Source organism: Ixodes scapularis, unplaced genomic scaffold, assembly GCF_016920785.2.
Source record: "Ixodes scapularis isolate PalLabHiFi unplaced genomic scaffold, ASM1692078v2 PGA_scaffold5__190_contigs__length_132052651, whole genome shotgun sequence".
Lineage (NCBI taxonomy): Eukaryota > Metazoa > Arthropoda > Arachnida > Ixodida > Ixodidae > Ixodes > Ixodes scapularis.
Genome location: NW_024609880.1, coordinates 91,012,214 through 91,156,392, shown reverse-complemented (window position 1 = coordinate 91,156,392; position 144,179 = coordinate 91,012,214). Strand labels below are relative to the sequence as shown.

General features: G+C 43.6%; 2 protein-coding genes across 2 annotated transcripts; both read left to right on the top strand.

The window, feature by feature from the left end:
- The first annotated feature begins 50,697 nt into the window (after positions 1-50,697).
- Positions 50,698-91,355, top strand: LOC115325591. The gene is made up of 5 exons (XM_029986315.2): positions 50,698-50,818; positions 56,221-56,377; positions 71,194-71,279; positions 83,185-83,265; positions 91,207-91,355. Exons 1-5 carry the CDS (start codon positions 50,698-50,700, stop codon positions 91,353-91,355), a joined length of 594 nt encoding a protein of 197 aa, XP_029842175.2.
- Positions 91,356-128,364: 37,009 nt separating this feature from the next.
- LOC8023579 lies at positions 128,365-143,320 on the top strand. The gene is made up of 5 exons (XM_040214996.1): positions 128,365-128,526; positions 139,145-139,302; positions 139,380-139,468; positions 142,206-142,289; positions 143,163-143,320. The coding sequence occupies exons 1-5, from the start codon at positions 128,365-128,367 to the stop codon at positions 143,318-143,320; spliced, it is 651 nt and encodes a 216-aa protein (XP_040070930.1).
- The last annotated feature ends 859 nt before the right edge of the window (positions 143,321-144,179 follow it).

Sequence of the window (144,179 nt, the reverse complement as noted above, 5' to 3'; positions counted from 1 at the left end):
TGCAAAATGGTGTCAGCAGTTGTCCGTTCTTTTTTTTTAAGTCTGGGGTTTATGATTATGAAGATAGTTCACCAGACCGCACGTGCTTTCTCCTTTATCGTAAAATATTGGTAGATTATTTTGTAAACGTAAACGCGAAAAGATAGTACGCCTTTAACGTTTTACAAGTAAGGTATCAAGAACACATATTTTTGCCTTTTTTATTATTATAATGACGGTGTAGTCGCTGTTCCTAACTGTGGGATGCTCCGTGAATCTGAAATGCGCGCTGAGGTCTAGGGATATTGGAGAGTTTTAGTAGACCGTGTTTTCCTCTCCGCTAAGGCCCTCCGCTAAACGGAACTCTACAGCCAAGGCCATCGGCACGCAGGCGCAGTGGCGGTTTCTTTGTAGCGGAGGGTTAGCGGAGGGGGAAACACGGTCTACTAAAACTCCCTATTGCCTTCAGCGATCGCTGCGCTACGTTGCACCTCTGCTCATCCGCTAACGAACATAGGTCGGGGGAACCGCAGAACAACTCACCAATGCCCGCTGACCCAGAAAGCACGTCAGAGAAACGCCAAACATCGAACATTACGCTTGGCAATCCTAGGCACCTAACTTGGGCCTAATACGATTTTGTTCCAATGTTTTAGTGCTGGATAGTTTTTTTTTCTTTCGTTGCCTTTTCTCTGACTCGTCACAAAACTTCCAAAGTGCCAGACGGGAGTAAAAAATGTTACGTATGAACCAAAGAACCAGCAGTGAGGCCTAAACGTGGCACTTGTTTGGCAAGTTATGCTCAAAGATGCCAGATGACAGCAAACTACCAACTGTGAAGCCTATAGCTTTCACACTTGTTTGCCGAACTATGCCCAAGAAAACCAGACTGTGTTCAAAGAAGGTCAGCTTTGGCTCTACCTCGGCTTCTTAGGACTTTCAAAATCCCCCCTTCCTCCTCCTCCTAAAAAAATGGTTTGAACATTTGTGCTGTAATAAAATAGAAAGACTTTTTTTTCTTCTTTTGTGAGAGTCACACTTTTTGGTTAATTACTTTACATATGCTTTTAGAAAAAAGGAATGCAGAGCTGGAAAATTTGTAGTCACGGGCCAGAAGTTACCGCTCTACAAGCGCAAATTTTATTGAGAAACTTCCACGCCGCCGAGAATGTTATCATGAAATCGTCAATCCGCTCTGTGGTGGCTCAGATTCACGTGTCGCTTTGTATTAATCGAGTTCAAATGAAAAAAAAAACATGTCAAGGATGCCAATTAAATTAAATTAAATTCGTTTTATTATTGGCAAGTCACATACCTGTTAGTTAATAGCAGATGAACCCACAGCATGTTGCCTAGTTTAGGTTCATTAGAATAAGGCATGTGGGTCATAGAGTATGTGTATTGGTGACTGTACGTGTCCTAGTTTATAGCGGCGTTATTATTATTTCGTTGCTATTTATTATTTTTGTTGCTTTTTGCTTCTATTTGCATAACCGAATCTGTGACATACCTCCCTCTCTCTCTTCCTCTTTCTTTCTTTCTGTGGCTCTTAATCAAAAGGCCAGGTGCAGCAGGGACATTTATTTGAAGTAATAGAATCTAATATTATCTTAAGTCGCGGCAGTGATATCTGCAGGTTTCATTTAAAGTGAAAGGAAATGAGAGGTTTCTTTTGAATTCGACGACACTTCCCGGCGGCTGTTACATATTTTCTATACAGCTATGTGACTGCTTAATTCAGGGGTCTCCAACATGCGGCCCTCGACTTTCTGGGGCGCGGTCCGCACCCAGGCCTCCGGCGCTACGTGCGCCCCAAGTAAGTTCCATATCGTCGATTTACTTCCGCTCCTAATGAAGCTCCGCTAATAGTACGTCTCCCCCATTCTGCACTGTTTTTCTTTATTATTGGGTATTGCTTTGTCTAAATATTTTTTTTCGGCTCTTTTTTATGCAAACCACCTATACGACTACCACTTCTATAATAGACGACACGCGCTTGCGCTTATAGCCTAATACAAGTCCGCCCCGTGGCTTCCCAGACTCTTGCTCAGCAAGAGCAACTGCCAACAATAAAAGTATCAGCTCGGGCGGTCAGCGCAACCTTTTAAATATAGGTCAGGAAAGCAAACACTGTCGTATGAAGAGATACTTTGCTCTCATGCCTGTTGAGGCAAGTGAATTGTGCGGCTGGGTAACGAGAGTGTTTTTTTCATTGTTCGAATGAAAAATGCCAGCGCGTTGGTGTTCTTAATCTTATCGCACCAAACGTTGGCCCTAAGTAGTCCACTGGCAAAACGGCGAGTTTGCGGAAAACGGAGAGCACAATGTCTTTTCTCTAGAAAGACCCTTGTGCGTCGCTTAGATAGTCGGCTGCTATGCAGCGTGAAACAGCATTGCTTCTCTTTTCTTGACCTATAATACAAAAATGTAGTGCCCACCCCCTCCCCTTGGTTTACGTTGGCCCTCGGCCTGTAAGGTGTGGGCTACCTGGCCCCACGCTCGAATGAGTTTCAAACCCCTAGCCTAATTGATCCCCGCAATTAAATAAACTTCCTGTCAAAAAAGTTTAAACCTTGCAGTTGATAAAAAAAATATGCACAGATTTTTCACGTTCGCAAGTGAATTGTTTTTCTATATGCGGGAAATTTTTCCGGAAGATATATCCCGTTTTCTTATCCTTTCAAAATCAACCGTACTTTCGGGACTAAAGTCAGCGAACCATATGTACATCATATATTTTAAATAGTAATTACGTCATTTTATTTATTTATTTAATAATTTATCTATTTAATCGGACGATCAGTCATTCAATACTAAAGTAATTAATCAATCAATTGAAACATTTATTTATTTATTTATTTATTTATTGATTCATTTATTTATTTCAGTTCCCTAAGGTCCCGAAGGCATTGCGTAGGGGAGTGGGACAAACAAAAATAGAATCAAATCAGGAATGCAGAAACGCTATAATCCAGGTACTAAATCATAAAGGAATTAAAGAGTAAGATGTAAACAGGTTATAAGTTACCATATTTCGACGGTAAAGAAGCGGCTCAGCGAAAAAGGTGACGGCTTTGACGTTTGCCTGAAACCATCTCATTTTCTCTTTAAAAACATATAATTTTATATTCAGCGAATAATGTTGACATAAGTAAGCAGTCAGTGCATTTTTCAATAAATCAAAGAATGGTATGTTTACTAAATGTGCTAGAAGGTGATTCCACTCGGAGGATGTCCTGGGAATGAAGGAGCAGTAATAAGCTGAAGTAACCCAAGGTGGATTTCTGACCAAGTTGATGAAATTAAAGCTGGATTGAAGATTAGTTTGTTTTTCAGTAAAGTATTGGAATAATAAATGCATCTGAGAGAAACAGATGATATATCTTTCGGCATAATAAATAAGAAGCAACTGAAGACTAAATTTTCATAGTTGAGACACTAGCTGTGCGATGATAGTGCATATAAACGGGCGCCGCGATTCGTAGGACCTCAAGGGCAGCCACAAGAGTTGTGGGACCTGGATCACAGATTGCTGCGACATAGTCTAGCTTGGGAGGACAAGAGTTTTATACATTAGTAGTTGTAAAGACAGTGGGGCTAATCTAAAACTTCTCTTTAATCAACCAAGCATAAAATTAGCGTTAGCGATAATGTAATCAGAGTGCGTTTCTTACGGTATGTTGGAGGTGATGTGAACACCAAGGTACTTGTAGCAGGTTTCATATTCAAAAGGAATGCCAAACCTGGAGTAACTGGAAGATGTAAAGGTTCGACGAGAAAGTTTCATAATTTTACATTTGTTAGAATTAAAAGCCTTTTGCACAGAAGTCACACCATTCATCTACCGCTTTTAAATCACTTTGAAGGAGTGTGATATCATTAGTATTAGTAACTTCACTCTAAATAACACAATCATCAGCGGAGATTCCAAAAGAAAACGATGCACACAATGATACTTCCTCAAACAAACCATTGAGGACCCGCAGACGTAACAGGTTTGAGAGAAACAATTACATTGTAAGCATTAATGAATTGAGAACGATTAGATGAAGAAAAATAGAAACATGCATTCCAGGACAACACGTTAGTTTCAAGGTTAAGTTGACTGAGTTTGATAGGTAAATGTGTAGGAGGAACGTCGTAAAAAAATTTTCAGAAATCTAAAAAAAAATGTTGTTAATCAGGAATTCACGGTCAACTATGTAAAGCAGACCATTAGTGAAGGTCGGTAGTTGAGTCTCACAGGAAAGATAATTACGAAAGCCATGTTTTGAGGTGGAAAATAAAAATCAGGGTCATATGTAGTTAAAGGAAAGTTGAGACTCTTCTTTAAGAAATGACATAGAACTTGTTTCTAGCGTAGTTTTATCTCGTGAATCTGAATATCACATTCGCTTTCCCCGAAGATGAAACTAAACGCGAGAAAGCACGAAAATGACGGAAATATTTCCCTGCTAAATTTAGCGTGAAAACTTTTTCATCACACGTCACGTCACGTTACGACACGCGTGACGTCACCTATGACCTCACGTGATGTGTTTCCCCGCTAAATTTAGCGGTGAAACTTTTCCGCTAAATTTAGCGGGGAAATGAAGTCACGTGACCTTGACACCGATCCAGTTTCCCCGCTAAATTTAGCGGGTAAATACTCGCTAACTTTCTAGCTAAATTTAGCGAGAAAATGTTGGTAAATTTCCCTCTCAATTTAATGGGAATATTTCCCCGCTAAATTTGGAGGGAAATTTAGCGCAAATTTTTCGCTAAATGGGAGGGGAGCAGGAGGGAAGAAGGGGAGGGCACGGAGGGGGAGGGGGGCATACTCTCCCTTGTGTACCCTCCCCTCCTCCTCCTCAAGTGCTGCGCTCTAATTCGGCATTACAGAGAATTGCAAACGTCTTTCCTTTTTTCTGCCTTTCTTAAAAAAAAGCAAGAGAGCGCGTGCATAGCTTTGATAGGCACTGGGGATGCCCGAGAGCAGAGATTCCCAAAACTCCTTTTATGATGTCACGCTCTGGGACGGAGGGCCTTCTGCGGTACCTCGAAATTAATTTCCTGCAGCCTGCTTGCACGACTCCATGCACCACATAATAAAAATAACAATTTCGATATTCGAGATTCTCGAGGACAAATGAGGACGATTTAAGTGTGTTTCTTAAATACAATATCGCTTTGCGCCCCTTACAGGAATCGTGAACCGAAATTTGGATTTCAGAAAAACGATGCAGTCGATGTAGGCGGGACGCTACAATCCCTACAACACTACTCGTAAGGCGATATCTCGAATGGACGGACGTATTTTTGGAAAAAGAGGTCGAGATTGAGCCATGGCCGACGGGGCGCGTGACCTTCAAGATACCTAGTTTACTCTTCTCTTCGCTTCTCTCCCTCAAGGCCGCGAGGCGGAGAAGACGCGAGGCCGTTCCCTCTCCTTCTCGGAGAAACTTGACGTGAACATTACTGTCAAATGCGCCTCCTTTTCTTGAAAAATACAGTTATCCGTTCGAGATATCGCTGTATGAGTGATGTTTTGGTGTTTGTAGCATCCCGTTGGACGCTTTTTGCGCGTGTTTTGGGGAATCCAGATTTCGGTTCAGCATCCCTTTAAACAAATGAATTTATATTACGTGCTCTAAAATTTTGCAGGGTGTGCTCATTAAAGAAATGGGACGGTTGTTAGAGGGCTATTTTATTTACCAGATTTATGGAGTGGAAACACGTCCCTATATACAACTCTTCAGGTTGTTACGAAAATCACGGAATGATAAATTGAGATAAAATTTTGGTGTTTTAAAGATGTCTGGAAGATATATATTGTCAGTACTCACTAAAAATATCTTTAATTTATCAATCAACTTTACAGCATAGTCGTAGTCCATAACAAGTTGGTCCATTCGAAGAAGTCATACTTAGGGTCAGTAGGACGACCGCAGCCTTCGTCATGACAAAACGATTTTACCAATTTATCATTTAAACTAGAGGCGCAATGATCGCTTGGAATAACAACACCATCATTTTAGGTGAGCGAAATAACGGTACTTTGGATTTCATTAATAACTCTCGAAAACATATTTGAACTATTAAGCAACATAAAAAATCTGGTGACATTAAAAAATGTTTGCTTGGAGTCTTTGATGGCTTATTTATAAATTATAAACCTCACCAGCTGCGTCATAGGTTTTGCAACATGCGTCACTACAAGATAGCTTTGCAGCACGGAGAAAACGTTACTTTCTAATGATAGGGTGTTTAACTCTTGCATTAAACCAAGACGGCAAGAAATTAGATTTCATATACATATATATAATGAACAAGTTAATTATCGAGGCTAATTTATCTTTAACACGGCCCAATTTGTTTTAACCGAACGCTGCAAAAAATAAAAAAATAAATTAATCAGGTAAACCAGTTAATTCGTGGTTTATTGCCTCAAAATGAGCCTTACTATAGTCAAAGAAATATTTAGTTGATTTAGTCGAAATGAAATTGAAGTACGTAAGCTAAAATATAGAATAGAATGATTGTTCATACCCAGTAGATAGGCTACGGAGGAGGCAAGGTGAAAGTCAGAAGAAAGAATGACATCAGTAGAGTGGACGAACTGTGACTCGAATTAGTTGAGCAAAAAGTTTCAAAAATGAAAAATCCCAAAAAAAGATTATGGAAGTAGGAATAGATTGAATAATTGCAAGTACCAATCGGAGATTCACCAGAGTAGTAGATAAGGTACGGGTTAAAATCGCCGAGTACAAACTAGGGTGCAAGAATAAACCTAGTTGCATGTGTGCATAATGCAACATCGAAGCCCGAACAAGAAGAAATGGACGCATTAGGCGGATGACAACAGGCGGAAAATACAACATTTTGGTGTTTATAGTTTAAACGCACGCAAACACTATAAATGGGGTACCAATATCTACATGGTAATATTCAAGGTTTTCATTTACTGAGTTTAGGGCCCCATGCGCACCTCCCGGCCTATGACTCGGTTACACAGATGAAACTTATAACTCTCGATACAGTCAAAAATTTCATTATTGCGAACCACAGATATTGTGTGGAATATATGAAGTGCGGCAAAATAAGAACGTGTTTGTGTTTGTTGATTGGTTGTTTTCAAAATCACGCGTTGTCGATAGATGTTATTCATGAGCAAAGTGATTGTCGAGATCGCGTTTTTTCATGCTGGTCAGCAAGAAAATCTGAGACTGACAGTGTGTTGCTTTCGCCCTCGATCTCCCAGCTTTTAGCAAACAAAGTTGCTGCGCTCAAGCGGAAAATGTAGATCAAGCTTCTTTTTTATGAATCAAATGCTCACTGATTGTGGTTGTAGAATCATTACCACAAGCAAATAAGCAACTATGAAGCTTTTAAAGAACCACGGTCGCCAGGCTTTCGAAATAACGGCTTTAAGAAACAAAAACAAACCTTCAAGGTCGTTTTCGTTTTTTTTTTTTTCAAGCGATATTTACAATAAAAATAATACAAATTACAAAATGGCGAAATCACAGTTGTGTTGTTCTATTAGCACAGAGTGCTGTATTGGGGAAAATTAACGAATAATAAACTTTAACAAGAGTAAAGCCTGGATGAGTTAAACGCCTTGTGCAAACAAAGCGCCGGGCGTTGACTCTTCAAAAAATACTTTTTTAGACATTGTTTTTACTGCAAAGTCAAACAAAGGGCAAAAAGAATACCGATATTAATAATAATAATAATAATAATAATAAATATTCAGAATAATAATAAATCGTATGTTTAGGCGCACGAAAATTTACAGTTTGTTATATGGTGCACACAAAGCAAACTAAACACAGCAATATCCCAAACACTAACATATATGTACCAATAAATATATGAACAATAGAAAAGAGAAACTGAAGAAATTATACAAAACCCACCTAACATTAGGTAGCTCGCAGACATCCACCTACTCACATTTAACATAAACTGGTACAAGCAAATAAGAATGTCAAGGTGGTCCTTTCTAAATACTAATTGAATGAACTTAAAGAAAGACAAATATATACTGGATGTTTGGTTTTATCTCGATACTTTTTTTAAAGTAGGTGAGAGCTAGACGATTGCTCTCTTCAGCATGTATTTATCAGGATTGGTGGACATTAAATAAGGGGATAATTTTAATGTAAGTTGACTAATTAAATTACATCTGTTGTTAGCGCTTAATGATTGATCTTAAGGGTTATGTTGCTATTCAATGATTGACGGTGATTCATAATAAAAGCCAAATAAATTCAACAAAATTTACATAAAGGTAATAAATAGCCTTGAGCTAAGAAAAAATTAATTTCGTGTTTCTTTTTACTCGTTTTATACATAGCAGGCTAAAAGGAGCTCCGCAAGCCTGACACACAATGATGATTGGAAGAGTGACGTAGTCGTTTAAATTTTGTTGCCGCTTTCTCGGCGGTGTGTCCTGATGCCCGAGTTCCACTTGAGCGACAAAAAAAAAAAGAACCGACATGGACAGGGCTTCAACACATGCAACTTGCTCGCGATGGTGCTTTGGGCAGGCGTTTCGTCGTTCGGTGTTCGTGACGTAGGCACGAGTGATTGCAAGCCTGCCAAATATACCCTCTCGTGCATGTTACTCGTGTTTTAGTATAGCCTCTTATATTCTACAACCCCTGTCAAGTCGTGAAAGACTCTGGTTTGAGGCTTGTCGCTGCTGTTCGTTTCTGTTTGTCACTCTAGTGGGACTCGGGCATTAGTGGCTGCGCCGATGACACGAGTGACGACGCGACAGAAGTGACTACGTCACTCTTTTACGCGACATTGTGGGCAGGGCTTGCGGCGCTGTCTTGCAGAATTTCAAAAGTGGGGAAAAACGCGAACATTAATTGGTGAATATCTAAGAAGCAGTTACCTTTTTGCAAATTCTTTAAACTGGTATGGCCTCTAATAGTAATTGCTGTCTATGCGGCAGTGACATCACGGCCGCTATAACCAATAATAAAAAAAGTTAATACACAGATTTAAGTTAATTAGTCCACTTATCCTGACGATTATCCCCTCATTTATTTCCGACGAGCATGATAGCTATATGAAATATATATATACACTGAAAACAGCACTTGAAAACAGCACACCATTTTGTTAAAGAGTTCGAATGAATATATAGCACCCTGTACAGCTAAATGAAGTTAAGCGGCGAATTAATTTTATGTTGCGGTTCGACAGGCACCTACACACAAGGACGAAGCTTAAATGTCAAATAACAATCCCTTCTAGAAAATTCACCAAACAATGAAGATAGGAAGATAAAAAAAGTAGGCGTTCTTGTCAATCAAGCTATCATGATTGTTTGTTCTTTTTAGTTCGTAAACACGTCAATCAAAAGCTGTCTTCAACTTTTGATTGACATGTTTACAAACTTGCTTGTCGCATGTGTCTCTTTACTGACTTCGCGTTAGTCCGAGAATAGGTTATAGTGCACCCTGTGCACACAATGACCTTTCAGTTGCAAAAATATATTACTTTCACAGTACCAAACTAGAGCAGCAATAAGAGTTTCACTGAGAGATTCTCCCAAACTAAGTGGACATCAAAATGGTCTCTGAAGAATAAACAAACAATAGTCTAAAATACACAAGACCTGTTTTTTGCCAAGTAAATTTTGTGCCCAAAAGGCGAGATCTACTTTAATCTTGTTTTGCATCATAAGAAATTGTCATAATATGTATCTCGAGCAATGAAGAGAATTGGCCTCGAGCCGTGCATTTCGTGCAATAATAGTTTTGCGGATTTTTTTTTTTATTTCATAAATTTAGCAAAAACAAGGTAAAAAAAAAAAGAGAACAAGCAATGAGTTTCTGTTGTTGACTTGGAATTATAACTAATAAGTGTACCAAAAGCACACACTGAATCCTCCACTCCGACGCCTCATTACAAATCCACGTATTCTGTAGCAATAAACATACCTGAATCTAAGGAATCTAGCCCGTAAGAAATAGTATGTAATTTAACCAACTATAATAGTAATAATAATACTATTGTTCTGTGTATGTTTCGTGTATGTGTATGACAATCGCAATTCAACCTATATTGGCGTCTGGTGTCTCAGCTGTGTTGGAGCAATTTAGCCAGTACTGTACACTCACTAGTGTGGTGTCCTCAGGGACATGGCAGAGAAAAAGATTAGGACCAGCCCAGTCAACGTTTCAAATCAGACTGTCTTTAATCGACGAAAAAGAAAATGAAGTAAGGATCGTATGGTGGTGATGCTGATTTGCACATATGTTGCTAACACAACGCAGCTATACAAATCAGAACACAACATTACCTTCCCCTAAAAAAAAAAACGTTCCTTCAGTTACACCAAGCGAAACAAAGTATCAGTGTCTGATGCGTGCCCTTCACTGCTTCACATGTTATGTGACATAATCCCGTAGCCAGCATGGTGGTTTACGTGACCGTGTTAAGGGCTGCCGCACGTTAGTGGCCGGTTGCGGTATTTGCTGGGAAGCAGGGAGAGGCGCGGAGGTAGACTCCTCCCGTCCAGGCGGTGTCCTCTGGTCGGCCGCGGCAAGTTCAGGCAGCTGCTCGTCTTGCAACGATCGCTGGTGCGATGGAACTGAGTGTGGTTCCATCGGTGCCCTGAATTCAACGAAACCATCCTGACCAACCTGTTTTTTTTTCCCGCTTGAGGGACGAAAACTAATTTCAAAACGTTCCACGTCTGTCCGTCTTCCAGCAGAAACGTGCCTGGTCCTTTTCTTTTTAGGATCTTCAACGGTGTCGTACACCGAAGGTCTCCTTTCGTGCCACCAGGCGGCTTGCGTACTTTGACGAAGTCGCCTTGCTTAAACTTGGCAGCTTTTGCACCACGTTTTTCGTCAGTGTAGGCCTTGCTGTTTCTCTGCCGGTCCTCGACTCTCTTCCGAAAATATTTAATTTCGGCTTCTGGTCGTTGAATGTCCTTGGATGGTAGTCCTATTATATCTAACCTTGTTCTTGGCTGCCGACTGTGCAGCGGAACGGCAGGGGAGATTCCGGTCGTTCCGTGTGGGGTACATCTGTAAACGCCCAGATAGTCGGTAACCGCAGACTGCAGAGGGCGATTCTCGAGGATAGCAAGCTGTATGAAGTCCTTTAAGACACGATTGAACCTCTCAATCAATCCATTTGCTTGCGGATAGAATACTAAAGACAGACAGTGCGGGATTCCCCTTTCTTGAAGAAAATCCTCGAACTCTTTGGATTTAAATTGCGTCCCATTATCTGTTACCACCTCCTTGGGGTACTCTTCCCTACTGAACACCGAGCGGAGAAACTCGATGACCGTTTGCGAGGTCACATGGCTTGTAAAGCAGAGCTCAGGCCATTTCGAGTGATAGTCTATTAGTGTTATTACAAACTTTTTCTCTGGTGGTGCTCGAGCCAGTGGTCCGACAACATCCATGGCCAACTTCTCGCATGGCCGATCCAGTAAAGCAAGCGGCTGCAGTGGAGCGGGCACAGGCTTTGCAGACTTATCTGCTTCCTGGCAAATGTGGCAGCTTCTGACTTCTAATTCCACTTGACGGTCCATGCGAGGCCACCAAAACCAGTCCCTGAGCCTTTCCTTTGTCCGCACAATACCAGGGTGAGCTTCATTATCATAACGTACCATCAACGGCATCAGAGCTTCAGGTGTGACCACTTTCTCCTTCCGCAGCACAAACTAGTCAACCACCGACAGTTCTTCCTTAACGTGGTAAAATGGAACCAGTTTAGTGTCCATCGACGTTTTTGAGAGCCATCCCTCGTGTACGAAACGCACAACGTCCCACAAAGTAGCATCTGCTGCGGTTGTTTCTTGCAGCTGTTCCTTGGTTACACGTGATGTAACATGGAAACTATCTCCCGTTGAATTTGTTCAATATGCCTGCCAATATCGAGCGCTCTCTGGAGTGTGAGTTTGGAACCTTCGTAGAGCGGGCGTTCTCGGATTTCACGAGAAGTAGTGCCTTCGAGGAGATGGTCTCAAATGACGTCGTCGACGCCGTCACCGTAGTCACAGGAAGAAGCAAGTTCCTGCAGACTGGCTGCGTAGACCTCGAACGCTTCATTAGGCGCCTGACGCCCTGGTCGGAACCGGTGGCGGTCTACGAGCACATTCGCAGTCACCAAAAATGTGGTGTCCTCAGAAACACGGCAGAGAAAAACAACAGGATCAGCCCAGTCAATGTTCCAAATTAGACTGTCTTTTTTCGCCAAAGAAGAAAATGAAGTACAGAGCATATGGTGGCGATGATGATTTGCGCATATGTTCCTAACACAACGCAGCTATACAAATCAGAACACAACAACTAGCCTGGGGTCCTTAACGTGGATCACCCAGTGATGACACACCGCCACACGCTGGTACGATGCTTATCCAGATCGGAGCAGGCAAGGGTCGAGATTGAACCCATGGAACCTGGGCTCTGCAGCGCGAGCGTTTGCTCCACACGCTCCGAGCTGCGGTCCGTTAAAGACCTCGGCCACCGACCCCCTTATGAAATCAAATTAGGACTCGGGCTCCAATCTACATTGTGAAGATTTTTGGACAGTGAACCTGGAAGCTGTGGTATCACCTGCAACGATTGCCCGCTGCACTATAAGCCTTTTTCATGGCAAACACCACCAGGTGGTACTCCAGTCTTCGGCGTCCCAGAGAACTTCCGGTTCATATAAAGAAGGAACAAAGCCCACCCTAACACCGATGCTTGAAATGCAGATAAAACGTTTAACCACCTATTCTCCAGGTGAACGCAAAAAGAACGATGAAGCGCCAGATCTGTTAAAAAAGTTTCGAATATTCTTGAAAACCGACTTGCATCCTCCAAAATGTAATTGTCCAACCGAGGGCCCTCGTTTAGTCTCCAACTTTGATGTATGTGTAGCATTTATGCTTTCTAGCACTGATGGCATAAGCAAGCTCGACAGGCTGCCGAAAACGGAGCGACCGGAAGTCACTTAGGACTCAGGAGGCAGTTCATGTTTGTAAACAGCAAAACGCTCTATACCAAATGATTCACGAAAGAAAAGTGAATGCACTGTACCAAAACGTTTTATACGTTCAAGGCTAGGGACGTCAATCCCCACGTCGCACACTGCCGTCGCCGCGGCAGCTTGTACAACATAAATATTTACAGAGAAATGTAAGCGGTGAGCGCTACGTGCCTCGCATTGTTATCTGCGGCGCCTTATCATCATTTATGTTTTCGGATGCTTGATTTGTGCTTGTTCTTATTTGAAACAAATGCTGTGCTGCATGTTGTATGCGTGATATGCTCTTTTCGCTTCAATCGATCAAGTTTTTTTGTTTTTTTTCGTGAGGACGATCGCACGAAGAAATTCCGAGTCGAATTGCAAGTCATATAGAGCTTCGCTGTAAAAAGGTCCCATTAAAATATTTTATAGTAACCATTTTGTTTTCTAAGCGCTTGACGAGTTTTTTTTTTTTCTTTTTAGTTGAGCAACTATTATTTGATGCACTTTTAGCTTCATGTGTACTACTGACGCTTCCTCAGTTACTTTATACCAGTGTTTAACTGTAAAATATCTTGAGAAGAGTACGTAAAACTTACAAACGTAATACAATTACTTTTGAAGATACTTCCGCATTGCGTAATTTGTATCGACATTAGTGACAAACACACTTATAGAGTTGCGCAAATCTGGTTTGCCAGAATAGTTTATTTGCACTCAACAGTATAAAACGACGAAAAAAAACAGAGAAAAACATCGTAGATTTATTTTATGAAGACCAATTATAAGGAGCAGGATATCACTGATACGTGTTACAGACCGTTTCTGGGATAACAAGAAAAAAAAGAGTTCGCTGCAGATATAGGGACATTGTTGAATATCACGTCCTAAAAAAATCTGTGCAAGCCTGGCCCACAATGAGGATTGGAAGAGTGACGTAGTTGTTTAAATTGTGTTGTCACTACCTCGGCAGCGTGTCCTTATGTCCGAGCTCCAATAGAGCGACAAACGAAAACAACCGAGACGGACAAGCCTCCAACACATGCAACATGCTCGCAAAGGTATTTTTGGCAGGCGTTTTGTCTTTCGGTGTTCGTGAACTATAAGCACGAGTCATTGCAAGCCTGCAATAGTTACCTTCGCGTGCATGATGCTTGAGTTTGAGCATAGAATCTTCTATTCTACAAATCCTGTCAAATCATGAAAGACTCTGGTTTGAGGCTTGTCTCTTACGCTCATTTCTCTTTGTCACTCTAGTGGTACTCGAGCATTAGTGAGTGCACCGATGACACAAGTGACGACGTGACTGTAGCGACTACGTCACTCTTCTATGCGTCATTGTGGGCATGGCTTGCGGTGCTGTCTTAGAGAATTTTGAAAGCGGCAAAAAAAACACGAGCATTAGTTGATGATTATCTAAAAAAAAGAATACTTTTTTCGCAAATTTAGAAAAAATGGTGGGGCGTCTAGCAGTAATTGCTGTCTCTAAGACAGTTGCAACATGATCCCTATAACCTAGAGTAACAAAGTTAAGACCCAAATTCATGTTAATTAGTCCACTTATACTAATGATTATCCCATCATTTAATTTACGACGAGCATGATAGCTATATGATAGATATATAGTGAAAACAGCACTTGACTAGCTTTCATCCTTTTTTTTTAATCAGTTCGAATGAAAAAATTACACCCTGTATAGCTAAATGAAGTTAACCGGCGCCTTAATTTTATGTTGCGGTTCGGCAAGCGCCAACGCACAAGGACGAAGCTTCGATGTCGAATAACAGTTAATTCCTGAAAATTCACCGAAAAATAAAGATAGGAACACACAAAATAAGTTGGAGTTGACCTATTCAAAGCTGTCTTCAGCTTTGATTGACATGTTTACAAACTTGCTCTTCGCATGAGTGTCTTTACTGACTTCGAGTTTTTCCGAGAATAGGTTATAGTGCACCCTGTGCACACAATGACCTTTCAGTTGCAAAAATATATTACTTTCACAGTACCAAACTACAGCAGCAATAAGAGTTTCACTGGGAGATTCTCCCAAACTAAACGGACATCAAATTGGTCTCTGAAGAATAAACAAACACTAATCTAATAGAGACATGGCCTATTTCCGCCAAGTAAATTTAGTGCCTAAAATGCCAGGCCTACTTTTTTTTTTGCATAACATAAAATTGTCGTATTATGTGACGTGAGCAATGCATAGAATTGGCCTCGAGCCGTACATTTCCTGTATTACTAGTTTTGCAAGGTGTTTTTTTTTTTTCGAAAATTTTAAGCGACGACGTTTTGCGGGTAAACTCAACAAAAAGCAACGTAAAAAAAAAAAAAAAACAAGGGATGAGTTTTGGTTGTTGATTTGGAATTATAACAAATAAGTGGTCCAAGAACACACTATGAATCCTCCACTCAGACGCCTAAATCAGCACCAAATGAACAAAGAAGTATGATATTACATAACCACGTATTCGGCCGCAATAAACATACCTGAATCTAACGAATCTAGCACGTAAGAAATAATACGTAACTTATCCAACTATAATAATAGGTATGCCGCGAACCACCCTAGATTCGATTTCGAAAGGTTTCGATACTCTCGAAGCGAACCTAGGTTCGAATTCGAAAATTTACGATCTTTTCGTACCCACCTAAGTTTGAAATCGAAAAATTCGCAACTTTCGATCACAGTGGAGTTTCGAAACCGAAAATTTCGAAGCTTTACGGTTTCTCAAATTTCGGGTTCAAATAGTTCGAATATATTTTTACTTCACGTTCGATAAATTTGATGAGTTCGAACGTTTCTTACTTGAATTTCGAGATATTTGAAAAATTTGAATTTCTTTGAACCTGGAGTTCGAAAAATTGGAAAACTTCAAAATTCTTTGGATATAAAACTTGAACAATTCAAACGCTTCGAATTTTTATAGACATGAAGTTCGAACAATTCGAATATTTCGAATTCATTTCTGCATAAAGTTTGAAAAGTTGGAAAATTTCGATTTTCTTTAACGTTAAATTGGAAAAAAAATTTGAAGATTTTGATTTCCTTTCAAGCCCAAGTTTTCGAAGTTCGAAGTCTGGTTTTCATATTCCTCCACAGTTTCAGTTTCAAATAACGTTTTCACGACTCACTGGTTTTCATTTCACGAAATTGGGTTTAGATGAGACGACGAGTGTCCCGGATGTGGTGGTCACACGCCACTCTGCCAGTGCAGAGTGACGTGTGACCATATATCAGTAATTGTGACCGCCAGCCCGGGAATGCCTTTAACGTGCATTACGCAATAGTGATCACACAAACACAGTTTTACGACACTCATCCAGTTCGAAACGGCCAGGGTCGGGCAGGTGGTTGACGCTCAGAAAAACCTTGAATCGACCTGGCAAACTACCTCTCCGCCCCTTGCAGGCTGGTAGAAATCCGATCGACCGCCGCCCGAGCGACGCTGGCATATAGTAAGTTAAGTTTGTAATTGTCCTGGAGGTTTATTTTCCGGGACGGAGGAATCGCCTCGCAAAAAGCACAGAAGCCGACACAACTCGAGGTCGAGGAGCGTTCTACAATACAATTTGCGCCGGAAGAGGGAAAACGCAGGCGAAGGGGGAGGGGGGGGGGGGGGCTCCAGCCAGTCTTTTCCCCCTTCCAGATATTTTGGACCGTTAAAGAAAGCAGTACGGGGAAAGAGGGTGTGATCGAGCGTATTTTAATCCGAAATTATTTATACGTATGTATACCTACTGTCGCTCTTCACTGCATAAAAGATCGCGTAGATGGTCAGTGTCGGAAGCTCGTTGTCAAAAGGCACCAGTCACATGCTTAGTGGTTCGGAATTTCAAAGCTATGTCTTTTGGACCTGAATAACTGTGCCATTAATAAACAAAATAAGCTTAACAATAAATGCGGAAATAAAAAGATAGAAAAAAAAAACACTATCAAGAATTCACCAGAAGTGTTGTATTCTTGCATATTCAGAGGCTCAGAACTTCGAAACAGGTTTCTCCTACCAAAACGTGCATAGGCTGAAAGAAACACGTCCCAGGAACGTGTTTCTTTTAATGATAGGTCGAAATTGAACAATATTAGAAATCTTTTTCCATTAGTTAGTTTATTCCTTAACGGAAAAAAACAATAAATACATTATTTTACATTCTGCCGATGGTAATGATATGTACTGCCTATGGTGTTAATTTAAATGCGATACCTCAAACAACTTAGACGAAAATAAATACCAAGTTTAGGGCATAATTGCCCATAGATACATGTTTGAACATATCTTCGAAGGTCAACTTGAATAACAATAATCACATGTGAAAACGACACTTACCTAGGCTATGCATAGATCATTCTTAAAAAGTTTAACATCTCTACCCTAAATAGCTTCGGCTATAGCGCGCTTCTAATATGGCACAAAAGACAATCGTCGAAAATCCGTCGTCCTTCCTCGCCCATTCGGGAATTTATTTCTTTAAAACTAAGCATGCCAGAACATTCAAATAAACGGCATTGTCTTTCGTAAGGAACGTAGCACCGCATGTAAAAATTCGAGAAACAAAAATACGAATGTACCCCACTACTTGAATTCAAACGAAACCGCCCACCGGTCTTTCGAAGTTCGACGAACGTCGAACGTTTACCCTAGAAGGTCGAAGTTCGTCGAACTTTTTACTTTTCAGTAATCGAAAGTTCTAAACTTTTCGAATTCTCTTTACAAGTAAGTTCGAAACTTCGAAAATTATCGAATTCCTTAGCGTAGAATGTTCGAAAAGCTTCGAACCTTTTAGTGCAAGAAGTTGAAAATTTCGAAAATCATAGGATTTTTTTATCAAGGTAGAAAGTTCGACAAGCATCGAATTTTGCAGCGTGAAAAGTTCGAAAGTTCGAAAAGGATCAATATTTTTAGCGTAATAAGGTCGACGGTTCGAAAAGCGTCGAACTTCTTGGTTTAATAAGTTCGAAAATTCGACTCTCGTCAAATTTTACGATATTGAAAGTTCGAAATCTCTCGAACCTTTCGAACCCCTTGATTCGATCATCGAAACTTCGGTTTGAAAAAAGTTTGCGGCATCCCTATATAATAATATTGATTTTCTTTTGTGTATGTTTCGTGTATCTGTATGTTTATGACAGCCGCAATTCAACTTCAATGGGCGTCTGGTGTCTCAACTGTGTAAGAGAAACTTAGCCAGCACAGTACAACCGCTAGCGTCGTGTCTCTAACGTGCATTACGGAGTAATCATACACGACCGCACGCTGGTATGATGCTTACCCAGATCGGAACAGGCAAGGGTCGAGATTAAACCCATGAACCCTGGGTTCGCTCCACGCGCTCCGAGCTGCGGTGTGTTCAAACACTCGGCCACCGACCCCCTAATGAAATCAAAATAAAAGTCGGGGCTCCAATCCACGCTGTGAAGATGGTTGGACAGCGAAGCTGTGGTATCACCTTCATCGATTGCCCACTGCACTATAGACACTTTTCATTGCAAACGCCACCAGGTGGTGCTCCAGTCTTTGACGTCCCAGAGAACTTCCGGTTTATAAAAAGAATGAACAAAGGCCACCTTAACACCGCTGCTTGAAATATCGATGAAACGTTTAACCACCGATTCTCCAGGCGAACGTAAAAAGAACGAAGAAGCGCAAGATCTGTTAAAAAGTTTCGAATATTCTTGTACACCAACTGGCCTCCTCCAAAATGTAATATTGTCCAGCCGAGGGCCCTCGTTAAACCTCCAACATTGATGTCCGTGTAGCATTCATGTTTTCTAGCACTGATGACATAGGCAAGCTCGACAGGCTTGCAAAAACGGATCGACCGGAAGTCGTTTGGGACTCAGTAGGCAGTTCATGTTTGTAAACAGCAAAATGCTCTATACCAAATGATTGACGAAAGAAAAGTGAATGCACTGTACCAAAACTATTTAACATGTTCAAGGGTAGTGACGTCATTCCCCACGTCGCACACTGCCGTGTGCGACGTGGGGACGTGCCGTTACCGCGGCAGCGTGTACAACAGTAATCTTTACCGCGAATTGTATGCGGTGAGCGCTGCGTGGTTCGCACTGTTATCAGGAGAGCCTTATCATCAATTTTGGGGTTCGGATGCTTGTTTTGTGCTTGTTCCTCATTGAAACAACTGCTGTGCTCAATGGTATATCCGGGATATCCACTTTTTGCTTCAATCGCTGAAGGATTTTTTTTTTCTGCGTGAGAACGACGACACGATGAAATCCCAAGAAGTCCGTTTTGTGAGTCATATACAGCTTCGCTGTAAAAGGGTCCCAATGAAAAATGTTCATGGTAGAAATTTTGTTTTCGAAGCCCTAGACGACTTTTTTTTTAGTTGCACAACTCTTATTTGTTGTACTTTTAGTTTTATGTGTATTACTGACGCTTCTTCGGTTACTTTATACCAGTGTTGGACAAAACACTCGATAAAAGTGTTTAAGTTTAGTTACTAAATACCTGCTTCATAAAGTATTTAAAATACTACTTAAGTTACTTTAACTGTAAAGTATCTTGAGAAAAATACGTCATACTTACAAATGCAATTCAATTACTTTTGAAAACACTTCCGCATTGCTTAATTTGTATTGACATCAGTGACAAACGCAATTATTCAGTTGCGCAAATCTGGTTTGCCAGAATAATTTATTTGCACTCAACAGCACAGAACGACAAGAAACAGAAAAAAAGCATTGGAGATTTTTTTTTATGAATACAAATTAAAAGGACCAGGATACGACTGATATTTGTTAAAGAACGTTTCTGGGACAACAAGAAAAAAAGAGGTCGCTTCAGTTATAGTGACATCGTTGAATATCACGTCCTGCGGTGCAGCCTATACACATCGTTTAACTACATGTCATATTTCCTATTTGAAAAGTTAAGTATAAACGAACTTGGAATAGAGGAAGGGAGAGAGTCAATAACAAAGAGAGCCCACATAATGGCCATGGCATTGGGCGTACCCCCTTCGGGCAGGTTGCCTTCAGAAAGGCACACAATGTTGGGGAACGTTTTCTTGGCATTTCGACAGGTCATCCTGCTCGTAGTTCGTTTCCTGTCAAGTTCTCTGGCCATCAATGTTCGCTTGCAGAGAGTGTTCGAGAGATCAAAAAGTGCCGCACTCACGACAAAAAAAAATACTACATCAGGTTTTGACGTGGCTTTGTTAAATATACAACATGTAAAAAAAGAGTGTCTTCTTTTTGTGTCCACCTTTCATTTTCCTTTTTCTTTTATCACTGAAGTCTGCAATTTTGTCATAGGTCGTTTCCCGTTCTGCGTTCCGCCTGAGTGTGGCAACCTTTTGCTTCCGAAAAAACAACATTTTTTTGTGGTTTTTTGGGGGAAAGTCTAGGAAACAAAAGGCGCCCTGGGAAGACGAGCGGAAAATCTTTATTGCACGAACTTTGGGTGAAATATGAGTTAAATTCGGCACAAAAGGGATGTTTTCACAAGCTCAGTCTAAGTCACAGTAGCATGAGCTAGCAACACAATTTGGTTGCTCGAAAGAATGTTCACCTTTGCTCGTGCAACGCCCACGCCACTTCTTACCGAAGAACTCGGAAAATGGCGGAATGTCAAAAAAATATTACACATATTGAATACAAGATACTCAGAAATGTAATTAAAATACAGTATCAAATACTCCCGATCAAAAGTATTTGCAAAATACCAAAATACTTGAAATTGTATTTGAAATACAGTACCTTAAGTTGTGTATTTGAGATAGGAACAAGTCTGCTTTATACTGCAACACTTCCATAGGGGCAGCAAGGATTTTCTTTTTTTTTGCCACGACGATTGTAAGTAAATAGCTTCGAGTTTATAAATTATATTTTCATTTATATAGAAAACAATAATGACGGGTGTTGACAACAAAGCACGGGGTGTTGACTCTTCAAAAACTACTTTCTTAGGCATTTTTTTATGTAGAGTCAAACAGTCAAACAATGGGCAAATAAAATACTTATAATAATCTGTGATAATAATAATAATAAATATTATATGTAGGTTCATACACATTTACAGTTTATAAAATGGTGCACACAAAGCATACTAAAACAGAACACAATACCAAACCTTAAAATTTATGTCACAATAAAAATATAAACTCTAGATAAGAGAAACTGAATAAATTATACAAAACCCGCCTTACAATAGGTAGTTCGGAGACATCCACCTGCGCACATAAAATATAAACCTGCAGAAAAAAAAGAAAAATATCGAGGTGGGCCTTATATATTAAATGCTATTTTAATGAACTTAAAAAAGACAAATATATACAGGGTGTTTGGTTTCGCCTCGAACATATTTTTTAAAGTAGATGAGAGCTAAACATTTGCTGTCCTCAACATGTTTTTATCAGTCTGGGTGGACATTAGATGAAGGTATTCTTTTAAGGTCAGCTGACTAATTAACTTAAATTTTTTAATTAGCATTTAAATATTGATCTTAAGGGTAATGTTGTTATTCAAGTATTGACGGCTATATATATTAAGGCGCAGATCAATTTAACAGAAATTACTTAAAGTTAATCACGTTGAGCTAATAAACAATCGATTTTCGTGTTTTTTTACTCGTTTCACGCATAGCGCGCTAAAAAAAACTCTGCAAGCCTCGCCCACAATGATGATTGGAAGAGTGACGTAGTCGTTTAAATTGTGTTGCCGCTATCTCGGCAGCGTGTCCTCATGCTCGAGCTCCACTAGAGCGACAAACGAAAACAACCGACACGGACAAGCCTCCAACACAGGCAAGATGCTCAGAAAGCTACCTCAGCAGGCGTTTTGTCGTTCGGTGTTCATGAAGTAAGCGCGAGTGATTACAAGCCTGCCAAATTTACCCTTGCGTGCATGATGCTCATTTTTGAGCCTATATGTATAGCCTATTTTATTCTACAAAGCCTGTCAAATCATGAAATACTCTGGTTTGAAGTTTGTCTCTCACGCTTGTTTCTGTTTGTCACTGTAATGGGACTCGGGCATTAGTGAGTGCGCCGACGACACAAATGACGACGTGACTGAGCGACAACGTTACTCTTGTAGGCGTCATAGTGGGCATGTTTGCGGTGCTGTCTTGGAGAATTTTGAAAGCGTGAAAAAAGCACGAACAGTATTTGATGATTATCTAAGAAAAGATTAGCTGTTCTGCATATTTTAAAACTTGTACGGCTTCTTAGAGTAATTTCTGTCTCTACGGCACTGGGAACAAGACCCCTATAACCTAATGTAAACAAGTTAATACACAGATTTAAGTCGATTAGTCTACTTATACTGAAGATAATGCCCTCATTCAATTTCCGACGACTGAAAAAAAACAGCACTTAACTAGCTTTCATATTTATTTTAAACCAGTTCGAATGAAGATATAGCACCCTGTGTAGCTAAATAAAGTATAACCGGCGCCTTAATATTATTTTCCGGTTCCGCAAGCACCTACGCACAAGGACGAAACTTTAATGTCAAAATAACAACTCCTTCCAGAAAATTCACAGAAAGATAGGAAGACACAAAATAAGTTAGAGTTGACCTATTCAAAGTTGTCTTCAGCTTTGATTGACATGTTTACAAACTTGCTCTTCGCATGTGTCTGTTTACTGGCTTCGAGTTTTTCCGAGAATAGGTTATAGTGCACCCTGTGCACAGAATGACTTTTCAGCTGTAAAAACATGATGCTTTCAAAGCACCAAACTACACGAGCAATAAGAGTTTTACTGGGATCTACTCCCAAACTAAACGGACAACAAAATGGTCTCTGAAGAATAAACAAACAATAATCTAAAAGGCACATGTACTATTTGCGCCAAGTAAATTTATTGCCTAAAATCCCATATCTACTTTAATTTCTACATTGCATATTATGAAAGTGTCGTAATATGTATCACGAGCAATCCATGGAATATGCGTCGAGCCGTACAATTGCTGCATTACTAGTTTTGCAAGATTTTCTTTTTTTTTTTGAAAATTTTAGGCGACGACGCTTTGCGGGCAAACTCCACAAAAAACAAAGTGAAAAAAAAATGTACAAGCGACGAGTTTTGGTTGTAGATTTAGAATTATAACTAATAAGTTGTAAAAAAACACAGTCTTAATCCTCCACTCAGATGCCTAGATCATTACAAAGCGAACAAAGAAGTGTTACATTACATATCCACGTATTCGGCCGTAATAAACATACCTGAATCTAACGAATCAAGTACGTAAGAAATAATACGTAACTTAACCAACTATAAAAATAATAATATTGTTTTGCGTATGTTTTGTGTATGTCGATATGTCAAAATATCAATGAACGTCTGCTGTCTCAGCTGTGTAGGAGCAATTTAGCCAGTGCATTGCAACCGCTGGCCTGGGGTCTTTAACGTGCATCACGCAGTAATGATACACGACCTCACGCCGGTACGATGCTTATCCAGATCGGAACAGGAGGGGGTCGAGATTGTACCCATGGACCCTGGGTTCTGCAGCGTGAGCGTTCGCGCTACTCGCTCCGAGCTGCGGTGTGTTAAAACACTCGGCCACCGACCCTCCTAATGAAATAAAAATAAAAGTCGGTGCTCCAATCCACGCTCTCAAGATGGTTGGACAGCAAAGCTGTGGTATCGCCTGCAACAGCTGCCCACTGCACTACAGACACTTTTCATGGCAAACGCCATCAGGTAGTTTGTACTCCACTCTTTGAAGTCCCAGAGAACTTCCGTTTTATAAGAAGAATGAACAAAGGCCACCTTAACACCGCTGCTTGAAATGTCGATGAAACGTTTAACCACCTATTCTCCAGGTGAACGCAAAAAGAGCGAAGAAGCGCAAGATCTGTTAAAAAGTTTCGAATATTCTTGTTCACCAATTTGCCTCCTCCAAAATGTAATATTGTCCAGCCGAGGCCTCCGTTAAATCTCCAACTTTCATGTACGTGTAGCATTTATGCTTTCTAGCATACGTGACGTAAGCAAGCTCGACAGGCTTGCAAAAACGGAGTGACCGGAAGTCGCCTGGGACGCAGAAGGAAGTTCAAGTTTTTAAAGAGCAAATGGGTTTATGCCAAAAGATTGACGAAAGAAAAGTAAATGCACTCTACCAAAACTTTTTATGTCAAAGGCTAGCGACGTCATTCCCCACGTCGCACACTGCCGTGACCGCGGCAGCTTGTACAACAGTAATCTTTTCCGCGAAACGTATGCGGTGAGCGCTACGTGGTTGGCATTGGTATCAGGAGCGCCTATCATCAATTTTGGTGTTCCGATGCTTGTGTTGTGCTTGTTCTTTATTTAAACAACTGCTGTGCTGAATTTTATATCCGGCTTATCCACTTTTCGCTTCACGAGCTGAAGGTTTTTGCTTTGCGTGAGGACGACGACACGAAGAAATTTCTGAAGTCCACCCTACGAGTTATCTAGAACTTCGCTGTAAAAAGGTCCCAATAATTGTTTTTTTTTTATATCAGCATTTTTGGTTTCTATGCACTTGACGACTTTTCTTTTTAGTTGCGCCACTTTTATTTGTTCTACTTTTAGTTTCATGTGTACTACTGACGCCGCCTTGGTTACTTTATACTGTAGCCCTTCCATCAGGGCAGCAAGAATTTTCCTGTTATTTTCTGGCCCCAGGCAATTGTAAGGATATAGCTTCTAGCTTAAAAGGTATATTTAATTCAAATAGAAAACAATAATGACGGGCATCACTCCATCTAGGCGTCTCTCGGCGAATGTTTCCCAACCTTTATGCCTTGTTCAGACATTTTCCTTTTCGGGTACGACCATATGCGACCAGGGTGTAGAACCGGTCATAATTCCTGTTAGGTCCTGGGGTCGGTTTCGACAGCTTTTCATTTGCCTCCCGTTCGATTCCGGTCCGGTTCTGGTGTCTGGTTCGACAGCTTTTCATTTTCCTTCGGTTCGATTCCGGTTCGGTTCCGGTTCAGACATGAACGCGAAATATCAATTCAGTTACCGGTCTAGCGAAGCCCGAAACGGTTCAAACTGATTCATTACTTTATCTTAGACCGTGAACTCCCATTCATGTGTTGAATACTCGCTACTTGCAGGAGACGCAAAAAAAAGGGTTGAGTATAATGCATTCATAACACGAAATCGACATCACAGAATGAGAAAGGCACGTATACTGGCACGCTCACTGGAATACGCACTCTTACTGCGCGTGCTAGTTTTGGTCACATTTCTATGGTGGGGATCGAGGGCTTCGGTTTCTTTAATAAAAAAACTCCGCCGATTTTTTTTTTTCAGTTTTCTATTTGGCTGGAAATTTACATATTACCACGAGCGCACGTGACCAAGCGAGCAGCGCGCTCGTGGCCTAACGATTATCGCGCTTGCTTGCCTTCCACGCAAAAAGCCAGGGTTCGATACCTGGCCGCAGGTACGCGTTTTTGCTGATTCTGTAATGTGAAGTTCTGGTAAATTCGAAAACCGTGTTGCTTGTTCTAGGTCAGAATGTTTTACGCGCCGAATATTCTAGGCCGATTATTCCAGAAAAAGGGGCTGTGCGTGGCAAGCCGCAGTCAGTTTCGCCCCAGCGCTCAATCCTGCTGTCACGCCGCTATCGACGCCTGCGACGCTAGCCTTTCTCTATTTTTGTTTTGGGCACAAGTTCGCCCTAGGAAACGTCAGTTTACTCAACTATTCGCCGCCTCATCACTTGTCATTCGTGACAGTATCGCATCATTTCTAAACTTAAAAAGTCTTTTATAAAATTAGAAATATTTCGAGGAGTTATTAAATTCTGAAATAAACCCTGCCGCGTAAGTTTCAGGGGCCGACTTTATGGCAACATTGAAAAATCCCTACTTTTCTCTATCCGTGTACTTCAGCGGTAGGAAACCTGACGCCCAACCCAGGAAGACCCGAAGCGGCTTCCCCCGTCATTTGTTAAATATTTCTGCCAGAGGTTGAGCGGAGTAAGCAACCTGCTCAAATCGAAGTTCTTTTGAAGCATTAGTACGTTGTTTATAACGAAATTTATTTAGAGCTTGCCATTGTTTCTGATGGTCGTTATATGACTTGCTGAACTTATATTTAGCAATAGTCAGCTTTCCCTTTTTTAAGGACCGTTCTTAGCCTGTTTCTAGCCTTTCTAAACTCTGGTAGTATAGAAATGTTTCATGACTTATTTAATTTATATAGTTAATTACAGGCCTTAATTCGCGTGTATAAATAATGAGATCCAAGGTTTCTTCGACTTTTTAGACATCTTAAAATAATGCCATAGAAATGACAGGTTATCGCTTTTACAAAAAGGCACAAAACACTGTATGATTTATTTAAGTTATTTAAATTCAGCACCGCATCGAAATGTATGCTCAAAATCAGGGAATGAAAATTTGCAACAGAACTGTCGTCAATGTTCCTACGCATAGTAACTGTAATAACCTAACTTCGTGTATCCTGGAGATTCGATGATGCAAAATATTGGTAGATTGGCACTTAAATCACAAGGCAAGACACCGGCAGCATCGCTATGACAATTGGTAATGCAGAGATCAATTAGCGTTTCTGTTTCCGTCGTTATTCAATTCGGTAAGTGATTCATAACGTTGCATTCATGTGACTCAAGCATATCAAGTTCAAGGTTGCCTCTAACTGGTGATTTCATGTCAATATTAAAATAGCCTCATAAAACAATAGAAACATTAAGCGAAGTAACATGCTCCAGATCATACTCAACAAACCTAAGCAAGTTTGTCAGTGTCCGAGCTGTGGGTCACTGACTAAGTTATGAACTTATGTAGTAAGAAGCAACCACCACCAGGAAACAACATTTGACAAGAGAATCATAATCACACTTAGTGTTCAATTATTCGTACAAAACTTCGTAATTTAGGTTATCACGAAAATAAGAAGATACGGCCCAATTCCTTTCAATCGAACGTTCCGAGAAATAAAAAAAAAATAATATTGTAGGAAACCAGCTAATTTGTGGTTTATTGCATCAAACTTTGCCTTACTCTGGTCAAAGAAATGTGGCGTTGATTTGATTGTAAAATACATAGAAGTAAGTAAGCTGAAATGTGGAATATAAGTATCGCTAATACCCGGTAGCTATAGGATATGGAAGAAGCAAGGCAGACTTGGACGTAGTTCAACTACTCTACTCAAACTACTGTAGTTTAACTACTTTTCCGAGTAACTTGGCAACTTTCAATTACAAATTTATTTGGGTAATTAGTAGTTTATTTTAACTAAATTTTTCAGGTAACTTCTACTCAAACTACTAACTACTTCCGAAATCTACCGCTAATTTTGCGCATCACAAAAGTTTGAGCGCAGAAATAAATAAGACGCCAGCAGATGAAGTGGCATTCCGGAACAACGGGCCCCCTTCCATTCCAGAAACTGCATCAAAGGCGTCCTTGGGCCAAGGTGGTGACGAGCAGCCAAAACATAACACCGGTGCGCACGAACGCAGGCAAAGATGCTTAACAAGCCTTGGTCGGGTATTGACCTAATCCGGTAATGCACGCAGGCGCCCGCCTCCAGCTGCAATCGTGAGAGACGGGGACACTGGCAGGGTTATTGTTGGTTTCATGTTGTCTTTCTTTAGTGACCTCTGCCTCAAGCAGTTTGGGGGTTCCACGGAGAGCGCCACTGGAATGACCTCGCAGCTGGGCTTCTGTTATCATGGTCGCCTTGTCGTCAGCGCGTGCTCCTTTGCGAAGACCGATTCCCCGCGCACAAACGCAAACACGGATAATCCGTTCATGGAAGCACGTTCCCGCTTCCAGCTGCAACTGTACGAGCGACGATGCTTGTTCACGTAGTTCGACTACGCGTCCTTTCGACTTTCCACGCTAAGGAGACCTCCTCTTTGTTGAAAACAATTTACTTGGCAGGCGTGTCAGGCGCGTCAAGATATCGTAGTCGCCGGCGAGGATTGCGAGTCACCCTTGGGAGATCCTTTTGCTGGACCCGACATCAGCAGCGTAATATACTTCGTTTCATCTTCTGTCAAACCAAAGTAATTTTTTTTTCAGTAGCGTAGCACTGCACAGTCGTCCGAATGATCTCATTGTCGTGGCGCGAGACTTGAACCCTTGACGGTCAGATGCACTCGCTCAGCGTACTCTCCGAACGTCGTGTGATAAACAAGGACCATTCATAACAATCTCAGCTTGCCGAAGAAAGAAGAAAACGCACGAGATTTTCTTAAAAAAGACCCTCTAGCCTAGGCAAACCTCACATGTTTCGTCCCGGACACCTAAGATCGACACTCGCTTACCCAACCCTGCACAGCGTCTTTCTCAAATTCAACGCTGCCGTTCCAACCAGCGCGTCGATGGAACGCATTTTACCTTGGCTGGGGACGTCTTTAGGAAAAAAAGGGGAAAACTCCCGTATCAAGAACTTTGAAAGTCAATTGCTTCTGCGGGCGAATAATCTATTTTGGTAAAAACGCAAGCCATTAAGTGACTGCATTTATTTTAGGCTCGCTGGGTTTTTCACGGATCAAAATTGATGCTCATTTCGCTAGCACAGAAATATAAAAAGTAACTTCGAAAGTAACTTCAAAGTAACTCGCTACTTTTTTACAGTAGTTAGTACTTTACTCAATTACTATTACAAATGCGTAATTTTTACTCTATTCCAATTACTTTTGGCGTCGATACTCAGTAACTTAACTTAACTAGCTTTTTTGAGTAATTTGTACATGTCTGAAGCAAGGTTAAAGTCAGAAGAGAGAATGAATTCAGTAGAGTGGCCGTAGAATTTCTGACTAGAGCAGATTTAGCAAAATACTAAAAAATAAAAAAAAATCCGATTAAAATTGCAGAATTCGGAGTAGACTAAATAATTGCAAGCAGCAATCGGAAATTCACCAGAGCAATCGATAAGGCAGAGGTTAAAATTGCCGAGTACAAACGTGGGTGCAAGAGGAAACCCAGTTGGAGTTGTGCATAACGCATCATGCCAGTCCGAGCAAAAAGAAATGGACGTATTAGACGGACGATAGCATGCGGAAAAAACAATATTGATCTGCATAGAGTTGATACTCATGCCAACCTGTTCAAGTGGGGTACCATTATCTACATGATAAAGCTAATGGTTTTCCTTTACTGCGTTTAGAACTCCACGCCACTCGGTCACACAGATAAAACTTCTAACTCTTAACACAGTAAAAATAACTGCATTGTTGCGAGCAACACACATTGTACTTCATATTGTGAATATTGTGGAATATTTAAAGTGTGACTGAATAAAAACTTTTTCGTGTTTGTTGGTTGGTGGTTTTTAAAATCTCGCGTTGTCGATAGCTAGTATTTTTCATCGAAGTGATTGTTGAGATCGCGTTGTTTCATGCTGGTGAGCAAGAAGATCGGAGAGTGGTGGTGTGTTGCTTTCGCACTCGATCTCCCAGCTGGTCACGACCAAAGTAGCCGCGCCCATGCGGAGAATGTAGACCCAGCTTCTTCTTGATGAATCAGACACTCACTAATTGCGGTTCTAGAATAATTACGACTGGCAAATAAGCAACTGTGAAGTCTTTCGGGAACCACAGTCGCGAAGGTTTAGAAATGACGAGGAGCCTTGAAGCTCGTTTTCATTTTTCCAATGGATATTTACAATAAAAACAATAAAAATTACAAAATGGAGAATTTACAGCTGTGTGTTTTTTTTTTAGCACGGAGTCCTAAATTGGACAAAAACTAACGAATAATAAAATTTAACAAGAGTAAAACATGCGCGAGTTAAACACGTTCTGCAATCAAAGCACCGGGCGTTGGCTCTTAAAAAAAGTACTTTATTAGGCAAGTCGTTTATGTAGATTTGGAGGAAGGGCAATAATAATAATATATATACTAATATATGAACAATAACTCTCTATGTTTAAGTCCACAAACTTACAGTTCATGATGTGGTGCACAAAAAGCAAGCAAAAACATACCACTATACCAAACATTAAAATACATGTCCCAATAGAAATATAAACAATAGATAAGAGAAACTGAAAAACCATAACAAAACCGCCTTACAATCGGGGAGATCCACCTTCGCACATTAAACATGAACTGGCAAGAACAAATTAAAATGCTAACTGAATGAACTTAAAAAAGACAAATATATACAGGGCGTTTGGTTTTACACCGAACATATTTTCTTAAAGTGGATGAGAGGTTGACGACTGCTATCTTCAGCATGCATTTATCAGGCTCGGCGGACAATAGATGACGGGATAATTTCAAGGTAAGTTGAATAATTCACCTAAATATGTTAATTAACTTTTTAAAGATTTATCTTACGGGTAATGTTGTTATTCAAGTATTGACGGCGATTTTTTTATCTGTTTAATACATAGCGCACAGAAGAAAGCTCTGCTATCCTGGCCCGCAATGACGATTGGAAGAGTGACGTTTTCGTTTAGATTGTGCTGTCGCTATCTCGGCAGCTTGTCCTCATGACCGAGTATCCCTAAAGCGGGCAAATAGAAACAAACGACATATGATGGACTGAAGGCCAAAGCCACGGGCCGCCATGTCCAATCACGTTCCACGCTAAACTATGACACGATTAACCTTGATTAGGTTTGGACGAATAATGCTACGAATCCAAAAACGCTGCTTCGTTTTTATAGCTTCGACACTGCAAAGGGCCAGTACATCGGGGCTTTCTTTTCAATGTAAAATTGTTGAGTGACTCATTGCTCAATCCACACCAATGTCCGCCCATTCCCATCAGTGATCTGAGACGCGGGCACCAATACGTGTATTGAAGCGAAACCCCACGCAATGTCTAAGTGACTCGTGATTGGATCTGCGTAGCTTCTGCCTTTTGTTCATCGTAGGGTGAGACGAAGTATAGTCGTTCGGTTCTCGAGAGTTGAGCACGAGTAAATGCAAGCCTGCCAAAGATATATACCCTCGCGTGCATGATGCACGTGTTTGCTCATAGCCTTTTTTATTCCACAAAGCCTGTCAAATCGCGAAGGACTCTGGTTTGAGGCTTTTGGCTGTCGTTCGTTTCTGTTTGTCGCTGTAGTGGGACTCGGGCATTAGTTAGTGCGCCGACGACACAAGTAATGACATGACTAAAGCGACTACGTCACTTTTCGAAGAGTCATTGTGGGCAGAGCTTGCGACGCTGTCTTAGAGAATTTTTAAAGCGTACGAAAAAAACCGCGAACAATATTAAATGATCCATTAACATATCTAAGAAACCATTACCAGTCTCGCAAATTCTTTAAACTTGTATGAGCTCTAACACTAATTGCCGTCAATGCTGCAGTTGCAACATTACCCCAGTAACTAATAATACAAAAGCTAATTAACAGATTTAAGTGAATTAGTGAACTTATCCTGACAAATATTTCCTCATTTAAATTCTCCGGAGCATGATAGATGTGGTGTGTTTACAAGAAAAACGGGTTACAGAAATCAGCCCGGTTAGAACACGGCGGCATGCTGTGGCTCGGGTAGGCAGTCAGTCAGTTCACGCGATAGTCTCGCGCGTACGCTGCACGTCAAGGCGCGAGCACTGCCACACATATAACATTTCCCCCGGCGTAATTGAAGAAACTAAAGAAAAAAATGAAAGCCGTTTACAACTCCCTACAACGCCGAATTAGAGCGCAGCTCTTGAGGAGGAGGAGGGAAGGGTACTGGGGGGTGGGTCAAGTGACCTCGGGGGGCGGGGGGGTCACGTGACCTTGGGGGAGTCACGTGACCTTCGGGCGTCACGTGACGTCGGGGGGTCACGTGACCTGGGGCCACGTGACGATACCGATGACGTCATCAGTAGCGTCACTGATGACGCCATCAGTGATGATGATGACGATGCGGATGCCGGTGACGTCATCAGTGACGTCACTAATGACGTCATCAGTGATGATGACGATGACGATGCGGATGCCGGTGACGTCATCAGTGACGTCAATGACGACGTCATCAGTGCCTATGACGTCAACGGGGGGTCACGTGACCTCGGGGGGTATCCCCAGGTCACGTGACCCCAGGGGGGGTCACGACCTGGGTAACCATCGTGACCCTCGTGAGGGTAACCCTAGTAACCCTTGTGAGGGCAACTCTCGTGACCCTCGTGAGGGTAACTCTCGTGACCCTCGTAAGGGTAACTCTCATAACCCTCGTGACCCTCGTGAGGGTAACTAACCCTCGTAACCCTCGTGAGGGTTACGAGGGTGAGTAACCCTCGTGAGGGTAGCTCTCATAACCCTCGTGACCCTCGTGAGGGTAACCCTCGTGAAGGTTACCCTCACGAGGGTTACTAACCCTCGTAACCCTCAAAAGGGTTACCTTCAGGAGGGTTACCCTCACGAGGGTTACTTACCCTTGTAACCACGAGGGTTACCCTCACGAGGGTTACTAACCCTCGTAACCCTCGTGAGGGTTACAAGGGTAAGTAACCCTCGTGAGGGTAACCCTCGTGAAGGTAACCCTTTTGAGGGTAACTAACCCTCGTAACCCTCGTGAGGGTTACGAGGGTAAGTAACCCTCGTGGCCCTCGTGATCCTCGTGAGGGTAACCCTCATGAGATTAACCCTCGTAACCCTCGTAACCCTCACGAGGGTTACGAGGGTTGCGGTTACGCCGACGCCGACGGCGACGCCGCTCAAGCCGGGAACGGGCCCCTAAGAGCTGCGCTCTAAAACACACACTGCACACAATGCCGAAAACGTTATGCGTCGTATCTGTCTGGAGGACGACGATGTCTTGTGGGGTAGCGCTGTTGCACAGCGGGATTGTCGGTTGCCCTCTGTGGGGTGGTTGCAAACTCACTGACCACAGGCTCGTCGACGCAGTTTTCTGGATCCCTCAGGTCGGGCAGGAATCCGTCTGATGTGGCTTGCATCGAGTTTTCACGATGATGAAGCATCTGGTCTTGGTGACGGCGCCAGGTATATAAGCCCCGAGCAGTCGTGACTCGAACCTGGAACGACACTGGGCCAGATTGCTTGAGAATTGTGCCGGGAACCCACTTCTGGGAGCCTCTATAGTTCCTCACGAGAACATTGTCGTTCACACTAAAATCCTTGTTCGTGCCTTTCGCTGCGAGGTCTGGACGAACTGTTGATGTACTACTCTTCCCCCAACGGAAGGCTTAATGGCATCGAGTCTTGTGCGAAGTCTTCTGCCTAAGAACAAACTGGCAGGTGTTTCTTTTGTCGTCGTGTGAGGGGTATTGCGGTACGTCAGAAGAAACGTTTGTACCGTCCACTCCAGGGAGTCTTGCGGTCGTCCTTTTCGGAGAGCAGACTTCAATGTCTGGACAAACCTCTCCGCGAGGCCATTAGTACTCGGGTGATAGGCCGCGCTTAAGATGTGACGACCTCCTAGATTCTTAATAAAAGCCTTGAATTCTGTTGAGACGAACTGAGGACCGTTGTCCGTAACAATGGCCTCAGATACACCAAAACGACAAAACAACTCCTGAAGACGCTGGATCGTGTGCTGTGATGTCGTCTTCTCGATCACATAGACCTCGGGCCACTTTGAGTGTGCATCTACGGCGACCAAAAACATCTTCCCCTTGACTGGACCCGCGAAATCCAAATGCACCCTTTGCCAGGGCGATGTCGGCCATGCCCAAGGGTGGAGGGGCGCGGAGACTGGTTCGTTCCGCTGTTGATAGCATTCTTGACATGCTTTCACTTGCTCTTCCAGGTCATTGTCAATTGAAGACCACCAGATGTAGCTCCTGGCTAATTCCTTGCTTCTGACAATACCTGGATGACCCAGATGTATCTCTTCAAGCAGGAGATTGCGCAGTTTTGGTGGTACGACTACCCGCATGCCATACATCAGACACCCTTGATGCACAGTGAGCTCCAGACGTCTGTCAAAGAAAGGCTTCATTTCCTTGTCAGTGATGGACGATGGCCAGCCCACGTGCGTCAAGTCGAGTACTTTGCTTAACAAAGGGTCGTGGCGTGTGGCACGAGCAATGTCACGGCTGGTGACAGGTTGCATATCTAGACGTAGAGAATAGAAAGTTTCGTTTCCTTCGGTAGATTCATCTGCCACAATGTAAAGTGGCAATCTTGACAAGCAGTCTGCTTCAGCGTTGTCACTTGATTTCTTAAACTGGAGCGAGTAGCTGTACGTAGACAGCGTCACTGCCCAGCGCTGCATCCGTGCAGCAGCCATTGCTGGAACGCCTGTTTTAGGGCCGAATATGGTTTGCAAAGGCTTATGGTCTGTAATCAAGATGAAGAAACGGCCGTAAATATACAAGTGGAATTTTTTAACTCCGAAGATCAGGGCCAGTGCTTCTTTCTCAATCTGGCTGTAGCTCTTTTCAGCCTCCGATAAGGTACGAGACGCGTAAGCCACAGGTTGAACTTTTCCGTCCGGAGAAACTTGAGAAAGAACGGCGCCTATGCCGTATTGCGATGCGTCACAGGCGAGCTGCAGGGGTCTTTTGGGATCATAATGAACTAAGATCGGTGAAGAAGTCATCGCAGCTTTGATTTTCTGAAAAGCGGACTGGCAAACTTTGTCCCACGTCCATTCTTCTCCTTGTCCCAGCATCTTGTACAAGGGGTGTGCCAGCGTAGAAAGTTGCGGAACGAACTTTCCGTAGTAGTTCACCATCCCAAGGAACGAGTGCAGTTGCTGCTTGTTTTTCGGAGCAGGAGCATTGAGTAGTGTAGACACTTTCTCAGGGGATGCGCAAACACCTTCGGCGTTGATGACGTGGCCTAGGTAACGTAGTTCGTGCTGAGAAAACGAGCACTTGTCACGCCGCACTCGCACACCACGTTCTTGTAATCTCGACAAGACGGCTTCGAGATTGCTGAGGTGTTCTTGCTTCGACTTTCCGGTGATCAGGATGCCATTGAGATAGCAGCTGACACCCTTCAGGCCCTTCAGCATATTATCCATTATCCTCTGGAAGACGCCTGGTGCTGATGAGATGCCAAAAGCAAGTCGGTTCATGGCGTACAGCCCTTTGTGCGTGTTCAGCGTTAGCGACTTTTTTGAGTTGTCAGCCATAACCACCTGTTGGTAAGCCCTGCTGAGGTCGATCTTTGAGAATTCTTGTCCGCCAGCTAAGGCCGCCAACAGCTCATCAATACGTGGTATGGGGTACCTGTCCACCTCCAGGCAGGTATTGAGCGTAGCCTTGAAATCTCCGCAGAGGCGTATACTGCCGTCCCTTTTTACTACAGGCACAAGGGGTGTCGCACACTCGCTGGTAGCCACGGGCGTGATGACTCCCAACTTTTCCATTCTTGGCAATTCTGTCTCGACTGCTGCTTGCAGTGCGAATGGAATGCTTCTAGCCTTCAGAAACTTCGGCTGTGAACCTTCACGAAGAAAAAGTTCGGCTTGTTCTCCAGAAATGGTGCCAAGCTCATCTTTGAACAGGTCGCTGTGGTTTTCCAACAAGGCATCCAACTTTTGTTTGAGACTCTCCGACGTGTCGAGCCTGTTGACAGGGACCAGGTTCTTCCAGACTAGCCGAATTTCTCGCAGCCATTCTCTGCCAAGCAATGCCGGTCCCTTGGTTTCCACGACGTACAGTGGAAGCTCCTTACTTTGGTCATTGTGCTGCACAAAGACCAAGGCCAGACCCTTCGGCTTCACAAAGTCTCCTGTATACGTGCAAGTGTCAGCGTTGTAGGTTGTAGCTGCTTTCTTGGGAACAGCTTCCGAAATTCAGTCAAGGAGACAACAGACACAGCTGCGCCTGTGTCAAGTTCCATTGTAAGCTTCACACCGTCAACGTTTATGGGTACGGTGATCGGTTCCAAGCCCGCAGCCTTGACCGCTTGCAGAGATACCGCGTCGTGAACGGACGTCAGCGTTTTCACCCGCCTTTGTCGTTTTGATTTTGTCGGCTTCTTGTTACCCGAACGGCAGGCGCGCTGAATGTGCCCTTTCCGGTTGCGCTTGAAACATGTGTCACCGACGTGGGGGCACGCATCACTGCGATGGTTGGTCGAGCCACAACGGAAACAACTTGACTGCCCTGGTACTTGCTTTTCGATCCGCGCTCTGTGGTCGACCCGAACCTTGTGGACGTCAGGGACCGATGCACCGCTGGTGTGCGTTAACGCTGCACTTTTAGTTGCTATTTTCATCGCAAGAGCCCTCTCTACGGCTTTCTGGAAAGTCAGCTTTTTGTCTTCTGTGAAGAGGACGCGCTGTACATCTTCTCGGCGAAGGCCGCAAACAAAACGGTCACGTAGCGCCTCATCAAGAAAGCCTCCAAAATCGGAGCTCTGTGCTAGATCTCAAAGTACCGCTACAAATTCGGCGATGGACTCACTTTCTTCTTGCGAACGCTTGTAGAACTTCGCCCTTTCCGCTATGACGGATGGCTGCGGCGCAAGATGATCGCCCAGAAGCTTGACTAACGCGGTAAACGACTTTTCGGACGGTGACTGCGGGGCCGTAAGCGACTTCAACAAAGTGTACGTCTTCGGACCGATGAGACTCAAGAAGGCATGGACCTTCTTACCTTCGGAAACCTCGTTTACCAGGAGGTATGACGCCAGTCTTTCTTGGTAGAAGCGCCAGTCGCTCGTCGTATCGTCGAAAGACTCGATGTGCCCGATGCGACTCATGGTCTTCGCTGAGGGGTTGCCGCTTGATGGCCGCTCGAGGGTTCCGAGGCTGGACATTCCTTGGCTCCAGTCAAGCCCCCAGCAGTCAGACGATGATGCAACCCGTGGACCCGAACATCCTCGTCGCCAATAAATGCGGTGTATTTACAACAAAAACGGGTTACAGAAATCAGCCCGGTTAGAACACGGCTGCATGCTGTCGCTCGGGTAGGCAGTCAGTCAGTTCACGCGATAGTCTCGCGCGTACGCTGCACGTCAAGGCACGAGCACTGCCACACATATAACAATAGATGTATTGTAAATACATACTGAAAACAGCACTGGACTAGCAGTCATCCCTATCTATAAAAATAAATAATTTCGGCTTAAAATTTCACACCCTGTATGGCTAAATAAAGTTATCCGCCGCCTGAATTTTAGGTTGCGGTTCGGCGGGAACCTGCGCATAAGGACGAAGTTTCAATGTCAAATAGACAATTCCTTTGACAAAACGCACCGAACAATAAAAATAGGAAGACAACCGTAAGTTGGTGGTGACTCATTCAGAGCTGTCTTGAGCCTGTGATTGACATGTTTACAAAGAAGCCCTTCGCATGTGTTTCTTTTTTTACCTTGAGTTATTTCGAGCATGGATTATAGAGCATCCAGTGCACAGCATAACTGTTCAGTTCCAGAAACAGTTTGCGTTCGCAGCACCAAACAAGACCAGCAATACGAGTTTCAGCGGGAGCTTCTCCCAGACTAAACTGACGGGTAAGCGTCTCTAATTCTTAAACAAACAATAATCTAGTAGATACAATGCCTATTTACCCCAAGTAAATTTAGTGCCCAAAATGCCGGATCTAATTTAATTTTTATTTTGAATTATCTGAAATTTGGGTAATATCTACTGCAACCAGTGTACATAATTTGTCTCGAGCCGTTTATTTCAGACATTATTACGTTTACTTTTTCTTTTTCGAAAATTTGAAGCAGCGACGCTTTGCAGGTATACTCAACAAAACAAAGTAAAAACAAAGAACAAGCGGTGTACTGGTTGTTGATTTGGAGTTATAACAAATGGGTGGTCTATACACATTCTCTGAATCCTCCACTCGGTGACCTAGATCACCACTAAGGGAACAAATAAGTGTTATATTACATGTTGACATATTTGGCCGCAATAAACATTGATGAATCTAACGAATCTAGCATGCAAGGAATAGTGTGTAACGTAACCAACTAGAATAATAATAATCGTGCTTTGCGTATGTTTTGTGTACGTGTATGACAGCCGCAATTCATTGTCAATGGGCGCCTTTTGCCTCATCTGTTGATGAGAAGTTTAGCCAGTGCAGTACCACCGTTAGCCTGAGGTTTTTAAGCGTGCATCACGCAGTAGTGATGCACGACCACACGCCGGCACGATGCTCATCCCGATCGGAACAGACTGGGGTCAAGATTGAACCCAATATCCGCGGTTCTGCAGCGCGAGGTTTTGCTCCGCGAGTTCCAAGCTGCGGTCCGTTAAAACCAACGAAGTAGAGGGACTTAGAGCGATAAACTGGCAGTGGAAAGTGACCCCTACTGGGCCGCCGCCATGTTGCATATTATGACCACTAGACATGTGACCTCATAGTTTTGCGTTTAAAAGTTAGCACAATACTGCGCACAGATAATTGCTTATTCATCTTTAATAACAGTTCCGGCAAGATAAATTATGTTTCGTTTGCTTTAAGTTCAAAATGTGTTTTTATAAGAAAAACATGGGCAGCTTCGGTCATGGCTCTGCTAGATGCCGTCAGCCGCAGTGGTGCATTTTGGGCTTTTATTAGAGCCAGACACTGATCTCTGGGACTAACAGTAGTAAAAAATAGTTTGCCATGTTCTTTATTGCGATCGCGATACAAATATCGGCTCAGTTTTGCGTAAAAGCCTTAGGATTTGATACGGGGTCGCGTCTCTGGTGGTCAAAATTGCAAAGCATGGCGGGAGCCCGGGGGGGGGGGGGGGGGGGATTCACTTTTGTCTGGTGAACGGGATACTGTTTATCACGTTCGACAAAATAATCGGCTGCCCGACTGACCCCCCTAATCAAATCAAAATAAAACGGTTCCAATAACAAATATTTATGGCGGCAATATCGTTTTCTAAGCGCCATTCGATATTTTTTTTTTGGTTGCACAACTTTCATATGTAGTACTTTTAGTCTCATGTGTATTGTAAACATAGAAATCGATTTTTTTTTTGGTTGCACAACTTTCATATGTAGTACTTTTAGTTTCATGTGTATTGTAAGCATAGAAAAAAGGATGTCCTACATGCTGGATTCTTCTTTTATTTTTCATTTCTTGTTTTCTTATGTTGATTTGTTTTTAAAAAGACGAGAAAGAAAGTAAGTCATGACTCAGCGTTGTGTCTGTGTCCCTTCTTCTACTTGTCCTTGTGTTCGTTTGCGCTGCTCTATTTCTATGTTTACAATGCATCACCGACTAGCCCACCTCCAAACATTACTCATGTGTATCACTCACGCTTCTCCGGTTACTTTATACTATAACCCTCCTATCAGTACACCAAGAGGTTTCCTTTCTTTTCTTGCCACGACGATTTTCACGGTGTAGCTTCGCGCTTATAAATTATGTGCGTTTGAAAATGTGTGACCCGGCCTTGTTTTTTATACTTGCTTTTCAGTAACGTGGAAAAGCAGCTGGACAATCGAAGCCTGTTATCGACAACACGATGATGTCAGCGCCACAAGCAGTTTGGTGATATTGGTGCCGACCGTCAGCATGATCACACGCGGCCACGTACATCAGAATCTTCCAGATTTGAAGACTTGATTTAGGTGCCAAAGGAGGCCTCTTGACGCTGCTGCTTCTGTGAGCGTTTCCTTGCAATGAGATTACCAATCAGATTGTAGTTTCATTGCTGTTCGGGTTCAATAGAGTTTTATAGAAGTGGACTAAAACACGGTTAATAGACCAAACAATCTGTACCTCGGATCGGGAGCTCGGATCGATCGCTTTTTATAAAATGTATATTAGAGAACCGCGTTTGCCAACGATCAGTGCAGTTCGCGCCCCCTGGCAACGGGAATGCCCAATGGTTTCGTAAATTGAGGGAAGAGGTCGCATGTTTTTCGGAGGGAGGTGTGTTTGGTAATTTTACAAAAGTGAAAGAAGGACATTCCTATTTTCAGAAATAGTGTGAAGCCACAGTTGTGGAACTAACCATATTTTGTCTCGTTTTGCTAGAATGGGAGCGTTAAATGTGGCGGCGGCGTCAACACCGTGACTGATCAGTTTGTCTGATAAAGGAGCAGACAATCTTCGCGGCATTGAACATGGCACTAAAGCATTTTGACAATGAGTTCAAATTTGGCTTTTTTTGACAGGAAAAACGTTGAAACGGTTATTTTATTTGACTTTGATTGCCCAAAAAGGAGGAGACTGTTGACGGCGCGACTAGGAGCGTTCGACCGGCAGATGAAATGGATGTGCTGCGCAACTACGATTTCACTAAGCCGGCGTTCCTCATTTCGCTCCTCACTGCGAATCCCGGCATACCCTAACCATTAATGGCTGGGTCATCGGACAGGGTTTGAAGACGTTTCGTCGGCGCCTTCATCAAAATTGCAGAGCGACGCTTCAAGCAACTGAGCTATGCCACATCCCCACAAGCTGACCCCAAAAAATATCATTTTAAGAAAGCTTTGGTGTCTTGTTGACGGGTTCGTTTTTTGTTTTGTTTTATTTGTTGTAAATTCGACTTGATATTCTCACCGCCACCATGACATTTCTTCCGGGCACAACCAGGAACGTTTTCATTCACGTTTGACACTTCGGCAAGCCTCTTCCCACAGCAAAGCAGACGTTCTATATACGAGTCGAGACCCTTTTGATGTCAGCCGCTTTGACCACACGATCACAGCTTACGGTTCGGACACTGGACTAAGGTAAGGCAGCAGGGACCTCACGCATGCGCAGTTTATACCTGAAAGCTGATCGTATTGTATCGCTTGTGCAAAAACGGTTCCCTAAAACTCCCTAGTATTAAATGTACGATTCCGGATTCGCTTTTGTCCCGGTTCAATAAAAAAGAACGGTTTTGATCTGTTCGAGTTCGGTTCGACACCCTGCTTACGATTGGTTACAACTAAATGTTTATAGACCATTTTTGTCTCAGTGGTTTCTTGACCGGCGGATAAAGGGCGCTGATGCGCTCGCCGCCATTAGGTTGCTTTAATTTGCTTGGTTTTGGTTTCAACGTGCACGCGGCTGTGGTGCTGTATTATGCAGTGTTTGCTTAATTTTGCGACAAGAGTTTTTTTTTTTTTTTTTTTTTTTTTTTTGTAGCACAATACCATTGAGACAGTGAGTGATACTGAGCCACTCCAGCGGCTACAGTGCGGTTTTAAGCCTACATTGCAGGTTATTTTACGATCACCTGTGATGCATCTGATTATGGTCGGCGGTGAAACGACTGAACTTATTTATAGGCAAGATTACCATCGTCTACGGCCCTGCAGAATGGCACTAGTTTTAAGACAAATAAACCAATGAAGAGACTAATTTATGAATGTGCAGAAGCAGGTCTGCCAGCTGGATTAGAAATGGGCTGAATTGGGGAAAACAAGTGAACTCGCGAGTTTAGTACTGACCGTTTCGTTTTCGTGGAAACCCAACTTTTAATGAATTTCGCAGGCTAACAATTTCTCGACAATCACGCAAAAAAATTATAAAAACAAGTGCTATTGTCTCGGCCTATTCTATTTAAAAAATATTATTCGAGAAATATTGCAATTGCGCGACCTAGGCCCCGAGGGAAATTTCTTTAATTATCAGCCTTGCTAAAGCAATTACAAGCTTCATTTCACAGAATTGGCCTAGCAAATCAGCTTTTCTTTTACGTGGACATTTGCTTATGAGTCCCCAAGATACGATATAAGTGACAGGCCCGCCACATTAAGCATGACATTTGCGAAGAAATGGGCAAAGTTCAGGCGAGCTGGTGCGTATTAATCATGATGTTTAAACCCTGAGACTGGGAAGGAAACTTGAAATCCCAGGATTTGCCGTCCGTAAAATCGGCGAGATAAACTTAAAGAGCGCAGGAGAAGTACTTTGAAAAGTTTGGCCAAGTCTAACGCTAGGTGCAAAAGCAGGGACCTGTAATAGGGTCTATGTTGTGCTTTCCTTTTTTTTTTTTCATCTTCCGCGACTCAGGGTTTACAACTTGCAGACTTGTACACGTTACTGAAAAATATTAAGGAATTACATTTACAATTACTCGAGGCTAAATTGTAATTTATTACAATTACAATTACCCTCCCATGCAAGTAACTGACCGTTACCCCAAAAAGTAACCCGTTACTTTCGTGGCGTTACTTTTAACATTATTGCCCTCAAGGAAGAAGCAAAGGGAAGAGGGTTATTCAAGTTCTTATTGTTGCAACTTGTTTCGTTTAATGACATTGAGTATTTTGAGCAACAGCTGACTCTCGAAAGTCTTGTCTGACATTTTGCGTTATTTCTTACTCAATATGTCGACTGCTACGCTGAACACCCTTTGAACTGAAGCACTGCATGGGAGTGCCATATTGTGCCTCACGAATGCTTTATGCTCTGCACTGAGATTTTTCAGCGAAGCAATGGAAGTACTATTTACCTCGAAGATGGAGCAAAGCTTCCTCGTTGCAGCCGTTGCCTGATATTCGAAAGTTTTAGTAGTTCATTCCGATACCTCCGATACCTCTCTGATAACGATATGATGAATGCGCAAAGGCGGCGGTGGAGTATCCGGTATCGTTATCGGACTCATCGGGACGATCTACTAAAATTCTCCATTGTCTGAATCGCGAAGCTGTAGAAGTCATCATACACCTAGGATCTAGCCAAAACTAAAATAAGAATTATGTCCATCTTACTATACCGGCATATATTGCCAGACAATAGCAAAACATAGTTGTAGCAGTAAGCTAATAATTCAATAATAAATTAGGTTTGGCTTGATATTCTTCTTCCTTTGGTTTTGAACAGGTCGAGCCTCGGTTGAGACGTTGGTGAATAAAAAAAGGTTTCCAGTAAATAAATATAAGTAATAAAAAAAAGGACGTTCATAACAAAAATTAATTAGGACGGCGGTTAAAACAAGGAAATGTAAACGTTCGTTTGCCCTGCGTACCTTTGTTGGTGCTGTTCAAAAACGCACTGAACACAAACCGACTGCAGTTTACTCCGGTTTTCTACAGATAGACGTCCGCTGATGCCACGGGCAGCGAAGGGCAGAGTACTAAGTAAGCCGCGCAATGACCCCACACACGAGTTTCACTCTCCCGTCGAGCCCAGAATATCAAGTCTACGTCAGCCACCATTATGTTTTATTTGTAAAATATCTGCTTGAGATAAGATGCGTCCTGCTGGGGTCAGTACAGGAAGAAGACGAAAGGAAGACTATTGCCATTTTCAAAGTGCTCGCAAAAAGCTGACTTACAAAAAGGGTGACTGAGATGCAGATAACCTGGCAGGAATTCACAAATAAAGTGGGCCAACCCTAGAAGTTGGACTACAAAAAAGTAAGTAGCTTCTAAAACAGGGTCAAATAAGGTGAAAGAAACAGGGAAAAAAATCATCCTGTTTTCTAAGAGATGATAAGTGTGCAAAAACGAACGAGCATGCATGCTTGTGGCAATAATACCTTCACATATTATGACATCTCTTTTAGTGGATTTTAGAGTAGAAGGAGCGTTGGTCCCGTGTTGTGGCGTTATAAAAATGGTCGTATATAACCGAGAAGGACATTGTTAATTCTTGTCTGTGCACTTACCGCTTCGAGCTTCTCGAAGAGGCATACAATCACTTGATGTCCTCCCCCGCCTTCGATCGCAAAGAAAAAGAAGAGGGACTAAAAAAAGCTGATATAACTTGACCCCTCCACCCCTTTTTTTTTTTCTTTTAGTAGAAATGTTCATTTGGATTTTTTTACATTGTTGTTAGGGTCTAAAAAATAGATTCAAGGGCTTGGTGTTGAAAAAAAAAAAGGCTTTGCGGAACTAAAGAGTGCCAAGCCTCCCTCCGCGCTGGTTAATTCGCGTGACAGTGTCACTGCGCCCGACATTAACTCCCCCTCCCCCCCCCCCCCCCCCCGAAAAAAAAAGGGGAGGCGGAAGGTTGGTTCTGAAAAAAAAAATGTAACGGATTACAGGGAATCCGTTACGTCAAAAATGTAAGGGAATTACTTTATAATTACTCTAGAAAAGATGTAATTAATTCGTCACTAAATTACTGATAAATGTAAGGGATTACAAGTAATTTCGTTACCTGTAACGAATTACGTACAAGTCTGTTTACAAGTATGTTTTTTCATGTCTTCTGTATACTACAAACTAGAGTTTTCTTCCTTTCACTTTAAAATTTAAAGAAGCGCAATAATAAACAAATCGCACAACATAGGGAGCTATTATTTAGTTAGTTTATGATTGTGTGAACTCCAAAATGTCGAAGCAATTAAGGTCCTTTTCTTGTTGGCCCGCGGTGTCGTGCGGGTCAATGGTCGATGAGGTCTTCCTTTGCGCCTGGTCGGAGGAGTGCAACGGAGGCCTCGTAGTTTTGCAATGCGAACCGATAATTTACACTATATTAACACGAATATTTATGTTACGAACAATGTTCACATCGGGACTTTATGTACAAAGTAGGGGACTTCTGGTTGACCTGTAACGGGGCCAAGATCCCAGCCAAAAATCGCCTTCTCTCCCGGGCACGGGATTTTAAAAGTACGGACCTCCTTGCCCTCGGGCAGTAGTTGCCTCACTTGTTTTAAAAATTTCCAAAGGCGCGTGGATTTTTAAGACCAAGAGTTTTCACTGACATTCGACAAGCCCGCGACGGACACTGGCTGATATCAGCGATAAAAGCTCGATCATTCTTTCAGTCGAGTTTACGCAGTATAGAACTTTGCACTTTCGAAAATGTGTGTCAACCCAAAAGAAAGCACAAAACTTTTCTCTTGCCGTAAACAATATTTCAATATGGTAATTGATGCGTTGAACTGCAATACATGTCTTCTTGTAAAAGCGGACGGACAATAAGAAATGAAAAACCTTTTAAATGTACCGCCTCGTTTGGCCTTTTTCTGTGGCCAACTTTGTTGGTGCATAGGAACTCTTCATTTGGGGCTTGGCGTGCACAAAAGTGACGTGATACTGGTTATTAAAAGCACGTCATTTTGACTGCCGTCATATCGGTATCGGCCAGGATGGGATCCGTACTCGCAACCTTATGAAATATAGAAAAATAGAACTCTGGAAGGTTGAACGGTAATCTGAGGAAGAGAAAGAGAGGGTTGCCTGCATTAAGCAGAAAAAAATCCGATATAAATGCGAGCATATTAGGAGATAAAACATAACTTTAAGCCCGGCATAATCGGCGTTGCCTTGTCTATCTCCACGAGCCCAACTTACAAGAAGTAGCTAAGGAAAGACAAAAACGAACATGTCGAGACACTTCCCACTCACCCAGGACATTCACGGCGATGGTGACTGCGTATATTTTGGCCCGACCCTTTACCTGGAACTTTCAGACTTCAAACCACTAGGTGGGGACGTCATACACGTGACTGCTGTCAATACCTTTTATGTGAGAACATGTGCTCGTTTAATTAATTCTTCCGGTAAATGTTTCCAATACAATTGATGAACCACCTCGTGCTCCTCGTTTCTTGCATCAAATCTTGTACCCCACGGAGGCATGCCCTGACACATATATCCACGTACAGCGTAAGAAGTTGTTCGTGATTCGTTTTTTGGCGTTCTTATGTCGGGTAATACTGCAACCTCATACCCTGCAGAGCAATAATAAGATGCTCGAACCCTCCTAGCCTTTAACCCTTAAGCTCTCTGGGACTTTGTTCTCATGGATGCGACCATAGCGCTTCGACTCGAGATTTGTCCAATAGAGAAGGATTTGGTAACGGTGACGGGTTCCCCCCCCCCCCCCCCCCCCCCCCATTCTATGCCCTTCGGTCGCGTCCATGAAAACCTTGGCACGTCACGAAAAAAAATTGGACTGGTCTCTAGGGTCGTAGCCGGATAAGGGGCAATAGAAGTAATCTACAAAGCCGAACTTGAAGCGAAGGATTGCGTCTAAAAAGTCGCCGAGGGTCCCATTCTCAAATGCCAAGCAAACGCCTGTCCCACCAGATGATAGGACGACACGCAAGCATCCCAAGTTTGTGGGCGAGAAAAATACATTTGACTTTCTGGCTGAGCCGAAAACTGTTCATTTGGAAATCCGTCACTGCTCTTTCTGCAAGAAATTGAGAATTCTTGAAGAACTCAACGAACGTCTTCAGTGGCTCTTCTTTGCTGACAATAAGCTCTACGATGTGTTGCACCCAATGCGAGCCAGATCTCGGAGAGGTAACCTGCGTGTGCGAATGGATAGATTGTTTAGAGTGGAGTCACTAGTATAAAGGTTTTAATCAGAGTATAATTTCACAGGTTTGCGATAACGCAAAGTTTAAGCGCGAAGCTACCTCGTGAACAACATAAGCTGAGACACCTGAGCCGGACGTTTTATGCTTCTGCGGTATTCAAAATCTCTATTATCTCTCAATCTGTCTAATAGTCCGAAGTATGGCAGTATCTCCTCTTCGCATTTTATTTTTAGTTCAGAACATTATTGCAAAAAAAAAACTGGCAGGTGTGTAGAAAAAGCATGAAGGACTTTTGCAACTCATAGTATTAGCAACAGTACACCTTCAGTGAGTTTCAATGCCTATGGAGTAGTCATATTCATATTGCACTGCAATACAGACCTCCAGAACATGGGCCATTTCCTTCAGGCAGCAATCATGCCCAACTTTCTTGGACACGAACGCATTGGCGCATGCACTAAAATTAGAATGTCATCTGAATGACAACAAACATTGCAATTTTCCTCTGGAATATTTTAGAAGGAAAGTACAATGTCAGTCAGCATAAATTGAACGTTTGGACGCGAGCAATTTTTATTCCATGACGCTGCGAATTTCTTTTTTTCTTCTGCGTTAAATTTAGCGGGCTACATTCACAAACTTACCAATTGTCTCCTTTTTCACTAATGATCGTAATGTCCCGCAGGACTGTAATGGTTTGGTATCATGAAACGCAAATCAATTGGAATGTTTATTTTTCTTGGAAACTTTTTATAACACGGAATGTGCCAGAAAGTGGATCCTGTCTGAGACATAATGCGTATTTTCACGCTTAGCGTCACTATCACACGACCTCTGCGGGCATATTAAGGTTACTGTGAACACGCAGTTAGAACTGCGGTATATCTAGCCATAACTTTGTGGCATTTGTCGTTTGACGACGGCTGAAGGTTTGACTTTATAAAGTGAATACGCTGTAAACAAGCGACGAACCTTAGCCGGCTCTATTTTCGCTTTTGGTGGTTCCTAGAGCTATTGTTCTGACAGAATGTTAAGTTGGGCTAGTTGGTTGTTCATGACTGGAAGGAAGTGCCAAAATACAGGGCTTCGGCGCTTCCTTCCAGTCAGCTATTGTTCTGACATCGCTTTCAGAGCGATCGCCGCACAGCGAATTTCGTCTTTTGATTGCAACATATTCTCCTCGTAGGGTTCGGTCTTAAGGCATTGTTGTATGAAAAGGTTAACATTTGTAGTGCATGCTCACGTCTCGGATTCACCAAGACAGCAAAAGACGGCTGTCTCTACTGTCTTGACAGGTTTTCAAAAGAAATGGAGGCGGAAGCCACCCCTCCAAATTAAAATAAAACCACGTAGTTTCGCAAGTCCAGGCACTCTAACTACGCAAAATCTGTTGCGCCAAGCCCATTGAATTTACGCAAAGAAAAATGCATTCCGTAGTAAAGTATTTGCAGAGATGGTGCTTGTGAGCAGACTATTCTAGAATGTGGGGTTTACTGTCAGCAAGGACACTCTCCTTCATGCAACAAACTTCCTGCATGTGGCGAATTAAAAGCGTAAAAATTAATGGAACCCCAAAACTTCCTCAGAGGAATCGGTGGCCGACTGTGTTAGCGCACACCAGCCCAGAGAACGTGGAAAGAAAGCTCGCGCTGCAGATTAAAAAAAATCCTGGGTTCAATCCCAACCCCTGCCCATTCTGATCTGCCGTGCCGTCGTGTACAAGCGTGAGGTTGTACCAGCGCGCGGTCGTGCATCGCTACTGCGTGATGCACGTCAAAGACCCCAGGCTAGGTGTTGTACTGCACTGGCTAAATTTCTCAGCAGCCGCTGTGATACCAGACGTCCACTGAGGCTGACCAACGTCCGGCTCTACAAGTAGACATCAGGGCTGACCAACGTCCGGCTGTACGAGTGTACACACAACAAAAATATTATTATTTTAATTTTGTGAAAAAGCGGCTGGGTCTAGGAAACCCTCATTAGAGTGCCTACTGGCAATTTCTATTCTATTAGAAGGGACTAAACCACTCGGAAGTTCACTTAGAAATTAATGCTGCTGTCGTCTCAAACTAAGTTCTTGTGGCCATTTTCAAGGTTAAAAAAAATGCTTTCACGAAGGTTTCTTTTGTTTTTTATGGGCTTTTTTGGCGAGTGGTTAGAACAACCACCTCAAAGTGCGCCGGTTTCTGTAGCGTATGCGAGAAAATTAATCCGGACGCTGTGATAGATTTGTCCTTCTTTTCAACAGAATGCAATAAACCAACAAAGGGCAACAAAAAATATTGCTTTAATACACGACCACTGCACGATCGCACAGCTACGCCACCCGGCTACACTAGCAAAAAAAAATGCTACAGTGATCACCAACATGTTGGATCGACGGTGTCGCTCCCTAACCAAATCAAACGACTACTTTCCGGGAAATCCACTAGTAGATAAGCCAACGTAGCTGCAAAATGCACCCATGCTTTTGGGGACAATTAAGGTGGCACAAACAGTCGAATATAAAATATTTTATGGCAATATAAAACTTTAGATCGAAAATTTTAATAAAAAAACAATGATTATACACCTGTATATTCAACGGCACTACGCGCGGTGGTGAAACATTTCGTGGCATGGGCGCTTTTTTTTAAATTGCGCTGCTGCTTCTTCGAGTCAAGATAAATATTATAGTAAATACTATCATTGTGACCCCATCAGGGTTCACATGTTAAGGCGAAATTGTAACTGGAGTTTTTCAAACTATGAATTCTTACTGTTGGTGCTTCTAGTTCAGCTAACGCGCATTTCAATTATCTTCTATTCAAATATTTTTTTGAGAATCTAAGATAATGTTTGGTTGTAAAATTGTTTTACAAGCATTGTTATCAAAAAAGAAACTTGAGGAGCTCAACAACAATGTTTTCTTAGGAAATGTAGCTGGCGAGGGCTAAAAGCAGGTAACATAAACGGCCAGTATGCTGTTGTCTTTTTTGTTTCTAAAGGTAAATATTTAAACATGTTTTGAAGAAATTACAAATTAATTTCGGTAAGAGAAGAACAACATATTGTGTTAATTGCCATCACTCTTCCCTACAACATCCTGATGCTTCATGGATAACATGGGCACGTGGTAAATCTAGAAGGAGGCGTAGTGAATAAATCTCAACCGGTGCTGGTAGAAATTCATCACGCTGTTAGAATGACACCTAGTGAAGAAGTTACTTGTGAGCTTTAAGTAGTTTTTTGAGTAAATATTCGGTAAAATGTTGAAGTTAATTATCGCACAAATAACTCGCGCATTTAACAACTTTTTTTTAATTTTAACTGGATTCATGGAAGCATTCTAAAAGAGACCCCACATTTGTTTTAAAAAATCTTCAGAATCATTTTTTTTTGCTGTGCGACTTTAGAGTCTTTTTTTCTTTCCTGCGTTTCGATTTTTCAGCGAATGTTGGACGGCGATTGGCGGCTTTGAGGTAGGTTTCTGACAGACATCTTCTTGGATGGTGAGTACCATGGGTTAACTTTAGTTAAAATATTGCGTTGTCAAGTTATCTCAAATGGTTTATCTGTTTTCAGAAATCTTGTAGTATATCGTGAACGTAGCAGAGATGCGTGAGGCGTTTCGGGGAGTTTTCTGAAGTCAGTGTTCGATATTACCCATTGGGCTGTTTCGCTTGCCGTTTTGCGCCTAAGCAGGTGCACGTGATGTTTGCATTATAAAAAGAAATATCAAATGGCACGTGTTAATTTACCAATACGTGTTCTTTTTTCACAACATGATTCCTCGGCTATTGGACACTCTTAGCATACAGGTGCTGACCCTACATATTGTTGTTTAGTGCACCGAATCCCATATTCATCAGAATGCCGTAGCGGTTCAGTAAACAGAGCCTCCATGCATTATCTCTGCTACACTTTTCTTCTGAAATCTTCAATATAATTTCACTCTACATCTGAGCGCTTCTCTTCTCAGATAGTTCCCGCATAAATGTTTGAAGGTGGAGAGTTCTTTCATCATTATGATCTTATCGCGTCAGCATACTACGCACGTCGCCCATCTCAGAGAAATCGGAGTGTCTAGGATGCCACTTTAATCAATAAGGTTTGCTTTTAGTGACGAAATGTCTTTCTTCGAGCAACAAAAGTAATAACATGAATGTACGCAGACGGACAATACCTGGAACTTTAATTCGACGGACAAAAATGTACAGTGCCATGTGAAAAACTGCCATCTTTAAGTACACTCATAAAACGCTAGGTTTTATGTGGAAAATGATGTGAAGAGCATGCTAGTGATGGTCAGGTTATTTGAAAAGAGAATATAAGAGCACGTGTTGACGACTTCCATGTTTATTTCTTCTACATACCTTGTTTTTTATAAGATGCGCGTATCATTACGTTTAGACGGTATGCTGGTCTTATAAATTTTGGAATAGTTAAAGGCGGACAAGGTACGTATTCTGTTGAGCTTCATCCATCTTTTTGGAAGCGGCGAACCACACGCAGCTTTCAAAAACCAGATGTCTAACATATCGCACACCTTGACTACAGGAGACGGCAGCAGCTGCACTGATTTCAAAATGAGTGGACCTCCCTTTTTCTTCTCAGCTAGCCAATTGCAATAAGTCTCGCCTTAAAAAAACATTTATTGAACTTACGTTTTTTTATTTTACGAATTTTCTTACATGTGATTGGTTTGAGCATCTCAGCAACGGTTTTCATTAAAGTATAAATAGTAGAACCCTCTGCCGTCACAACACATTCTAAAATATTCTTTCAGGCTGAATCTCAGAATGTACTTACAGTCGCTCCTTGCCACTTTCTGTCTTTTAATGGGTAGCTACTCTCAAGAGACAGATCCACTACCAGAAGAAGATCCGAAAAACTTTCCGAATCAAGATGCAAGAAAGGTTTGTTATTCGCTACTACATCCTGACATAAAAAAAAAATTCCAGGTAGTTTTAACACCAATTGTATTAATATTTTATGTTTACAAGCAGCGCTCCTTTCTACGCCAATTAGAATTCAATCACTACCGCTCGAATAAACTATTTGCTAAACCCGTACACAAAGTGTCTTTAGCAAGATGGGATGCTGAAAACTTAATAATGTCTTATATTCAAGTAGATATTGAAAGAACATTCAAATCTAAAATTAAGAATATTTATTAAACAATATGCGCCGTAAAACATGGATGAAAAGAGAGGACCACAACACGAAAAGCTATTTTGAACTGAATGTAATAAACAAAAATTAGACTAATCAAATATTCTTGGAGGTTTGTCGCAGAGAAATTCAAATTCTTTATTTGATATGTGAACAGACGATGCTCTTATAGACTTTTTTTTAATTGCCGTAAGAAGTCGTTTTTGCAATTTACGTCCCCGCGAACTTCCTCTCCAATGAGAGGGCAAACAATCCCCACCATAGCACTGTTTCTTGAAACATTCATGAAATATTTTATGACCAGAGGAGGTCAGCTAAAAGGCCGGCTAGTGAGAGATTGGTCTGATATTATTTATTACTCCTGTAAGAAGACCAATCCCCTCTTCTGTGTTGACTTCGGTTAAAGCGAAAGCTCTAACCCAAGTTAGAGCTTTGCCCCCGCATGAGGAAGGCCTGCAAATGTACAGAACACTTCTTCAAAAAGGTTAATTTTTGGTGAAGGTAGCCCGCTCCAGGCCCCGCCCAGGGACCTAACTAGCTCGCTCTATTTTTCGGCTCTCGTTGGTTAGAGAGATCATTGACGTGTGGAATGTTCGTTGTAAAATTGTTCTCAAAGCCTTGGTAGTCTTTTATTTGACCTTTTATGTTTGATCAACAAATTATATAGATAGATCCATTATTGTTTTCAAAAATATCACAAAATCGTCTGTTCCGTTTTGTTTTTAAACAATAACAAACTTGGCTGCCAATCGTTTGCGGTGAGTGTTTGGCACAATGCGTAGCTCGTTAAGCTCGCCGCCTGCTTTCAGGAGTGCAAGTTGTTTCGCGTTCACCTAGGGGTTTAGCGGAAGATAACCTGGACCGACGTAGTTTGCAGCAAACAACTTTTGCAAGCACACGCCTTCGGAAGCGATGTGTGGGTGTCTGTTTTCGTAGCGCGACAGGCGTAAGCCTAGCGCCCCACGTCAACTATTTTCTGGATCTGGCTTAATTTGTTCGCTTGAGGGGTTTTGGTGCTCAATAAAAGCGTCATTTACCCTAAAACCCACCCCGCTACTCTGAGAATCGTGCATCTGTCGTGAGTGCGACCATGGTTTCGGTACTCAGAGGTAACCTACACAGGAAAGCATTTGCGAGCTATTTGGCAATCAGGTGTTCTTCTTGCGTCAGGTTTGTCAAGGTATGCTTCCGTCCCTTCGCTTCGGAGGGTACTTATCTCTAAAATGTTTAACAGTTCACCTGAGTTGCTAAAGCGAACATTTTTAAGTCGCAATTCAATTGTTCGTCATGATGCTCACCCTCCTTGCTCGCGGACGCTATGCAGAAGAACAAGAACAGGAAAGCTAAAAGGACTGCATATTTTGTTGATTTTTTAGTTCATGGTCGCTTTTTACCGCACATCGACAGACACTGACAGACGCTTGTATTAGATGTGGTTCGTGCATGCTGGAACAGTTCAAGGCCGTTTCATGGTCGCGTACGGCGCAGGAGTCTGGCGATCTTTGCTGACGGATTTAGACGTGAATGAACTCGCAGACGGACGCAATCAACGGCGGATTCGGTCGCGCCTCTTTCATGGTCGCGTCTTACTATGGTTCCTGGAGCGCACCTTTGACTGGTGTGCTAAGCGTCCTATGCTGCCTATACATCAATAGTTGTCCCGAAGTGACATTAAATAACGTAACGGAAGCTGTAGTGTCATGCTAGAGAGCCTGTATTACTGAGAGTTTCTAACCACTCGATCGCGGTAACTTGGTTCATGGGCCGCGTTTGCAAGACGAGCTGCGAGGTGTTGAAAGCAGTGAGCGTCTGCAAACGACTCTGCCTTTCCGCCTAGCAGACGGTGCGCACGGCAGACTAGAACGCACCGGAAGTCGCGACATGGAGACATCCGGCTTGCGAGCATGGTTAGTTGAACAGCGAAGCCAATCCAGTTGTAGTGTGTGGGGCACCGAGGTAGGAATAAGGGCCGACATACCGGCTCAAGCCAGCCGTACCAGAAAATCCCAAGTCAAGCCGGAATTAGAGGTCGCTGCCGGTGGGAACGCCCGCAAGGTCGCCCGGTTGTGTTTATGGTGGTGTGATTTCGCCTCCAAAGGCTTCTTACATCCATGGTGTGGGACCACCAATCTATGGGCAGGGCCTAGAGCGGGTGGTGAACTCCACCTAACTTGCGCCTAACATCGTAACTATTGCGCAACGAATTTTTTTTCACGGGAAATGAAGGCCAAATAATACCTGCCTTATTTAAGCCCTTTAATTTCTTGGTATTTCATTGTTTTCTTTTATTACACACGTAAATATATACAGTTCAGTAGAGCTGTGCAATGAATAATAAGTTTACATTATTATGCACAAACATCAAACCATGCACCATCCGTCTATTACACAGAGGTTGCAAGCCCAATCAGTTTACGTCTTCTTTTCTAGTCATAAAACAAATTGAATTGCACGTAACGATCACAGAAGAGAGATATAATGTTTTGAACGCGCTCAATACTGCATTAGTTAGTCTCTCCATAGCTGTTCCATACAACTGAAGGCAACTCAATGCAGCTTCGCATAAGGGAACTTAATAACATTAAAACACAGTGGACTTTCAAAATTACCCAAAATACGCGTATGACACAAAAACCCTTAGAGATGAGTTGACGGTATTTTTAACCTGATCACTCAAATCAATTGTATTGTTTCAATAATATATATACACCCAAAATTCATCATCACCGGAACACAGCTAATACTAGTATGTGTCTAGAACATAGAAGAATCGCAAAACATCACATATTCTGCTGTTTAAAGAATCGTGTATCAACTAGCCAATTTCTCCATTTTAAAAATATGTGATATATTAACGTTAATGAACGCATTGTGTAAAAGCCTCTCTACACGACGAACAGTGCCTCCTTGGAGCATTTTCTGTACATTCGGAGCGAACTAATTCTGCGTTTTAATGCGTATACCTGTCTTATTTGCTCTGTAATAAAATTTTAGAAAAACAAAGTTCATTCAGGAACGAAACGTGCCTTCCTTCGATAAGTCTCAAACGCTTTAATATGTTCGAGAGGAATCGCGGTTTTTCTTTCGTTTCGAGTTTAAGTCTTCTGGTTGTTAACCATATATAGAACACAACTAATAAATAGATAATTTCGGACCCAGCTCGAGTGCTTAAACTATTCATATTCCTTTTATTAAAATTTGAATAAAATGGCGATTGTCAAGTCATCGCACTTATCTTCTATTCTACTCGTTCTTTGTTAATCTTGAGTGCAAAAAAAAATAATAAAAGACAAAATTTGTTTAGAGCGCAGTTCTTAGGCGCCTGTTTCTGGCTTGAGTGGCGCCGGCGTCGCCGTCGGCGTTGCCGTAGCCGTAACGCGTCGTCGTCACCGTCGCCGTCGGCGTAACCGCGCGGTGCACTAAAAAAACGTCCCATAATGCACCGCGGTGATGCGCGAGTTGCATTATGGGGCGTTTTCCATAATTCACCACTCGGAAGGGGGGAGGGGGGGGAGCAAGGAGAAAGAGGAGGATGGAGGAGGAGCAGGAGGAGGGAGGACGAGGAGAAAGAGGGATGAGCAAGAGGGAGGAAGAAGAGGGGGGATGAGGAGGAGGGAGGAGGAGGAGAGGGGAGGAGGTGAGGAGCACGGGAGGAGTTGATCAGGAGGGAGGAGGAGTGGGTACGGATGAGGGGGAGGGGCATATCGTCCCCTCCGTACCCTCCCCTCCTCCTCCTCAAGAGCTGCGTTCTAATTCGGCATTACAGGAAGTTGTAAATCTTTCATGTTTTGGAGTTATGAATACGTTAACTTAGCGTTACGCCAAATCATTACTGGATCTCAAGAGCTTAATACCGAGTTGATTTAGCTGTTGCGTTGCCTTTAACCGCCATCAGAGTGCGGGACTATCGGTTTCAAACGTGGATAATAGCCTACTGAGGGTAGGAATTACTTTTTTTTTTTTTAAGTGGCGCTTCTAGCTGCTCAGTTACTCGAACGGAAGTTTTTCGTTTTAACATTCATAATCTTGCAAAAATTAATTTTTAAAATACTACAAGATATATCACACACACACAAAAAAAAGATCAGTTTTGGAACACAGATTTAGTGGCCTGATGTTTTGTTTCCGCATAGAAGCTCAAAGGGAAGCTTTTTAGTTCTAGGTCTGTGCTTCGCAAGATTATATCTACTGTCATTCCCGTGGCGCTGGATTCGTTATGACTAAAAGTCTCAATAAACACAAAAGGTATGTATGGGAAAGGGTGACAGTTATGAGGCTCAGACGTCATTCCCTGAAGCCTAATAGACAAACGAAATCACCTAAAAATAAGAAAAGTAAGAACATATTGTTTGAAATGTGATTTCTAAATCAGAAGGTTTTTCTTTTTTTAAGCTGTCACCTGCTGCGCTTACGGTAGCAAATGCAATGACCAAAGCAGAGCATTAAATTGCGTTTGTATCTTCGTCGTTTAAGATTTAAAAGTAACGTTTGACTGATCTGAACCTAGATTCGTGTTATTATGCCCTAAAACCCTCGATCAATGTTAGTAAGAGTAATAGTAATATTTATATTGGTTCAGGAGAGCCGCGGCGCCGCAGAAAGGCAAGTAGCCCATACGATGAAGGTCTGCGGCACTGCATCTGATGATGATGATGATGTGGTAAGATATAGTGCAGAGAAGCAAGATAGCTGCTGACGATGTTTAAATGAAGCTTCTGAGCGAGGGTGAGGGGATGATGGTAGATATTCAGCTACCTAGCTATCACAAAGCTATAGCGCTGTTTTATTTTTAGTATTTTTATAGAGAAAAGTTAAAGCCTAAATGAGAAGCCAAATTCAGAATGTACCGGGAGTAATGTGCTTTGTGGAGCGTATCTTACGCGAAGACCAAACCGGTATTCCCGTAAGGTATGTCGTGGCAATTGCCTCATTTGTGTTGCTGCTTTTTGCTAAATTATACTTAGTTGTTAATATAACATCGTATGTAACTGGGGATGCGAATAATAGTTCAGATCTCAATAACTGACGTGTCTACAGGAAATAACCTTCGTCGTAATAAGGTTCTTGCTTTCAGAGCCGTGTCATACCCGTGCTCACATACGTGAAGCATTTAGTGTCGTTTGTTGTTGATATATTTTAGTTGGCTGAAGACTATGTGTCTGGAAAGCAATGGGTCAAGTGGAGAACGTACACTGCGACGACGCCACCAGGAGGGTATAAATGTGAATACGCTCAAATTGTTGGTGGTGCTGACGGTGAGGGAGAGAAAAACTACACCTTGGAAGTAGGAGGCAGAATTGGAGAAACGTAAGCCTTGCACTCAATTTATACTTAATTTATTTATGTAGGAACAGGCCTGTACGCTAATAATATAAAGCTATCAAATTCCTTCCAATCGGTTACTTTTCAAAGTAAATAAGTAATCATTGAATCACTCTTATTAGGTAGAAATCACCAGAGTAATGATATTATTTTGAAAGCAAGGATAATATACTTGTAACCATCACAATTTCTTCCCCAGCCCCCTAGGTTTTCTGGTTTACGACTACTCAAACGACACATTCACAAGTACAAGTGCTAAAATGTGTCCACTTCGTCATCTTTCAAACCTTCCGAACTACAAAAAAATAGTACGATTGCTATCGAGCTCTACGAAGTAATGTCGCACTCTTTCTCTGAAAAACATGTAGGAGTTTGCAGGATTTTCAGTGGGAACTGTAAGCTTCTTTTATAATTAAAAAAGGCCTCTCAGTGCGATGTTCGACGGTTAATCTAGTATCCGCGTCTTTATCAGCCGTTCAAATAATTAGTATCTCTCTTTAAAAAAGTATAGATCTGGATCAAAACGCCTTACCTTTTCAACTCGCAAGATAACCAGTAACAGGCAATGTGAATGCTGAAGTGTGACCAAAAAAGTGATATATTTGTCTCATCCACATAAGTGGTTGGCGCACCAGAGAAATCAAAAGGATGACTAGTACGCTGATTCTAATATATAAATGCACGGGACAATGCAGCCCGATTTTGAACTCGTCAAAGAATTGTAAATACGTTTTGTGTGACATCTTAGAACAACCCTTGTACAAACATTTATTCATATTTTTAATTTTCTCCTAAGACTTTTTTATGACGAGGCTAAGTTAATTATATATTGACAATATCAGTATGAAAATAAGTATATGTTTAATGTGCAAAAACATTAGTATTACCTAGTAGAGCTTAGAAGTTGAACGCCACTTTGTTCATCAGGAAAGGATCGAGATTTTCCCGGTTGAATTGTCAGGAACATCTCCCAGAAATCTCGCAGCTATGGAAAACGGTGTTCCGATTCAGAGGATGTTGATGATGATGACAATGATGATGATGATATTAATAATACTATTAATAATAATAATATATTGTTCTGGTAGTGTTTTATATTTTATATAAAATAATATATGAAATATATTACGTAAAATATAAATATATATTATTTATATATTTTGGTTTTTATTTTAGTGTTCCAATAAGTAAACTTATTGGAACACTAAATAATGAACCAAGGCATCGACCCAATACATCAAAACATTGAACTGTTTCGCCCTCACACCGTATGGGCACTATGAAAACAAGAAAACTCAGCACATTTTATCAAATCGCTTCCGCCGCATAATCGCAAAGCAAAAGTCGAGCTTTTTCCCCCATTCGCAGCCGCGAGTGGCAGCGAAGGAACTACAGCGGAAAGCTTACATGACCTGACTCGGCTCTAAGCTGCAGCATAACGCCCATTACTGTCAGCAGAGAAAGGGAGAGGAAGCGTCCTCCGAGAGAGCACACGGAACCTACACGGCACTCCGAATTACGTCACTAAGAGTAGGACTAGATGTGAACCTGAAGACTGGGAGTGAGTTGAGGGGTGCCAGAAATGCCAATATTTATCTTTTTCTTACACAACAACTAGGACACGCAGGCGAAATCGGTGTTCTGTTCTTTACTTTAGAAGTGTAAGAGGACAACTTCCACAAATGTTTGACCGAAGTTCGGAAATCGTTGCACCCCCCTCCCCCTTTCAAGGTGAAGCTCAAGCGTCCTCCAACTTTCAGCAGTGACACTTTTAGATGTGATTTGTTTATGTGACTACTTTCAGCTCTGAGCCGATGTGATTACAAGAGGTAGATGATACCGCCCGTCTACGTGCTGCCATTTTAATAGAACAAGAAAACTAGTACGCTATCGTTCTCTTTGCTCAACTCACTCAGGAATTAACCTGGCTCAATAGGTCTCTAAAGAAACAACCAGTCAATTTGACAGTTATCGCTTTCCTGTCGATTTTCATTACACCACTCTAAGCAAATACTTGTATCGTAATGGTGATAATTCTTTTAAGGCGAAAATCCCGAGCTCGCAGTTTTATCTTTGGCAGTTGTTCATGCTCATCCAGAGTGCGCACAGCCGAGATGTATCCTCGAACGAACAGCTCTCACTTGCAGCCTAGGAGCGGAATTGTTGTACATTACAAAAAATAAAGCGAAACACACAATTAATCTATGTGAATACGTTAAAAGGGCGGGGCTATTGTAGGTGTAAACTATATGAATATGTTAAAAGATCAGTGTTACTTTTTGTGTGATAGTGAATAGACAAGATGAGGTCAATATGGCGCATGCCATTTCTAGCGATTGTGACTTGGGAACCGGGACTCGTAGCAGGTTGGGCCTGCGGGCAGCGTATTTGAGACCCCTGTTTAGAGGTTATACACATGTTGTTAGAGATTTTTATTACATGTAAAATAAGGTTCGAATGAAAAGCAAACAGTGACGGAACGTCAAGCGCACCACCGGCACAGCTTGGAAGATTGGGTTGTGCAGAGCGAGGTTCGAAGACATCAGAGTAGTACGCACACCCTCTCAGCGCCCTACTCTCCACCCTACAGTTTCGCCAGTTTCAAGAGGCCTTGAGGAAGCGAAGAGTTGGCCGACGGACGCGCGCTTCAGTTTTCGCATTTAATTTCAAACCGATAGTACGGCATTTCAATGCGCCACACGCTGTGGTTCCGGTGAGCCTCATGTTCAGGATGCTTCGAACTAAGGGAGGGCCTAGGTTGGCACGTCAACAATAAGTGAGGAAACGCGCCTTAAATATAATTTTAGAGGATACGATGTGGAATGTGGGGCTGATCATTGCTTTGCCGAGCTTAGTTGTGTAGTCTTGAAAAAATAAATAAGAAGGTTGCCCTCTGGCTTAAGTCTTGGTTGGGGGAAAAGGGCGTCGGTGTCTGGAGATGCCGCAGACACGACTCCTCACACTGCGGAGAAGCCCTAGTAGATATCCGCGTTGTATGAAAGATATAGTCGATGTCATCGCAGAAAATCCTGTTGAGGCAGAGAAATTGTTAGAGAGGATTGAAGTAAATTTGGGATATGTGTTCTTTCGAGGAGTTGGAAAGGAAGTTGTGGCTCTCGGTAGGTTTATGGCAGACTTGTGCCCGTTACTTTAAAAATGTAATGGAGTACAATAACAAATGATTTCCGCTGAAAGGTAACGAATTATTTTATTTGTTACGCTACAGATTACTTTCACGTTACTTTTCCCGTACACTTACTCAAGAAACAATAAAAACTTTCAGCCTTTTCACTCTGGTGAAGAAGAAAGAGCAGCAGAGCTGTAGTATGTGCCGCCATTTATTAGCGATGGCGGACAACCACATAACCGGCAAACCAGTTGTCTGGTTGCTGCCGTCGCTCATAGATGGTGGTAGCTGTCCAGAGGGTTGTGTCCAAATTTATTTGTCCATGGACATAAAACTGGGGAAACTAGCCCTTAACAACTCCGCTGTAAAGCAATGTGTATGTTTTCAAAAAAGTTCTGCAACACTACTTTTCATTTTTCAAATGCCGGTATTATTGTAGTCCTTATAAAAATTAAATATTGAGTTTAATAGAAAAAAAAATGTAGGTGTACTCCGCTCGCCTGTAAGCTGATGAAGCACCGAAAGCTGCAACCACACCCGCCATCCCGCTAACTTACGGCGACGGGAAATGATCCCTGGAATTCTGCAGACAAAGCTAGCGGTGCCCATGCTCAGTAGCAGCTTCAACCTACGCTAGGAAATTCGGTGATTGGGAACGGATTTACCAAAGTCCGCTTTTAGAACGGTCCTTTCAAAATATATATATATATATATAAAAAACTAAACACGAAGGTTTTTTTGTTTTTTTCTCTCGGCCAAGGAGAAGAAAAGCGCGGTGGAAGCTGATGAAAAGAGACAGAGCCTACTCGGCGCTGTCCATTCTGAATCTTTTTTCTCTCGCATATTTGTATATGCATTGCACGTAGTTCTGTGACCCTAATGACCGGTCATCCAAAAAAATATTGCTTTCTTTAAGGTTATTCTCCTCTTCACAATGTTGTCTATTTTTATGAACTTGCTACCAATATGCTGCTGAATTGTCTGCTCACATTGCTTCCTTTTCTGTATCATATTCTTATTTTAAAAAGTGACAAGTAAGTACTGTAATCCATTACCAATATTTGTGCGAAATTAAATTACAAATTATTGCCGCAAAAATTACATGGCAATTGAAACATTACTTAGAAAACTAAGGGATTCCTTCCCAAGTCTGGTTTGTAGTGTACGGAAGTGCCAAACTTCTGGCCGTCAGTATTGATATTTAGGTGTAGAAATTTCTCTTATGACTTCAAGATACGTGAGGTAAACTGAAAGGAGGTGTGAGTGTAACAAAGCAGATTGGTCATGCGGTCAGCTATGAAAAATGGGCCAAATAAAAACAAATATATATATTTTCACTTTAGGAATTATAGAATTATGGGCGAGGGTGAGGAAAGATGTTAATCAAACGGAATTTCGATGATCTGAATGTAAGGGGGCAAAAGAGGTGGTCATTATTAAGCATGACAAAAACCCTCGAGATTGCTGGTAAAAACTACACACGCACTAAAATGTCATTAAAATAAACCTTTCAGTGTATGCGCCGTTTTTATCCGCAGTTTCTGGGGGTTTTGCAATGCTTAATACTCTCACATAGGTCACGAAAAGATTGGCAAAGGAGGATCCAGTCATAGTGCCATACCTTTTTAGTGAAAAAAATGAGTTGTCAAATTGGAAAGCGTTCAGTGCAAGAGCAAGTCCTGCGAGGCGAGGTACAACGTGAGACGCACTGGGCGCTCTCATTGGGATACTGGCCAAGGAATTGGTAAAGAGCTGGTAACACTTTGCTATGAGTGTTTGCCATGTGGAGAGACGTAATGGCCACTGTGAAGAGGATTGTGTTTCTTGTGTCGTTAACCTACCTGGGTGGGTATTGTACTTTAGGCTCAAGGATCAAATACACAAGGGCAAGTACGAAAGAAATTTGGCAGGATATGGCAAACATAATGAAACGGCCAGGGGACCGTGCGCTATAAACTTTTGGAAGGAGGTAGACTAAAACAATGCAAGGTTGTATGTAAATAGGTTATGCAAGTCCCACCAGCGGGGACAAAGTTAATTTTTAATTGAGTTTTTTTTTTTTTTGGTAGGGGTTAGAGAAAAGGGGTTCAAAACGTCAGGGACAGATAGCTATAGCAGAACTCATCTGTTTTAATATTCTAACACCAGAACAGTAAGGCTCTGTCCTAGTCGGATTCTCTGATTACAAGGTTGGTGCGGTTTTTAATGAATTTTAGAGCAACCAACATTTGGGGGGCTGTGTTGAAGTATTTAAACATTAGATTCTACACGCCTCGCCCCTACGTAACACGATGACGCCGAACACCTCTAACCCTCATCCTGGATTGAGTCCACGGCCATCCAGAGCAAGGGCCATGGTAAGCTGCGCCTAGCCCGGCTGTAGCATTTGCTACGTATCTCGATGGTTGTTTCGTCGGCATGCCCCGCACAGAGTAACCATCAAGTTAGAGAAAGTACGAGTGGCATAGAGGGGATGCGGCTGGGCATTACTGTGTTTGCAAACAATTTTCGTAGCGGCGAACGACGGCACTTTTCTACCGTTGTTTACTTTCGCTCAGGCCTTTGCTTCGGCTTTGCCCGTTCGTCATGTAGAAGCCCTTTGCGTTTCGTTTCATCATTCCGTTTCCACGTCTCGAGAAAACCTTCGGGGCTCCCTGCCAAGTACGGGTGACAGTGTTACGCCGGGAGCCCGGCCGGCGTTTCACGACGGTGAAGCCGCCGCCCACTCATCGGTTTGTACCGTCCGCAACACGGTAACCTTCGCAAGAAGCGAAAGTATGCAAGAGAGCTGGGAAGGAAGTTCACAACCTAAACCTTCATACAGGGAAAGTCATCTCGTTCATTATTTTATTTCTCATTGTCTCGTGGTTTAGATTATGACAGTAACCTTTCGTCATTTACCTCTACTTCACAAAATCGTAACACTTTTATCTAGAGCCGCTTGTTAAATTTTTAAACGCGCAATGAACCATTTTTTTTTTTTTTTGGGGGGGGGGGGGGGGGTAACGCGCTAGTTTATTGAGTCATAACTTCGTTGGCGGCATACCGAAACTTTCTGCCCAAAGCGCAATCACACCAACGCCGAAAATTGCGCACGTACTGCCTGACCGTCATCATCGCAAGCTCGGCACGTTTTTACAATTTTACATATAAAAAACGAGGTACCTTTGCTGAAAATATGGTGCGGTGCATGTCAGCGCATGTCCTGGCATTTAGTGGAATTCTGCGTCTTGATAAGAACATCCGCGCGGTGTAAAGTCAACCACCATCACGGTGCGGGGTTCGTCCTTCCATAGCTTGACGTCACGTGCAAGGCATGATTTCACCGAGTTAATTGGCAAGAATGTTGCTGCAAACTTTGATGGAATTATCAGTTTCTCAGTGTTTGATGTAAAGCGGGGTCCAAGAACTCGTCTTTGGGTTGACGGTGTCAAACGTTGTGCAGAAAGAAAGGGACGGCTGCAGAGTGGGGGGTAGGCATCTCGGAGCTAGTGGCCAAAGAATTGTTCGCTCTCTGCATGTAGGAAGAATCGTTCTGGTTGGAAGTGAATAGACGAAGGACATGACTTTCGATAGGATGAATTGTTTGTTCAGGGCAGTGAGCGGTAAATCGTCTGGTACGGTGAAAACAGGAAGGGGCTAAACGATTATTTGATCTACCTAAAAAAATATTTCAAACAATCGATTTTTTAGGCGAGATTGTTGGCATAAAAGTATAAATTGGTTTTATTAATTTTATCGATAATTATGTGTGAGCATGAAAAGTGATTGAGCGAAAAGTATAGTTGAGCGCAGTGGTCATTGCAGCACCCAAAATGTAAAAAAAAAAAATCGTAAGGGTGCCTTCATTACTTGAAGCGTGGCATTTCCCAGCATCTCACTGTGACCCTTGGGAAGGGCTTAAGCAATGAAATGATTCGCAGAGTGAAAACGGAAGTTACCCTGGGATTTCACGGTTACGTTGGCACCGTTTGATAAAAGAAAAGGCTGACTGGTTGCCGTGATGAGCTTGAGAGTGGTCGTAAAGGCTTCAAGAGCTAGGGATCGGGAAAGTTATATTCAAAACAAAAGGTGGTGGGTTATTCAAGAGTGTAGCGTTACTGAACACGAAAGACACAGGACGAAGGAAATTGACACTTGAGTGTATGTGAAGGAAATGTAGTGAGTTCACAAAATGGCTTTATCCGAAGAGACGAGAGGACCAATAAACAAATCGCTTCTATACGAGAAGGAACGCGACAACGTATCGAGCTCAAGCTCTGTGCATACGGAAAGTAATTTTAATTCTTCGTATTGTAAATATTATTTTCTATGCGAATGGATCCTCATGACAGTTCTTGAGTATAACCACTAAAATGAACTCATCAAATCGGTCAAATTGGTAGGTGGACATTTTGAACATAATAGTGAGGTGGATAGAAATGTCTTCTATAAAAAACGCCGAATAACAGTGTTGCCAACTTGCTTATCGATTTTCTCTAAATGTGGCCTAATTTATATATATATGTATATATATATATATATATATATATATATATGTATTTATTTAAGTACGTTTGGGTAATTTGATTTTTGAAAGGTCCATTACAATTACAGCCTCAAAAAGTAATCGAAAAATTACTCTAAAGTAATCGATTACTTCCTACGTTACTTTTCATTCAACTTTTTCTTATTACGGTAGCATAATCCTTGGATTCTCGCCCTTAGTTGTTCCGAAAAAAAGAAAAAGAAAGCCTGGAGTGTTTTTGCTTAGCGCTGAGTGAGTGACGCAAACACACCAAATCTCACTTGTGAAAAAAAAAAAAAGACAGCCCTGTTTGAATACATTACTCGCAAGAGTCCGAAAAAGGTCTTTTCTATACCTGGATGTAGTCTCCGGAGTACAAAAAAAAAATTGTACTTAGGAAACGAAGCATAGTGAAGTGGCCTACAAATCCTCGAGATCCCGTAATTAGTGGCTTTGAAAAAAAAAAATGGACCATTACCCAGGGCAGAGTGACCCTCACATCCACCCCCCCCCCCCCCCCAAAAAAAAAAAATAAAATAAAATAAAAAAATTTTTTTTAAATTTGTAATAGGTAATTTTGTAATCAATTACAGCAAAAAGGTAATTCAATTACAAGGATCGTTACTCTTTAATGGGAGTAATTGCAGCGTTACAAAATTACAGTAAAATGTAATCAATTACAAGTAATCCATTACTTGTTAGGCGTTACTTACAGGTCTGAACAGTATTAATCACCGATCCTCACAGACGTCAGCGCGACGTGCGCCCCTGTAGCAGACTCCGCGAATTGCAGAGGAACGGTGGCTGGGAGTAATGAGGTTGCGGGAGGAGTTTCTGGCGCATTCATAGTTTGCATCGGAGAGGCTCTGCCACCAACAGACGCTCGTTCCTTTCGTCAGGCTTTGGTCGGGCGCGAGCTAAATGCTAACGGTTTCGTCGAGAATCAGCGTAGCCACAGCAGCGGTTTTGGAATAATTTTTGCTACAATTTTTAATAAAATATTACAGTTCGTTAAGCCTCTTGTACCGTCGATATTTATGCGACAAAGGCAAAAAAATTCCTGGTCTAGTTAAGAGGTGTTGGGACGCAGCAAAAGGTGATTTAAAATGCTTTGTCAGAATACCTCTACGACACCATAAAAGGCTGAAAGAAATAAGCAACGATCACTGTAAACAGTACATACTGATTTTTCTCAGCTAAACGAAGAACTAAAGCGAAATCCCAAGTGTATTGAAACTATGAAATCGAGCATACAAAAAAAATGATGTGCCTATCCACGATTTTATTGTAAATGATAACATGTACAAAAAAACTTTTAAACCATATATCGAATCTGTATTTTCGAATGAATTATTAGCGCTGTATTACATATTAGATAAATGAGTAGCGTAATGCACAATATTGATATTGTTGTTGATGGTATCATTTGACCTTTACGTGTAATGAACATATATACTCCATTCACTCGTAAGCTGGCAGTACGCTGGAGGCTTCGTTCTCGTTAGTCCAGTAACACTCCCATCTTTTACCACGTGACCACGCTCCCGCCCATATCCAGTCAGGGAGAGCGTAGTCAGCTGATGAAACGGAGGTGGCTGATTGGACCGGTGAGCGCGTGGCTCCCATCGCACTGTGCTATAGCTTATGAACGGATTATAGAAGGCTCGGATGGAATATCATCAAGTGCCCTATGCACGTGCCGAGGCATTGTGGTACGTTTCCTACATGTTTAGGGTGTCTGCAATGACGGGGCTAAATCCAAAATGAGCCGTAAAAATTGGCGCCTGAACGTATCAATCTCACCTTTTCGTCAAAGGTATATTTCACAGGTGGGTTTTATCTTGTAAAATTCTGTAAAAAATAGAAAAAAAAAACACTTGCCAAGGTCAACGGCAGATGGCGACGCAGATGACCGAGTTGAGGGGGTGGGGCGCGTTTCGCACATGTATCGGTAGTTGGCGCTGCCTGCTTGTTCAGGCTTGCTTTACAAAATATATCAAAGCTGGCCACGTCGACTGTGTTTTATTCAATGAACATGATATTGGTTGTAATACACCTTTAACTTACTTAAAAATAAAAGCGACAATGATAGTCAAACTTTAAGTAACAAAAATAAAAGAAAACGCGGTTGCATAACGACGGGGGCTCTTGTCGTCTGCTTTCCTTCGCTGGTCGGCAACACCTACCGGAGATGCTCCCGACGCCATCTAACATTACGTGCTCCAAACGCTCCCCCCCCCCCCCCCCCACCCCCTCCCGCTCTCGAAACAAGCCATTCCGATTTGAACCTTTCTCGTTTGAATTCATCCGCGAAACGCCCTTCGCGTTTAACCTTTCGCATTTCAACCCTATCTGATTTATACCCGTCTCATTTGAACCCATTCTGATCTGAACCCTTGTCGTTTTTGAAGCCGTTCGCAAAATACTCTTCGCGTTTTAACCTTTCGCGTTTCGACCCTTTTTCATTTAAACTCGTTCTTATTTGAGCACCGTATTTGAACAACATTCTCAAAACGAAGGGCAGTGAGGTACAGAAGGAAGAAGGAAGAGTTGAGGATGAAGGTTAAAGATGAAGCAAAGGTGGTCCATAGATGCGGCAAGGTGGCACCATATCGTGCATAGCATATGAAACAATTTTTCTTATGCCTGCGTGCCCCCCCCCCCCCCCCTTCCCCCGTCTGCTGACGTAGCTACCTGGTCACATGATGACGTGGTGACGCGGTTTTAAAAGGGCTAGCGCTGATTCGGTAGTTAATTTCTCCTCTGGAGCTGTTAATGTCGTTAATTTGTCGCCTTGTGGAGCGGATAGATCACTGTGCTCGTCATGTTTTATTGCTTGTAAGTACCACAGAAAGATTCCGAGATCATGATGTTGGATTAATTCGGGTTCGGAGGTCACGTCGAGGATGCGAGTATTATACGAATACTCTTTGTCATGAGCACGTCTACACTGGGGGCTGTTCATTGTCCCAATGCGGTCGAGGGGGGGTGCATGACATACCGCGCGTTGGGAACTGCGGCGTTCTTTGTTACTTTTTTCGTAATGTGCAGGTGCAGATGTAGCGCGGATCGAAAACTTTCTTACCAGGTACAGCCTTTTTTTCTTCATTTCAATCTTGAATCATCGGATGCAAATTATGCTCATCTGGCATGCCCTGTGAGGATATCGAATTATTTACAACCGGTGTCGAAGTGGTCTTACAGATCTGCGATCATTGTATATTTGCCTCTGTCGTCCGTCATGCCGTGGATCGGCATGACCTCTAGATTTCATTCTCGTAGATGCATTTCAGGTAGGGCTGCGAAACTGAACGATTAACCTATCGATTGACCGACTACTGATTTAATCTCGATTGATTTGTTTAACCGGTTAATCGGTAAAATTTTGACGAACATAAAGGTAAAAACGGCGCTATCACCACGCAGACGTGAACGAGTACACCTGTATGAAGGGCAAACTTTAGGCTAAATTTTAGCCTAAAGTAAGCTGTAAGGGCGAGATTTGTAACTCCGGACAATTGCAGTAGGTTTCACGTGTCCCGTTCATTTTAACGCCGTTCGAGTGTCTGTTTAGCGCAGCAGAGGCTATTGTGAGCAATCAAGGAAAGTCGTTCTTGCCAAAGTATATCAACGAACCTCTTTTCCTCTGGCGGTGTGAGTGCCTTTGAACGGTTCTTAACTAAACATGGAGGCTGATTCGAAATCGAACTGGTATATTCCGCCGGTTGTCACAAATTCAACAAAAACAATTTTTTTAAATACCTTGTGTAAAAATGCACGAGGCCGGTAAATCGATTAATTAATCGATTAAAAGGTGGCGATTAATCGGGTTAAAAGTTTTAATCGACGCTCGTCCCTAATTTGAAGGCGCAATAAAGCTTCAGGTGCCTGGACTTCAAATGTCATAGGTTCCTTTATAGCGGTTTCCCGTGAATGTATGCTGAAATTATTGTTTTCCACTAGCCTGATCACGTACACAGATAAAATGATAAAAGTCGTTTGGGAATGGTGAAAACCAGGAAGTATGTTTTTAGTAAGTTTAAACTTACAAAGGCTAGTAGGGTACGCTAGTTGGCTCATCTCAGTAAAACATATAAAATAGCGCAAAAAAAGACAAAGACAAGAAGTATACAGGACCGGCGCTAGCGCCTGTCCTGTATATTTCTTGTCCTTGTCTTTTTTGCGCTATTTTATATATTTTACTGAGAAAGGTTAAAATGGAGAAAAAGTATCTTTGAGAGTGGTCAAAACCAGAAAGTTGGTTTTGAGAAGATTTGAAAGGAGACAGGTTAAAATGAGAAAAAAGTATCTTTGAGAGTGGTCAAAGCCAGAAAGCTGGTTTTGAGAAAGTTTGAAAGGAGAAAGGTTAAAATGAGAAAAGTAGTTTTGAGAATGGTCAAAATCTGAAAGTATGCTTTGAGAACGGTTTGAGTGAGAAAGGGACAAACGCGAAAGTTGTTTTGCTCTGGGTTAAAATGAGAAGGTGAAAACGAGAAGGTTCAAATGCGAACGGGTTCAAATGAGAACCACCCGCCTCCTTGGTTGTCTGCGTCGCCGTACGCCGCTGTCCCTGCTAAGCTTTCTGGCCCAATTTTTGTAATTTTAATTACAAAAATGTTTTGTAATTTTACAATGTAAAATCCACCTGTGAATTACATCTTTGACGGAACGCTTAGATTTCTACGTGCAGGCGCCGATTTTTACGACCTATCTTAGATGCAGCCTCGGAATTTCAGACACCCTGTTTATTCTATTCAGTATTTCGCTTAAAACAGGGTTTGTTCGACAAATTTTGAAGATCACAAATGTGATTCCAGTTCTTAATTGCGGGAAAAAAAAGCTCTAGGGAAAACATACGCCTACATTTTTACGTCACTTTGTTGTAACATATTTGGGCAGAGTGTATGATATTCAACTATCTTGAACAGATAATAATTGAACCTTCTCTCTATGGCATTTTCAAGTAGATATGTGTGCAACATACAATTAGCGCAATTCAAACATTATATATCAAAAGCTCTAGACCACATTAACTAGGTACCACACAATCTTTATATTTGAAAGCATTATACTTTGTGCGCCGTAACCTGCGAAATGTTAAAATAGCATTAATCTGGATCAATGTAAACATTGATCCTAAAACTTAATAGAAATAACCTAAATGTCAGCGAGAAGTGAGAAATTTTAAATAGTATAATATTCTCACCCTTAACCATGAGGTGCACTTGTTCCCCTGCGGGATGTTCTTGGTATTTTCGCAGTTTTTAATTCTCTCTCAAAAATGACATTGTAGCAAATATTCGGCCTCTGATAAAGCTATTTGCAGACTCCTGTCTTATTTAGAGGGAAATAAATTTACGGCGGGAGTAGGAAGTATTGTAATGTAATTAAGAGCAAATAGCACATTGGTGTGTTTAAAAGAACACGAGTCTAAAGATTGGAAAGGATAACCACCTTACTTTTTTTAAGGAATGTGTCTAAATTCCCGGAAAAATAAACCCACTATTCGATAGGTATATTGAGTACATACACGTATCCCACCATTCTTTTTTTTTATATATATATAAATGTCAAGGATGCGTTATGAATGTAAGGAAACTATTTTATTTTTCTACAGTTAGGCTTATACTTGAGTTCCTGTATATAGCTACCTACGGTAGCAGAGTTGCGCATTCAGCCTCGGCAGGGGGCCGTAGCGCCGGCTTTCCTGCACGACCTGGATGCTTTGCTCGTCCCGTGACTAAATTTGGCGAATAGCGGCGCCGAGGGTGCCGCCGCGCACGGAAAACAGGAAAGGACGAGAAGGAGGCGAAAGCAGGGGAACATACGCCGGGGCGCGTGCTACATCGGCGGACCGACCGTAGTGGTGGCTTTCTTGCACGGCGCTGGATGCTCTTCTCCTCACGTGATCGATCTCGGCGAATAGCGGCGTGGCGGCGCGGGAAAAACAAATACGCAAGTTTGCTCCCCCTTCGGGAGAGCATATCGAGGAACTCTAGTCTATACTTGAGTACGCGAGAGCAATATGGGACACCTAATAGGATGATCTAACTGAAAAAAAAAAGATTAGAAAAGCCTTAAAATTAACAAGACCATGTTTCAGTAATAAATATAACTCTTACCTTGTATATTAGAGATGACTGTAATGACTGTCGTGGGAATTATTGAGATTACAAAGGAGTGTAACAATTGATATTTTTAACCAAATAAACTGTAAGAAGACATTACTGATAAACACGACTTACTTGTGCGACCAACTTGCGTCTGGTCCCAGTGTGATTATTCTACAAATTATATAGGGTATCATTCTAATACAACCACTTTTATTCGTTTTTTTTTTCTCAAAACGTCCTTAGACTGGAGAATTTGTCTTGAAAAACTGGTCAATATTTTAAACGTATATTTCCACGTTTTTGTCATTACGACTGAATAAGTTATACGATAGTGTCCTGGAACCGCTGTGTACAGAATGTGACTAGATAAATAATAAATATATAAGTACCCTTATGGGTACAAAAATAAACATTGGAACTATATATAATTAAACACTGCAAATAGAATACAAATAATGAAACAAATCACGAGTGTCGATGCTGAATGCCAGCCTGCGCCGAAGATTTTTCCAGTCTCTAAAAGTTTGTGGTAAAAATATTCGTTAAATTTGGTACTGAGACCAGGATTGTCTTGAAAGTTATAACCCTTCTAAAAGCCATATAACGCCCGTGGCAAGGTCTAGTAGTGAGGTCACCCGGAGAGAAAGTCGTCTGCTTCTTGTGCAAGAGTTGTGCTGACGTCACAACGACGCCGAGCTCTGATTGGCCTTGATTGAAAGTATAGTGGGTAGACCTTAATGCTAAATGCCTTGAGGTCTACCCACTATTTTTACAATCAGCCAATAACAACTCGGCGTTCTGGCATCATCGCAACCTATATCCATAAAGTCGGAGAACTTGCGCTCCGAATACAGCCGCGTGAAAGTGATACAGTATAGAGATAAACACTTGCTATGGCGTGAGTAGTGGTTCATTAAGTTGAAGTGTCATTTCACCATAAAAACACTAATTGTTTTTTTTATAATTAGAAAAAAAGATAGTTAAATTGCTATAATCGGGTAATTAGAAGACGACTCTGTTATTGATTTTATACTGCGCCTTGTTTTTGAAACAGGTGGATACGCGTAAACCAAACTTTGGTTTTAAAGAAGTCCGGCAGTCATCCTCAACCAAACGTGATGCAGTTTCAACGAAACCCAGGTAAGGTTTAATTCAGGTGTATATTTATTCCATTAAGTTTTCAAGTATTCTAAGACCCTACGTTTATTAAGTTAAGCTCTAATTAGGAACATAGAGGTCTGCTTCACGCATCTAGAGCAAGCGGATATAGCTATTATTACCAACATTTTAAAAGAAACTGTTTCACTGATAAAATATTTTATCGAATATTAATAAGGGTAAGTAGGTTCCTACCAGAATTTAAACAGTATAGTCAAATACAGCTGCAGTCATTCACGATTTAGGAAACGGAGTGCGTGTCGAGTCTGGAACATGCTGTTATTGTCCCGCATTCAATGGAGTGCGGCATTAGCCCATACGAACCCCGAAGTACAAATCACGCGATGCAAGAAGACGGACCATATTGAGTCACGGCCCGCGTTTCTTAAGCTGTCAGTGATTAATGTGTGTCAACACAAAGCGGTACATGGTCCCAGCCTTCGAACATTGCACCTAAAGCGATACCCTTCGGCACCAACACTGTTGTTAAAACCAGACAGATCTGTGTATGACATATAGATTGTGGTTTTTGCGATTGTTAGCAACACCTGCGTCGTCTGTAGTGAAGAGAAGTTCCAATTAAAGCTCCTGAATAATAATATTAATATTATTTCTACCCCCCGCCCTCTCCCCCGACACGCACACACTCCATCCTCAGGTGTGCACGCTATTTTATATATATATTTTGCTAATTTTTCCTTCTGAGCCGCCTGAATTATCTGAAGATAGCAAGTGGCACGGTGGTGAACTGGGTCAGTAGGTTGACATTATTCATGATGCGGAAAACAGCTCATAAAATGCGGGCGACGAAAAAGAATATACGCGACAGGACAATGCTGTACTCGCCACTAAAGAATTATAATAGATGAAACAAATAAAGAAAGCAAATTGAGTATCTTAAAAGATTACACTGAGACACGGGTCGGTAATCAACATTCTTTAAGCGTTCACTTCGTAACTAATTTTTTCCTGCAGGAGGGACATCTCTTTTCCTGACAGCGCCACCAATTGTTCACTGATACACGATTTCCCATGACACGAACAATGTAAAGCCTCTACGATCTCCCTCGTCACCCTATCTCTGTGTGCGCCCAGAATGGTGACCCTTCCAAAATCAGGCCGACACTTCTGATCTCTGCAATGAATTGGCAATAGCCCTCGAACCGTGGCTGCGAACGAATAGGCATGATCTCTTAATCTGTCATTCAAACATCTTCCTGTTTGACCCACATAGCATCTTCTACACAAGAAAGGGATCTTATACACCACGCACGAAACATAAGCGACAAAAGCTTTTCTATGCTCCTTGGTGCACTCCGCCTTCGCACGCCTTCGCAGGCGGAAATTCTTCAGTTGCGGGTACAGCATTATCCTCTGGCGTATGTTCTGTTTTGTTTTCTGCGTTATCTGAGGCGTTCTTCTTATCATTAAGGAAATGGCATTTATATATATTTTGTTGTTTAAAGCTAGAGCGCAGTCAAAAACAAAAGACACCCAACATATACGCAAAAAAAAAAAATCACATTGCAGCGACGCATTTTTTGGGATTGATTTGAGGAACCGCAAAAAAAGAGACACTCAAAGAAATCTGATGAAAGCCATAATGCAGCTATGTCGGCACTGCTTCATGGTCGCCGTCAGTTCCTATGCGGGTAGATATCAAGGGAAGGAATGAGATCAGAGAGCGCAGGGACGTCAGGGGGCCGGGCTCTGAGTTAAATAATATAAACAAATAAGCCCCTTTATTTTTTTTTCTTGTGCCCACAAACAACCTTGTAATCTACTGTGTGGTGCACAAAATATAAGTGGAATTTTCAGATATAAAATGAAAGGCCCTTACAAATCTCTGTAATGCGAAATTAGAGCTCAGCTCTTGAGCTGTTTATATTTTGCGATATTCCGTGCTAAACAATTTGAGAAAGAAATATATATATATATATATATATATATAACGGGCATGGTGGCGGGAGGCCGAAGGCGTGGGTATAAAACTGAGAAGAAAAAAACCCTTAGTGAAAAACAGCAACAACGGACGATTTAATCTTCGACGTTTCGGCCGGAGTCCGGCCTTCGTCAGGAAGACTTCCTGACGAAGGCCGGACTCCGGCCGAAACGTCGAAGATTAAATCGTCCGTTGTTGCTGTTTTTCACTAAGGGTTTTTTTCTTCTCAGTTATATATATATATATATATATATATATATATTTAGATCAGTCTCCTCACATACTGGTTCTGCACCCTCCAACTCTCCGTGTACTCTTCCTCCTTCGTACCCTCCTCCTCCGTATCTTCCCCGCCTTTTGTTCCGTACCCTCCCCTCCTGCTCCTCCGTCCGTACCTTACCCTGCTATGCCTCTGTACGCACCCCCCTCCTCCTGCGTATCCTCTCTGGATGGAAAGTTTAATCTTGAAGTTGTATGCTCATAGGCTACTTAGTAGATACAGAAATTTTCGCGATTTGTAAAACTCTAGTAATTGCTATAATCGATCAATATACTAATGTTGATCATTTGAATCTGGCGACCAGGCAACACTACCCAAGTGAGTAACATGGTGACTATAAATCACGTTATCATGATGCGCAGTTAAACACGCTCATTCTAGGCGCCTCCATGCTCGACCAAGCTCTCCATGCAACGATCGCACCCTACGCTACTGGGCTACCTCAGTGCTACTCTCCCTTTCGCCCTGTGCCCTTTGGACTTCCACCCTGCACGCACGTGGGAGATCGTCGCGGACAACAGCGATTTTGTCCGCCACGACTTCGTGGTCGTCGCTGCAGCTGGTCGCCGGCGAGTCAAAGTAAAATGACGACCCCAGCATTTCTCGATACCAATTACTCTGATTGCTGCTGCGATCAGTGTGAATGACTTCGACGAAGAAAGCTGTGATGTACCATGCGCGTTTCGTCCGGGCCTGACTCGAGAGGCTTCCAGCACTAGTATTCCAGAGACCCAGTCTTTCCACCCCCGCGCCATCGAGCAAGAGCTTGCGCGCCACCGACCGAGGGAGTTGTCGGGTTACCGTTGATTCCTGGCCACGTAACGACTTGCAGGTGCAGGTCCAGACTCGCTGGAAGACGGGACGGACCTATGCTAGAGATACCGGGGGTTTCCCGGGGTATGGTGAAGGGGACTTAGTGGAAAAAAGAGGAAGGAGGGGCGACCGGGTGGAGCCCAGAGATCGTCATTTTTTGTTGAACTCACTCACTCACAGCTAGCTAAAATAAGAAGTTAAAACTCACTCACACTCACCCTCACGCCTGCACTCACCTTCAAGTCCTAACACGCGAACCCATGAACTCACCGAATTCATAAACTTAATGAACTTACAAACTCACGCCCCTCATAGAACTCACTCACTCACTCACCGATCTCATTCATTCAGAAGTAGTTCTCGCCCTCACCATAGTTGCGGCGCTGGCGTTCGTGTTGCGCGGCTTTTATTCGTGACTCCAGAGACCTATAGGGGACGACACTATACAAAGCAAATCTGGCGGTCAAATACAGGTCGTGTCCTACCATGTACCAGCTCAACGCACAACGCTGGGGCATGAGCATCAGCAAGCATTCGACTCAAAATGGTTTCCCCGCTTTTAGAGCGCAGCTCTTAGGCGCCCGTGTCCGGGTTGAGCGGCGTCGCCATCGGCGTCGGCGTAACCACGCGCGTTGCATTATGGGACGTTTCTCCGCTAGCTAAAGTTAGCGGGAAAATTTCTCCGCTAAATTTAGCGGGGAAATGTTTCCGCTGAATTTATTGGGGAAATTTTCCGCTAAAATTATAGAAAAAATATTTCCTCAAAATTTAGCGGGATATTTCCCCACCAAAGGAGCGCGCACAAGAAATATAAGGCACGTGCAACAGCTAATATCTATTACGGGGGTATAGGAAATAGGTAACAGTTAAATATCGGACACTGAACACCTAAACGCTTGAACACTTGAGTTGAAAATCTCGATACTGGTTGTACTGACCGAGTTATAAGAATGTTGGATCTGGTTCATCGGACCGGAAAGGTTGATTATTTCAACTGAGAAAGCGGAATGCACCCTCAAAGGCACTCGTAGTACATGTATTTTAATAGCTTATTTGGGGGTTGAACAATCAATTCCGACGTTGAACGCATTTATACAAAAACATTAGATGGCGCTCAAGCCATATCGAGCTTAAAGCCCATTCATGTTTCAAAAGTAGCGCAAGGTTCGTCGATGCACGAGGAACGTGCACCGTGCAGCCCTTGGGAAGATCGTGGCGGCACAGCGCAGCACAGAGCTAGATTTCAGACGCCATGAATTTCCCAGAAGTGGCGCGCGGCACGTGCCTCACGCGATTGTACAACAATGAATGGCGCCACTTTTCCCAGGATAGAGGGGCTCTAATCGAGCTTGTATTCACACGAGGGAGAAATCCCGGGGATTTCTCCCCGGCAAGCGCATCCCACGACGAAAACGTCAACCTTTGCGATGTGCAAAAGCCTCGCGTTTTCATCTCGTAATGCTCGCGTGCCGGGGAGAAATCCCCGGGATTTCTCTTTGTGTGAATACCCCTGGCACCTCTATCCTGGGAAAAGTGGAACCATTCATTGTGTAAATGCTCGAGACACGTGCCGCGCGCCACTTCTGGTAAGAACATGGCGTCTGAACGTGGCGTCTGACTCGCTCTATTTTTGTCTTCGAACGTGCTCGTTGTATTTTTTTGGGTATCTGCCGTGCTGGCAAGTGTTTTCGGTTTTAGCTTTCTGTAGGAAAAAAAGTGGAAGCCGTTTACAAATCCCTGTAACGCCGAATTGGAGCGCAGCTCTTGAGGAGGAGGAGTGAAGGGTACTGAGGGGAGGGTAGACCCCTCCCCCTTCTCCTCCTCCTCCCCTCATTCTTTAATATGCTCCGGGGGGGGGTGTCACGTGACTTCGGGGAGGGGGTCACGTGACCTCGGGGAGGCGTGACCTGGGGGTGACCTCAAGGCCACGTGACCCCAAAGGTGACCCCCACGTGACCTTGGGGTCACGTGACCTCGGGGGTCACGTGACCTCAGAGGGGTCACGTGACCTCAGAGGGGTCACGTGACCTGGGGGTCACGTGGGGTCACGTGACCTTGAGATGACCTTGGAAGGGGTCACGTGACCTTGGGGGTCACGTGACCTCGGGGGTCACGTGACCTTGGGGAGGCGACCACGTGACCTCGGGGGTCACGTGACCTCAGAGGGGTCACGTGACTTGGGGGTCACGTGACCTTCAAAGGGTCACGTGGGGTCATCTTGGGGTCACGTGACCTTGAGATGACCTTGGAAGGGGTCACGTGACCTCGAGGGGTCACGTGACCTTCAGGGGGTCACGTGGGGTCACGTGACCTTGAGATGACCTTGGGGGTCACGTGACCTTGGGATGACCTTGGTTACGCCGACGCCGACGGCGACGGCGACGGCGACGGCGACGGCGACGCCGACGGCGACGCCGCTCAAGCCGGGAACGGGCCCCTAAGAGCTGCGCTCTAAAACGAAAGCCGTTTACAACTCCCTGTAACACCGAATTGGAGCGCAGCTCTTGAGGAGGAGGAGGGAAGGGTACTGTGGGTTACCCGCTCTCGGGGAGGGGGGAAGGGGGGGGGGGGTCATATGAGCTTGGGGGGGTCACGTGACCCTCCAGAAAAAATTTTCCGCTAAATTTAGCGGGGAATTTTTTCCGCTAGATTTAGCGGGGAAAATGTTTCGCTAGGTTTAACGGGAAAATTTTTCCGCTAGACTTAGCGGGGAATTTTTTCCGCTAAATCTAGCGGGGAAATTTTTCCGCTAGATTTAGCGCGGAATTTTTTCCGCTAGATTTAGCGGGGAAATTTTTCCGCTAGATTTAGCGGGTCAATTTTTCCGCTAAATTTAGCGGAGAAATTTTTCCGCTAAATCTAGCGGAAAAATTTCCGCGCTAATTTTTCCGCTGAATCTAGCGGGAAAATTGTTCCGCTAGATTTAGCGGGGAAATTTACCCATAATGCACAGCGCGGTTACGCCGACGGCGACGGCGACGCCGACGCCGCTCAAGCCGGAAACGGGCCCCTAAGAGCTGCGCTCTAAAAAGCAAATGTATTGAAGAATGGTCTTCAATAAACAATTTAGTACCATAGCCCACTGTATACTCACAAAGCCTGGCAGTTCGACGACGGAGCCAATGAGTCCCCGGTCGCAGATTTGAAGCGCGACGATCTGGAGGCACAAAGCATCAAAGAGCCAGTTCTCGGGAACCTGGACGTCAGCGCACAACTTTTGCAGTGGCGAGGACCTAAAACACTTTTCGCCAACAGAAAAAAAAAAAAAAACGTAAAGTGTGTTTCGGCGTCTCGCCGCAGCGGGGCGCCAGTCATGAGTCTCTCCTCTCATCCGTTGTCTGCCGCACCACCTTTTCTATTTCGGCGGCCGCTTCTCGTGGCGATCTGCAAAGCTTTATCAGTATAGCTATGGTAGTGCAAACTTGAGCGTCTCTACCTGCCACTCATGTAGAAGCGTGCTTGATACCGTAAATACAAAAAATCGTACAGCCTTTCAACTCTCGTGAAGAAGGAAGACCAGCGGAGTTGTACTCGATGCACCGTGTGCTTCTTCTTCGTCGTCGTCTGTTTTTCGCGCTGTTTCCTACGATGAATTCCCACCAATGGGGCTCCCAACTATCCATTCTGCTATTATAGCTGGAAACGTGGCCGCCATCTACGAGCGACGGCGGAAACCCAACTGCTTGTGTGCTTGCCGTCGTCGCTTATAAATGGCGGTAGCTGTCCAGGTACGTTTGTGTTGACATACATGGACACGATCCTGGGGAACCTAGCCCTTAACAGCTCCGCTGTAACAAAAGAAAAAAAAGTTCAACGCCGTCGAAGCAAGCATCAAAGCTAAGACGCTTGAGCATGAGACAAAACACGCGGTTTCAAGCGTTTCAAAGAAAAACTGAAAACAAAAAGCGTCGGGACGTTAGATATTTCGGTGTCACCAAGCAGAGGTAAGAATCACGTACTCTAGCGGGGTGTTATGAATCTGGCACTTTCGATTGTCTTGCGGCATAATTTATTCTGAACTACAGACAAAGGATATCTCAGCAAAGGCGCCATAAGTAGTGCGAGGCCCAGTCAGGTCAGTTTGTACTACCCGAAATGAGGACGCCACAGTTTGTTCAAAGCTTCAGCGCAAGAGGTCTTCCTCGGGCTAAAAGTAAGCGAATTCTGTTTTGCATCATTTTTTTTTTAACATCAGATTTGAGGCGGTCAGGAAATAGAAATACCTTGAGGGCATATCCGATTCACAAAAAGCACTCTTGGCGCTTAACCAAAAACGGCCTCGCGTACGATATGTCAGGATGGCGTCTGCGCGACCCGTCTCATTCTTCACAGATATTAGCTGGACCAAAATGGTATCGGCACAATATTTTCGATTTGAGGCCAATATCGGCGCAATATTGCGTGCTGCCTGGGCTGCATATTTCCACGTCTTCGTTGAACTTTTGCCAGCGGAAACGTTTTTTTTTTTTTTTTTTTTTTTTTTTTTAAATTGACGTTGAACTGATAAAACTGGTGTACGCGCGACATGTAATTTTCGGCTAGTGTCGGAGGGAGAGTTCGATCGGAATTACAAAAACTATTCGGTAGCACTTTGTAATCTTACGCGACCTCGTGTGGCGATTAATTATACCCGACGTTTGTACCGCCGTACACCAACAACAGTTTCACCAAAGCAATGAACATGAACGGTTATGAAATCACGGGTGTATTCGACTGTATCGCCATTATGCCTCTTTCACACCGCGTGAACGAAGGGCGTCAAATTCGTCCATACACCCTTTTTACACGCTTTCAGACACCATCGCTACAAGCGGGGGCGTAAAAAATGCATGTAACAAGTGTAAATCATCAGAACACCTTTCTACACCCACCGTTATTCAGAGAGAGTGTAAAAAGGATTTAACAGGGGTATTTTGTTCTAACTTAAACCATTTTACACCCTTTTTACACGATAATATGTGTTACAATATTTAGCATGCGAAGTCAATTAAATATTCGCGATGATAGGGATAGCGGTGCAGTGTTGACTAAACAAACGGTAACGGCATATAGGCAGTCCAATAATATTACATCAAACAAAAATAGTTTACGTCTATGTGCAGTACGACGTGGTATCTGCCTGTCGGGGTGGAATACTTCTACCTGACTATGCGAAGTGGTTAACCTTGCTGGGTGTGAGCGTGCGTACGTGCTCGAGTTCCTCTGTTTGGCTGTCATACTCAGTTTCACCTTGCCATAGAGGGCAGCTGACGTGTTATCTAAATTATCCACCCCAGCCAATCCAGCGCTCTGGTTGTATCTCACTCAGAGTGTCGCTGCGTCTCTTCCGAAGGTCACATGACGCTCCCACAACACGACATTGGCTTCAATTATTTGTATCCTCTGCGGTGTATCATAAGTTCAAAGGTGTAAAAGCAGTGCTACCTAAATAAAAACAAACCGGCTGGACATAAAAATAAAAATAAAAATTACAGAAAAATTTATTGGTGGATTATTAGAAAATGCGCTTGCATAACCCTTGGAAACGCCGCACACTGCACCCTTTGGGAAACGCTAACCTGACCCCTTCACTTTTCTCTTTTGGCTTTCTCTTTTGCTTCCTCTATTTTTCGCTCCATCGTTTTGGCCTCGTTACGGGGTCAGTGTTAGGGTTTCCCAAAATGGGACGTGTGTGGCGTTTCCCGAGAGTTATGCTAACGGATTCCCTAAAAATCCACCAATGGATATTCGTGTGGTTTTTTTTTTGCCCCTCTTGTTTCTACTCTGCCTGTCCGGGTACGTCGACGCCCTTGGATAAGGTCATTCATATCACTCGTGGAAATCCACACCACTCGTGGAAGGAACCGCACTCGTAAAACTTGTGGAGTGAACCGCATCCATTGCTTTGACTACGCACGCACATCAGAGCCCACGCACCTCTACTACGGAAACCCAGAGCGGAGAACAAGCGGCGACGGCAGAGCGGCAGCTGTGCACGCCCACAAAGCCGCAGTGCTGAATGAGATGTCGTCATCGGCGAAGGGCAACGCCTGGCAGAGATTAAACACGACGATTATGTCAACGTTCGGCTCAAACTTGACTCGAAGCCGAGAGCTGACTCAGCACTCGTTACAATCTTTGTCCAGCGTTGTATAATTCGGGAAGTGCACAGGTGGTAACGTTTTAGAGGGACACTGACACTCCCCAAAAAATTGTTTTCATTTTTTGCCAGGCGCTTCATTATGGTGTCGGAGGACTACCCAATTAATATTTTGCAACAGAGTAGCGTATTTTTTTAATAAAGCCAAAAGACGCAACTGCTCGAAACCGAAACCAAAACCCGACGGAGGTCGGAGAAGTGGAGAGAAGAGAGTGAGTGGCGGAAGTCACGTGGCTACACCCAACCGTGCCGCTTTTTTTTTTTTTCTCCTCTCCGTAGCAGACGACACGACATGCGGCGTACGCGAACTGTTCGCCGTGGCGTGCGCTTCTTTTGCAGTTATGTTTGTTCCGCTCGTTGTTCTGTACTCCAAGATGAGTTGTTTTGTACAATGAGGAGTTGGAGATGAGTAGTGAGTGCCCGTGGTGAATTTTGATTGGCTCCGAAAAGAATACACCCAAGATGTTGCGTGAAGAGCTGGCTCACATGTCCCGCGTCCGAAACAGAAGTGGCATTGTGCGACAGAGTTTCCGAAAGATCAACGGGATCGGGACCAATGGCTGGCTGCAATTAATGTAGAACATATACGGGCACCTCGGAAAGCGGACACAACCTGATTTATATGCTCCTTGTATCTTGTGGAAAGTGATGACATTGAGTTCGCAGGTGTCAAAAAGGAAATCCCATACTATTTAATTCAGCGAAGTGTCGTCCACAACATATTTTTACTATTTTTTTTTGCTTGTTTCTTCAATGACAATTGTAAAAAAAAAATATTTAACCATAAAAAAATGTTAAAAAAAAGGTCCTACGAGGGATGGAACCCGGTCCTACCGCGTGCGAAGCGGACGTCGTTCCCACTGAGCTAGTGGAGCACTTCTCCAATGGTGGATCTCTCTCCTTACTAATATTTCAGCCGGTAAACTGTAAGTTGGAAAGTTTGCTGTCGATTTCCCTTTAGCAAAAGCACTACCGGGTCGAACTCGGGAAGCACCATGCATTGGCGACATTCGCACCTAGAAAAGAAATCGTACGCGTGCATATTCTTCTCGAAGTAGACACGTCGTGCTTGAAGTTTGCGCGAGCGATGTCTTCAGCCACGAGAAGGGAGCGACGTCTCGGCGACGTCTTCGTGCAAATCGGCTTGGTGGTCGGGCGTGTCGTACGGGATGAATACCAATTCTTTTGATCAGTCCCAAAAATCTCTTTTAAAAGTAGACAGAACTCGCCGGTACCGCGAACGACAGTTCTGAAATAGAGGTCCCACGCCCGTCGTCCGCTGCCATCGCCGTTCCCGGGAGTCCCACGATACGCGAAACGGCGAACACGCAGAATGCTTCCGGTAGTCTGTGGAACTTTTTTTTTTCAATCAACGTATTTCCAGCTTTTTAGAAGCCACAAAAAATGGGTTTCATATTTTTTTCTATTTTCAATATTGAGTGTGTGCCTTCAGTGACCCACGACTTTGATTAAATTTGGTGGTCGCATCGATACCTTAGAAAACGGCCCGTGACCGCGGAAAAGAGAGTGAGCGAGACTCGAACCGGCCAGTTCTTGATCGGCGGTTTTCGGGCGGAAAGAAACCGAATTTCGAGCCGCAAATTCTGTTCTGGGTAGTTGAGCTCTCACATGTCACGTACAACTAAAAACCTCGGCCAGCATAAATACCCTGTCAGTGTCCCTTTAAGGTAGAGTAAGGAACGGGTTTGAAGCGGTTCTCGCTTGGTAAAGCAGGTCGCCGAACCGATATTTCGAATGCGTCACTGAACTGGAGCCGAACCGCAACAAAATGTGAAGCTACTGAATGCGAACCAGAATCGAACAGTAATAATAACCGGTTGGACAGCCTGCATATATTATGTAACTTAGAAGTCACATGCATTAGTAGTGTTTTATTGGGCGCACAACTGAAGAACAAATGTTTTGATATTCTTCTAAAGCATAAGTTTGGCGAATGCCGTGTTTGGGAAAACATGTAAATGTAATCATATTTTCTCTACAGCGGGACTTTAGTAAATATTTATAGCTCCTCCGAAGATGTCGGGTCTTCGATATGTGGGGATTGTTTGTATTTATAACACGACACATTGAAAGGCATTGGGTGTTTTAAAACACAAGGCAACTCAAGATGCGGCTTGTTTGAGATAATGAAGATACATCGCATGGTCCAAATGCTTCCTTCTTTCAACTTGTGACTGCATTTTACGGAATAAAACACAAACTACCTCCATAAATGTTCGCGCTGCATGTTTTTTTTTTCTCTAATAAGTATTCAAGCATTTAAAATAACTAAACAATTTACGCTTCAATTGCCATGATATAACTTTTATTTTATATCGTAATCCAGCGAATTGGTAATAAGCATCACATCATGGAAATCATTCTTTATACAGCATGTTCGCGAAGCCATTCCCTTTAATCAAGAACTAGAAATATGAAGCCACGGGAGGTAATACCTTGAGAAGCAGTTTAGCGCGCTAAACAAATGTTTCTGAGCATAAACTACTAATTAGGGATACACAAGAGCTTAAGCAACAAAAATATAAAAATATAGACATGTACAAATATCTCGTCATATGAGATTTGAAAACTTCCTTTAACACTAGGTCCGGCGTATTTCCAACAAAACGGCGATACTTACAACAAGACTGTTGTGAGATTTTATCGAAAATAGTAGAACATAATTTAAACGTAAATTGTATACTTTTTTCAGATGATGGAATACAAGAACACAAGCTTCTCTACTCTGACTATGATAGCTGTTCAATAATAAGAATAACAAGAAAAACTGAAGGTAAGCTCGTGCTTGTTGCCGGCCTGAAAAGCGTTATAAACTCGATATAGAGTCTATAAGGTATTGAGTTGTTCAGTTTGTTTAGAATATGCAGTCAACGATTTCCCTATACTGAAAGTTATTGTGTGCGCAACGACGTAAATGACCAGGTACAGCGAAAATCCGAGACACATCAAAATAAAGAAAATAAATCGGGCTCGAATATAAACATTAAATATATCTCTTAATGTAAAATGATGGATACAATTTTGTCCTTCTAGCTTGTCTAAGACATTCAACTTCCTGGTCGAAAATTTCAGCAAGGGCTTCGTCATAAACAGGATCACGCTTCCCGTCGACGTTCCCTCTTAGGGCACACTGGAATCGCTAACGACTATGGAGCAAGTGGGGCACGCTAGCGCCGTTTATGAGATGACACTTGAACTGCATTTCACAAGAAAAAAGTTGTTGCAGTATTTCCGAATTCAAATGTACTTTCTAGTCAAAAATTTCAGAAGGGGATTCGTCATAAACAGCATCACGCTGCCCGTCTACGTTCGTGCTTCGGCCGCACTGTGTCCCCATTTTGCATATTTATCATCACTTCCGTGTTTCATTCTGTCTTTAAAACCATAAACTATGGTCACAAAGGTTTTAAAAGATGGTTCTTAACTTTGTAAAAAAATATTCGTGCCAATAAGAAAGAGTGACGCGTGGAAGTCTAATTATCATTTATTCTGATTAAAGTCTAAATCACTCCCACTAATATTATAAAGAACGCTATAGACGTGTCATAGGGGACAGGACACCAACTTTCTGCGAGTAAAAATAAATAAAATTTTATACACTTCTGAGGGACACAAAAGTAATCCCACTTAAACGCAAGAGTGCATGAAGAGTAGCATTCAATTTCTTGTACAAAAATACAGTCTCGCTTTAATATTGTTTCGTAAAAGGGTACAAGATCAAGCAAATTAAGTAGGTGTTCATAATGAAAGTGAATGCGCCTTCAAACCCGTCTGTCATAGCTGTACATACGAGTCGACGCGGCACTTTTTCTAAAATACATGATTCTGTCATTCCAGTGGTGTTCCATGCAACTGATCAAGACTCTAGTTTGGACAAAATAAGGGCGCGAAATAGAATTATGGTATCTTGAGTACAGCAATTGCCGTCATTCGGGAAATAACGCCTAGCACCTAATGATGGTCATTCACAATCTTCGAAACGTGCTCAGTAAACGAAAGCCGAGAATGAAACAACACTGCCAAGTCACGAATAGTATCCGACCTCGCTATAGTTGAACCTAACATGTTATACGGGTATTCAATTCAGCTTCTCTGACGGGTATGGGAAACAATATTGGTCTTATTGGCTTCAAGTACAAAATTATTTTTGAAGCACCAATTTAGAACTGCCTGAACATCGTCTTGCGTCATCTGGCAGTTAATAGTTCCATGAACTTCACGATAAATGTTTACAACATCTGCAACTTGCTGCACAAAAATGTTGAATAACAGCCACCCAAGATAAGACGCCCGAGGCACTCCAGTATTTGAAACGTACGAGGTAGAAAAATACCCATCATACAGCGCTCTTTTGGTCTTCCACCAAGATAACTTGGCAAACAACTGCAAAACAAGCTAGTCATGCCCAATGCTGACAATTTGGCAAGTGACAACCTATGATCGAAAGCTTTAGTGCAATATAAATAAATAGTGTCGGCTTAAAGCAAGTAGGCAGGCGAGCTGGTTAAGGATATACCTGGAGTGAGGGGACAAAAAGGACGGTCAGATACGATACTCCAAACGCAGCCAAAGATTTATTTCCCAAACCACATACTTAAATAGGCCCACAAACCCTTAAGCGCGATCCAAACCAATGCGTTTTGGCACGCGTGTGTGTCGTGCACTTCCCGAAAATTGCGCATTTTGTGTCTCCGCGCTGATTCTTTGCGCCTTCCGGGAGCGCATAAGAAATTTGGAGGATTTCAACTTTTTCTGAACGCGCACAAAAACGCGCTGTGACGTAGTATAGGGTGCTCCTCTCCCATATCCTCTCCGGGCCAATCGGTGGAGGGCACCAGTTCGGGCTCCGCGTTTTTTGGCCATCTGGATCAGGCGCTCTCCGCTCGCAAGAAAGCGCACCGTCCTAACCAACGCGCATGCTTGTGACTCAGAAAGCGCTTTGGAAACAGCAAAAACGTCAAGAAATGCGCAATTTCCAGGAAGCGCATGACCTACGCGCGCACAAAAACGCGTTGGTTTGGATCGCAATTTAGTAGGCACACGCTGCCTGAGGTCACATGACCGTGGCAGATAATAACTAAAGCACAAAATACCGCGGCGACTGGGAAGAGGACACTAGTCTGTGGGGAAGAAAAAATCCCCGGAAGACTCAAACCACTCGCTAAAGGCAAGCAAACAACACTAAGCAACCAACAAGATAAGCACTTCAACCACACCCCTTCCGCCCGGCAGGCGGCCGACCTAAGAACACTTAGTCCAAAGAACCTAAAAAAACTTGAGTGCTAAGAGACGTTTTAACTGGGTTGGTAGGTGCAACGGACATATTGCTGAAACAACCACTATTCCAGTAAATCATCGACGACTCCTTTACAAGACGTTTATAAGCGTCTCTTTGCTTACACATAATCGCAGTGTCTTGCCACACAACACTACATTCAACGCACTGGGACATGTGTTTGGCCCAATTGGAAGCCTCTTTGCTGTGTTTAACATCTCTGTTGTGTTCACACAGTCGGTCTTTAATGAACCTAGCAGATTCGCCAACATAACAAGAACGACATTTTACAGGAATTTTGTAAAATACACCAAGATCACAACTCACTGAAGGTTCCCTATGATCCTTACTACAGCCGCTCACTCCTCTCCGCCAAAAAGGAGTTAATTCCAGTTTAGGACGAACCCTAGTTCGTCCTAAACTGGAATATGCAGCTTCCATCTGGAGCCCCGGTATCACCCTTGCATCAGCTGTCGAATCTATTCAGAATCGTTCTGCCCGTTTCATACTCTCGAACTATCATCGTACAGCCAGCGTAACTTCCATGAAATCGTCCCTCTCCTTGCCTGATCTCTATTTCCGAAGAAAAATATCTCGTCTATGTTTATTTCACAAGATTTATTACTCTAACCCCGCTCTCTGTCAAGCATTGTTTTTAGAACCATCGTACATATCATCACGTGTAGACCATGACCTAAAGGTAGAGATTCCCCATTGCAGCACATTCACTTTTAATGCTTCTTTTCTACCCCAAACCTTCATCGATTGGAATCGCCTTCCCGCACATATAGTCTCAATAACTAACACTGTTGATTTTAAAAATGTCATTACCAACTTTTTAACAGGTGATGCGTAGCGCGTGTTTTTTTTTCTGTGTGTTTGTGTTTTTGTGTATTTTTTGTATTTTTTGCCTCGTTCAACTATGTTACTTTTATGTGTTGACCGCCCACTCCCCTCTGTAATGCCTTCGGGCCCTGAGGGAATAATAAGTGAAATGAAATGAAATCTGTTCAGACAAAAATCGGGTTTAAAAATTACAGTAAACCCGAACTTCCCTTGCTAGGCAAACAGGTTTGAGACACGTGATGGAAATACGGAAGAGAGACAACCTTTTTCTTTTCAATTCGTCACCTGTTTTGACATCACTGCGCTTTAGCAACCGAAGTGCAATAGAATATATAAAATCACTGCCATAACCAGCCGAGGACAGTCTACCGTAGTTGTTTTCCCCACCCAGGATATAAAAATTACAAGTTTTCCAGGCTACTCCATAGATGGCGCCAGCGCCAGTACGAACACTACCAGGTCAACTTTTTGTTTAATTAAAAGATAGACGTACTTTAGCGAAAAGTTAATTTTTTGACGACAGGGCGACAGCAAAAATTGGGTTAACGAAACAGATCTGGGCAACGTTTCGGCCGTCACGTAGCATATCAGCAGAACCCCCCCCCCCCCCCCCCCTCCCCTTCCCCGCCAGCCAGGATCCGGGCATTTCGGTTTAGAATGCTTCGGTGTAGAGCGTTCCGGTACAGCCTCTTCGGTGCACGGGCTTTTAAGTGCGCGGACTTTTCGGTTCAGACAGTTCGGTGCACGAACTTTTCGGTGCGCGTACTTTTCGGTGTAGGACAATTCAGTGTTACATTCCTAGGACGATTCTGTCAGTATTGAAAAAAGAGCCGATTAGTACCTACCAGGAGATTCAAGGAGACGGCAGGCTCTTTAAATCGACCGGAAAATTCGGTTTCCTAACCTATCGCGCTATGACTTTGTGCAGGGTTGACCACAGATGGTGCTTTTTTTTTTTTTTTTTGTAAAATTTGCAAAGAGCGAACTTACCTGAGGAAAAAGTAAAGAAAGAAAAAGGCTTAGCTCCCATGGAAACGCAGCGACGCCACCGGTCTTCAAACTACACGGTGCCGTTTTGCACAGAGACAAGAGGTGGCGCAACGAACGCCGCCAACGAACGAGCGTACGGCGCCGAGAGCCAGCGTCTTTAGCAGATAATCTTTTCGACTCAAAAGCGGAGCGCGTTCCGCGGGTGGCGAAAGTAGCAGGAACAAAAACAGGCGCGGTAACAACAAGTAACTGCAGTTCCTTGTCTGCTAAATACGCCGCCTCTCGGCGTCGTCTGCTCGTTCGTTGGCAGCAGTTGGCGTCGCGACCGCTTGCGTCATCTCTTGTCTCCCGTGCGAAACGGCGCCGTGTTGTTTGCAGACCGGTGGCATCGCTGCGTTTCCATAGGAGCTAAGCCTTTTTCTTTCTTTACTTTTTCCTCAGGTATTCGCGACTCCAGCAAAACGGACGCCGCCAAGCGGGAAAACGAGGAACCAGTCGGTGCAGGTCGCTCCGCGCCCCGCCGCGTCTCTGATGGCTTTTTGCGGACACGTGCTATCGGCGCGGAGGCGAGCAATGTAATTTGACGAAGGTCCGAAAATTTCTTAAGTTTGCCTGAGTGTTCATTAGTGTGGTGAAGCCTCAGTGGATTGTTTCTTTTTATCACGTGTTTGAAAGCCCGTTTACTCCACAACACACGGTCGCGTGCTTTCACTTTTTTGGACGAGGAGGAATCACGGAAAAAAACGTTTTGATTTCTCGTCTGTCTCTAATCACATTCAAAGTGACGACTGCTTGGTAACTGATAAGTGGTTTCTTTGTAAGGATGTAGAACAGTGGACTGACGTCGACAGACGAAGTGTTTCACTGGAGGGAACACCAATGTTGCAGTCAAGTGAATGGGAAGGTTCGATAGCTGCTTTCCTTGAGTTTGGGTGTGCTCGATTAGCTTCAAGTTAATTTGAGCCACTAACGCCGGCCGGTGCGTTGGCTATTCATCTTGGCGGCTTTTCGCCGAAAAAGACCACATTGAAGGAGTTGGGCTAATTTCGCAATTACTTGATTCAGAAAACCTGGTCGCTGCATATGATTAATGAGGGAAATTATCTGCTTTCAAAAGGTGGGGGACGCGTCTCGCAAAATTAGAAGCTGTCACGTCATTAGGATCTATCGCGCCTCCAATATTTATATTATAACCCCTGTCGAAGCCAGCAGCAATATACGTCTACATTGCTCAGGTTGATCGGCCACAAAAAGTACTCATTTTATCCTTTCAGGATTTGAAGTCAAGTTCAATGCAGAGAGGTCTGAGTGAATCTCCGATGAAGACTCTCCTCAGTTTGTCCGCATTCGTCTCCGTTCTACCGGCTAGAACCATTTGGCTAAGCTTAAGTGTCTCTCTGTCTGTCAAATATACTTTTATTCAGCAGTTCACCTAATAGTTAGTCAACTACGTTCATATTTCAACCCGAAGAATATATTAATATCCCTTTAGTGGGACATAGTACGTAATATAATACATAATCCGCATATTCGTCAAAATGACTTCTCCATTGCTACTAAAACCTGAATTGAAATACGTGTATCAGCTACTTAGTGAAGCGCCAGCGAGTTGACATGCTCCTTGGTTCAAGAAGCGCTTGCTTAATTTTCGTAATTTTCCTGCAGCCTGTGTTCGTGACTGAGCACACGACTGGAGTTGTTTCTTGAAACGCGGACAGGCACAAAACCTCAATTTCGCGGACAGATAAGTCGCATGGTCGAGGCATGCGAGTTAGCTTAAAATTACTCTCGGTGGAACAATTTTGTAGCCCTCGCCACTTTCCTTAGATGATCAAAACTAATTAGAGTCTATTACCGTTTCTCCGGAGCCCATAGTTTCGGTTTTGATCGAAGTCTACGAAACGAAAGTTTGACAGGAAAAGAACGAAAAACACCGCCAAAACAAAACTATGCTCGGCAAGTTTATGCGCACCGGCTACACTTAACTGTCTCAGTTCAAATACCCATAAAATTGGGCATTCAACAAAAGTAAATTTGTTAACTTGAATGCGCCACCCATTCAGGCGGCCCGGCCGAGCCGACGCGACCTCGACTCAGCCGCCATGTTTGTTTGGTAGTGGCGCCCCCTATACGTCGCTGGAGTCGCGAATATTCGCTCTTTGCAAATTTTACAAAAAAAAAAAGCATTATCTGTGGGCGACGCTGCACAAAGTCGTAGCGCGATAGGTTAAGAAACCGAATTTTCCGGTCGCTTTAAAGAGCCTGCCGTCTCCTTGAATCACCCGGTAGAACTGTTAGAAGTAAGCGTTGTCTGATACAGTATTTCAGTTAGAGCTAACACTCTCCGAACCGGTGGATTTCAAACGGAGTCTAAAAGTTAATGCTAGATGTGTGCGAATAGTGAAATTTCAGCTCGAATGGAGTTAGAATTAACTAGTACCTAATATTGGTCAAAAAGCCAAACGTCAGATCGATCACAAATACCAGAACTTTTGTTTCGTAAAAAATCCGCCTACATAAAAAAAAGACGCGTGCGTGTTTGTTCCTCTGCAGTCTACGCAGAACAAAGATGCTAGCACGAATAAAACGGTTGTAATGACACCATTTAAAAGGCAACCTTATAAAAAGCTGAAGACGTTCATAAAAAAAACTAAAAAAACAGGAGTTATATGTGAATTCTAGCGTATTTTTTCTTGTGCATTTGAATATCAAAAGCATTTGATCCGAACATATCAACAGATGAGAGAAAGCCCGAAAACCCACCGCTGGGCGTGATATCATACCCAGAGGCTTCAACTGCCCTGCGCTTGCTGTTGCGGTTCGGAAAATCATAACCTGCGGCCTGCGGTGTTGGTGTATTGAAATATCCGAAAACGCAAATTCTACGAATTTGAAGATTGAATCAAATTATCGGGACAATCATTAGATGGTTAGACTTTGATATTCAAATAATCACCCAACCCTAGTTTATCCATAGCTTTTGCCATACAACAGTATTCTGAATGCATGGATATACAATATTGCCATTATTTATTGATAAAAAAAACAGTAAAACGTTTCTGTATCCTACATAACCTGTATGTTTTTGTTTTCTTATATGTATGCTACATCGAATGTATCACCAACGGTGGCATTCTTCTGTAAGACCACGGGATAATTAAGGGCGTCGTGAAAGTTAGTCAATAAATAGGTAAACGGTGGAAACTCGGATAGACTTTTAGCAATATAATGTATTTGACAATATTTTAGCTCCATTTCTAATTCATGTAAATATTCTTGTGCACAGAACTGCGGAATGTTATTCATAATAAAATTAATTTACTACAGAAAACTGTTTGCGTTTATTGCCAGTTTTTAGTTCTTGATATATATCTTTACATACCAAAGTTATACGTACTATCATGATTTTCCTTATTTCTTAAAAGACGAGTGCAAACGTTCCCATCAAATCTTGAAAAAATTTCAAAGGGACACTTTTCTTTTTTAGATTTGCACTTTCGGTATTTAGTCGGTAGGTTTCCTGATACAATATGCATTTCTGAAAAAGATAAAAACTAACATTGCAAGAAAAATGAGCAACTAACCTTCAAATAATGTTTTTAGGACTCTTCTGTGACCTGCTGCTGTTTAGAAATGCGGCAGACGCGGAGCCGCCAAGTCCTTGCAAAGAAAAGTTTGAGGAATATTGCAAAGGAGACAGGGTTGAAGTTTACACTTCTGATTGTGGGACCCAACAAGAAGAAGCTGCCTAAAGTTGCATGTGAGGATTACAGAGAAATCTGTGTTGCGATATCCTTGATATAAAATGGCATGCTAAAAATACTGATTCCTTTTCTAACACGTTCACTTTGTGTCAACAAACACACCACACAAACATGCATACAATCGAACTGACAGATCTGTTCTTTTTCGCAAATTATTGAGGGTGGAAAAGGACCACGGTCAAAGCAATGTGTATATAGGTGAGGACTCACAACACGGCGAAAGCTGCGACGCGATCGACCAGATAAAGTCCTATTGGTGCACGCCCGAGTGTCCTCAGCCGACAGCGTCTCCGCCGTCCAACCAGTGCACCCCCCCCCCCCCCCAAAAAAAAAAAAAAGAAAGAAAAAGAAGTGTTCCGTTCGCAAGGCGTTGGGCTCGCGTTCTTTCCGTTCTGTTTGTTTCGGAGCGTCTGCTCGGACCTTCATGGACGCTGGCTTGAACACCGCGCGGGGGATCTCTCGGCTTCAACGCCTTTATACAGATGTTATCGCCGCCGTTGAGTCACGAAACTAGGGTCAATGAAAAAACAGTGTCTAAGAAAAACGCGTAGTGCAATTTCCAAGTTCTAAATGACATGAGGGAGCCAGAAACGACTTTAAAAACGAACATGATTCTAATAGAAAAGCGTGGGAAACCGGGCCAGCGACCGGCTGTTCACCGTTAAAGCCCGCTGTATAGGTGGTCGCAATTTTCGCGCGCCCCAGTGACGGTGTTTTGTTTTAGTTTATCGGTATGTGTCGCTGATGCGCTGCCATTCGTTTTGTTTGAGCGCTTGAACGTGCCTTGCCTTGTTATTTCTAACATTATCGAAGTTGTATATCCCCCACGGCGGTTCATTGCCCGCTGGTCTTGCCTCTCAACCGGGGACAGGCTACCAGACAAACAAATCTACGCGGGCACTCGGGGCCCCGAAGTGTCGCTGTCAACGGCTGGTGCGCCATTTTCTAATCTGGGCCGCGTCTTCTGCTCGAACGACTTTGTCGAAGACCTCAAAACAGATTCCAGTGGTTCGTGACACTGACTAGGGAATCACAGTGTGCAACTGAACACTAACATTTCAACACCCATGTTCGTGTTAAGCTCGTTTTCCGGAGCTCACACTTTTTCTAAACCATTTTTACATGATTTTTGAACATCCAACGCTGTGCGGTAAGGCCTACATCCTTTGAACATTCTTTTTACACCCTGCGGGTACCGAAATCGTGTTAGAAGGGTGGTCGGTAATACATCTATGATTTTGGCTGTCCAGTCAATTGGCGGATTTCGTGAAGTTCAAGTTAACACAATGGGCAGCTGAAATTCAACCCATGAGCCAACGCTCAAGTTGTTCTCTAGCCAGATGGATGCGTAGGTTGTGTGCAAGCTTCTCGGTTGTTTACGCGCAAGCGACCACGAAAATAGCATCGGTTACCCACACACTTCTGCTCAAAATGGTGAGACCACATCGGTTCTATATTATAACATACTCCGTCTTATCCTGAGATATACTGAAGCGAAGGCTAGACGCGCGAGGCGGTGCGGGCTCACAGCTTTGCCAGATATTCAAGGTGCACGAGCCTTCGCGCCGTGGGAGCATCTAGCGATTCTATGAGCTTGTGCTGTAGCCTTGGCTTCAGTGCATGCTAGGATGAGACGAAGTTTAGGAGTGAAGACGTTTTCTAAGGGCAGCCAAGTGAAGCAAAATTGGGGGGCGCAATCATCGGGGGGTGTAAGACACACGAAAATGTCAAGTCTGTAGGCAGCGGGCTCTCATGTTATTTTCATTGGAGGAGAAGGGGCGTGTGGAAAATTGGCTAACGGAATATGGTTAGCGACGGCGAAAATACGGACTAGAAAAGGTTCAGGACGTCTATGTGTAACCATTCCAGAAGTTCGAGTTCACCAATTGAAGAATAATTTGAAGACATCTTTAGACTGTCATTCTTCTGTCTCCCCACACCAGTATTGAAGGCTGCTAGGATATTGCTTCAGGCTAAGCTCTCTGTCTTTAAATCAATAAACACTCATACCTCAACGCGGTGAACCGAACCATGAGCGTTCGGTTTATCGCGTTAGTTTCACAGCCCACAAATAGTAATTCGACAGAACCAGGAAGTACAATTAACCGCCAGTACGCAGCAATGGCGGCACTTGCAAGCTAAGCACAGCTGTTATGACAAATAATAATTAAAAACTAACGTAGAAAACCATTTACTCTCCGGTAATCGTAATCTCCAGTGAAGCTTGTGAACGGGCACATACTTACCACAATTGCATTGAGAGCATATATACTCCGTTTCATACTTAGCATGCAACGCTGTCAAAGCTACTGGCGCGAGCGCGTGGCATTGCCTATGGTTTCGTTTGCGCGCGCACGCGTGCAAATGATCAACGAGATCAAGCCTCATGATCGCTCCAGTAGCTTTGACAGCGTAGTACGCTAAATGTGAAACAGAGTATAGTCTTTTCAGTACCAGTACGCTGCGTTGCTGAACCTGGGGACATTTTCCGAGGGACACCGGATGGCAATTTGGGTGCCATTAATAGGGAGCTTTCGTAGACCGCGTTTCTTCCTCCGCAACGAAGAGGCCGCTACTGCGCCTACGCACCGATGGCCTTGGCTGTAGAGTTCCAGGTATCGTAGCGGGTTGCGGAGAGCGGTGCGGGACGGCGAAAACGATCTACGAAAACTCCCTAATGCGTCCTGTAAAACAAAGTTGTTTTAACGGAATCAGCGAGGTCGTAGGGGTTTGATATGGCAATAGAGTTACGCCATTCCGAACAGCACGGTTGACACATATGCTTTGGCAACTGTAAACGTTAAAATGAACGACATGCTGCAGGTAGCTTTATATTAACGATTTTCTGAGCTTGAGGTACGGGAAAATTCGATAGGGGATTCGTGTCGAATCTTGGTCGCATGCTTACTGACACTGTTCTAGTGTGCTGCAGCTAGTACGAACGATTTCTCGAGTTTGAGGTGCGGCAGCATTCGACAGAGGATGCTAGTGCAGTCATGGACGTAAGCATTGAAAGCGTCACTTCAAATGTTCCCGCATGAACAATTTGATACTGATCTTGATTCTAGCTCATTAAAACCGCGGTGCCGAAAAACATGACACAAGAAAGTTTACAGCTGTATTGATTAAACGTATGAGAGTACTTACCGATCGCACCGCTGGACTTGCATTGCTGCGTAAACTACTTCGTTGCCTACTTTTATCCTCGCGTTTTTGGGAAGCTCAGCCACCTTGACCCAATGCAATCGATTATCGCAACCGTCACGTCGAGACAAGTACGCCACTTACTGTACACTGGTGTACAGCGATGTTCTCTTCGCTGCCGTCAGTTTCTTGAAGGCCACTAGCGGCGTGAAAACGAAGGGCAGCCAGCAGTTTCTGCTCCACCGTGAGCATAGGGGTCCCTCCGCGACGCCGCTGGAGCCTCTCGCAAAGCTCGTTGTAGAGCCAGCGTGCCACCCCTTTCGTCGGGCAGTATTCACTCACGAACATCACATCGAATGTTTCAAAGGCGTCGTCCCGGTGATCTCGGAAAACTCTCTCCGTTCGCGAACAACATAAAAGCTTGGCATAGGCGAGTGTCGCCACCTTTTCCGATGGAGAACGATGTCGGGATATGTATCGACCACTAATGGTGAATTCAGGTGGTCGCCTCTCTCCTCTGACCTTCATTCAACAGTCCGCGCCCTTCTCGACGTCAGAGCTACTCGAGAACCTATTCATCCGATTACAACTGCTGTCCTCAGAGCGCTCTGATATTCTCGGACCAGACACGGAAGTGTCTGGTCCGAGAATATCAGCTCTGAGGACAGCTTCTAAACATTCGTAGTAGCTTTTTTTTTTTTTTTTTACAGCAGACGATGGACGATTGAGAATGTGCGCTCGCAACGTAACGTCATAACGGCGCATCAGCATGCACAATAAAAAAATAGCAGCAGCATGAGAATCGATTTTTTTCAGAACGGAACGGCAGCCAATATTTTTAAATAGTTACCAACTCACCGAGTTTGTGACAGTGAACGCGATGCGATAGCGGTCAAGCGTAAGGCAAAACAACCAAAACGTTCACGCGCAGCTGACCAAGTAGGCAGAGTGCCCGTGGCGGAACGGTTATCGTGCGTGCTTCCCACGTGAAAAGTCGACGTTCGATGCCTGGCCACGGATACACTTTTTTGTTGTTTCTGTAACGTCGCGTTCTGGAAAGTTCGAGAACCCTGTTGCTTATTCGAGTTTGAAATGTTCTATGGACCGAACCTTCTACGCCGATTGTTCCACAAGCCAAGGCGTCTACATAAGCGGCTCCGTGTAGAAGCCGCAGTCAGTCACGCCCCAGCGTTCGATTCTGCTGTTTAGCCGCCATCGTCGCCTGCGACGCTAGCGGGTGTCTATTTTGTTTCGGGCACAAGGCAAACGTTTAGCTAAACGTTTAACGTTTAGTTTGCTTTAGTTTTCATTAAAAGTTTAGTTTGCTTTAGTTTTCATTCCCTCATCAATTGCCATTTCTGCTAATATCAAAGGGTTAATAAACCGCATTTTTTTTCACCGCGGAATATCGTAAAAACATTGCCCGGACATAGCACGTATCGCTATGTGGCACAAATCGAAGTTCATTATAGTCGGCTTTCCCTTTATTTTACAACCCAAACCATCGAACCCACTTTTACTAAACCTGAAAACTACTTGAAGCGCTGTTAAAACCCGGTAAAACAGCGGCAAGCTCTGTAAACCGTTTCTTCATCTGTTAGGCTCAGCGGGTCCACCGCCCGTGAGGTTAACGATCTCCTAAAAGCACTGGGAATACTTCCCATGCGAGTTTTCCTGTCACGGTCACAAGCGGATGTCTTTCCGTCCGTTGTAATCCTCGCACCGTGGATCGCACAAGCACGTTGTAGAACCAGATATCCAACGCCTTCACTTTAAACACCACAGACCAACGCAGTCCACTGCCGGCCCATTGCCAACACAACCACGGGACCCGAGTCCAAGTACCACGTGACACCTGTGGCGCTCCGCACTCCGACGGCTAGAGACGGAGTGCTATACTCCGTTCACTCTTAAGCTGAGACTGTAGCCAAAGCTAGAAGAGCGAGCTAGTCCGGGCTCGTGGCTTTGGGACGTGTATTTCTAGTGCGAGCGCTCGTTCTGCCTAAGCTCGCTTAACAGCAATGACCTCGCGCACTCGAAAAAAAAAAAAAAAGAAGGGCGCCAGGGGTTACGGTGTAAGATAATAGAGTGTTTTAGTAGATCGTTCAGTCACTCCCGCTGTGCTATCCGCTAGCCGCTACGACCTCCACTATATGTAGCGTAGCGGAACTACCATTTTAAGTTTTAGTAGAACGTTCGCAACCCGCTACGGATTACAGCGTTACGAGAGCTAACGCAACGCCACTAGCGGCTCTTTCGGACACTAGGGCTCGCGTAAAACAGATTTGTAAAGCAATCCTTCGCAATTGATTTTATTAACGTCGTTATCTTAATAAAATATTGTTTTCTTTATTGAATAACGTGCTAATCGTTGCTTCTTTTGTAAGTAGGTGACTATTATGTTTAACTGTCGGCCAAGCTGTCCAAGCCAATCCGATATGAGTCAAGTGCCAAAGCCACCGAGAAAAATCTTCAAAAATAAAGGACAACCACTGTAGCTCATCTGTTGCGTCGTTGTTCACCGAAAATGAAGCGCCACAGAAATCCCTCATATCCGCCTGCTCGCTCCGCTTCCTTAGTCGGTTTTGTCTTCACGACAAAGCGGCCGAGCAGGGGGCTGCACCTTTCGCTCACAGCACCAAAAACTGCGAAGCTTTTTCTTTTTTGTTTTTGTTTTTTTTGTTCTCCTTTCCGTGGCCGCGTTTAGTATATCCGCCATGAATCGCTACCTGTTGCAGTCGTGGAACGGCTTTGTCGCGGGTACTTCTCGCAGCAGCAAAGTATAATCCACCCCTTAGAACCACGATCGCGAAACGCACAGACCGAGTAGACGCGGCGTGGCGGCCATCTTGAACAGCGTCCCTCGCTGGGTGACTGGGTCTCCCTCATCTCGCCAAGACTCGTTCTCGCGAGAGCTACGCTAGCACGCCGCGCTACGCCCCTCGCTATTTTCGCCCGCTAGCGCGCCTCCGCTAGCCTCCGCAGCTCCGCAATGTTTCCGCTAGCAGCGCGCATGCGCAGTAGCGTCGTCACTCTAGCGTATAGCGTAGCGGGAGAGCCAAAACGATCTACTAAAACTCTCTAATACTCTTCAGGGGAGGACAGCGCGCTCCTTGCGCAGTGCAGATAAAGTTCGCTTTTCACTCTCTCTCTCTTTCTCTCTCTCACTATGGTTTCAAGCGGCGCCGGCAGATCACTCGTCGACCCGTGGGCACGGCAAGACAGCTCGTGCCGCCTCATGCTCCACATGGGCAGAGCTCCAGCGAGGTTGTCGTTCGTGCAGAAAGACCACGGTGTACCGGGGTATCATGGCAACGAGATCATTTCTTTCGCTCCCACACAGTTTCGTCGTTTGGCCACCGGCGACACTAGGGAGTTTTAGCGAGTCGTTTTTCAAGCACACGTTTCCGAAATCACGAAAGCTACAGCTGGTCCGTTCCGCGACACCGTACGTTAAATTTGACATACTTTAGCGAATCGTGAAAGTGGCGCGACCGTGTAAACGATGATGATGATCATGCTTAACGGTGGCGCCATCTTCTAGCAAACGTGTGAAACATTCTGCGACGTGTAAATCCGTGGCGGCTCGTGTTTCCGGCGTACGAATGATGTAAACAAGACGGCCGGCGTAACATTTGCCGGTCGGAATTTCAAGAACTGCGAAGCTAGATCGAGTAAAAAGTGTCTGAACGACTGTAAAGGTATGTGGTATGTCTCCGTCATCTTGAACTTGAACGGTCGTTCACGTTGTGTGCCGTCGAACCAAATCATTTCGTCTGCTCGCGGTCGCCACGGCAACTAGTCAGCCCGCTGATCGCAAAAATTTACTAGCATGCGCCGTTTACAGCGTTCACGATCGCTTACCATTGTGAGCAGTCCTCGAAATGATTTGGTTCAACCTCTCAGATGAAGCAGACTAACAGGACGGCAAATTGCCTCCCGCTGTCCTAAGCCTAACGCTCCCCTGGGTCGGCGAATTCGGTCGCCGAACCGACCGCCATCTTTTGTTTTTTACCCGAGTCGTGAACGGTGCTGGCTGCGTTGCGGTGACGACTCGAGCGGCCGGAATGGGAGAAACGAACAAAAAGAACCTCCCGACTCCCCGAACGACTCTCGCGCGCATGCGCAGTGGCGTCGCGGATGCGTTCGAGGGCGAACCGTTCGTGTGGAAACGACCTGCTAAAACTCCCTACTGTCAGCCGCGGGCACGGTGGCAGCGGAATGATGCAGCCTTTCGGATGCTCGTCGAACGAACACAATCTGATTCCTCGCGCCGCGCGTTCAGCCCCGCCGTGACCTCACCTAAAGAGTGTATCTTACACCGTGCATGGGGAAGAACCATAGGGAGGTAAGCGCTACTCACATATGTGCAAGTGTTCCCCCTTTGGGGGAACACTTGTACACTCCAAATATGGGAGTATGTGTACACCCGTTGGTGTGGTGCACATGTACGCCTTTTTCTACAGAAATCTCACTCGAAGGGAACACAGGTGCACCCCACTCACTGGTGTACGGCACACCTCTTTCTACACCCAATTAAATGAAAGGGAACACAGATGCACCCCGTTTGAAAGTGTACCATTGCACTGCTACATAAACCCATTACCCCCCTTTCTTCACCTACTGCTCTCAAAGGGAACACAGGAGCACCCCGTTCAATAGTGTACTGTTACACCTCTTTCTACACCCACTGAATTCGAAGAGAACACAGATACACCCGATTCAAAGGTGCATGCTCAAACAACTTTATACACCCGTTTCATAACTTCATAAACCTATTTAAGACATCAAGGAAAACAGTAAAAAATGTATGCACCCCGGTGATTGCAAAAAGGCAGGTAAACGAACACATGGGATTGCTTTCAAATCTCATAGAAGTTTATTAGACAGCTTATTTCGTAAAGAAGTACAAACTTGCAAGCAATCCGAGATATGTAAAGAGGTACAAAGAAGCTGTTACACAACTGAGAAGATTACTAAGCAAACAAGAACCGGGGTGAGTCTTAGGTAGAGTCTATTCTCCAAGCAGCTGGCAGAATTATTTCTACGAAAGTTCCACCGGCAGTCGCCATTTATTCATCGAATGACGTTTCATCGACAGCTCAGATTAGCGTTCCTATATTAGCTTTTGTCTTTTTTTCTTGTAATGAGCCGCCCCAGAATGTACCCGCAAAGTGACGTGTACGGTTGGGACAGGTCGGTTAACATGTTCGTAAGGAGCCGCGCAGACTGTCGCTACGAAGCGGCGTAAACGGGTGGGCTGGGACGGTGAGCGCGAGCCTCAGAAATACACGCTCGACAAATTGTCCCTACAGCGTGAGTTTCGCGTAACGAGTGACGGTGAAACGTTAGTATCGATGAAACGTGTCTACAAAACGTGTATCAGCGAAAACTTGTTTTCACAAAACGCCAGGAGAATAAGAAAGTCAGTATTCTACCTGCAGCTGTCGCATGACTGTAGTGAGCTAATAGCAGGCGACTGCCGATAGAATTTCGGGGAAATTATTCTCCCGGCTGCTAAAAATAGACACTGTCTAATTCTAGATGTAATCCGGAACAGAACGGTCAATTGTAGCACATGAGTAGGTTCCAGAGCACTTACGATGAAAGTACCGGACTCGAAATATGTAATCCGAAATATATGTTGACACGGGCACCGCAGAACAACACAAACAGAAAAACGAAAGGAAAGGGGCCCGTGAAGATTCAACACGATTTGGCAGAAGCAGTAATTAGCCGAACCGAACACTAAACGCATCACATGAATTCCTTGGGCTCTTTTGAAGAAATCGCTTGTTGCCGATATACGCGAAGGACTTTTCAAACACTGGAAATCTTGGTACACTGGAATATGTTGTCGCGGACGAAATCTACGGCAGCCCCGATGGTCGCAGCACAGCACACAAGGAAGTAGGCCGAGAAGCACACATTCCAAGGTCGGAAAAAGGTATTACGTCATCCATGAAACCTTTACCAGATGATCACGCTCCAGCCGTCACCCGCGCCCAGACAAGGAATAAAAGAGCCTCCAGTTCATTGGTCCGGCAACAGCATACCTTCTTCTATGCTTTCAGCCTAGCGAGAGAAAGAAAAAGAAAGGGGTGTGAAAATTGCAGCTCCTTCAAGGCAAAAGTGGGGCGCCCTCGCAAAGGCTTATCTTCAGGGGCAACCCAACAATGAACAAAGGATTTGTCACTTATATCCTCTTGGAAGTTCGACCCAAAGTTAATAGTGCAGTGGATGGTATCCCTGGCCTTGGCCATCAGGCAGGTGCCGTGCTCTGCCTTATTTCTAGCGTGAAGACTGTAGTCACGTCATCCTACCCGGAGAGCCGATTGGCCTAAACCAAGCACAGTGTCCACTCTACTGTCAATACCGAATGAATAGGATAGCTCCATACTTCTGAGGGGGAAATCGGGATGCTTCCTTCCTTCCTCTCCTTCCCGCTGTCTCTACGTTTTACTTTCCCCCGGTTTTTCTCCCGGGGCCTTGTCTTGCCCACCCCCCCTCTTTCCCTTCCCCCTCCTTTTAAATTTCCCTCTCCTATAGTGGAGCTCCAAAGGCGAAGCGTCCGGCAATAAATCATTTGTTTGTTGAAAGTTGAAAGATGTGTTTTCCCGTCCCCTGTCTTTACGTATATAACTCTAACGCGCTCTCTAAGAAGTTCCCAAGAAAGCTCCATACTTCCTAAGAAACTGCCCAACCCAAAAAGTGACCCACAAGGGGGAATCCAAGCACAATCTGATCAGGGCGCGTGGATGGCGTGGGGGTGCACTGACACACCTAGAGCTTTGTAAGGGAGAGGAGGATGCTCATTGTCCATGTGGAAGTACACTGGCTGGGTAACGAAGGGGGCATTTCTCAGGAAACGGGTGCATGTGCGCCCAATGCACCCGACTGCACCCTTTTTTTCTTAGAGTGTGCTCTCGTGCTTGTGGCATTGACTGCAGTCTCAGCTTAAGGGTGAACGGAATATTGAAAGCGCTCTGAGAGGGAAGGGCGCCCTCGGAAAGAAGCAGCCGATCAGGCCTCCAGCACTCCCTTTCCACCACTCAATCTCGGGCGCTCTAGAGCACGCAGAAAGATGCACGCGAATTCGCCATAAGTAACACCATCGACCAAATGCATCGTGACGACATTTTGATGTCACCACGAACTGCATTATTTTACAAGCATAACTCGAAATCCACAGGTAAAAACTCCATTGCAGCGTCGCATCACGTGGCCAAAGGGGCAGCAAATCAGCGACCGATTGTGTTAACTCCATCCTTGAGTTCGCAATTTAGCACAGACGGACAGAGAAGTAAAGCAGGCCTAACGTCGGGGAGACATCGAAGATCTGTACGCGATTCTTTCGCATTCCACCCGGGCGCAGCACCCGTTCCGGGAGCCCGCTAGAGCCCGCTAGTATGGCTAGATTTTAGAGTGATCCTAACTGCCCAACCGGGGTCACGTGGTAAATGGGCCGCATTTGCACAGATTACTGCAAATTTCTTTCTTTCAAGTAACACTCGTTACTTGAAAAATGTTATGGATTACAATCACAAATTACCGAGCCTCAAATGTAATAGATTACTGTTACAAATTACTTTCAGTAAAAAGTAATGAATTACTTTACGCGTTATCTTACAAGTTACTTTTTCCTTACTTTTTCCATGCACCTATCCAACACCAATAGAAACAATTTTGATTTTTTTTCAAAATGATCTGCAACACTGCTTCTTATTTCACATACGCCCGTATTATGGTAGTCCTTGTAAAAATAAAATATTGTATTTAACAGAAAAGGGTACACTCTTAGTTCGGTAACCCTTACTATAGGCGCACGTTTTCAAATTTGAGTGTACCTTCATTTTATAAGGTACATTGTAACCTATAGTGTTGCAACCTTTAGTGTAGGTATACATGCTTCAGATGTTTTAGAGGTTACATTGTATGCTTTTACTGTTTGCCACTAGTTGTAACTTTTAAGCGGTGCAACAAACTGAAAGGTTACAAAAATATTTCTTCCACAACACACAAATATATGGTAAAACTTTGATGGCACAATGCTTTACAAAAATATGCTATCTTGACAAAGCTCCCTCGATTTTAATTGACTGTTGTTTTAAGCATACTTAAGAGCCCATTCGCAAAAATATACTCATAAAACAGTTCCTAAACTAGGAGTTAACTTTATAAAAAAAAATATTCTTGAAGTAGTCTGTCATCAAAATTTCACCAAAATTTGGGGCGTCATAAAAATGTTAACATTTTTTCTCTAAATGTATTACTCTAAATTGAATAGTGCAGATCTCTAATGGAAGAGGTATTCAAAATATGACAGCAAATGCAACAATCATTGCCTATCAAACTTGCACTTTACAGCTTCCTGGGCCTTTCCGCCAAAATTATGAATCACATTTCAAAAAAAGATGAACAGTGAACATTTTTATTGGAAAAATAAGCTTAGAACATATAATAAAAGCCTGACGAGCAATTGGCAAACAAATTTTAAATCTTTAAAACAAAATAGCAGAAAAAAGAGCAGCACTACTGCATAAAACAATGTTTTTCTCGCGTATGATAATCGTTGGCTAATTATGAAGGGAAACCGACTATATCACTCAGCCTTTGACCTTTTCTCGAGTAACATCCTTTTCAACAGTGCCGATATGCACTTCTAACGCCTTCGAATGACCCGCTTAGGTGTTCGCCCGGTATAGTCATTATTTGTAGGAGCAAGAGCATTTGCGAAAACACATACGGGTATTCAAGGCTCCAGATGCACTGCGTGAGAAGACACAGAATTAGGGCTAGCTCCAGACTGCCAGTAGAAAGTCGAACAACTTCAGCTTCGCTGCCAGCAAAAATGTAGGTCCCTTCAGAGTTAGTGTAAATGTGGGGTGCAGTGACTTGTAACTCCCCAGTGGCACCTACAAAAAGTGTAAAAATAATAATATTGCTGACACAAATAAAAATGGTGCATGTGCAGCAGGGGAAGAGTATTTTCTCAAGTTCTAATAAAACTTCAAGTTGCGAGTATGCGCTTGCCTTACGAGAATAATAAAGCACGAAAGACAAGGACAGGAGGGAGACTATACACAGGGCCTCTGTAGTCTCCCTCTTGTCCTTGTCATGTGCGTTTTATTTTCGTAATGTTTAACCGCCTAGGCCAACAAAGCATTTTGCTACAGCGCTTGCCTGTCGTACGTGTCCTCTTTTTCGTCCTTATTTCTTACGCGCTTTCTATTTATTACGAAAATAATCTCATGATACACCTGTAATCAAGGAACACCTGCGCTAATAACACTAAAGACACCGCACGACACAGAAGGCGGAGAAATATTTGAAATACAGACCAGAGAGATCTCAAAAATGTAACTGATATTTGCATACTAATAAAGGAGCTGCACTATAGGAACATTTCGGGGAGTAAGTAAAAGGCTGGCATTAATTTCACTTTACCTCAAATTTGATTTGGTGTGCCTGCTCAAGCAGTGGAATGCGTGACTTAATTTTGTACGGTAACTTTTTAGGAAGACTGGCGCATTCCTGTTTCTTTATAAAAGCAGCAGTGTCTTCGATTCTTCAAGTAACACATTTTTTTCTGTACAGGTTTTTTTTTTTGAAGGTCTTCAGGCAAATTCACATACAAAACACAATTTACACCGTCACCGAGCGTGATCTTGGATATGTTTTTTTGAGGATATGCTTTTGAGTTGGCACTTATGGCGCATGGTATGCATCTCTGGGGCAATATTCTTCGCAACGAAAGTAGCAAGAGACAATGTTTCCTAACCAAACGTTCTGCCCTGTTAGGCAAACATGCCAATGTACACCATGTACAAAAAATTGATACAGTGTTGAAAACTGCTTGCAGATTTACCTCATTTACTCGTTCGTGCCCTAAGTTGCGCAGCAAGTAGTTTATATAGTCCACTCGGTGTGGACTGATTTGCTTGGCTTTCGGAAAACATTCCGGCAGCATCGGCCAGCCTTTTCTTCAGGACCACGACTTGGGATTGAAATCTAACTTACACTTCCATGCACAGCTATAAGAAACATTTATTTAAATCAGACCGAAGCAGTGGACATTTTCAGGATATTATTTTACCTTCGACAAAATACACAAGTTTTGTGCATGCTTGTATGCAACGAAGCATGCTAAATTCTTGTTAACGAGAAACCTCATTGAGAAGATTTAAACATGCTTCGCAGAACCCTAATAAATTTTTAAAAATGTTTCAATGTTATACATATACAATTTACGAACACAAGCTTTTGAACGGATTGTTCATGAACCAACTTTCTCTTATTAGTAAAAAAACTAATACTTTACTCATTAGCAGTGAGTAAAGATCTCTGAGGACAAGTTTCGTTAAAACCTAAAAATGCATTGTCACGCTCTCGGTAACTGAATAGCAACTGCTGACTTACGATTTCTTCCACCAAGAAATATTGAGGCAAAGGATCCATCTGTTCAAAACGCATATAGTTGTAACATTGGATGCTCGTCTATCAGTGTGAGCAGAACTGATTTGCTTTTCAGGAATGGCAGCAAAACTAAACACTTCATTTTCTTCATATGTTGAAGAAACACTACCAATATGACATTTGTAGTAGGTTATGCACGGAAACCGTTTGCGACATGTTGTGCATAAAAATGTGTAGTGGTCAAAGGTCAAATTTGGGGGTTTTAAGTGCCAAACCAACGACGGGCATCTGGCCCGTCCCGGCGGAGGACTGAGGATTAATTTGGACCACCTGGGGATCTTTTGACGTGCAACCGAAAGCTCGGTTACACGGCGCCTTCTCCGCAATAAGCCTCAGTCAGATTGAAATGTCTAGTGGTATATCTTCATGCAGTGCAGACGTGTTTTCCAACCTTAAACCTTGTTGGCTGTCTGGGAAGCTGGCTCTTGTTGTTACCAGCAGCAAAGGTTTGAAGGTGCGCGTGTTGAGGCCTCGTGAACACAGACTGTAATTATCCTCGTAAAATACACAAATATCTCTTCACGCAATTTTTGAGCCCAGTACCATACTTTAATAGTATTTCCCAGTTTGGTGCTGCAATATTGATGAAGTGCCAGTTTCGGCCCAGGAAATGATGCCGAAAGGAAAGTGAGTTGTTTTCGGTCGCTGTTTGCTAAAATATCGCTGTTTGCTAAAATATCATACGTTTTAGCGAACGCGTCCATGAAACGTGTTTCCACGAAATACCGGGAGGATAAGAAAGCCAGTATTCTACCGGCAGTTGTCACATGATTTCAGATAGCCAATGGGAGGCGAATGCGGCTGGCGGGAGAATATATACTACCTTATTTTAAATCATCAGTTAATTTAACGGCTGCGTTACAGAGGAATTCTAGCACTTTAACCAAACTAGACAAAATGCTTGAGAAACTGGAGAATACAGCCAGAAAGCTGTTCGAGATCAGCGCTGGTGACGGGTGAATGACCCGCTCAGCTGAAGCGTCGTGGGCGCGCGAATTACGGCGTGAAAAAGAAGCAGAGCTCCTGGTTACTGGAAACCAGTAAATATTTCCTTGAAAGTCGAAAGCCTGTGTTGTCTGTCTTCAATATCCCTCTTTCGCTATCGTAAATTAGAAACCAACATGTTCAACCAGGGGGGCTATGTTGCGCTTTTTGGACTCCCAGGAGACTTGGAAGAGGGAAGTGACGTCAACGACTAGAGCAAACGCAGATTGGATGTTGACAGAAGAAAACAAAATCAACACCCAATCTGCGTTTGCTGTGTCGTTGACGTCACTTCCCTCTCCCTAGTCTCCTGGGAGTCCAAAAAGCGCAACATAGCCCCCCAGCTACACGCCAAACAAGTAGACGCTTTTTTTGGTTTCCTACCACCACCAGCCACGTTTATTCAAAAGCTGCAATTGAAAACATATCACCACATGCGGCCAACCGAAGCGTTACCGCTAAAGCGCATCGAGTGTAAGTTCACCATCGGCTTATGCAGTATGAAGGAGCGAGCGAAGCCAGCACAGGGAATCAAAAGTAAAAATCAGTACCACGTGTGAACACTTACCCAAGTCGCATATCTTCTCGTGCACGTTGGGACAGTGGTCACAATAATCGCACTTGATCATCAAAGGGCCGAAGAGTGTGTAGTTCTGGCAATCGCAATGTGCCTCGTTACAACGGCCACGAGTCACACCAAACAAATCTTTGTTGGTGAAATGCACCACTTGACATCCGCCATACGCGGCAAAACGTTCATCTCACGAAGGAAGAGAGGCCGTGTTCCAAAATGCATTCGATCTCATTCCAAAGTAAATGTTTTCTGCCCTTGTGTTCGAAAACTTACCCACGTTCAGCGTTGCTATATACTAGTTTTCACGTGATATGATGTGCCGGAGTTGCGCGAGTAAGTCGGGTCTATTCGTGTGAGTTTTTGGAACACACCACCGCCCGCCAAGACGCAATTTGACGGGTAGCTGACAAGCTACGCAAGCGGCAAACTTGGCGGCTAGTTGGACTGCGAGACAACTAGCTCTCTCTACGGGCACATACATGGAACAAAACGCGGTGCACGGATTCCCTCCCGTCCTTCTCATTTTTTTTATTTTTCGTTCCTCGACTGTTCGTTCGCTCCCTCTCGCCTTTGTTCGCGCAAGCGTCGTGTGCGCGATTTCATGGCTGGGAAGTAAGCTACCTCTATATTCTGAGATACATAAACGTGTGTCAGCTTAACTGTATGATATATATGAGCCCGAAATTGTAATATTATCTTCTAATAAGTAGAAAGTCTTACGTCCGATGTTAAAGTTATTCGCTATAGAGCAAACGTGTTCCCATCCCCCATTCAGCACGCATGTTAGCATTGTTGTAGTTTGAAATATGCGATAATATAGTTTATAACTCGTACAAATAAATGAGTAACTGATATTAGGTTGCACCATTTTTTTGTATATATATAACGATTGTACGACAACACGCGTTTAGCATGAGTGAGTTATATGGAAGTCAAATCTATGACTGTATGATAATGATAACTACATCACCAGGGAAAAATTGTTAAAAAAACAAGTTTAGTGAATAAAATATTCTAACTATTGTGATGTTAAGGAAACAAAGTAAGTTCAGTATTTAAATAGATGTCAACACGCTTTGTGACTAGTGATGCGAGAAATGCAACTCCCGTCCCATTTGTCGAATGCTGTCAACACCTCCAGCCAACAGCAAGCAGCGCGTTGCGCCTCGTGACTGCAGTTATAATTTCAAGTTCAGCAATTTAGTTCCACTCTATTTCTCCATGAATCTTGACTATATAGGTTACCGCGCTTTTTATAGGTTACTGTGTAGAGGTTACACGTAGGCTGCCATTCAAGTAACCTTTAAATCGGCGTCTTGGCTTTCAATTTGGCCCATATGTAACCTATAGTCTTGACGAAAATAATGAAAACATCTAAACGACTGTCGTTGTAAGCTTTATTTTATAGGTTATTTTGGTTTAGAGGTTACATCATAGGATACCGAGCTTAGAGTGTAGGTGCACTAGGTTCACCTGTAAGCTGACAAATCACCGAAAGCTGCAACCACACGCGTCATCCCGCTAGCTAGCAGCCTCCGGAAATGATCCCTGGAATTATTCAAACAAAGCTAGCGGTGCGCATGCTCAGTAGCAGCGATCACCTCCGCTACGAGTTTCGGATCTAAAGAAGCGATCTACTAAAGCTTCCTTTGGACTCGGGTGTTTCGGCTATTATTCACAAGAAAAGAAAAACTTGGTTCTAACGTTACAATGCGTAGCCTAATGCAGGTGTCCCAGGTTACCTTCATGTGTTTTCGTAGATTAGAGTGTGTTGTTCATGCTGATGACATTGTGTATTTTTTGTTTTGTTTTGGTAAGCAAAGTATGCACTGAAACTCTACGTTTCCGTTCTCCTTAGTGCTCTGAGTTTCGAACATCTCCTTAAGAGATCGCCATGGAGACAATGGACACTCCATGAACAAAATCTCGACCAGTCAGATAAAAGTGGAGGATACGGGTTATCGATTGTTGATTGGTTCTCACTTTCATACCAATATTCGTGGAGAACAGGGCAGGGAAGGGCATAGAGAGCGAGAGAAGCGGTGGCCATCGTGATCACAAAACCATAGAGTTATTACAATAAACGCTAGAGGCTCGGGTGGCGCTAGTGTACTGTTGCATTTTGAAGCAGACAGCAAGCAGCCAGAAATCGACTTCCGGTAATGCATTTCTATGGGAAAAAGCGAGTGCATTTTCTCTCTGCACTCGATTATAAGAGGAAATATCACGAATAATTCGTACGTACTAGGCACATTGTAACATTTCTCAGTAATGCAGATGAAATAATTGGTCAGTTACAGCATTTTTATTTGAAATTCTTGGCATAAAAAATGCTGTTAAAACCGCTTCGTACGTGTATTTATGTGCACTGTCAGACACTGTTAGCGCGAACAGGGCGTCGACGCTTTCCGACATGGGGGATATAGGTGCTAAACGATCGAAGGACATGTGGAAAACCAAGAGAGACGGCAAGAACTACGCAGTAGCACTAAATAGGTAACTCATTGTGCACGCAGACGATCAAAATAAATTGAAAGCACGTAATAGTTAGATTTGCAATAGATAAGTACTGCTTTATTCTTTCTGCTCACAAATATGTGCGAAGATGCTTGTTCTGGGTTCAAATCATCAACCGCACGCTCCAAATCTTTGCAAATATGGGAAGCCAGAGAGCAGGTGCCCGATAAAAACTGCACGACATAGAAAATAATAAAAAATACACACCTTTCGTAGCTCACATGCTTTATTTCTTGCGTTCGAACGTTTCTTTACCGATCGTAAAGGTGCGCGACGGAGTCATTTTCATTCAATGATAGGACGGGCGTATTAGCAATATATAAGCACCGCCGAAATGCTAGCAAACCTTGAACACACTCTACATTCCTTTCAATCGTTAGTTTGCTTAGAATCGTCGCTCGTTTTCGCATACCTTCCTTGAAACAGAGGTTTGGGCCTGAAATAGAGCGAAGTTTAACATCATTCAGTGGTAAAGAAAAATGCTGTAACTAAAGAAATTACACTTTCACAATACCAATAAAGATGCATACTATCCGGTAGAACCGAAATGACAAAAGTTACTCATGTTATTTTCCGGCGAAGAGACATAATTCACGCGCGTTTTCCCATAGGAATACACAGGGAGGCTGGAAATGTAGACTGCATGCTGTCTGCTTCAATTTGCCACCGGAAGTCCCGTAGACACTAGCGCCAGCTGAGCCTCTAGCGTTTATTGTAATAACTTTATACACAAAACAATCGAGGATCACACGAATTTTATGCTATCTCTCTCTCTCTGTCAGCACTCCTTAGGTTGGCCTAACCCTCCCCTCCCCCTTTATGTTAACGCTTGACTGTAAAGTGAGGAGTGGACCCGACCACCTTGTCCAGCAGGCACATAGCCAGGATTTCTTTTTTTTTTTTTTTTTTTGGGGGGGGGGGGGGGGGGCCGCCCGTGACAAAATGCTGTATGAGGGGGAGGGGGGAGAGGAGGCTCCAGCAAGATGGAAGATTTCGGGGGGAGGGGGGGGGGGGGGCGGGCGCCATGCCCCCCCCCCCCCCCCCCTGGCTACGTGCCCGTGTAGAGACAAGTAAACCAAAACAAGTATCGCCTGTACCGTCAAAGGTGATGCTCCTAGCCTCTCGGCGGGCGCTTTTCAGCCGTGCGTCAAGAGCGTGTCAAAATACAGTTGCGTACATCAGACAAAGAGAAGTCAACCCCCTCGCGCGGGGCTACATCGTTTGTTACGCTAGTTGTGAACCCGCGAATCGAGGGGGTATGGACCCGCGTTTGATATCTGTGCGGGTGGCGGCAGACGTCAAAGAAGTTGGAAAGGGTGAAACAGTGTAAAATACAAAAACAAATGAACACGAAGAGCTTCCTCGGCGTTGTCTTACTAGATCTTTGTGTTTCGTATATGTGTACATGTCTTGCTCGTTTTTTAGGGGCGAAACTCGTCAGGGACTTGCCTTGTCCGTCCGGCGCCAGTGCTCACATCGATTGCCATCCCATCTGTTTTTTGAAAAAAAGAAAAAAATGTTTGCGCAGTCAACGCGATTTGAACCTGTGCGGAGAGACCACAATGAATTTCTAGTCCATCGCCTTAACCGCTCGGCCACGACTGCGGGACGAGTAGGGTGCTATGAGATGTGGTAGTAACTCAAGAGCTGGGGATGTCATGGATGAAACGTTGCATGAAACGAGCAATAAAAAAAATCAGCACCATCAGCATTACCTATGAATAAGATCAGTGTCATCATCACCACAGAGCTTCGCACCAATCAACATCATTCACCACGTGGGGATGCGGTCATTTTTTTAGTGGTTCTAGTGACCGGTGATACAAAAAATTGTTTTTCTTTTTGGCTATTCTCCGCTTTCTTATGTTTTCTATTTTGTTGAAATTGCTCTCTTTATGCTGCTCAATGTTCTGCTCGTATGGCTCCAGTTACTGTATTATGCTCATGTTTTAGGAAGTAACGAGTATTAGAGTAATTCGTTACCAATCTTTTCTAACGAAAGTAGATTACAAATTACTTCCGAAAGAAAGTAACGTGGCAATTACAAAATTACTTCAAAAACTAACGGAATACAAGTAATTCGTTACTTGTAACCTATTACCTCCCAAGTCCGCATTCGCATTACGAGCTGCGTGGAGTTGGAAGCATCTGTCGCATGAGAACGTCTTCGCCTTGCTCAGTATCATGGTTCACCACCCCGCTATCGTCCCTGCCATCCGAACGCGCCCGCGCGTACACACGCACCTAATCTGAGCAGGAGGTATCCGTCATTAAATTGCAAACGGTCTCCATGGTTTGAATTGGTCCTTCCCTCAAATCTAGGCTTTCCAGAGCCCAGATTTGTTTGTAAACCGTTGCGCTCGGCTTGGCTGTCTGCTACGTTTGGTCTACGCTGGGATGCTTTCCGCAATACTCATTTTGCTTTTGCCCGCCCTCAGCTGCCAGTTGCCGGCAATTGGTATCTTCTGCCTGTAACGAAATCTCGCGCACAAAGACTTTAAGCCACATGGGAAAAAAACCGGTGAAGAATGACCCGGTGCGTCACGACTAGAAGGATTGAAAAGAACACTGGATTGATTAGTCCGAGATCAGACTAACTCTAAACCCGTATCTGGCGGTGCACCTCTATTTACCAGTGTTACTTGTTATAACTTAATATTATAGCAAGGTACCTGAGCAGAAAACTGTTCCAACGCATGGGATGTTCAACGTACAAGCTTGGACTTGCCGCTAGAGTGAACTTTACAAAGAATCATACCTGAAGAAGCTCTAGTAGTGCGTCAAACGCGAGAAGGACTACAGCAATCCAATTCTGCCGTGTTCGTATATTTGAAGGAAACAAAAAAAAAATATAAAAAAACATACGAGCGAAAATAATTTGCATAACATAACCATCGACTATGAGTTAGCTATCTACAACTAGTCGGCTCCGTGTCACAAGAGTAAACACCGTGCCACAGGTCTTGCGAAGGTTGCAGCACGAATACGGAAGTGGTGCCAGCAGCTCAAAAGGAATCAGGAAAACAAAACCCTTGTGCGTGTCCCTTTCTTTTTGTCTGTCTCTGCTTGCGCGCACGTTTCCTGAAAGGTTCCCGAAACTACGTAAGCTTTAAGAGCTATCTGAGTAGCCTTATGTTTTGTTCTTCTTTAATTGTAAGACAATTGCAATGTTAATTTTACTTACTTCAGAGGTTGCTGGTGAGCGAAGAGAAATTGCACTTCACCCATTATTTTTGTTTAAAGGTAACACCTATCAAGAGTCGTACCCAAAGAACTGTCTGATATCGATTTGCTGAGACTATAAATACGACCACTGCTAAACTATTACTCTAATGGGAATACGCGATCCACTCTAAAATCTATTATAAAGAAGCTTCTCAGCGGCAATTAAGCGGGTTGGTTCTTTGTCAAGAAACCTTGTGTCACGGAATTACGTTCGTACTCATGAAGGTTACTTGTCCTACTGCTAGTCCTTTTGCCGTGATTTTCTGCTGGGTTTTCATCAATCCCAGGAGACGACTTCTGTTTGTTATGTTATGTTTTCGCGGCCGTCGTTTGAAAGTGCTCCTCAACGATCACGCACGAAGATTATTGACTCTCCGCTCGCTCGAGCGCGTCGTGATGCCGGAGTGGACTGGCATCACTGCGCAATGCCAAAAACGCATTGCTGTTCCAGATCAGCCTTCCTGCTCAGTGCGAGCTTAGGCAGTTAGTATATGCTTCCACAACGCGCCTGCAACGCGCACTGCACACCACCAAAAGTGTAGTTCTTCTAAAGGGGTATCCGAACAAGACACTACAAAACGCACGACTATGACAAATCGTGAAAATTGAAGCGGACGCGCCTGCTTCAATTTTCACGATTTGTCGGAGTCGTGCGTTTTGTAGTGTCCTGTTTGGACACCCCTTAAGAAGGCAAGTGGGGACTCGTTTTCTGCTGTGCTCCCTCTCTCTCTCTCTCTCTTTTTTTTTTTGGGGGGGGGGGGTGGGGGGTAGATAATAGATAAAGCATTGTGCCACTCATTCATCTGTGCTGTAAACACTGCGCTCGGAGTCGATTATGGCGCTTAGTGAATACCTAGTCATCGCGTCGAACTCGCTTCTCGGCCGGCAATGTTCATTAGCTTTGCAAGCCATTGTACATAAATATATTCACAGGCGGACAACTTGTATAAGCGCATATATGGGATGTAAAAAGAAAGTTGCGTGTTTGATTTCAACCCGCTGGTCTTCCAGCAGGTGTCTGATCTCTACCAACGCATGCAGGCAAGAAGAGTGCATACAAGCTGTGTCGTTAAAGAACTTAAATTTATGCTAGACGCTTCTTGCACCTGAAAATGCTTATGGACATTTCCAAGTATAAGCCGGTCTTTTAAAGATTAGCGACTAATATTTCACTGCAGAAAACTCTAATACACCAATGTCACACGGTAGCCGTACGTTCGCAAACGTTGATATCCTACTCCGTGGAAATCGGAGCGTTCCTCGAAGCGAAGTTTTTTTTGCCGTGCAAAAGAAACTACACTTCCGCCGTTCAAGCGAAACGTTTACTGTAGTTGCAGTGCTTTTCCCTTAAACTGCAGGGCAAAGCCTTTAATTCTAAAGAGGATTTCTTCGTCAATCATAAAAATAAAACAAAATAAAAACATCCGAGACGACAATTAATAGCCACGCCGCACCTTCTTGGGATTCAGGGGCCGGGGATAAGAAATCGTACATTTGGCCTGGGTGGGCTTTGGCAGTTCGTTTATTCTCGAATGTTTACGTAAGCCACACCCCGAAAAATTTCCGATCGTCATATCGAAACGCATTCGGATGCTCGACAGTCTGGAGAGCAAGGGCTGTAATCTGGATATTTGGCGAAAAAGTCTGCGAGTAATCCGGCGCCCTTGATTGTCCGGTGGTCAAATTCTTCGCCGACTTTTTCGCTGAGTGTCGAGATTAGAGTCCCAAAAGGGCACGTTCCGTGCCCTCCTCCTCGCAGGCATGCGCGGGTTGCGGGGGTCTGAGGTCAATACCGCCGAGATAGAAAGTTCGAATGAGCTTGAGACGACCCCTGCTTTACGCTCCTATGTGACTACAGGATACAAGAGGTGTGGGGCGATTCTGAGTTTTCGGCAAGTCATAAGAAGTAGAGAAATATATAAAATAAAACATTGTAAAATCGTCACAAAGGACATGTTTGTTCTGGCACACGTGTGAGTTGTTATATATATATATTTTGCTGTCCATATTTTGTCGCTTCACCGCACGTTTACCCTTAATGTTGCTTTTATTTGATTTTGCGTGTACTGAGTAAAGCTATCAGCTTATAAAGAAATGACTTTATTAAAAACAACAAATTAAATAATAATGTAGGCTGTAGACAAACGCTTTACTGGGTATCAGACGTAGCAGATTGTGCTCAATCCATCGGCGATAACGTTATTACCTCAGCTATTGTGGCGTATCAATTCTGTGGACGCTATCATTTTACGGTTGTTTTCAGGGCGTAGGAAAGCATATTTTATAGTTGGTCGGCTGACTATTGAGCCTGCCAAGCCGTCTTCCTCTGGTTCTGTTTCATTTTAACCTCATGCATTCTTCGATGAAAACTGAGGGCACCCGCAGCAAGTCTTGGTGTAATATATGAGTGTGCAAGAGTTACGTTGGTATATTTAGCCTTTAAAGGTTTGGGATCCCGATTTCTTACAAGGACGGTAATCGTTCAATACGCCTTTCTTTCGAGCAGAGTCAGAAGGCCTTGAAAGCAGGTAGAAAAAAATACGAAAGTTCTTAAATATGAACCCCGACGCTCGACTTTCGTAGACAAAAAATACTAAATGTAGCCTCCCAACAAGAGCAAAAGCAAAAAAAAAAATCTCTTTTTTGCAGCGGAGCACAATGATTCTTAAAGCTGAAAAAATCAGTTCCGACCTCTTCTTTTGAAACAAATATTACTAAATATGCCTGAAATATGGGAAAAATGACGTACCTTAAGAAAAAAAATTGTCTAAAAAGCCGTCATATAGACTATTTTTTAGCTGCTCAAGCTCTTAAACAAAACAAGTTGCGCCTAAATATAGCAGGGAGGTTAAGAATGATTAAAATTGAGCCATAGGACGATTAATGGGGCCCCAGTGATTTTAAACCCACATGAAAATGTTTGAAAACGGGTGTTAAGGTTCACTCTTTACACTCAAACACCTTAATTATTTCTTTACAAATAAGAAACGTAAAAGGAAATTATTGTGGTTTCCATAGGAACAACCCCCATTTTCCCTTCAATTACCCTTCAAATGACCTTCATCAGGCGTTCAAACGTCGGACTCGTGTCATTTTTACACACACTTTAGGATATTGTGCGATTAAAAAGAAAGCTTTAGGACATCTTTTTAGGCAAGTCTTCCTCTCAATGTACCTGATTTGGCTGTAATTTCGCACATCTTTAGAGATACTAGGCATCAAATCAAACATTTCAACTGATGTTTCAGCCCTAAGAAACATTGTCTGGTCCGAACAACCGGGATCTAAACCTTTTCTTTTTATTAAGAGGGGTGAATAGTGGATGTTTGTGCGCAAATATCAAACATTTCTACCTACACTGGTAGCGAAAATCTACACCTCAAGCCGTGCAAACCGTTGTCCCAGGGCGGACACCCCAAATAATGTTCGTTTTACACGCAAGGCTCGGTGTATTTTGTTTGCATCCGAGGTCTCGTGTAAAATGAACATCTTTGAACGTGTACTTCGTTCCGCGATCACACGTCTAGGAGTGTTTTCTTAAAAAGGCGGCCGTTTGACGTGAGACGGGATCTAGGAGCGAGGCCCAGCGCTTTGCACGGCGTTTCGCCGCAGCAAAAGCGCCGTCTGCACGTGTTCAGCGGAGTACAAAGTTTATAATTTGCAAGCGACCCTAAATTTGTGTGACCATGGCAAAATGTAGAATTGTTTGTAAGACGTTTTTTGCGACAAATCTACAACACAACCCATAATGATTTTCAAAGGCAGGATTATAACTTACATAAAATATCAATTACTCCCAGCGGCATCACAAGGTGGTGGGGAGGCAGACCGCCCCGGTTGGGAGCGGTTAGGGGGATGCAGCTGGGCAGTGAAAAGGAGGGGGGGGGGGGGGGGGATGGAGGGGCGACCCTAGTGACGCCAACAATTACTCTTATTGCTTTAAATAATTTATAATTTCCTGTTATGGAAGAAATTCGTTTTATATAAAAAAACTATGTTATAAATTAACCGTGACAAAAATCCGAGGCTGCTGTTAAAAACGCTACATACACATGAGGGCTCAAAGAAAGCTGCATTTTACATATTTAGTGTATGTGTTGTTTTGACCCGCAGTTTTGGAGATCCTGTCGCTTAATATTCACCAGCTCTTTTGCGCCCTGACATTCAGTTCATTAGCTTTGCAAGCCATAGTACAGGGAAGTGTTCATTAGAGGACAACATTTATACGCGCATACATTGACCGTAAAAAGAAAGTTTTATGTTTTATTTCTACCGTTGGTCTTCCAGCAGGTGTCTGATTTCTACCAGCCCATGCAGCTATAAAGAGTCCATTCAAGCTGTGTCGTGCGAGAACATAATTTAAACAAGAAGCTTCTTGGACTTGAAAATATTGATGGGCAACTCCAAGTATAAGCCAGTCTTTTAAAAATTATAAACAAAATTAATTTATGAGCTGCCAATACACCAATGTCATACGGTGATCGTACGTTCGCGAACGTTGATATCCTACTCCGGGGAAACCTGAGCTTTCTGCAAAGGGTGAGTTTTTGCTGTGCAAAAGAGACTGCGATTTTGCCACGCAAACCAAACTTTTACTGCAGTCGCAGTGCTTCACCCTTCATCTGGAGGACAAAGCCTTTTATTGTAAAAATAACCTCTTCGTCCATCGCAAAAAGAAAAAAACACCGAACAAGAGCCATGCCGCACCTTCTTATAATTCCGTGGCAGCAAATAAATATTTCTACATTTTATCGAATGTGCTGTATCTTTGTTCATTCTTGAATGGTTCTGGCAAGCCACAGCCCAGGAAATTTCCAATCGTCATATCGAAACGCATTCGCATGCTCGAGCGTTTGGAGAGCAGCGGCTCTAATCCGGAGGCTTGGCGAAAACGTAGGCGAGGAGTCCGGCGGCCGCGATTAACCCGAAATGCGCTCGACCTTGGCGCCGGCCAGTCGCAGCGTTCGAATTCCTCGCCGACGTTTTTGCAAAGTGTTTAGATTCGAGCCACAAGAAGGCACGTGCCGGCTCTCCTCGTCGCGCACATGCGCGCGTTGCGGAAGGGTGAGGTCAACACCACCGAAATAGACAACTGTATGGTGCCTCGAGCGCGCCTCAGACTGGTCCGTTTAGCAGCGTCCTGTTGCGCCAGTACCTCAAAAGGTGTCTCGAAGTGGCAACAACTAACGTCACAGAAGCCGCGGAGTGTCATGCTGTCGGATATCGGGATCCTGGCGGTTGGTCGTAGAAAGTGCTGTCGAAAAGCACGAATGAGCGCGAGTGTCGCTGTCGTCGCGGCGTCCCAACTCCCGAATGCCGAAGCTTTCGTGGACTGTCACACTAAGGAGCGACCTGCAGGGGAACAGGCGTCTGTCAGATCCACAACCGCTGCTGGGACACCACCAGTATAGGGACCGTCGGCAGCGCGATACTTGTATGACGTCACCAGGCAGAAATGGATGAACCACAGTTTTTGGGCGCGGTAAACAGATTGTTCGGAGAAGCGTTCCAGACATCATAGCTGTAGTCTTGAATCTTCCACGTCACCTACTGCGGGTCAGCTCGGGCAACGTTACTAAAACAGTCAGTTGGGAAACTTACCCTTGAAACCAGGGTCTCTGGCGTCCACCGAGACAGAGCAAAATACGATAACAACACCACCCTTTAGAGATAAGTCGAAACATGAAAGTTGCTTCATATGGCTAGTGCTAGAGTCACTTAAATTACCCAGACTACCGAAACTCCCAGGCTCGAGGTAACAAGATGGCGGCTCAATCTTATTTCTTCATTGTGGTCACCATAAACTTTAGAAAAGTATGTTTTTGCTTAAACACAAATGGAAATTTTTTTTTTGTAGGAACACTTATTGGAGATTAGTACAAAAGAACATGTGAGTGATGATTTTTTTAAATGTTTAGTTTACAAGGTTTTGCGGCAAAATTAATCTTGTTTTTATAAAAACATGTCCCACCGGTGATTTCAGGTAGCGTGTCCCGACCTGGGCGCGTCCTAACTTCGGTAATACTTCGCGGCGTGTCCGCTTGGGAAACGGGGTCTTGGAAACCTGAAACCCTATCTACCGATATGTTTCGGAGCCAAAATTGCCGCTTGAAGACTAAATAGAACAGTCATATCGGACGCTATCGAATGCGATACTCCACAAACATTACAAGCAGCCCTGAGGTTCCCCGAGTGGTCGCTGCGGGAGAAATGGCGGCGTTGCGATCGCCAATAGCTCGGTACTCGAGTGCCACTTTTTCAGAGCATTCTGTGTGGCAGTTCCCCAACTGAGTTTTTCTAGTAACGTTGGCTCGGGGCACGTATGGAGCACGGGTTTTACGTTACTGTCCGTCTGGAATCTGCGATGGATTAGTGAGAACGAATCATACCCTAAGGCTGACGCAGCACTTGTGTACAATCATTTCCGAGGAAGATAATCAAGCAGCCCCGAAAATGCATGGTCACGGCGCCGTTTTCTACGTGTTTGCTGTCAGCGGCTCAACCAATCACGCACAGAGAATGCGCCAGGATTCTGGGCATTTTAGAGCGCAGCTCTTAGGGGCCCGTATCCGGCTTGAGCGGCGTCGCCGTCGCCGTCGCCGTCGGCGTAACCGCGTGGTGCATTATGGGAAATGTCCCATAATGCACCGCGCGAGCCCCCCACCGGGGTCACGTGACCCCGTGGGGGGCACGTGACCCCGTGGGGGGCACGTGACCCCCCCGAGGTCACGTGACCCCCCGAAGTCACGTGACTCCCCTGAGGTCACGTGAGCCCCGCCGCTGTCGCGTGACCCCCGATGACGTCATCGTCACTGATGACGTCAGCGGCATCCACATCGTCATCGTTATCATCACTGATGACGTCACCGGCATCCGCATCGTCATCGTCATCATCACTGATGACGTCATCAGTGACGTCACTAATGACGTCACCGACATTCGCATCGTCATCGTCATCATCACTGGTGAAGTCATCAGTGACGTCACTAATGACGTCATCTGTATCCGCATCGTCATCGTCACTGATGACGTCATCAGTGACGTCAGTGATGACATCCTCGGCATTGGGGGGTCACGTGACCCCCCAAGGTCACGTGACCCCCCTGGTTAGTTGAACCCCCCCCCCAGTACCCTTCCCTCCTCCTCCTCAAGAGCTGCCCTCTAATTCGGCATTACATGGAGTTGTAAGCGGCTTTCACTTTTTTCTGTACATGATAGATTTCTCTTTAACCCTAGTTAGCAACGCACAAAGACAACCCAACTACAGTCCCTTGATACCTCTTTTTACAAACAACGACAACCAAACAAATTACAAAGCACAATCCGCTGGAACAGAACGGCGTCATTCAGTTCAGTCCTTTGCCTATTCGCCACCTATTCGCTTCCTAAAACCTGAACCATCACGCAGTCGGCGCGTCAAGGAATGTCGCTACTTGAAGGTAGGTCTTATCATAGGTACTTCAGACCCAACGACCTTACGATGCACCCCTGGCGGTGCTCAATCGGCTTCTTCGGACTGTAGCGTCGGCTGCGTCCGGACTCTTTGGGAAACGGAGTATTCGAGGATCCTGCGACTATAGAGGTCGCCCCTATCGGGAAATAATGGCGGTCTCGAACAGGTAGTTTCGTGCCATGCGCCAGCTTAACGCACAACGATCAGGCTTCAGCAGGCATGGATTGTCCTCATATGGTTTGCCCCGATTTTTATGCACTATACGTTCCTAACCTGCGGTGATGTGCTTCAGCGTAAGCCAGATTCCAGAGGCTTGACATTCTTCGGGGAAGCGATGGAAGGACTGAGGTGCTGCTGAACGTTACGCACAATGTCTGGTTCGCGCGGTGTCGTGGGTTGCGTTCAGAACGACCTTGGCAACATGATAATACGACAGTAACAACCGAGTCACCGGGACAACTGTTTCATCGCGCCAACCGCTGAAAACGTCTAATCACAGAAGCCACAAGGGTCGAGCAGAAATTGCGAAAGGACCTGTTCCCATAACTTCAGTGTTTTCTCTGTAGGTGCCGTCCGTTTTATACGAGTAGCGAATATCCGTACAGCAGAGGCGTGCTCAGCATGTCCCTGCTCAACGTGCCAAAGAGGCGCCAAAAAAAGGACTAGAGGCAGCGACGTTCGGCTAGAGTTACAGGAGCGAGCACTCACGTAAAACAAGCAGTGCTTTAGCGTATTCGGACGTCGTAGGCAGCGAACAGCCGCCAAATATACACGGTTTAGTTACACTCGCGTGTGTATACACAGTGCATGGGGTGTAGGGTGATTCTGAATTTTTTTGCAATCCGTAAGAAGTAGAGCCATCTATAAAGCAAAACTTGTTATATGCCTTTTCTCTCAGTAGTTCGTCGCTTGAGCGAACGTTTCACCCGTAATGTTGAATTTCCTTCATTTTGGGTGTTCTGTGCTAAGTTCTCTGTTTCAAAACAATTACTATATTAAAAACAACGAATAAAATAATAGCGGAAGCTGTAGATAAACGTATTCACCCCAGAAGATGATGCCAGTACTCAATCCATAAGCAATAATGTTATAACCATAGTTATTCCGACGCATAATATTTTATAGTTGCTATCATCTCACGGTCACGCTTCACGGTGTAGGAAAGCATATCCTATAATTGGAAGGCAAACTATCAAGCCTGCCAAGCCGTCTCGCTCTGGTTTTGTTTCATTTAGTTCCATGCATACTTTGATGAGAACCGAGGGCACCCACAGAAGATCGTGATATATATGCAGGTGATATATATGCAGGTGTTATGTTGGTTTATTTTGCTTTTAAATTGTTTGGTTTCGGTCGGGCTAAAGGAAGCTGTAGGGATCGCGAATGCTTACCAGCGCGGCAGTCGTTCAATATGTCTGTTTCTGGAGAATGAATGAACCGACCAACACATGGAAATTACGTAGCCTATCTCTGATCCGAGACGTGCAGGGAAGAGGCAACGAAACTGCCGCCGAACTTTGTTTCGAGTGTTTTCCCGTAGTTTTTTAGAAAGCGAAGTGATTCCCAGAAATGTGGCGGGAGGAATTTTATACACTAACAGGGTGTTTACAAACGATTCCGCTTTGCCCACACCCAGTTCGGGCACTGCGCGTGCGCAGAAACCAAATTCGGGAGGACTGAAGCGTTTGCGTCAGTAAGTCGAGTTGCTCTATAGTGTCTATACTGCCCAGCCGCCAGTCCGAGAAATCAACAAACTGAAATAAGACATGCTTGTTTCAAACTTGTTATCTGGTGTATTTATGTGCGCACGCGATATATTAATACGTTAATTCGGATTCCGTTCCTATGAATACACCGCTAGACACACAACAGGTTTTTGGAGACAAACTGAGTAAATGCATGGACATTTGTCTTGCTATTGTAAACCACGCACATTATAACCGCTTTTTTTTTCGGGGGGGGGGGGGGGAGGGAGAGGGGAGCAAAGTAGAATAGTAAAGAGACAATACTGTATATGTAGATAAACGGAATGTACTTTTTTTTTCAAACGTGAAAACAGCGCAAACATTTGACAAACTACGAGTGAAAGAAGTGTACGGACAAAGCGCTGACTGTCGACTAATGTTTACTTTTCAAGCGAACCATAAAATAAACACAGAGAGCAGAGAGGAAACACCTAATCAAGAAAATCAAGAACACGAAAAATACAACCCAACCGACAATATTTCTACTACGTCATCACCCTCACACGTGCCTGCTATTCTCCTTAAATAAAGGACTTCATCATCCCCTAAGTGAACCGACGGTGCGCTTCGGGGATGATGATGGTCAGCGCTTTGTCCGTGCACTTCCTTCGCTCGTGCTTTGTCAAATTTTTTTGCTGTTTTCACGTTTGAAGACGTTCAACGAACTCGCCCAATTTATCGCCTTGTTGTACATTTTTATTCAAGAACTTCTTATGGGCCTTCTGTGACGCGACATTTTCGTTCACCAAAACGCAATTTGAGTTGACTACTAAGGAGAAACCACTGAAAGAAGGCTGGGAGAAAGTTTTATTTTTATTTATTTAAAGTACCGGTTTAAGTAAAATACTCTTGTATACCTGGTTGCGGGAAAAACAGTGCTCAACAATTAATACGCTGTCAAAACACACAATAAACAACCACAACTTCAATATTTTTCCATATCATAAAGATGTTGCAAAAACAGATGAAAAATATTTATAAAAACTTATTTTTACTGCCTCTTAAGATTGAGTTTCGTTTCTTTTTTAAGTAATAATAGCAACCATGAACAAAAACAAAAAGGATTACGACGAACGAGACGCTAGACTCCAACTCGTAACAAAAACGTTTAAATAAGTGGCGCGCCAGAATGCGGTAATAAACGTTTAAAGTCCTGCCGGGTGGGAAAATGTATTTTCTCAATTTTTTTCCTTCTTTATGTCTGCGATAAAATAAAAAAGGAAAAATTTGTGAAGTCACTTAAACTGACAATTTGTAAAATCTGCATATTATTTAGTTTAGCGTTTGTCTGTGCAACAGTTGATGATTTCTGCCAGCACAACGAAGTACAGAGCGTATTCATGCGACGATCTCCAGAAACGGCATTTATGCAGGAGCGTGCAATGCCTGAAAATACCTCTGTACGTTTCCAAATATATAGAGAAGCCTTCAAAGAGATTAGTATTAGTATTAGATTAGCAATCAGTAATGAAAATGTGCGATTCACAAACATTTTGTTTCCATCGCTGTTGTACCGTAGAACGCTTTTTCCCCCTTGCTTTGATTTCTTCGCATTCAACTTCGCATACGTTCGATAGAGGCAATGCCAGCCCCCCCCCCCCCCCCCCCCCCCCCCGGGTTCTAGCACATTTTTGGCTTCGAGCCGCCATCTTCTCAGCATCTGTTCACTCATAAAGATTGTGTAAACACTATGACCTTTACGAAACCCTTCTTGCGTTCACAAACCCAGGGGTACAGTCCTTTATGGAATGGATCTAACTTCGGGATTGCCTCAAAACGAATTGACGCAAAAACACAGAAGGCATCTCGCACCCTTTAGGAATTCGAGGGTGGGGAAGGGAAAGCTGTAGAGATGGGGTGAATCAACCGCAAGTTTAAACACTAATGCTACATGCGTATACACGCGTCATGGGGTGCGGTTGAGGGTTCTGTGGACAATGCACTATGTAGACAGACAACAGTATTCTGCTTGACCGGTGCTGCTAAATATTACCCTAGACGCGCACGCGTGGTGCGTTTTGAATATACTGCAATATATTTATTTTCGCTTTAAAACACGTTATTCAGCAATATTAATTTCTTTCTTTTTAATTTCGAGCGCACAGATATCATTTGCCAAGTGCAGTCCAGAAACAAGAGCATTGCACATTATTATAGTCTTTAAAAGTGAGTTCAAGAATTGTAAACAAACTAAGAAAAAAAATTATTCATTAGTTGATAAATCTGTGTCTTATTTTTTTTCCTTTTCGTGCCGCATGATTTTGAAAACGAAAGTAAAACAAAACAAAAAAGGTCGCTGCAGATTACATTTTATGTTGACGGTCGGTTCACACCCGCATCTCAGCGCTGAGACAGAGCGAAATCTGCGCTTTGTCGATAATGCTGAGTTAGCGCTGCGGTGTATTTCTGAACAGGCCTTAAGAGCTAGTAGAAAGTTTTAGCATTGCGTATAGGAGAAAACGAGAGCGCTGTGTGTTTGCCTTATCTTTAAGTGCTTCACACTGCGCATGCGCGTCGTCACTATGCGCCAATCCAAGACCGCTGTTCGGACTCCGCACACGCGCAGTGTTGAGTACAAAATACTAACGTAGACACACAATGCTTGCGTTTTTTTGTAGAGGCAATCTAATTGCCGGTTTTCATTATCCGCCACCCTTGTCGTACTACTTTACTTTTTACTTGAACAAATATTTGTCATGTTTTAGTAATAATGTCAAGAGGTGAAATTTGCATAATTAGAGCATTAAAAAAATAATAATTCAATTACCAATATTGGCAAGGTGTCTGCAAACTTGGGACAGGCAGTACTACAAAGAAAAAAACACATGAATTATAATTGACGATGAAGATGTACCCGGTATGGACAAAATGATTCGCTCCTAAGATGAAGGCGGAGTTTCCACTTTTACTTGCGTTTATACCATATGTTAGTAACCATAACTCATTCTGATTTTGGCTAAATTAAATGTTCCTTCTTCGTGTTAATTTCGTTACATGGGAAATTATGATTGGCTTATTTCGCTCTCCGCCTTGAAATAGTTTGCACAAATATAAAAATAAGAACATGCCATCTGTAATATTGTTGCCACAAAACCTTTCAATACATGTCTTAAAATTACTATCCACAACTTTTGATGCGTTCTTGGTAACAAAAAGATCACAGATTTTGGCAATACTGCAAATATATAATGTACAGTGAAATTATCCCCAGCATGAATATCCAAGCAGACTGCCATTCAGTGTAAGTTCAATTAACATCTTGTCTCAGAAAGCATTAATCTCCCGCAGGTAATTAGTTTCGCAATCCACAGTGTACAGTCCAAAACATATTTGACTGAAGTAAATACTAACGCTCATCCTAGCTTATGTCTCTTCCAAGTGCGCGGATCTTACTCTTGAGCTTGTGTCGCGGCTTTTGTCCTCATTTCTCAACACATCTGCTTTATACCTTCGGTTCGCAGAATCATGACTCAATATGCCTGTTTGCAAGGAGGACAAGTGGCCGAGTGGTGAGAACGTGGAAGGAAAACTGGTGCTGGCTGAACCCATGGTGTGGTGTACTAGATTGGGGAGGAGTGCTGTCCGGCAGCCGTGAGTGTCGCGACGTGCAACCAATCCGGTGATGGCGCTGTTGGGCAGAGCGCGGTAAAGCCCCTCGGTGTGTTTAAGTTTGCCTTTTTCAAAGCCACCTAGATAAGCTTCCCCATGCCCGTTAATAGGCAGCACGCGCCATAGGAAGGGGCCGGGCAAATAGGGTTTTTGTTCTCCGTCTGGTGCCTCGTGATGTCGCTATGCGGGGAAAACCGCGCTCCGCTTCGCAGGAAGAATAGTCAAGTCAGTCAGAGCATCGTAGAGCTCGAGGCACCTGCAGGACAAAATAAATTCATCATATCCGATGCATGTTCAAATTTCACTTGGCATCTGCATTAGTAGTAATAAGAACTGGAACCGAGAAGGTAATACCCGAGAAAATACTAAATGCGCACACTTCGTACGCTACGTCTATTGAAAATTGTGAAAGCAGCTGAAAGTTTCTTCACGAATACTTCCTTGGACACTAGTGTATTAAAATCATTATGATTGGATACATTTACGTATATATTCCAGTGATGCTTTTGTGAAGGCTGCATCGCTTCACAGCGATGCAGCCTTTTTCTAACTAAAATAAAATTCACAGAAATGCGGGAAGAATGCGTTTCTGCAATCACAAGAAGTAGGAAAACACAACGTTGCTTTATTTTCGCTCCAAAGTCAGGCTCTTTTATTATAAAATAATATAAGACTCTGACATGTCAGCGTGAAAAACTCGCTGCATGTTGTAAATATGCAGTGAATAGAAATCGAATCTCTCTAGGTGGGGTTCACTGTGTCGTTGACGACGCCAGTTTATTGAAACTAAAAATATTGAAAATAAATGATGGCGCATCAACAGAGCCTCTTTGCTTGCTCAAATGGGTCAGATGGTATTTTATGGTGGGATACGGTGTTATTAGATGACCCACACATGCTTGCACCGCAAAATGGTACGCAGCATCTCATGCCTGGAATAGAACCTCGATATAAGGATTTGTAGATATCTACTGTTTGATATTAAATAGCTACAGCTATAAAATCGCTGCGTTTTTATTTTTTTTTTGCGTGTTTATGACTGCAACTTGCATCGTTTTAGACAATAAAAAAAATACGACCTTTGGGGTGTCAGTGCCCTTTTAATAGCTGGTTCTGCTTCTGCGTGTCTAATTGTTTTGTACTGTTTTTGTTTTGTTATTTGTCAATGATGTACTGAGAATATATCATTTCTACTTCGACGTTTAGCACTGCCTGAGCTTGATTTTTCAGACAATGTTTGCTTGTTTACAGCGTTGCGTAAAGTAGTTCTAAAAATACTTGAACTAAAGCACAAAGTAAATGAGAGGTTGTGTATTTCAAGTAAAGTAGTAAGTACACCGCGTGCAATGTGACTTGAGTAGAGTCTGATACATACCAAAAACAACGAAACCTGTATTTCTATCTAAACCACAATGTGTTATTTTTTTTGTGTTTAGAGTTCACGACACTTTACAGTAATGTCTAGTTAAAACGGATCCGGTTAATATGGGTATCCGCTAGGGTCCTTCGTTTTCGAAATCGAGGGGTAAAAATCGGGCGCTTTGATCCGAGGTGGTAATCGAGGAGATATTGGGTTTTTTAATTAATGATTACAAAGATCGGGCTTCTCGGTTTATATTTCGAAATATACAAGTATAGGCAACAAGTGATAGGTTTGAGTAGAAATATAATTTTAATAAAGTACTCTACACAAGATAGCATTGAAACATACCAAGAGCAAACATAGGATTTAAACTTTTTTTGTAAATCCTTCTTGCTGACATAATATTTTGAATGCGCAGCATATCTCTCTCTTCATTCAAGACCTGTCCAGTTTTCGAGTATCTAAGTTGAGGGAACGTCCTCTCAGCACTACAGCTTACGTACATTTAAAGTAAACGGTTTCTAACCCTTTTTTTTGCGTCGGTTGAAACTGAAAAGTAGGGCAAAGGAAAATTCACAACAGACATAAAGGCCACTTTTGATTCGCTGAATCTATGTAACTGCAGTTCATTGAATCTAAAAGAAGCTAGGATTGTTTCCGTGTTCTGAAGCCAGAGCTTGTGTCGCTACCTACTCTTTGTTTCCTAGAAAATATTTTCAGAGCAGGGTAATTGGGAAAATGCTGCAATTTAATTCCGGAGTTCTGGGAGAAATCGGGTTCAACGCTATTTTCAAGAAACACGTACGGGGTGATATATCAGTAAATATCGAGTTTTACCCGATAACGAAGGACCCTAGGTATGCATCGCTATATAGACCACACCTTTAAAGAGAAACTTAGCAAACTCCGATTTTTTTCTCGTTATTATGGACGCTTCTTTGGAGGAACGGAGGTGTTCATATTAACGAGACATCCCTGTATCAGTTGCAAATCAACGCATTTACTCTACTGCAAGTAGAGACTATTTTCAATGTTATGTAATTTGATTTAATAAAAAAAACATATATATATTTATTGTTTAATCTAGGAATGACACACGTTCGGCAAACGGGTCACATTAGGTAGGCAGTAAGACCAAACCCATTGCTGCCACAAAAATAAACACAGTTTTATAGAGTAAGAAAACGGTGTCGCCACATAGCAGTGTGACTTTTGAAAATTTCCAGTCTTCGTTGCGAGTGTTACACATCGCTTTTATACATCATACAAAAAACGGTCTGCCTACAGATTCGAACCCGAGTCACCCTGAGACCCGTGCTTCAAATGCCGCATGTCAATGAGTTCAAAAAGAATCGTGGCACTTGGCATTCAAACAACGAATATTGCGGTGACTTGTGTTTGCAGACTGTCTTTTGTATAATGTATGAGCACTGGGACCCCGGCTAAGATTATTAAACTTAACCCATTGATTCTCGGAGAAAACCAACCCGGGAGCCACAAGGGTTCACTCGTAAGTCTTTCACAGTTCTGGCAGGTACCTTTTGCATAGCCAAGTGTGGCTTTGCTTCGTGGGACCAACATTTTTTTTGTACATAGCAGAGCTCCGCGTGAACGGAAAAGCGCAAGTTATGCCACTAGCAGACGTTGCGCAATAGCTTGCATGCGCACAGTGGAGCCCTGTCGTAGTTAACAACCTCCATCTGGTTTTCTGCGTAGTCTTTGACCCCGCCCTGCTTTACACATACTCCACAAGAAGCTTTCAATTGCAAAATTTTAGGCGATTTTTTTGTTGGCCCATCGAACTGTTGATTGGCTCATGGAGAAGAGGGCTGGTATCACACAACGTATAAATACTCAGATCCCTGAACGTTTAAGACGCTTCCATTTGTTTGCTTTTGAGGCGCAACATGAAGCTTGTTTTAAGCTTGGCCGTTTTAGTGTGTGGAGTTCTAGTGGGAGCCTATGGCAAAGGGGCTACTACTAAACCTCGAGGAAGACCACGTGGCAGTATTACTACAGTTCCCCCTGAATACGACCTGTCAAGACAAGAAGAACAAAATGCAACCAGAGTAAGTGCATCTTTATAATGGAAAAGTTAGAATCAACTGTTTCTTTTTAATGCACTTCCGAGTAACTTTTGTAATTTTCCGACTGCAGAAAAAATGTGAGGAGGAAATTAAAAAACGCGTACTCCTACAAAACGAATTTAAACACGTGTGCATTAGGAATGCGCATCTTTCACGTATAAACCACAGAAAAATCGTCGCTACTCTAGAAGTTACCGAATTATTAAAGTTTATCAACTATCGTTTTTGTTACCTGGCGTTACCAATTTGCTGGGACAGACGCGATATTATTTAAGATGTTCATTTTCTCACCATCAGGGTTGGCGTAATCAAATTAAGTTAAAGATGGTATAGGCAAAATATGAATGTTATGATTCGTATTGACCATTGCCACATTTTATGAACACCACACTTGAACGCAAATCTGCGCTTCGTCCCGAATAGGTGCTCTTGATATCCGTTGAATATCAACCTGAAGTAGTTGCAAGGCGTTGCTGGTTGAGGAGCTTCAGGAGGTCTGGCACGTCTGCTGGAACCGGTGACTTCACTGGCAGACGAACTTCACGCACGTTAATTTACATATAAAACAAAATTAAGAATGAGAATTGTGTAAAATTAAATAAAACAACAATATGTAGTGCGGCATGCGTAGTAAGGGGACATATTGTGAAGTTCACCTCTCCTTCTCCTCTATCCATACTGACACACATCGCGTTGCTACAACAACGGCCGAAGACAAAGCTGCGTTCTAAGAACCGAAAACTAAAGGCTAGTTCATCCACTTTGCAACTGCTTAAGACGGTGTGCCTTAAAACCTCTTAACACACCGATGCCATCTATGGGGTGGCCGTGGAAGAAGTTGAATTTCCGGACATGTTATCTTTTTTTCGCGCATCATTTTTTTTTCTGCTTCAAAAGTATTTGACATAGTTATAAACGAACATTTTTCGTAGGTGGTACTTACATTTGACCTCGTCGTAAATACTGCTGAACTTTTATTCTAGTGATATCTAGTTTTAGGATCACCTCACAGGTGGCGCAGGCGTTCCAATGTGTTCTCTCGTCGAAAGTGATTACAAGAACTCGGTTAATAAAAATTGGGGTTGTGTGGATATTTAGACAGCGTGTAGTTCGTCAACCATTTCAAAGCTGCGGTCTTTAACGTGCACCACGCAGTAGCGATACACGACCACACGCCGGTACAATGCTCATCCAGATCGAAATGGGCAGGGGTGTGGATTGAACCCAGTATCCCTGGGTTCTACCGCACGAGCTTTCGCTCCACGTGCTCCGAGCTGGTGTGCGCTAGCCCATTCGGCCACCGATCCCCCAAGGACTCAGCTCTAACTAAACACAACTGTGTGAACGGGCACTAAGTCTCGATTCCCGCGCATGTAGATTTTTGAAGGTCCCTTAGCCCGTTTCTGTAAGGCGGGACGACACCCGCGCTCCAGTTTTAAACAAACCGAGTGTTTGAAAGACTCCTCTCGGCGTGCGTATAACACCAGGCGCACCGTGTTAACTCTAGCGCTTACAGAGTTCTGTTCACGTTGTCTGGAGCTCAGATGTGTAATCTGAAATGTGAGTTTTTTTTATAAAATATAACGGATTCATAGTCAAAAAACCTAACCTCTCGCGAAAATATTGCAATTTGTAGATATGAAGGGAGCGGTTTAAAAACAAGACGACCAATCCGCACATTTAGATAACTAAGCCTAGTAAGTTTGAAATAGCAAAGATTACTCAGCAAAAAGATTGTTGGGATGCGCTGCTCCTCCAGTCGAAGCAGTTATCAATCGCTATAAAGTTCAGACTATAATCAGTGATACGGCTTTCATAAAAGCACGACTAAAACATCCAGTACATCAACGTGTAATAATCACTAACCTGTCACTTCAACAGATTATGTGCAAATAACTTCTTTTTATTTGATCAATACACTTAAGGCAGAAACTAATGTCGGGATGAATTATAACATTCTTCCACTCAATTGCTGAAGATTAGTTTGCCATCACGATATTATTGGTGATTACTCTGTGTTCCTATTCGACTGGCTGTATTTACAAATCTGCTTGCCCTTTCTATTTGGCTATTTAGTCTGAAGCATGTCTATAATATATATATATATATATATATATTTACATATATATATATATATATATATATACACATATATATATATATATATATGAACGAATATGTGCAGATGAATGAACCGTACTTAATCCAATGAATCAAAGAATCAAAGTTTCCAGGAACCCGCCGAAAGCCAAAAATTGGCGGAGCCAGGATTTGAACTCTGGGCCTCCCAATGTCCGGTCGGGTGTGCTAACCACTACACCACTCCACCTCAAAATTTTGCCGGATTGGAACTCGGAACTTTCCCAACGTGACGTCAGGTCCCGGTGTAGTGGTTAGCACACCCGACCGGACATTGGGAGGCCCAGAGTTCAAATCCTGGCTGCGCCAATTTTTGGCTTTCGGCGGGTTCCTGGAAACTTTGATTCTTTGATTCATTGGATTAAGTACGGTTCATTCATCTGCACATATTCGTTCATATCCTCCTCGGAGACCACGTACGATGGTGTGAAGTGCCTGTGCTGTATACTATATATATACATATATGTATATATATATACAAAAGCAGATACCTATTTAAGTGTGCACAAAAATTCGTAACATCTGCATTCCTAATTACACCATTAATACTAAAATAAAATAAGAAGGAGCTAACAAGGATTTCGATTAACCGTAAAACATTTCATCAAGGAAATGACCGGGTCTTGTTATAATCCGTAAGACACTAAAGAAATAAGTGAAGTTGTCTAGGAGGTGCATTTGACGCTGTTGGAGCTTCGTTACAGTGAAATCTTCTGCGTGTCTTAATATTCTTCATCTGATGAATGGCCGCTAAACTAAATATCATTGATGTCAGGTCTACTTCACATGACGTCGGTCTGTCGAGTCTCGCCTTAGTATTGAATTCCTTTACCATTACGCAAGCCCTAAATGAACGTCCGTGCAAAGGACAGCTCTTTACTTCAGAGCGGATTATACGGTGCGCCATAATGATAACGTAAGTATTAATAAGAATTACACGAGTACACTTAAGACTGCTTATGTATAGGAATGCGAAAGCATTATAGTCTCACGGGCAAAATGTTTGCGAATAATGTTTCTACACGTATTAAAGTTTAAGACGACTTATAGGACGACGTCGCGGAAGGCTTCCTACAGATCGGCGCCAAGTACAACGTCTAGGATGGCTTATAGGACGACGCCTAGAACGACGTTGAGGTCGACGTCTAGAACGACTTCTAGCGCGACCTACAGGACGACCTTAAAGACGACGTCGAGAACGACTACTAAAGGACGATGTCAAGGACGAAGTCGAGAACGACGCCTAGAGGAGAACGTATAGGACGACATCTTGGTCGACGTCAAGGACGACTTCAAGGACTAGGGTGACATCTAGGACGGCGTCAAGAACGGCGTCTAGAGCTACTTCTGGGACGAACTCTAGGACGACCTTAAGGATGACATCCAGGACGGCGTCAAGAACGAAGTCTAGGACGACTTCTGGGACGAACTCTAGGACGACCTTAAGGACGACATCTAGGACTACGTCTAGGACGACGTTGAGAACGATGCATAGAACGACGTCTAGGACGACTTCTAGGACGACGTCAAGAACGGCGCCTAGAGGAGGATACTTAAGGAGGCTGTGGCGTATTTGCGAAGACGGCCACGTTTGCCTGAGGGAGCCGCCGCAGATGTAGACTCTGCTGCGGATGTCAAGGCCGTAGGCGTAGACGCGGTCGCCTCACAGTCCATCGCACGAAGAACACAGTGAGCTCAAATTAACTCCAAAACGCACCATTAGCACACGGCGCTCCGGCGGTGAAATCACGCTAATGACGTTTGATGATATCACGCTGATGACGCTTGATGGCGTATTTTTATGGCCATATTTTGGGCACAATGTCGCCGCCGCCTCTTGTTTTTCACGTAATGTGACAAGCGAGGCTGTCCTAGAGGTCTGGGACGACTTCTAGGACGACGGCAAGGACAACGCCAAGGTAATGGAACAAGTAGGGTTGCCTAGCGCGTGCCGCTGAATCGTATTTTTATCGGCTTAAACGACGTTTTTTTTTTTTTTTTTTTTCTTTGTTGTTGTTGTTTTGCTCAATGGAACAAGTAAAGCTTTCGCCTTGAAGTATCGCCGGTTTCATATTTGAAACCCATGTTCCAGGAAAAAAACACCGGCCGCAAAGTGGGGGAAAAAAACTACATGCGTTTAGGGAATTCCTAGTCGGGCAAATATTGGGCGCCAATCCGAAAGCACATCAGAAGACCCGACTCACGCACCTGGTCTCGCCAAACCGCTGTGTCCTTCCTAATGAAACTGACCGTCTGCTACGGCCACCGTTCTCATGGCAACGATGCGTCTCCCGGATGGATGTACACGTGAAGATATCCGTCTCAAGCCAGCAAAGAATGACGCCTTGCATTTTACGAATATCACCTGCTAACCGACGACGGAGTAACAGGTCGACGGAGCCTCTTCTGGGGGTTCCAACCTAGGCTTCCAAGCAGACCGCGTTACGCGCAATAATCACTCGCTTCGGATCGGGACGAAATTATTATACTCTCCGGCCCGAGCTTGCACCAAGCTTCAACAGAACTGCCAGGGGTTCGCCGGGTGACCGCTTTCTCCTTCCAGCGGTGACCGCGCACGGCCTCGTCCGGCTTTGGTTAGCGTCATCCACTTTAGCATACAATGTTCGGAAAATAGCGCCAGCTATTGCTGACTTCAGCGTCTGCATTCATTTGTCCGTCTATTCAGGAGACGTTTCGTTGACATGGTGACGGGGACCATAGCAAACGAACTTCATCACGCTGAAGGTGACGACGGTGTGGCGAGATTCCACATCCGGGCGCCGAGGCGAACGGACGTGATAATCATGAGCTCCAGCGGAGCGGTGAAAACGGCCGCGTCAGGCCGTGGTACGTCTGTTTTTGAAAACGCTGACGATTATAAGATTATCCTGCCCCAACTGCCTACCGGTTACGCTGACACCAAAGCGGTCTTTTTGCACTGCGACGTAAAAGGACGGCGGTATCACATTCAAGACTTCCGCCTGGAACTTCAACGGCTGGACTTGCTGAAGGACTTGGCCTCCGCCCGGCCACATCAGATGAATCACATGTGGCTACTGAGGATGCAGTCACCTGCTGCCAAGCAAAGGTTGCTGGAGGCGCAGGAGCTGAAAATAATAGGGGGGGGGGGGGGGGGGAAGGGCGGTGCCTCGTCATCGACCCGGCGAATACGGCTGGGAAGCTCAAGCTCCACTGTATCCCGTACGACGTTCCTAACGGCCGCGTGAAGAAGGAGCTGGAGTGCTACGGCGAGGTGTCCGAGGCAACGAGGGATTTTTTCCGGAAGAAGGGGTTCGAGGCTGTCGAGCCCAACACCCGCAGTGTACGCCTGACCCTCAAGGAAGGCTACACTGGAGACATCCTCCCCCACGAGATGCGCCTGGAAGGTTGTAAGGTCTTGGTCGTGGTGTCTGACCGTGCTCCGCTCTGTCTTCGGTGCCGTCGTACGGGCCACATTCGCCGGGACTGCCGCATCCCCCGCTGCTATGACTGCTACTGCTACGGCCACGACGCAGCAGAATGCGTCAAGACTTACGCCTCGATAGCCCGGGACCGCAAGTTGGACGACAACTCTGAATACCTAAAGGATGGCGTCGAGGCGGAGGAAGCCGTGGGATGGTCATTTCCAACCGCCCTGCAACCGGCGGAACACCTTGAAACGTCTGCAATCAAGGACGACGGTAACCCTGATACAGCTTTTCCAGAGATCAACTCCAAGGCCACGACGGAGGGGCCAGCCACCCCCGGCGCAGCGGCCACGAAACACCTACCCGAGGAGCAAGCACGTCCCAAAGGTGGACCATCTGCTACATCGAGCGGCCTTCCCAGCGTTGAGAATAACGACGCAGCAGTGGTTGACGGGCAGGACAACGCCATGGAATTTTCTCAGACAGTCAAGCGCCCGAGAAAACCTGTGGCTACGCCGGCTGGCACCTGCGGACCAAACCCCTACACGGTGCCTGTGCCAGGGTCTAAGAAGTCGAAGGTCGCGGTGAAGCCGCGTGTCCAGCCGGACGATCGTCGTCGAAAAGATTCCCTGTGAGTGTATGGTTTTTCCGGCTGTACGAAGGGGGGGGGGGGGGGGGGGGGGGGGGTCTCAAGCGCTGTTTTTTACCCGAGTTCTTTTACTTTTGTGCGCGTGACTTCAACTTTTTTGACCGTGCCTACCTCGCTCTTTGTCTGGCCCCTTTTTTTTAACCGTGCATGAACTGTAGCGTTAGGCCGCTGCTCGGGCCTACGACGCCAAAGAAAAGACAGAGACCCGCTCTCAAGGCCCAACCAGACAACCCCCTTTATTCGTCTTCCTTACGTATATATACATACAGCCGGGAGCCTGGCAACAGGCTGCGATCTTTCTAGAACATTGCGTCATCTTTAGTCGACCCGGCGCAGCCTTGGCCGTGGCCTTGGACTCCGACTCAGCGGCGCCTCCGGCCGCCGGCTAACACGAAACCCCGTGAGGTCTCGAAACGGCCGCGCCCGCTAGGTAACTCGAGCCGGTCGCATATGCTGGTAACACCACATGAACCTTGAGCAATCTTTACGCGTGGGCACTTTAAACCTGCGCGGCTTACGCGCCAGGCGTCGCCATTACCAGGTGAACCGTTTGTTTATTGGGAAGGACCTGGACATAGTCGCGGTTCAGGAAACGAAAATGGAAAGCGAGGCTCAGACGGAGAGCATGGTAGCGAGGTATGACGTGTGCGTCAGCCACGCTAAGGGGATGTCAGGGGGGTGTCTTTTATTTTTAAAGAAGTCAATGGCGACCGTAGAGCAAGTCATTAGCTGTGATGCGAGGCGCTTTGTTTTGTGCGATATTTTCTTTTCAAATGTCAAGTTTCGCGTGTTTTGCATTTACGCCCCTACGAAGGCAGATGAACGATTTGTTTTTTTTCGGGTTCATCGAAGCGTATCTGCAACCGGACCGCATCATTATTTTGTTAGGGGATTTTAACTGCGTTTGTACAGCGCAGGACAGATCGAACAGTGCGCGGTTCAGGGATAACAGTACAGATTTTTTAAATGGCATGGTCGATCGTTGTGAGTTGGAAGATGTTGCAGTTTGGGCGTCGAGTAGGAGAGAGGTGCAGTATACGCATTTTCAAAACGCCAGTCATCCGCGCTTGGATCGTGCGTACGTTTCGCTCGACCTTGTTAGAGCGTGCAAGCAGTATGCGGTCGACCACGTCTCTTTCAGTGACCATGCTCTTGTTTCTTTTAAAATTTGCTCCCCTAAAGAGGCGCCGAAGAAGTTCGTGTGGGGTTTATGGAACTTTAATGCCCAGCTTCTCAAGGACGATTGTATTTCTAAGGCAGTGCGCCAAAAGCTGGAGGATTTGGCAAGCGCGAAAGGGGAGGAGTTCGGCGTTAAATGGGAGTTATTTAAACAGGAAACAAAGATGGCAGCTATTGAACGCTCCAGTTCCTTGAAGCAGGACGAAGAAAAAGAAACGCGTGAATTAAACTAACTTCTTCAGAAGTTGGTCCAGGAAGAATGCCTTTCGCTTGGTATCTTTTTCAACGAGATTACTACTATCAGGAAACGCCTCGAGGTTCTTGATACCGAACGGTATAGGGGGGCTATGATACGTGCGCTGTTCAAGCGGTTATCGTGCGGTGAGATATCCTCGAAAAGGGTGATAGGGGTGGAAAAGACTTACGCCAGCAATAGTGACATCGGCGAGATTTTGTATCAAGGGGTTCTGTCACGCGATAAAAAAGTAATCGAACGGGCTTTCGTCGACTACTACAAAGACCTTTTCAGCTACCGCGCACCCAAAAAGGATGAGTTTGGAGCCTATTATTTATCGTTAATACCGCGCCTTTCGGATGAACTGCAGGAAAAGTTGGAGCAGCCCATTATATTACGGGAAGTTGAAAAGGCGATCGACATTTTGCAGATCGGAAAAGCGCCAGGACCGGACGGTTTGGGCGCCGAGTTTTACAAAGAGTTGAACAACCTGCCCCTTTTTTGATCTGCGTCCTTCGTGAACCGTGCAGAGTTAATGTTTTGCCTCCATCGTTTTCATGCACGCACACCATTTTCATACCGAAGAGTGATGACCCTATAAAACTCCGTTTCGTTGGTTCGTACCGCCCGATCACACTGACTAACGGTGATTATAAAATTCTGATGAAGGTCTCAGCGGAACGTTTGCAAAGCGTTATAGGAGTTATCGTCGGCCCCCACCAGGACGTGTGGAATAAGAGGGAGAAGCATAGTTAGAAACATACATGTCGCCCGCAGTATTTTGGAGTGCTGCGACGCTATGGTGCGAAGGGTTGCTATGTTACAGGTAGATATAAAAAAGGCCATCAACCGTGTGTCGCACGAATTTTTTTTTTTCACATTTAAGCCATGTTAAGTTGGGTTCTGTTCTGTGTAATGGCGTGCGCATGGTGTGCAAAAATTGTGCGACTAGACTTGTCGTAAACAAGTCTGTCAGCGAGCGCATTCGGCTTTTTTCTTCAGTGCGACAGGGCTGTCCACTTTCGCCTTTGCTGTTTTGTACTTTTCTCGATCCGTTCTGTTTAAGTATTACTCAGAGTGAGTTCATCCGGAGGTTTCAGTTACAAGCTACTAAAGTGCGTATTTTATCGTACGCGGACGATGTGGCGATGTTTCGTGTGGAGAAAGAAAGTGTCATCAAAGCCATAGAGCTATCGAAAATGCTTTGTGACAATACATGTAGTTCCGTTAATTGGGAATAGTGTTTGGGGTTGTGGTATGGCAATCGGCCTTCAACGCCGGTTGTCTTTGAACGTGTTGTATAGACCGAATCGCCGCCCCGCTATCTCGGGGTTCCCCTCGAGTACTACCGCACCAACGACGAGTATTGGCGCGGTCAAGGTGGAGCTTTACGTGAAAAGGCGACCAAGTTGAGAGGTGGGGGGTTATCAATCTTCGCTCGCGCAGCTGTCTGCAATGCGTTCCTTGCAGCCAAAGTGTGATGCATCTTGCAAGTGCTGCACTGCTCTTGAACTCTGCAGTTTTTATTTGGTCTTCTGTGTGGGAGCGTACGAGCCGCACTAATCTTTTCCGTAGTCTCAAAGCCGGTAGTCTCGGCCTGTCTCATTTGTTTGTGAGGCAGTTGGTCAGCAGATTTGTTTTTCTTCGCGACCAAAAGGACCCTTTTTTGCGAACCATCATTCAAGTTCGGCTAAGCGAAGGGATTCCTGGTTTTGTTGTTTCATCGAGCGAGGACTTCAGTGCCTGTGTGCGAGGTTTTTTGAAAGAAGTTGTGGGGACGTATTGTTTTTTAGTCACTCGTTTTTCGCTTGAGTACTTGTCTGAAGTGTCACGTAAACGACTAACAACAGATTTGATTGATTTACGTTTTCCCATTCCCATGTATCGTTTTTGTATAGTGCAGGCCCAGGGCAGGACGTGTCAAAACGAGTCAAAAGAATGCTGGTGCCCCCGAACATGCAAACCTTCTTTTTCAAGCTGCAGTCAGACGCTTCCAGTCAAATCCTGGTTGGTTGAAAAAGGCCTGCCAGTGGCATGGTCTGACAACTGCATCCTTTGCAGAAGACAAGAGACCGTTGAACACGTCTTTCTAGACAATTGGGACGCTGTCTTTTTTAGGGATGTCATCCAAAGGACCCTCGAAAAAGACCTCCCATTAACGCCACATGGCATATACGTTACTTAGCTGTAGAAGATGAAAATGGTGTTCCTTTCGACATGCTCCTGCTGTTCGGCCTCCACAGCATATGGCGATGCCGCATGGCTGTGCGACACGCAGATGTTGATGTGCGTGCTTTTTATAAATACTTTGTAGAGCACATGTGTTTCTTGAAGGAAATGTTCAATCCACTGCAACCACCCCCAGAGTGGTTGCCTCTTCTTGATGGGCTCTCTGCCCTCAAGGACTTTTAACAGTTCCCGACGTCAGCCAAGTCGGCTGAGGTCTTTTAGTGCCTTGTGTATATTCAACTTCTGCGTTTGACTTACGTCATGCAATAAAGAAAAAAAAAAGACGACGGTGTGGCGAAATCAGCTGCGTACTTCGGCTCCTTTGCCGTGCCTTTCGATCGGTGGAGCGTGAACATAAAGTTCGAAATAAGAACTTAACGCAGATTGCTCGTTTTTTCAGTGCCTAATAGGCTAATATTTTACAAGCCTTGAATGAAAAACATGTTTTAAGCTCAAAATATAGTGTAATCGTCTCTTTTTTTCTTTTTACCCCAGCATGGGGCTAAATTGCTGATGTGCCGGATTATGTTTAATAAACCGAATGTTTTTTTGGGGCTACACTCAGACCTCATCTTCTAGAACGTTTTGTCAGTTTAAATAAAATTTAATATCCGTGATTTAAAAGCAATGATTTAATGTGTTAAAATATTAATTTGTCAAACTAAAAGATATTGAATTTGATAAGTTGGGCAGCTTTTGAATTGCTCATTTACAAGAGGATGACGCACGTCGCAATAATGAGTATTGTTACACCATTCGCAGGTGGTCCAAATGAACGCTACACAATGGGTCAAGTGGCGCACGTATAATGTGACAGATCTTTTCGGAGGGAACCCTCTGCAGTGCGAAAATTTTAAAGTTATGAAAAAGAGAACACCGACAAACTACTCTTTGCAGTACAATTATAGGAGCGGATATAGGTAATTGTGATTACTGTCATACTCTTTCAAGTATTTACTTTCTTCTCACCACCACTAAATTGACTTTCCTTTTGCAGTTCGAAGACAATCAACGAAGACCTAATTTTGGGATTTTTCGATCTAGAACCCCTTCCCTCAAATGACATGTTCTTTGCGAGGACTCCTAGTAAGTAATAACATATTTAGCAACTGAACATACTCCACGCTCTAATAATAAATTGCTGAAACCTTGTGTTTTAGTAGACCGATCTCACCAGCCAGTTTGGTTGCGCCATCGTTTCCGATATTCATCGATGGAGTTTTAGTATTTCTGCACGTCTGACAACATTCATAAGCCCTGCGCGTACATAGCTCAATATGGTGCTGGCTGTCTCATCCTATGCACGTGCTGGCTGCCTTCTGCGGACAGCCTGGCTGATGGCTACTTCCTGCTCGTTTGCTCGAAGCCGGCTAACTTTAACCGCGTCAAAACGTTAACCACCCTTCCCTACTAGGTACCTAAAAGTATCTAGCCAAGCTTGACGACGGCTGGATGAGCGATAGCTCAGTGTTTTATTATGGCATGGTAGCTGGTGTCACCCACTGGTTGTAGTGAATGTAAGTGGCTTTCATGGAAAAGTTACTGGAAAAGGGAGGTTCCAAGAACGCCCGCTGCCGGGTTTTCGCGACGCAGTGCGGCATGCATTCAAGCTTAAAGATACGTTTATTGCTCGTGGTACAGATAAGGGGCAATTTAAAACTAAATTAACCCTTGCTTACAAAATTTCTCCATGTTTGGCTCTCTGAAGTAAAGACAAGCCTCGTTGAAATTTCCTTGTTAGTGCGAAAGAGGACGAAGTCCAGTGAAACGATGAGAAAGAAGTGAGCACTGAAAGGCGGGCGGTACAGCGGCATCATGGTTAGCCAGCTTGTAAGAACTTTATAGACGCTTTCAGCACGCGCCAGAATGAGCCGCCATAGCCGACCTTTCTTGTCTTACCGAGATGCCGAACCACTGAAGCGGGGGTTGGCGAGACTCCACAAAGGCCTATACTGGGCTCAAAGACACAGTAGCACCTAAAATGGCAATAACCTGTCCTGATGTGGCAATGATGAAGTGAAGTGAACGGAATAAGAGGAGACAAAAGCTGAAGGTCGGCTATGGTGGCGCCTATGCACAGCTGCCTGAAAGCGTCTATATAAAATATTCATAAATTCAAAACCATGTAATTTGGCTTCACTAAAAATAAACCCATTATTAGATTATTGAAGCATCGAGGAGAATGCTGAAAATGTAATTCTACGCTCCCCGTGCGCTTGCCTTCCCCTTATAAAAGATTCGAAGTAAGTAATCTAATACCCGTGCTACAGTGTTCTAAAGGATGTAGTGGCAAGAGCGGCGCTCGCTTACAATGAGCCGCGTGAAGACGATCAACGTAGGTGGGCGCGAGTGGTGTCTAATGAACCCAACGCGCCGGCGGAGCGCGCAGCTAGCGCTTTAGATTGCTCTCCGCAGCCTGCGGACTGGCAGCCTGCAGGTTTTGGTTGAGAATCATACGCACCAGGGATTACGCGAGCCCGTCTCTGGAGGGGCTTTCTGACTAGCTCGGGTTCAAGGGGGACAAAGAAAGAAAGGTAATTGACGTCGCCTACTACCGCGGCGCGACAAAAATAGTGTTGAAAACGCAAACTAGGTATAGATTGTAACGAATGGATAGATGTGCGAACATACTTTATGTGTAGCGCCACACTTTGGTCAACCCGGAACCTCAGAGCTGAATCCGGCTGCCTGTGCTGCCAACTCGGTTATGCACATAACAAAATTAATTTCTTTTTTTTCTTTTTTTTTTTGCTTTGTTTGGCGGCATGAGTGGTTTTAGATGGCACTTATTTTCTGCATTTTCAAAGTCGTAATAAATTTAGGTTTCACTCGGCAAAATTTTATGAATTAATCTTGAATCTCTGGTAAATAGAAGTGAGCATCACACTGGACCCCGCATCATTAAGATATAAATTGGTATAAAATATTGGTAACAACTATATATAGAGTGCCATGAAATATCGAACTAATTTTTAAAAAATTTTGCCATAATTGCGATTTAGAAAACGTCACACTTTTCACATAGACACGTAAAGCCTCTATAATTTTTGGCAATATCACGCGAATGACGACCGGCCCTTAAATCAGCCCCTTATCGCGGCGTGAAACAGCAAGACAGCGAGGCTAGTCCTGTCTCGAATGAAGTCTCGCTGACTTGCTCTTTCAAGCAGCGATAAAGCGCTGGTTTACCTGCCGTTTGGCGTTCGCACGATATTGTTAAAACATCTGGAGGCTGTACAACTGCAAATCAAAGCTGATTTAATCGGAGATGCTAACTCTAGATAGTAAACAAGAAACAATGTCTCTCGCCTGGTGTAAAATGCTTTTCTATTGTTATTTGTGATACACTCTCAGAAAAAAAATAGTATATTCTTACACCCCTTGTACCATATACAATACCCCAAAACTTCAGTTTGACGCACAGCGCGCTGACGTCGAACAGATGGCCTCAACTTTTACGAGGTGCTTGAGAACGGTGAGATACACCTCATTAAACAGCTAAAGTACGTTTCAAAAATTATACAACAAAAACAAAAGTTTTGCATTAACGCCGAGAAAACCCCGATTACTTTTTTTGTAGTCAATAACACGTGCATTAGCTATTCTAATAAGTTGTATACCACTCGGCTATCAAGCCGCGTGTGAAAGTTGGGAACGTCGGTTCGACGTCAGCACGGCTGTACGTCAAACTGTAGTTTTGGGTTGTGGTATATGAGACAAGCGGTGTAAGTATATACCCTTTCTTTTTAGAGTTTAGTATGTTGCAGTGTCAAATATATATGTTTTATATGGTTTTTAAAGCTACAGTAAAATTTTCCCTCAGTAGGGGTACCAACGCACAATTTAGTGTTGTATTCCAACTACATAAACTGCACCATTCTTCGAATCCCATTTCCAAGTCAAGGAGGTAAGCTCTCAATTCTTTATGAGTTATATTTCTTTCTCAAGCATGAATATTGCCCACTTTCGTTTCTCTTTGCCTTTACTGACTAACGACTCGACGTAGGTGGGAGACTAAATACTAGAACAACAATATTAATAAATAACAATCAAGGTCGTGACTGACATTAAAAAGAAATATTGGTTATAAATTGCGTTTATTTATTTATTTTTGACATTTATTTAATGAAATATTAAATCAGTTTCAAAATGTTTCCGTCCGAAAGCCATTAGCAGGTATTCATACTGGCGTCGCTAGGACATATTCAAATCACAGCTGTGTAGAAATAGACTCGAAATATACAAAAATAACAACTAAGTACCCAACAGAATATATTAAAAAGCATTTTAGGAACACAGCTCGTAAAAGATGTATCAAAGGCGAGAAAATATATTCTCTGTTAATTAGTTTGGAAATTAACTTCGATATAACTACTACTGCTTGTGTTTAATAGGCTAGAGTCTTCAACTTCCAATTGTACATTATTACGTACATTTAGATTAAATAATGCAATAAAATGACAGGCACACGACAACTTGTTTTTTTTGTGTTTTTTTTTAATTGGCATAATAAAATTTGTAGCCAATTTTAAAACCGAAGATTGTTTTTGCACTTTCTTTTCTGATTAAAGAATTGCCAATATGTGCCCCCTTATTTAGGTCCAATTTCAGTTTACTTTATCTCTGAAATAAGCAGAACTACCTGCTTTTGTGAATATTATGGACTAATCGCATGGCACAGCAGAGAAAAACGTATTTTTTTGCCTGTGACTTCAATATGCCTTTGTTTACCGTGTTCCCTACCATTCAAAAATGTGTTTTTTTTTTTTTGTTTTATTAGAGAGACATTGTGACCTGTGGATGGCGAATATGACTGTTTCCCAAGATACACCAACTCTCTGCCTCCAGAAATTCTTTGACTATTGCAACACGACACACCTTTTCAACGTTTACTTTCCTAATTGTACGGACAATGATAGACACCTTTTCTTGAAGTAGAGATTGCGAACCTCTGCAATATTAGCCTCAAGATCTTTATTTCAAATTGATGCGCATGTTTACTTTCTATATCACAGTAGTACCATAGATTTTATGGCTTTTTGGTTAATGACTGGCTGAAATAAAAAGTGTTGTACCAAGCATCATTGTCTGTTGTAGTATTTCATATCGTACCATCCCTTTCACAAGCGCGGTTGTAGGTGGTGCATTGATCGTGCCCAAATTTCATTAGTGTATGCTAGGGTAGCTCGGAGAAAAGGGCAGAAGACGAGATCTCTTGAAAGGGCTGCGCGGGTAGCTCGAGACGGAACACTGATCACTGGACTGAGCCGCGATGAAGCAAGCCCTAGGTTAGCCAGCCGCATACTTTTCACTTCATCATGTAGATAAACCCGCAGTTACTACAATTGGCGACGAGGGTCTTTCAGCCATCATCCGTGGGCATCAACGGCGTAGGGTAAAGCCTCTTCAGCACGAACGTCCACAGCTTTAGAACCCTGGCGGAATCTAAAACTGGTAGGACGTCAGGAAGTGACCCCGCCGCTACAGACACAAACGGGTGAGGATGACCTACATCGGTAACGTTCCTGATTTCAACAAGTAAAATGATTCGATTTTTACATTGAGAGATCTGAACGCTGGCTCGCGGCTATCGAGGCTCCGGTAGGAAATAAGGCAGACGGTTTGCTTGCAACACTTACTGCATCGACTTATGAGCTGCTACGAGACCTTGTATTTCCAAGAACAACAACTGAATGTTAGAACCTCAAACAAGCACTCATTCAACATTTCATGCCCAACCCCATCACGATTGCAGAACGATTTCGCTTCTACCGACACAGTCAAGAGGAGCGCGAAA

Coding starts and splice junctions, on each gene's coding strand:
- LOC8023579 (XM_040214996.1), top strand. CDS start 128,365: ATGAAGCTTGTTTTAAGCTTGGCCGTTTTAGTGTGTGGAGTTCTAGTG. Junction 128,527..139,144: donor AAGAACAAAATGCAACCAGA/GTAAGTGCATCT, acceptor CACCATTCGCAG/GTGGTCCAAATGAACGCTAC. Junction 142,290..143,162: donor CCCATTTCCAAGTCAAGGAG/GTAAGCTCTCAA, acceptor TTGTTTTATTAG/AGAGACATTGTGACCTGTGG.
- LOC115325591 (XM_029986315.2), top strand. CDS start 50,698: ATGTACTTACAGTCGCTCCTTGCCACTTTCTGTCTTTTAATGGGTAGC. Junction 56,378..71,193: donor GGAGGCAGAATTGGAGAAAC/GTAAGCCTTGCA, acceptor TTTTTGAAACAG/GTGGATACGCGTAAACCAAA. Junction 83,266..91,206: donor AATAACAAGAAAAACTGAAG/GTAAGCTCGTGC, acceptor TAATGTTTTTAG/GACTCTTCTGTGACCTGCTG.